The 143,008-nt window shown below is 47.9% G+C and overlaps 4 protein-coding genes and 1 long non-coding RNA gene across 6 annotated transcripts in view; 3 read left to right on the top strand and 2 right to left on the bottom strand.

Moving 5' to 3' along the window:
* The window catches only part of LOC117093797, an 18,717-nt gene extending 16,745 nt beyond the window's left edge, over nt 1-1,972 (bottom strand). The window contains exon 1 of the long non-coding RNA XR_004441241.1: nt 1,859-1,972. This is a non-coding gene — a long non-coding RNA (uncharacterized LOC117093797). The remainder of the gene's footprint in view (nt 1-1,858) is intronic.
* Nucleotides 1,973-20,188: 18,216 nt separating this feature from the next.
* On the top strand, nt 20,189-57,780 carry DHCR24 (24-dehydrocholesterol reductase). The gene is made up of 9 exons (XM_033225020.1): nt 20,189-20,914; nt 24,055-24,210; nt 31,882-31,987; nt 32,715-32,833; nt 36,546-36,809; nt 42,611-42,754; nt 53,162-53,359; nt 53,784-53,962; nt 54,998-57,780. The coding sequence occupies exons 1-9, from the start codon at nt 20,462-20,464 to the stop codon at nt 55,149-55,151; spliced, it is 1,773 nt and encodes a 590-aa protein (XP_033080911.1). The 5' UTR covers nt 20,189-20,461; the 3' UTR covers nt 55,152-57,780.
* Nucleotides 57,781-65,035: 7,255 nt separating this feature from the next.
* On the bottom strand, nt 65,036-98,418 carry LEXM (lymphocyte expansion molecule). Its single transcript, XM_033225019.1, is given in 11 exon segments — nt 65,036-65,489; nt 86,970-87,103; nt 89,061-89,186; nt 90,154-90,315; nt 92,283-92,426; nt 92,541-92,678; nt 96,510-96,554; nt 96,556-96,633; nt 96,831-96,995; nt 97,439-97,526; nt 98,295-98,418. Coding segments are annotated over 11 exon segments (1,257 nt in total). The 5' UTR covers nt 98,399-98,418; the 3' UTR covers nt 65,036-65,416.
* Nucleotides 98,419-102,985: 4,567 nt separating this feature from the next.
* TTC22 (tetratricopeptide repeat domain 22) lies at nt 102,986-126,982 on the top strand. 2 transcript variants are annotated; one of them, XM_033225017.1, is made up of 8 exons: nt 102,986-104,268; nt 118,557-118,612; nt 118,827-118,942; nt 119,580-119,698; nt 120,509-120,670; nt 122,349-122,393; nt 124,245-124,397; nt 124,897-126,982. In XM_033225017.1, the coding sequence occupies exons 1-8, from the start codon at nt 103,702-103,704 to the stop codon at nt 125,431-125,433; spliced, it is 1,755 nt and encodes a 584-aa protein (XP_033080908.1). In that variant the 5' UTR covers nt 102,986-103,701; the 3' UTR covers nt 125,434-126,982. The 2 variants fall into 2 exon arrangements, with proteins under 2 accessions (XP_033080908.1, XP_033080909.1); XM_033225018.1 differs by lacking the exon at nt 122,349-122,393 and having other exon boundaries at nt 103,548-104,268.
* Nucleotides 126,983-138,041: 11,059 nt separating this feature from the next.
* PARS2 (prolyl-tRNA synthetase 2, mitochondrial) overlaps nt 138,042-143,008 on the top strand; it is an 8,566-nt gene continuing 3,599 nt past the window's right edge. The window contains exon 1 of the mRNA XM_033225016.1: nt 138,042-138,450. The gene's annotated coding sequence lies outside the window, so the exon portion shown is untranslated. The remainder of the gene's footprint in view (nt 138,451-143,008) is intronic.

Below are 143,008 nucleotides of genomic sequence, written 5' to 3'. Positions count from 1 at the left end.
AGGAGTTCGAGACCAGCCTGGCCAACATGATGAAGCCCCATCTCTACTGAAAATACAAAAATTAGGCGGGCATCGTGGCGGGCACCTGTAATCCCAGCTACTCCGGAGGCTGAAGCAGGAGAATCGCTTGAACCCAGAGGGCAGAGGTTGCAGTGAACCGAGATTGCGCCACTGCACTCCAGCCTAGGTGACAGAGTAAGACCCTGTCTCAAAAAGAAAGAAAGAAATACAAAGGTTATTAAGGTGAAGTCCCTACTCTCAACAAATAGGGGACATAAAACATGTTACCCACGCAGGGGAGAGGAGAGAGACAGACACTGAAGTCTCCGAGCAAGGGGCCTTCTGCGCCTTAGTCTCATTTAGTATTCACAGACACCACAGGAAAAGGACTTTATTATCCCCAACTTACAGACGAGGAATTTAACCTCAGGGACATGATACCCTAATAAAAGGAAGACTCAGAACTCGAACCCTGGTCTATCTGGTAGCAAAACCTAAGCTCTTTTCATAACACCATTATAATTTTAAAAATAAAGGCAAAATGTGTTCAAAGGAATAAGTTGCTCACATCTCTTTGGGGATGGCAGGAAAAGTTTCACGAGAGAAGTAGTATTGGGTCACTGAAAATATTTGACAGCAAGCCAATTTGAGGGCAGGTGTGTGGAGATAGGTGGCCATTTTTGGATGGAGAAAATGCAGGAGGAACTGTGTCTATAAATAAAAGCCCACAATTCAGTTCAACTGGAACCAGAGCCCACATAGGGGGGACTAGGTGGGACAAGGTGGGAGCAGGTGGAACAAGCAAGGTGGGACAATAGTGGGGACAAAGTGGGAGCAGGAATTTGGGGCTATATCATATACAAGCCCCTGAAAGCCAAGAAGAGAAACTTGGACTTACTTTGAAGACAGTATTTCAGCAGGGGGATGATGCATGGTAATGCATAATCGGAACTAGGTTTTAGGGAGATCAGCCTATCAGCATATGTAGGCTGGCTTACCAAAGGGAGAGGAATTTGAGGCCAGGAATCTATTAAGAGGTTGCTGATGTAGTCCAGGACCAGAGATAGATGATGTGCAGTGGGACCGGAAAGGTGACAATGATGTACATTGCTATAATGTACATGTGTCTAGATGCAACTCATCTATGTTACAATTTTATAATTGCTGAGTACATATGCTTAGTAGTAAAAACAGAGATACGTATTGAGTACTTGCTTGTACTGGGCACTTTGCTAAGTGCTTTATAAGCACTAATTTATTTTCTACTAATAGCAGCCTTATTAAGTGGATGCTATTATTATACCTATTGTACAGATGAGGAAATTGAGGCTTAGAAAGAGTAGAAATACACACAAGGTCATATAATTAGTAATTGCAGAGACAGAGCTCAACCCAGATTTGTTTGACTCCAACGTCCATCATACTCATCACGCTACCTACTCAGCCTTCTCCAAATTAACAATATTTATATGGAAATTTCAGAGCATTCTGAGATAATGGAAATAGCATGAGCTCCAGAGTGCCACAGACCTGAGTGTGGGATCCTGGCTCAGTTACTCACAAGCCAAGTGATACTGGGTATGTTTGTTACCTGGCCTCCCTGAGCTGATTGATTTTCTTTCTGTAAAATGGAGAGAGCAGACCTACTTCCCAGTGAGAGACAGGACTAGCTGGATATCCTAGGCCGACTAAGAATCCCTAAGCCTAGCTGGGAAGGTGACTGCATCCACTTTTAAACAGGGAGCTTGCAACTTAGCTCACACCCAACCAATCAGATAGTAAGGAGAGCTCACTAAAATGCTAATTAGGCAAAAACAGGAGGTAAAGAAATAGCCAATCATCTATTGCCTGAGAGCACAGCAAGAGGGACAATGATCGGGGTAAAAACCCAGGCATTCGAGCCAGCAACAGATACCCTCTTTGGGTCCCCTCCCTTTGTATGGGGGCTCTGTTTTCACTCTATTAAATCTTGCAACTGCACTCTTCTGGTCCATGTTTGTTACAGCTCAAGCTGAGCTTTCACTCACTGTCCACCACTGCTGTTTGCTGCCATCGCAGGCCCACCGCTGACTGCCATCCCTCCGGATCCGGCAGGGTGTCCCCTGTGCTCCTGATCCAGTGAGGCGCCCATTGCCGCTCCCAGTCAGGCTAAAGGCTTGCCATTGTTCCTGCATGGCTAAGTGCCCGGGTTCATCCTAATCGAGGTGAACACTAGTCACTGGGTTCCACGGTTCTCTTCCGTGACCCATGGCTTCTAATAGAGCTATGACACTCACTGCATGGCCCAAGATTCCATTCCTTGGAATCCGTGAGGCCAAGAACCCCAGGTCAGAGAACACGAGGCTTGCCACCATCTTGAAAGCGGCCCACCACCATTTTGGAAGTGGCCCACCACCATCTTGGGAGTTCTGGGAGTAAGGACCCCCCCAGTAACACCACAGCGAGCTGTTGTGAAGACTTAAAGGAAGAACATATGGAACATTCCTAGGTGGTGTGGCACGTGGTAACTAACGTGCAATAAGTGGCAGTTGCTGATTAATAATAAAAAGACATCCAGACCAGGCTGACAGGAGGACAGGAGATCAAATCACTCCATCCGTTATGTACCTCGGCATAATTCTTCATAAAAACACACATGGTCTCCCTGCCGATCATGTCCAGTGGATTTCTCAAACCCCAACACCTTCTACAAAACAACAACTCCTTTTCTTCCTAGGCATGGTTAGATACTTTTGACTTTGGATACCTGGTTTTGCCCCTGTCCAGAACTGGCAAATTGACTTTACTCACATGCCCAGAGTCAGAAAACTAAAATACCTCTTGGTCTGGGTAGATGCTTTCACTGGATGAGTAGAGGCCTTTCCCACAGGGTCTGAGAAGGCCACCAGGGTCATTCCTTCCCTTCTGTCAGACATAATTCCTCAGTTTGGCCTTCCCACCTCTATACAGTCTGATAACAGGCTGGCCTTTACTAGTCAAATCATCCAAGCAGTTTCTCAGGCTCTTGGTATTCAGTGGAACCTTCTTGTACCTTACCGTCCTCAATCTTCAAGAAAGGTAGAACAGCTCACCAATCTCAGCCTCCAACTTAAAAAAGGACTGGACGGTACTTTTACCTCTTGCCCTTCTCAGAATTAGAGCCTGTCCTCAAGATGCTACAGGGTACAGTCCATTTGAACTTTTATATGAACGCACTTTCTTGCTCGGCCCCTACCTCATCCCAGACACCAGCCCTCTAGGCCACTATCTTCCAGTCCTCCAGCAGGCTAGACAGGAAATTCGCCAGGCTGCTAATCTTCTCTTGCCTACTCCAGATTCTCAGCCATACGAAGACACCCTAGCTGGACGATCAGTTCTTGTTAAGAATCTGACCCCTCAAACTCTACAACCTCGATGGATCAGACCCTACTTAGTCATCTATAGTACCCCAACTGCCGTCCGCCTGCAGGATCCTCCCCACTGGGTTCACCGTTCCAAAATAAAGCTGTGTCCGTCGGACAGCCAGTCTAATTTCTCCTCTTCCTCCTGGAAGTCGCAAGTACTCTCCCCTACTTCCCTTAAACTCACTCACATTTCTGAAGAACAGTAATAACCCTTATGAGTCTAATACATCCTTTCATTCTATTAGGTCTGTTCATCCTTACCCTACTTTTTGCAACAGGGCTTTATGCAGTCACCCCCACTACTTGGACCGAGCCCCAAAACTAGTCATCCCTACTATCTTCTGTCTAGTCATACTCCTATTCTCCATTCTCAGCTACTTATAAATGCCCTACTCTTATTTACACTGCCGGTTTACACTGTTTCTCCAAGTCATCACAGCTGATATCTCCTGGTGCTATCCCCAAACTGGCACTCTTAACTCCCTCTTAGAGTGGATAGATGATCTTTGCTGGCAGGGCATCCTCCAATACTTCCGCCCTGATGAAGTTCTATTCTTTACTTTTATACTCACTCTTATTCTCATTCCCATTCTTATGCCACCCTCTGTCTCTCCCCAGCTATCTCCACCACACTATCAACATTACCCTTTCTCTCCCTCCTGTTTCTAATCCCTCCTTAGTGAACAACGACTGGTTTTGCATTTCCCTTTCTTCCAGTGCCTACATAGCTATCCTCGCCTTACATACAGACTGGGCAATATCTCCTATCTCCCTACGCCTCCAAACTTCCTTTAGCAGCCCTCACCTTTACCCTCCTGAAGAACTCATTTACTTTCTAGACAGATCCAGCAAGACCTCCCCAGACATTTCACATCAGCAAGCTGCCGCCCTCCTCTGCACTTACTTAAAAAACCTTTCTCCTGATATCAACTCTACTCCCCCCATATTGGACCTCTCACAACACAAAACTATTATTCCTATGGCTGCTCCCTTATGTATCTCTCGGCAAAGACCCACTGGAATTCCCCTGGGTAACCTTTCACCTTGTCGATGTTCCTTTACTCTTCATCTCCAAAGCCCAACTACACACATCACTGAAACAACTGGAGCCTTCCAGCTCCATATTACAGATAAGCTCTCTATCAATACTGGCAAACTTAAAAACATTAGCAGTAATTATTACTTAGGAAGACACCTACCCTGTATTTCACTCCATCCTTGGCTACCTTTCCCTTGCTCATCAGACTCTCCTCCTAGGCCCTCTTCTTGTTTACTTATACCCAGCCCCGAAAATAACAGTGAAAGGTTGCTCCTAGACACTCAATGTTTTCTCATACACCATGAAAATCGAACCTCCCTCTCTATGCAGTTAACCCACTGGTCCCCATCACAACCTCTGATGGCTGCCGCCCTAGCTGGATCCCTAGGAGTCTGGGTACATGACACCCCTTTCAGCACTCCTTATCTTTTTACTTTGCATTTCCAGTTTTGTCTCGCACAAGGTCTCTTCTTCCTCTGTGGATCCTCTACCTACATGGGTCTACCTGCTAATTGGATGGGCACATGCACATTAGTTTTCCTTACTCCCAAAATTAAATTTGCAAATGGGACCGAAGAGCTCCCTGTTCCCCTCATAACATTGACATGACAAAAAAGAGTTATTCACTAATTCCCTTGCTTGCCGGTTTAGGACTTTCTGCCTCCACTGTTGCTCTTGGTACTGCAATAGCTGACATTCCAACCTCTGTCACGGCCTTCTGTAGCCTCTCTAATGACTACTCTACTAGCATCACAGACACATCACAAAGTTTAACAGTCCTCCAGGCCCAAGTTGACTCTTTAGCTGCAGTTGTCCTCCAAAGCCACCAAGGCCTTGACTTACTCACTGCTGAAAAAGAGGACTCTATATTTTTAAATGAAGAGCATTGTTTTCACCTAAATCAGTATGACCTGGTGTATGACAACATAAAAAAACTCAAGGATAGGGCCCAAAAACTTGCCAGCCAAGCAAGAAATTATGCTGAACCCCCTTGGGCACTCTCTAATTGGATGTCCTGGGTCCTCCCAATTCTTAGTCCTTTAATACCTATTTTTCTCCTTCTTTTATTTGGATCTTGTATCTTCTGTTTAGTTTCTCAGTTCATCCAAAACCATATCCAGGCCATCACCAATCATTCTATGCAACAAATGCTCCTTCTAACAACCCCGCAATATCACCCCTTACCACAAAATCCTCCTTCAACTTGACCTCTCCCACTCTAGGTTCCCACGCCACCCCTAATCCCACTCAAAGCAGCCCTGAGAAACATCGCCCATTATCTCTCCATGCCACCCCCAACAAAAACATTTTTTTTCTCTGCCCCAACACTTCAATACTATTTTGTTATTTTTCTTATTAATATAAGAAGGCAGGATTGTCAGGCCTCTGAGCCCAAGCTAAGCCATCGCATCCCCTGTGACCTGCAGGTATGAAGATGACCTGAAGTAACTGAAGAATCACAAAAGAAGTGAAAAATGGCCTGTACCTGCCTTAACTGATGACATTCCACCACAAAAGAAGTGAAAATGGCCAGTCCTTGCCTTAACTGATGACATTACCTTGTGAAATTCCTTCTTCTGGCTCATCCTGGCTTAAAAAGCTCCCCCACTGAGCACCTTGTGACCCCCACTCCTGCCCACCAGAGAACAACCCCCCTTTGACTGTAATTTGTCTTTACCTACCCAAATCCTATAAAACAGCCCCACCCCATCCCCCTTCGCTGACTCTTTTTGGACTCAGCCGGCCTGCACCCAGGTGAAATAGCCTTGTTGCTCACACAAAGCCTGTTTGGTGGTCTCTTCACACAGACGCGCGTGAAAGTGAGGGCCAATTAAGACCACTGGCTGCGTTAAGAGCACAGAGAAGGGAGATGGAATATTCATCTTCAAATGTATACAGTGTTGTCAAGCAGGGGAGACTGTGGCTCAAGAGGGCAGAACTGGGACTAAGGAGATTAGTCTGGCAGTTTCCAATCACCTGAGGTAACTCACATAGAACGTGTTTCTTTTTTTTCCTTTTTTTTTTTTTTTTAGACAGAGTCTTGCTCTGTCACCCAGGCTGGAGTAGCTGTGATTATAGGCACGTGCCACTGTGCTCGGCTAATTTTTGCATTTTTAGTAGAGATGGGGTTTCTCCATGTTCGCCAGGCTGGTCTCGAACTCCCGACCTCAGGTGATCCGCCTGCCTTGGCCTCCCAAAGTGCTGGAATTACAGGCATGAGCCCCCACACCCGGCTGGGTCTCAGTTAATTTAGAAAGTTTATTTTGTCAATGTTGAGGAAACACATCCATTGTACAGCCTCAGGAAGTCCTGATGACATGCACCCGAGGTGGTTGGGGCACAGCTTGGTTTTAAACATTTTAGAGAGACATGAGACATCAGTCAATATATGTAAGAAGTACATTGGTTGGGTCTGGAAAGGCGGGACAACTTGAAGCAAAGACAGGAAGACTCTAAGGGAAAGTGGAAGGGAGCTTCCAGGTCACTGATACAGGAGAGATAAATAGTTGCATTCTTTTGAGTTTCTGATTAGCCTTTCCAAAGGAGGCAATCAGATATGCATTTATCTCAGTGAACAGAGAGAGAATTTGGAATAGAACGGGAGGCAGGTTTGTCCTGAGCAATTTCCAGTTTGAGTTTTCTTTGAAGCTGAGTGACCTTGGGGCCCCAAGATATTTTCCTTTCACAACAGCTAATTCTTAAACGTGGGCACGTCAGAACTACCTGGAAAACTTGTCAAAACACAGGTTGCTGGGCCCACTTCCAGAATTTTTGCTTCAGCCCGGCATGGGGCCTGATAATTTGTATCTCTGGCAGGTTCCCATGTTATGCTGACACTGCTGGCCGACAGCCCATTCTTTGAAAACCACAGCATTAGAGGATAGTAGTTTCTAAATGCAGGGTCCATTTGGTTGGTTCGTGACAATGCTTCCAGAAATTACAGGAAAGTCAGAAAAAATATGAAATGCAGCAAGATTTCATAATGCTAAATGTATTCCATTTGAAGGACTATCCTTTATGCTAAGATTGGGATCTTCCTATTGTTTCTGACATTAATGTCCTATCTTCTATGAAAATATGACAAGAGTAGGTGGTGATGCTTTTGTTGGTTCTTAGTGTCTTTACGTGCCACAATAACAAGCTGGCAGCCCTGTGGTGGGCCTTAATTTTTTAAAATTCTTTTTTGGGCCATGAACTCCTAAAATCTAGAAAGCACTGCTTCTTAGTGTGTAAGAGTTTGGACTGAGTGGGTTTCTCTAAAACAGTTCTCCCAAAGTCAAACGGGTTCTCAGGTGTCTTTTTAAAAAACATTATAAACCTTTTTTTTTTTTTTTTGCCTGGCTGGGTGCTTCGCTGAACATATTTTTTTGATTGACACTTTTATTGATACTTCAAGTGATCATTATCTGCACCTACTGCTATAAAGAGCTGTCAAACTCATGGTCATGCCCTCCAGGAAGCTACTTAAGAAAGAGGACTGTGTGTCCCTCATTAAACCCCCATGCTGCTTTTCTGTTGTGTGCACAGCCATCCTGCTGCCTCTGCAGTTTGCTCTCACCCCCATTAGCATCTCTGCTCCTGCATCAGCTTCCTCCTCACCCATGCCCCGAGAATGTCATGCCACCGAGCTTATTAAATCAGTGCTTTCATTCCATACATTCATTTAAGTCAATAGTCTGTGACTTTTGGATAGTTTATCCCTGCCAAAAAATGTAGGCATAGGCTTAGTAAATGATCAAAGACATTTGCTCCTTTCTGTTAGGAAATGGTAATGACAGATATTCATGGAGAATTAACACATGCCAGAACTTATCTGGAGTGGCTGAATAACTTGCTCAAGGATAATGAAGAGAAGAGCCGGGACACCAGCTGGGGCTGTCTGAATGAAATGGGTACGGCTAACTTTCACCTGGTTTTGTTGGTGTTTCCAACAGTAAGCTACTGTTAGTCTGACCACTAAGTGGAAATATTTTTGTATATTATGCTTACTCACTAATTTTTTTTTTTTTTAATGTTCTGACTTTGTGAGAAGAAACTGAAATGATTCTTACTCAAGAATCAAGCTGGGTACCGAGGGCAGTGGCTCATGCCTATAATCCCAGCACTTTGGGAGGCCAAGGTGGGAAGATTGCTTAAGGATAGAAGTTTGAGAGCAGACTGGGGCAACATAGCCTGACCCCATCTGTACAAAAAATAAATAAATTAGCCGGGTGTGGTAGTGCACACCTGTAGTCCTAGCTACTCTATGGGCTGAGGTGAGAGGATCACTTGAGCCCAGGAGTTTGAGGCTGCAAGTAAGCTATGATCATGCCACTGCACTTCAGCTTGGGCAATAGTACAAGATCCTGTCTTTAAAAAAATAAAAATAAAAGGATCAAACTAAGGACCAGTTGACTTCAGGACACTGGCCTGTGTTGAGCACTAGGCACACAGAGATTAGGGGACAGTCCTTGCTCTCAGGGAGCTGTCCTGCCAAATGGAACCAGATGCAAGAGGAAAAAGCAGGGCTGGGGTATGGAAGAGAGGAGCAGGAGGCTGCTATTTTTGTTAAAATACTTTTACTCTTCCTTGGTCTGTTGGACTACATGCTTGTATCCTATATTTAAGTTGAACAAAACTGAGACCCATTATGGCCATCAGTGCCTGATTTGTGACATCTTTCCTAAGAAGTCCAGTGTCCAGCACCTGGTTCCACCACTTACTCTCCTTGGACCAGCTCCCTAACTTCTCTGAACACTGATAGATGGAGGGCATGTCCACTTGGTGGAGATGTGTTAAGGATTATATTGAGATGATGGGTGTGTCAAGCCTGGTGCACAACAGGTGCTCAATACCTATTATTATTGAGTCAGAAGATTTTCCCTCCTTTTAAGTACTTAATCAGTATTGGACCAATTGTGAAGTATAATATTTAGCACATTCTACTTTTACTGTTGTATTTAATCACATTATTGTATTATATTTAAATGTAAAGCATTTAGAACTGTGCCTGTATTAGTTAGGGTTCACTAGAGAAACAGAACCAATAGGATAGATAGATGGATGAATGGATGGATAGATAGACAGATGACAGGCAGAGATAGATGATAGATAGATAGATAGATAGATAGATAGATAGACAGACAGACAGATACAGTTGGATGGATGGATAGATAGATAGATAGATAGATAGATAGATAGATAAACGGAGATTTATTATGGGAATTGGCTCATGCAATTACGGAGGCTGAGAAGTCCCATGGTATGCTGTCCACAAGATGGAGAACCAGGGAAGCCAGTGGCTTCGCTTATTCCAAGTTCAAGTCTGAAGACCTGAGAACCAGGGGAGCTGATAGTGTAACTCTTAGGCCAAAACCAAAGGCTCAAGGACCTCAGGGGGCCACAGCAAGTTTCTCAATCTGAAAGCCGAAGAACCTGAATTTCTGAGGACCTAGAGTAAGAGAATATAGGTATCCTAGCTCCAGAAGAGAGAGCAAAATCATCTTTCCTCTGCCTTTTTGTTCTATCTGGGACTTCAATCAATTGGATGGTGCCCACCCACACTGAGGATCTTCCTTGCTCAGTCTACTGATTCAAATGTCAGCTCTCTTCTGCTTTATCGACAGTCTGGGTATTCCCTAACCCAGTCAAGTTGACACTAAAATTAATCATCACAGTGCCTGACAAATAACACATGCTCAATAAATATGAGCTGTTACCACTACTGTGATTAGCATTGCTTTTTCTGCATACACATCTTACCTACTAAATTAAGATCCATGGGACAGAGGACCGGCTGTATATACTCCTCTTTCCTCTCAATCCATGCTTAGCAGTGCTAGGCACATGATAGTCACTTGATGAACATTTATGGAAAGGATTATTTCCTATCTTAAACCATTATGAACATGTATGTGATATGCCCAGTATTTTTAGTGAAGGTTGTATTTGTCGTCAAGTTTGTTAGTGCTTCCTACTGCCTGCTTTATAGCTAGCTGTTTTCATATCTTCCCCGCCATTGGCCCATGACTGTCCTTTTGGCAAGGACTCAGTCTGTCATTTAAGACCCAGCTCAGTTTATTGTCTGTCATTGAAACTGCATACACAGAAAAGTATTTAGATGAAATTAATGATACTTTAGCTTCGGAGCTACTCACTTGATCATCTCCTGAAGCGCTGATTAATGAGTGTACTCAATTCAGAAATCAGAGATTGTTCACCACATGAGAAAATTTGAAATGCTTTGAAACCTTACAGCTCATAATTGAAAGAAACTTAATAGCCGGGTGCGGTGGCTCACTCCTATAATCCCAACACATCGGAGGCCAAGGCAAGCAGATCACCTGAGGTCAGGAGTTTGAGACCAGCCTGGCCAACAAGTGAAACTCCATCTCTACTAAAAATACAGAAATTAGCCACGCATGGTGGCAGGCACCTGTAATCCCATCTACTTGGGAGGCTGAGGCAGGAGAATCGCTTGAACCCGAGAGGCGGAGGTTGCAGTGAGCCGAGATCTCGCCACTGCACTCCAGCCTGGGTAACAGAGTGAGACTCCACCTCAAAAACAAACAAAAAAAAAACTTAACAGAGTCTTTACCAAGTTTTACAACAATCAAATTGTATCATAGTATTAACAAGAGCTATTTATATACCTAAAACTGTTCCAAACATCAATAATAAAAAAATAAATTTTAATCAACCATGTTGGAAGAGTCTGGATTATCATTTTATTCTATCTATATAACATGCCAAAAAATTGTTGTCACATGAAGAAATGATAAAAGAGAATGTAGCCCCAAACTGTAGGGGGGAAAAGTATTAGAGAAGTGTATCTGGCAGTTTAATTAAAATATAACATTTTTTTTTAGATTTTGTGATATTTGTGATTTAATTCACTTTTTTTTTTTTTTGAGATGGAGTCTCGCTCTGTCTCCCTGGCTGTAGTGCAGTGTGTGATCTCGGCTCACTGCAAGCTCCACCTCCCAGGTTCATGCCATTCTCCTGCCTCAGCCTCCCAAGTAGCTGGGACTACAGGCACCCACCACCACGCCTGGCTACTTTTTTGTACTTTTTAGTAGAGACGGGGTTTCACCATGTTAGCTAGGACGGTCTTGATCTCCTGACCTTGTGATTCACCTGCCTCAACCTCCCAAAGTGCTGGGATTACAGGCGTGAGCCACTGCGCCCGGGCCTTCACTTTTTTTTTTTTGAGATGGAGTCTCGCTCTGTCATCCAGACTGCAGTGCCTATCCAAGGATCACATTCTGAGCAGTCAGGCCCTGGACTTCATGAAGTCCTTGCTGCACCAGTCTATGTTTCTCTACTGTGTAACTTGAGAAGAATTTCACTTGTGATTTCTCGTTCTGTCTGTCTTCCCCTTACACCAGTGGTTCTCAACCAGGGAAGAATTTACCTCCTCAGGGACATGTGGCAATGTCTGGAGGCATTTCTGGTTGTCACAACTTGGTGGAGGGGGCTAGTGGCATCTAGCTACTACTAAACAATCTGCAATACCTAAGACATCCCCACAGCAAACAAATATCTAACCAAAAATGTCAATAATGTTGAGGTTGACAAGCCCTGCTCCATGAGGGTCGGGCATAGACCAGCTCATTTTGGCCAGGCGCAGTGGCTCATGCCTGTAATCTCAGCACTTTGGGAGGCCAAGGTGGGCAGATCACGAGGTTGGGAGATTAAGATCATCCTGGCCAACATGGTGAAACCCACTCTCTACTGAAAAAAAAAAATACAAAAATTAGCTGGATGTGGTGGCATGCATTTGTAATCCCAGCTACTCAGGAGGCTGAGGTAGGAGAATGGCTTGAACCTGGGAGGTGGAGATCTAGCCTGGCGACAGAGTGAGACTCTGTCTCAAAAAAAAAAAAAAGAACATCTCATTTTCTGTTTTATGTCCAGCATCTGGCAGCATGCCTGGCTTATAGTAAAGCATAGCCACAGGTCCCTAAGCATGCTGTCCTCCATTCTCCATCCCAGTTGTAAAAGTTTCCATGTTCTGCACCTTTCCATCCATGACGACAGCTGGAAGGTATGAAATAAGCCCCTGATATCATAAAGTTCCACCCAGAAAAAAATTAAAACTAATAAATAACAGGGGATACAAGCTAATACGTAGGAACTTTATGACTACTCTGAAGATGTTTAATAGATACTCAATGATTTATTGATTGCTTTCTTAAATGAATGAGTGTTGACTCAAGAACATTGGTCAGAAAGTTTGTCACTGACCTGACCACAAAGAAGGTTGCAGTCACAAAGGAACAGCAAGAACTGCTCTTGAGAATGATCATAAAGGGTGAAAACACTCTGGGCTGCCACAGCACCAAGGATAGAAATGGTAATGACACTGATTTCTGCTGACTGCCTTTGGATCACTATGACTGGTCAGTCTGGGACATTCACTTGTTTTTCTTATCTAGAAAGTCCTGAGAACTAAACATTTTGGCAGTCTGGAAAAGGAGACTGATGGATGAATTTCCTCCATGGTGGGCTGGTCTTAAGCAAATTCCTTTTATGTGTGATATGGGAGATATTGAAAGGCCAGATGGAGCAACCAACTAAGTATCTGAGATTCCTACCATTTAAACAACAAAAAGATCATTGTTTTATAAATGATTTATAATTGTCTGTTGATTTATCATGGTGATATAAAGGTGGAAACACTGGGGGCCGGGTGCGGTGGCTCATGCCTGTAATCCCAGCATTTTGGGAGGCCGAGGCGGGCGGATCACGAGGTCAGGAAATCGAGACCATCCTGGCTAACACGGTGAAATCTTATCTCTTCTAAAAATACAAAAAAATTAGCCGGGCATGGTGGCAGGCACCTATAGTCTCAGCTACTCGGGAGGCTGAGGCAGGAGAATGGTGTAAATCCGGGAGGTGGAGTTTGCAGTGAGCTGAGATAGTGCCACTGCATTCCAGTGTGGGCAACAGAGCGAGACTCCGTTGCAAAAAAAAAAAAAAAATTAAAAAGGTGGAGACATTGTTATTCTTATATCCTGTGTGTAGCATTTTTAGAGAGTGATTTTGCAATAGGTTGTGCTGTTTGTTTTTTTGTAGAGATGGGGTCTCACTATATTGCCCAGGCTGGTCTCAAAACTCATGAACTCAAGCTATCCTCCTACCTCGGCCTCCCAAAGTGCTGGGATTATAGGTGTGAGCCATCATGCCTGGCCTAGGTTTTAAAATATAAATTTATTTTAAGAAAATTTTATAAGTTTTGTAACAGTTGTCAGCATCAGAATGGATTCACTAATGTCAAGAAAACCCTGATAAATAGAGCTGGGAAGGCCATGAAAAGAGGGTTATCATGTATGCCAGATAACAAAAAAAGACTACGAAAACCACAACCTTGGACTAAAGGCCATCACAAGCTTACACAAAAAATGATTCTACAAGGACATCTGCCCAGCAACTTCCTGTGTACTCTCGGTGAGGCATAACCCTTGTTACTTATCTTTGCAGCCAAGGATGATTATTTCAAAACAATTGTGTAATCCTCCTCATTTTTTCCTTTAAAAATCTTTGTCTTCCTTTACCTCCCTGAAAATGCACATAGTTTACTATGGCACATGTATTCCCATCACAATGTTTTATTCCCAAATATATTTCTTTTAGAGAGTCTCTCGTTGTTATTTAGGTTGACAGTTTGAAAATGTGAATAATAAGGAAAATTCACTGAAACTTTGCTCATCATAACGAAACTTTAAAAACACTTAAATGTCTTTCAATAATAGACTCTTTGAGCAAATTAAGCTACACACATATGGGTGTGCACACACCTATACACATACACCTGAATGCACACAGTGGAATACAAAGAAACCATATATCTATAGTATATTGTTAACTTTTTAAAAAACAAATTGTAAAGCTCCTGTAGAGTTGCTCTTATTTTATTAAACACTATACATATGTGTATATGGGTCTAGAGATATGTCTAAAAGGAATGTCATGAAAATGTGAACTTCAGTCATCTGCATGATGGAATGAGTCAATTTTTAGTTTCTTCTCTGTATTTCCCTACACAGTTTGAATTGTTTAGAAAAGCATATGCCATGTTTACAGAAGCAATACAATGATTTTTACATAAAACATAATGTTATAGCTGCTATTAATCTCCTTTCAAGAAAATATTATTGCTTCAAAGACAGCCATGCTTTAGTAAGGGCTAACTTGTCAGATTGATTCATTGACATCTTGGGAAGAAGACATCAGCAACCCAAAGGGAAAGGATACAGGAGACGTACTCTGTGGCTTTGCTATGCACACCCTGAAGATGTCCAGTTATTATTTCTTTTCACCATACCAGATGACCTCTAATTCCTCTTACCTCCCACTCTAACCCCAAGACTGATTCTAAACCTACATTCTCTGCCATGCTGGTAAACAACCTTGTCATCCAATCTAAATGCCCAGAACTCATCTTTGACTCCTCTTCTTTTTGACTCCTCTTCTTTTTTCCTACCTTCTCCTTCAATCTGTCTCCAACTATTCATCTACTTTCCATTTCTACTGATACCACCTTAGCTTTGTAACCTCATCACTTCTCACCTGGATTTTTGTTGGCATCCTACCTGGCCTCACTCCTGCTCACCACTGATTTGTCTCCCTGCATTCAGAGCAATTGTCCTAAATATTGTGATAATGGTGGTACTCTCTCTTCAAAAATCTCCCAGTAGTTCTCTATTGTTTGTACTGAACAGGATAAACTTCCAATTCCCCCAAATATCATATCTACTCACCTGCTTCTGAGCTTTTTGCACATGGTATCCCTGTTCTGGAATGCTTTTTCCTTAGACCCAATACTTCACCTGGCTAACTTCCACTTATCCTACGGTATCTCTGCTTAGTCATCACTTCCTCTCAGAAGCCCTTCAGGGTTGCATATAACTTTATCTATCTACCTAGCGATAGATTGATAGATAGATATCATCAGGTGCTTTTATAGTACCCTTATCATAGTACTTATGTTGACTTATAATTATCTGTTGATTACCTAGATCCAACACATGCTCTGTCAGGACAAGAATTGTGTCTAATTCGCTACTGTGTCCCCAGCATTTTGCACAATTCCCACACATTTAAAATCACTGAATGAATGTGCTGCAGAAATGGTTAATTTCCATCTGAAATTGGTACCCCTTATTTTGCTAGATGTTACTATATCTGATGTAGCACCTGGAACATGGCTGCTCTGCCATCATCAGGGGAGTTAACCTGAGAAGACAGAGTAGGCAAAAGATAAAAAGAACTGGGTCTTTCAAATTGTCACTGGACCAACGAATTAACCAACTCTTGGTCAATCTGCATTTGGACTTCTTTTTTGTTTTGGACAGGGTCTATCACCCAGGCTGGAGTATAGTGGTGCTATTCATAGCTCACTGCAGCCTCAACCTCCCAGGTTCAAGCGATTCTCCTCCTTCAGTCTCCCAAGTAGCTGGGATTATAGGCGTATAGGTGTGCACCACCATGCCATGCTAATTTTTGTATTTTCAGTAGAGACGGGGTTTCACCATGTTGGCCAGACTGGTCTCGAACTCCTGACCTGAAGTGACCTGCCTCCGCTGGGCCTCCCAAAGTGCTGGGATTACAGGCATGAGCCATCAACCTTGGCCTGTTGAGGCTTTATTTTAAAACAAAGGTAATTTTCTTTTTTTTTTTTGAGACAGAGTCTTACTCTGTCGCCCAGACTGGAGTGCAGTGGTGCGATCTCAGCTCACTGCAAGCTCCACCTCCCGGGTTTACGCCATTCTCCTGCCTCAGTCTCCCGAGTAGCTGAGACTACAGGCATCTGCCACCACACCCAGCTAAGTTTTTGTATTTTTAGAAAAGATAAGGTTTCACCATGTTAGCCAGGATGGTTTCGATCTCCTGACCTCGTGATCTGTCCCCCTCGGCCTCCCAAAGTGCTGGATTACAGGTGTGAGCCACCGTGCCCAGTCAAACAAAGGTAATATTCTTTTTTTTTTTTTTCCTGTCGCCCAGGCTGGAGTGCAGTGGCCGGATCTCAGCTCACTGCAAGCTCCACCTCCCGGGTTCACGCCATTCTCCTGCCTCAGCCTCCTGAGCAGCTGGGACTACAGGCGCCTGCCACCTCGCCCGGCTAGTTTTTTATATTTTTTAGTAGAGACGGGGTTTCACCGTGTTAGTCAGGATGGTTTCGATCTCTGACCTCGTGATCCACCCATCTCGGCCTCCCAAAGTGCTGGGATTACGGGCTTGAGCCACCGCACCCGGCCCAAAGGTAATATTCTTAAAGAAGTTCCAGGATTAATACTCAGTCCAATCTCCTAAATTTTAGCCTGCATAAGTATAACGTAGAAGCCTTCTTACAAAGTAGATTTCTGGCCCCATCTCTGGAGATTTAGCTTCAGTGGGATATGGTAGAGTCTAGGACTGCATTTTAGCAAGCATTCTGATACAGTTGGTCTGCAAACCACACTTCAACAAACCCTATTCTAAAACTTCTACTTCATATCTGTGGGACAGAACCACATGAATGGCTCCCATCTTCTGGATCTTTCCATCCTTTGAATCTGCTCCCTTGATTACTGTGTGAAGTGTGGTTTGCAGACCAACTGCATCAGAATTCTCTATTCATCAGAATAAGACACTGATCAGGTAAGTCACTTAACCTGAGTCTAAATGTCCCCATTTATTACAAATAACACATATTAATAATTCCCTCCATTGCCACTCCTCAGACTGGTTGTAAAGATCATATGATCTCAGTAGCTGCCCTGTACAAATATAAGAAAATGCAATTTGTTAGGACTCTGGTGTTTATCATGCTCTTTCATTGAAGAAAAAAAAAAAAAACCTGTGTTCTTCAGGCTCTATTTATCAAGAAAGAAGTAGAGACTCACAATGTAGAAAGATTGCTATGTAGTCAAACTATAAAAGGGGTTTACCTAGTTAATCTGAAAAGTTGTTGCCCAGAACATCCTATTCCTGAGAATTCTGACTGTGTGCATGCTCCATCAACTCTGTAAGTGATGTATAATGAGTAGATTCCCTGACAAAGAGAGCTGCTTTGACTCCAGCAAAAATGAGTGGGTCCAAGGTTATATGCCATATGATTCCATTCATATGACCTTCTGGAAAAAAACAAAACTATAGTGACGGAACAGGACAATGATTGCCAGGGGCTAGGAGGTGGGGGAGAGTATGACTACAAAGGGACAGCAGAGGGAGCTTTTTGGGATGGTGGAACTATACTGTATCCTCATTGTGGTAGTACTCCTCATCATGCTAACATCCATCAGCTGTACAAAGATTAAGCCGTTTTACTATATGTTAACTTAAAAAATTAATTAATTGGCTCAACTCAAGTGACTGTTTTCCTTACCTGGATAAAAGCAACCCAAAGGATTAGAGTTTGTGGAGATTCGAGAAAAGAAGAATCAGAACTATGAGGAGGGGCCGGGCGCGGTGGCTCAAGCCTGTAATCCCAGCACTTTGGGAGGCCGAGACAGGCGGATCACGAGGTCAGGAGATCGAGACCATCCTGGCTAACATGGTGAAACCCTGTCTCTACTAAAAAATACAAAAAAACTAGCCAGGCGAGGTGGCGGGCGCCTGTAGTCCCAGCTACTTGGGAGGCTGAGGCAGGAGAATGGCGTGAACCTGGGAGGCGGAGCTTGCAGTGAGCTGAGATCCGGCCACTGCACTCCAGCCTGGGCGACAGAGCAAGACTCCGTCTCAAAAAAAAAAAAAAAAAAAAGAAATATGAGGAGGGTAGGCAGGAAGAGAGAATGAGAAACATGCACATTGAACAAACAATTGTTCTGAGTGCTTTTTCACTTTTTTGCTGTTGTCGTTGAGATAGCCTGTTGCTAACACTGGTATGTAGTGGTGATCATGGCTCACTACAGCCTTGACCTCCCAGGCTCAAGTGATCCTCCCACCTCAACCTCCTGAGTAGCTGAGACTACAAGTGCATGCCACCATGCCCAGTCTTTTTTTTTTTCTTCTTCTTTTTTTTTTTTTTTGTAGAGACAGGGTCTTGCTATGTTGCCCAGGCTGGTCTTGAACTCCTGGGCTCAAGCAATCTGCCCCTCTTGGCCTCTCAAAGTGCTGAGATTACAGGCATGAACCACTACACCCAACCTGAGTACTTTATTCATTTCCTTTTTTGGGAATTGTTTCCTAAAGATCAGTTTTATCTACTTTCTGGGACTCCATCCTTCTCTTCCCAAGTATAAAACTATTCTGATTAACCAGTAATTTCCACTGTTTCTCCTACACAACACTCAACACTTCAGTAAATTTTTAGGCTGAACTTTACTTTCCAGATTACCTCATGCCCCCAAAATAATCAGAACAGTTAAGCTTCTAAAGCAAAGCCCTCTCTAACAGAGTCAGACAGAACCAGGGAGAGGCATTTTTCACATCGGCTTTCCTCTTCATACTTCAGGGTCCCCCTGTTGGTTGGAGCTTCTAGAGATGTAATACAAGACAAATCTGTAATTTTACATTTTCTAGTAGACACCTTTAAAAAGTGAATAAAACAGGTGAAATTAATTCTAGTACTATATTTTACTTAACCCAATATATCAAAATGTTATTTCAACATGTCATTAACATAAAAATTACTAATGAACTATTTTGCATTTTTTCTTTGTACTAAGTCTTTGAAATCCAGTGTGTGTTTTACTCTTAAAGGGCATTTTCAGCTTGGACTAGCCACATACCAGTAGCTCATAGCTGTTGTGTAAGACAGTACAGGTCCAGGCTATTTATTTTTGAAGTCCAGTGCAAACAACCTCTCATTCTTTGCACTTTGATAACTTGAATATTTGAGCCTACCATCTTCATTCATTCATTGGTCAACAGCCGCTGGAGTGTTTACTGTGCACAAAGTGCTGTGCTGGAAGCTGGAAGGACAAAAGTGAACAAGACATTGTTTGCCCTGAGGCTCAGTCTGTGAGGGTGAGAGATACATAAAGAGACAATTATAAAGTAACATGAAAGAACGGTGACAGAGATGCACACTATTTAATGAGCACCTGGATGGGGAGGGGAGTGCTGTAAATGTTTTAGAGGTGGCCCTGAGCTGGCTTCGGAATGTGTGACGTGAACTCCGAGATGGGGATGGGAAAGGGTATTCAGAGGTACTAGCTTGACCAGCGGGGCACAAATGAGGAATGCTGAGGCCCAGGGAGCCTTCTAAGAGTGCATGTCAGGGCAGAGATGAATGGAGAGGGAACTGGATAGGTATGCAAGGCCAGACAGAGAAGAGCTTGGTATGTCATGTTTAGCTTCTAAACTAACACGTTTCGAAAACTTCCTAAAATTCCATATGAAATGCAAACGGCGCTGGATTTCAGCTTTTGCTGGTAACTGTGGCAGCTCCCCTACACTGGTTGCTGAGTGAGGGCAGGGCCATCTGCTTTGCTCACCATCCTATCCGAGGCTTGCAACACTGCCTGGCACAGAGAGGGTCTGGAGAGTTTACTCGGGCTGAAATGCCTTCCTTCATTCTTTCTCCTCCGGGCCTCCCATCTGCCTCAGTCAACTGGAAAAAGAGGAAGAGTGCCAGCCATAGCCTTCCACGCTTCCAATGGCCTCTGGAGTTCACGAACAGGTCTTCACCTTTCTGGGCTGCTTCCAAGTGTATACAATGGAGCTCATCACTCCCCACCGCCCAGGACTGCTGTGTAGCTCAAATGAATTCGTGGAAAGCGACCCCTAAAAATGAAAAGATGCCTCTGGAGGCCTTGCGCACACCGAGTGGGACGACGACCTGCTGGGGTTATCGCCAGGTTTCCATCCTCCGCGCCCGGGAACCGCCTGCCCGGCCAAAGGGTGACTGACTCAGGGCCGGGGCGCCTCCCAGCCCTCGGGCGGAAAGCCACTGCAAAACCGCTTAAGGCGCGTTTGGAGGAGGCGGCCCCGCAGCCCCGAGGGCCGGAGGCCCTGAGTGCCAACCGCCCGCCCCCAGTAACCGCTGCGGACCCCACCGGCATCCAGTCCCCGCCACCCCCGCCTCGCGCGGCGGCGGGGAGAAAAGGGTGGAGCGGCCCGACTCCTGAAGCCAATGAAAGCTGCGGGTTCCTGGTCCGATCCCCGGCGCGGCTCGCCATTGGTCGCCGCCGGGGTCTCGGCCCACCGGACCTCGGCGACCCGAGCCAATCGCGAGGCGGCGGGCGATCCCGGGCTCCCCTGGCGGCAGGCTGCGGGCGCAGAGCGGGCCAGGCGCGGAACTGGAGGCAGTGACAGGAGGCGCGAGCCCGCAGCCCTCCCCGCGCGGCGCCGCATGATGGAGCCCGCCGTGTCGCTGGCCGTGTGCGCGCTGCTATTCCTGCTGTGGGTGCGCGTGAAGGGGCTGGAGTTCGTGCTCATCCACCAGCGCTGGGTGTTCGTGTGCCTCTTCCTCCTGCCGCTGTCGCTCATCTTTGATATCTACTACTACGTGCGCGCCTGGGTGGTGTTTAAGCTCAGCAGCGCGCCGCGCCTGCACGAGCAGCGCGTGCGGGACATCCAGAAGCAGGTGAGTGGCGCCGGGTGCGGCCGGGACTCAGGGTTGGGGGCGGCGTGCGCGGGGATAGCGGGACGCGAAGTGGTGACAGGAGCTGCGGTGCGGGGGTGGCCTGGACTTCCCGGGGGGGTTGGGGAGCTGGCGTTGGAGAGGGGTTGGAACGAAACAAAAATGTGATGGGGACGGGGGAACAGAACAGGCAGAGTGCCCACTGTGTGCAGGGCGTATGCGGGTACCTAGAGGGAGAAGAAGAAGGGGAAGAGGGGGAGGTGCGCAGCACTCAGGTAACTCTCACCCGGCCCAAACATTTCAGAGAAGGAAGGGCTTCCGGGAGGTGGAGCTGGGTCTAAAGATTGGGAAGTATGGGAAATGATTGGGGGAAGGTGTGTGGGTGGAGGGACTGGTGTGAGCAAAGGCTGGGAAGCTTACAAGTGCAGGGCGCAAGCGGGAGAACGCCGGAAAGTCTGTTTGGTGCTAGGCTGGAGAGGGGCCTTGATGCCAAGGCCGAGTTTGGACTTTATTTTGTAACAGCAAGACGCTTTTGATTGGGTTTAGGATAGAAGACTAAAGCAAGAAGGTAGAACCCAGCCCAGAAGCGGGAGGGAAGAGCCTCACTGCCTCTGGTGACGGAAGTCTCCTCACTCCTTGACAAAAGCAGTCGGTCCATCTCTCAGTTCCTCAGGCACCCACGGAGCCTGTAACCTGCTGTGGCTCACAGTGGAGCCTCCTCTGCATCCAGGGACCTGGGCAGTTTCTTGACTGCCTCTGCTTCTCCTTATGTTCCTCTCTTGCTGGCATCAGGTTGCAGAGAGCTTCTGTTTCCTGCTGACACCCTTCCGTAGGTGTAGCAGCCTCCATATTCTGCTTGCTCCGCGCTGGGTGCTGTAGGCAAGAGCATGAAGATGGATGCGGAGAGACGTTCCCATGAGGCATAAGACCTGGGGCCTGGTGGGAGAACCCAGTGTCTGGAAGTACTTTGCCCTGTAGCTCTGGATTTTGCTGGTCACAGTCATGGCTCCAGAGCCTCTGCCTGTCCTCCCTCCCCACCTGCACCCTGCTTCCTAGCTCTTTCCTCGAGTTCAAATTCTCCATTTACCTGCTTGTCTCCCCTGTCAGACTGTGAGCTCCTAGAATGCAGGGACTGTTATGTGACTCACCTGTGGCCTGTAGGACCTGGCTCAAAACAGCCTAGCGAGTGCTTATTAATCTCGGCTAAGCCACAAGGTTCACTGTGAGCAGAAAGACAGGGACCCAGCTGGACTAGCCTCTACCCCAGACCTGCCATGGGCCATTGCCATCCTCACAGCAACCCTGGTAGATCTTGTGCCTATTTTGCAAACGGGGAAAATTGAGTTTCAGAGTGTGAGTCATGTGCTCAGGAAGGCTAGTCAGTAAATGGGGCTGGAACCTAGGTTAGCTTGATTTCAGAGCCTGAACTCTGACATCTCTTCTTTCCCAGGCTTTCCCTTCCCCCCTGTAGGTCTGGTTTAGTTGCTTCACACCTGGCTTGTAATAGCTGTCTGACCCAGTTGCCCTTTTTTCTGGGCTCTCTCTTTGGCCTCCAGCTTAAATGCAGCACCCCTAATCACTCCCTCCCATCTCTGGGCTTGTATCAAACTCCATGGCTGCAGATTCAGGCAGGGACAAGACCTGGTTGGTCATGGAATCCCACCTATCATCCCTTTGCCCCCAAATCACAGGAATCTGTTCCTTAATACCTGCCCCCTACTGGCTCCCTGGCCTCTGATCAAAGGATAGTCCTTCCCCATGTTGAGCTGTTTGCCTGGCCAGCTCCAGTGCAGCCTTCTCCAGGAGACCTGACTAGTATTTGATCAGACTTTTGGTTGCAAGTGAAAGAAACTCAATTCAAACTGACTTGAGCAAAAAGGGATTTTATTGGCTCAGGTCTTGAAAAGTCTGGGAGTACAACTGGATCAGGCATGGCTGGATCCAGGATCCTCTGTCCCCCATCACCATCTGTCCATCCCTCTACCATCTGTTGGCCCTGCTTCTCTAGGTTGACTTCATTCTCTGGAGCCTCTCTCCTTGCAGAGGCCCCAACAGTTTCTGGCTCATATCCAACCAGCTTAGCAACCCCAGTAAAGAGAGAGTGGCTGTCCTGGAACTGGTCTCATTGGCTTGATTTGGGTCGTAGACCCATCCCTTAACCTGTCTCTTTGGCCAGAAGGATAGAATCAGACCTCAGTCACATACCCACCTCCTGGGTCAGGGGAGTAGAATCAATCTCACTTGGACCAAAGGAAGATGGGGATTGTTAGAAGTGGATGAAGAGGAAATGGATGGTCACAGGTCAAAACGACAAATATCCACCTACCCTGCACTTGTGTATCTCGGCAGAAAAGAAACACTTCATCCTGCGTTTCTGGTGGGCTTGTCATCCGTGGGTCATTTGTTCTGTGTTTTGTGCTCTGGTCACTTACTTTAGAGGTTTTGTAAAACCTCTTCCTTCCATTGGCTTGGTGGTCCTTCCCTGTTCCTCCTCTCCCGGTCAAAGTGATGCATGAGTTAACATATACAAATGTTTAAACAGGCCTTGGCATGTGATAAGCCTCCATACATGTTAGCTATTACCCTGTGAACTGTTACCACAGCCCCATCTATCCTTCCTGTCCTGAAGTCAAACAGTCCTGGCTATGAATCTCAGCTCTGCCATTTACCGATTGTGTGACTTTGGACAAGTTCTTTTGCTTTTGAGTTTCCTCATCCTCAAAAAAAGGGTGTCATCCTAACTTCCTGGGACTGTTGTAGGAATTACACAAGACAGTGTGCAAGGAGATGCCTAGTGTGTTGGGAATACCCAGTAAATGGTCGTCATTTTTATACTTGCTATTATTACCATTACAAAACCTTTTCTGAACTTCCCAGTAGAGTTAATGTTTTCAGAACACTTTGATCCTCCATTCTAGCTCTTTCGTCATTCTGCCTTATGGTATAGCAGTATGTTGGCTTTTCTGTCAGCCTTGCTGGCCAGGGAGGTGCCAGAGGGTAGGGCCAGCAGGTCTTTTCATCGTTCTGTTTCTCCAGTGCCTGATGGAGGCATCATTCCCAGCTCCCTCTCGATGAAAGCAGGGCTGCAGGCTGCTCGGGGGATCCCAGGTGGGGCCAGCTCACCCTCTGTCCTGTGGTTGCAGGTGCGGGAATGGAAGGAGCAGGGCAGCAAGACCTTCATGTGCACGGGGCGCCCTGGCTGGCTCACTGTCTCACTACGTGTCGGGAAGTACAAGAAGACGCACAAAAACATCATGATCAACCTGATGGACATTCTGGAAGTGGACACCAAGAAACAGGTGAGAGTAGCACTTTTCGGGGCTCTGGGAGCAGGTGGGGCTCTGCCCCTGGGGCAAATGACTCATAGGGAAATGACTTTAGCCAAGGGCATCCCAGAGTGGACAGGACCAATGCCCACAGTCATAGAAGATACTCCCTGCCATTGCTGTCCTTAAGCCTCACAGCCACCAGGGGAGAGATGGGTCATAATAGCTCCGGGGAACCCTTTGTGTTTCCACAGGAAGTCAGGAATGGGGAATTCATGAGCAAAAATGATAGGCAAAAAGGAATCTACTTAACCCTTCCTGATAAGGAAATGTGGTGGTAAAAAATGGGCTACAGAAGTGACTGAGAGGCGTGGGTCTTGTTACAAGCTTCCTGGAGACCCTCTTGTTTAATAGCCTTTGAAATGTACATACTTTTTGGCCTGTCTAGTAATTTTACTTCTCGAAACCTGGCTTCAGGAAAAAGGAAATAGGCTTCAATATAATTAAAGATATCCAACACAGAGCGATTATATCACAGTATTATTTCTAATTGACAGCAACACAATATCCAATAATAGGGAAGTCATTAAATATGGTATGTCTACTTGATGGCCTTTTGTTATTATTGTGAGACCTTGGCCAAGTTACTTAATCTCTCTATACCATTTTTTAAACAGCTTTATTGATGGATTTAAAGTGTGGTAACACTGTTACCACAATCAAGACGACAGACATACCCATCACACCCCAAAATTTCCTCATGCTCCTTGGTAATCCCTTCCCCTAGCCCCTAGCCCTACCTCTTCCCCGACCCGCCCCCCACAGCCTTAGGCAAACAATGACCTTTCTGCCACTATAAATTAGTTTGATTCTAGAGTTTATATAAATGGAATCATACGGTGCCTTTTGTTTGTCTAACTTCTTTCACTCAACATCTTTATTTGGAGATTCATCCATGTTGAAGCGTGTGTCAATAGTGCATTCTCTTTCACTGCTGAGTCATATTCCCACACATATTGTGTGGGCGTATCGTAGTTGGTTTATCCATTCACCTACTGATGGACATTTTGGCTGGCTCCAGTTTGGGGCAATTACAACTAAATTGGAACATTTGTGAACAGTCTTTGGGCATATGCCTTCCTTTCTCTTGGGCAAATATCTAGGAGTGGCTAGATCATGTGGTGGGTGTACATTTAACTTTTTAATGAACTGCCACATTTTTTTTCAAAGTGATTGTAGCATTTTACATTTCCACCAGCAGTAAGTGTTGTTCTTGTTCCACATTGTAATCAACTTGGTATGGTTAGTCTTAATTTTAGCCATTCTAGTAGATGTGTAGTAGTTTTTCATTGCACGTTTCCCTAGTGACTAATGATCGTTTCATGTGCACGTTTGCTATTTGTGTATCTTCTTCGGTGAGACCTGATCAAAGCTTTCGCCAATTAAAAAAAAATCAGGTTGTTTTCTTATATATTCAGGAAACTTTTTTTTTTTTTTAACTTTTGAGTTCAGTGGTACCTGTGCAGGTTTGTTATATAGGTAAACGTGTGTCTTGGGGTTTGTTGTACAGGTTATTTCAGCACCCAGGTACTAAGCCTAGTACCTATTAATTATTTTTTCTGATCCTCTCCCTTCTCCCTCCCTCCACCCTCTGATAGGCCTCAGTGTCTGTTGTTCCCCTGTATGTGTTCATGTGTTCTCATCATTTAGCTCCCACTTATAAGTGAGAACATGCGGTATTTGATTTCCTGTTCCTGCGTTAGTTTGCTAAGGATAATGGCTTCCAGCTCCATCCATGTTCTTGCAAAGGAGCATGGCTGCATAGTATTCCATGGTGTACGTACCACATTTTCTTTATCCAGTCTATCACTGATGGGCATTTAAGTTGATTCCATGTCTTTGCTATTGTGAATTGTGCTACAGTAAACATACATATGCATGTGTCTTTATGATAGAATGGTTTATATTCCTTTGGGTATATACTCAGTAATGAGATTGCTGGGTTGAATGCTACTTCTGTTTTTTGGTCTTTAAGGAATCACCACACTGTCTTCTACATGGTTGAGCTAATTTATACTCCCACCAACAGTGTATAAATGTTGCTTTTTCTCTGCAACTTCTCCAGCGTCTGTTATTTTTTGACTTTTTAATAATAGCTATTCTGACTGTGTGAGATGGTATTTCATTGTGGTTTTGATTTACATTTCTTTAATTATCAGTAATGTTGAGTTTTTTTTCATATGCTTCTTGGCCACATGCTTGTCTTTTGAAAAGTGTCTGTTCATGTCCTTTGTTCACTTTTTAATGGGGATGTTTGGTTCTTGTAAGTTTAAGTTCCTTATCGATGCTGGATATTAGACCCTGAAACAACACTCTTTATTAGATTCATGATTTGCAGATATTTTCTCGCAGTCTACGGCTTCTCTTTTTAAAAATCAGAAGCTTTGTTTATTTTTTCTTTTTGAGACAGAGTTTCACTCCATCGCCCTGGCTGGAGTGCAGTGGCGCAATCTCGGTTCACTGCAGCCTTAGCCTCCCAGGATCCAGTAATTCTCCTGCCTCAGCCTCCTGGGTAGCTGGGATTACAGGCATGTGCTGCCACACCCAGCTAATTTTTTGTAGTTTTAGTAGTAGAGACGGGGTTTCACCATGTTGGCCAGGCTGGTCTTGAACTCCTGACCTCAGGTGATCTGCCTGCCTTGACCTCCCAAAGTGCTAGGATTACAGGTGTGATCCACCACGCCTGGCCAAATCAGAAGTTTTAATTTTTCCCAATTTGTTAATTTCTTCTTTTATGCGTTGTTGGGGTTTTGTTTGTTTGTCATTTGTTTGTTTATATTTTTGTTTTTTGAGACAAAGTTTTGCTCTGTGGCCCCGGCTAGAGTGCAGTGGTACTATCTTAGCTCTCGGCAACCTCCACCTCCCAGTTTCAAGCAATTCTTGTGCCTCAGCCTCCCAAGTAGCTGTGATTACAGGTGCGCACCACCACACCTGGGCTAATTTTTTGTATTTTTGCCCAAGAGAAAGGAAGGCATATGCCCAAAGACTGTTCACAAATGTTCCAATTTAGTTGTAATTGCCCCAAACTGGAGCCAGCCAAAATGTCCATCAGTAGGTGAATGGATAAACCAACTACGATTTCAATCTCACCACATTGGTCAGGCTGGTTTTGAACTCCTGGCCTCAAATGATCCACCTACCTTGGCCTCCCAAAGTGCTGGGATTACAGGTGTGAGCTACCGTGCCTGGCCTACTTTGTATTTTTGATGTCTTATTTGGAAATCTTTGCCTATCCAATGTCGGAAAGTCTTTCTTCTATATTTTCTTCTAGAAGTTTTATAGAAACCTTAAAATGAAGCTTTCTGGACCTGGAGGTTTCTTTGTGAGCAAGTTTTTAAGCACAAATTCAATTTCTTTAATAGATATTGGGCTCTTCAGTTTATTTATTTCTTCTTGGGTTAGCTTTGGTAGTTTATGTCTCAAAGGTATTTGTCCATTTCACTAAGTTGTATAATTTATTGACATAAAGTTGTTCACAATACTTCCTATAGACATCTGTAGCAATATGTCAAGTCTTTCATTCTTGATATTGGTATTTTATTTCTGTTCTCTTTTCTTCCTGAACAGTCTGGCTAAAGCCTATTGAATTTTATTGATCTTCTCAAAAACTAGCTTTGAGATCATTGATTTTTCCCTTTGTGTGTGTGTGGTTTGTTTTCAATTTCATTGATTTCTGCTTTGGTCTTTATTATTTCCTTTCTTTTCTTACACTGGGTTTAATTTTACTCTTTTTCTAGTTTTTTAAGTTTAAAGTTTAAGTCATTGACTTAGACCTTTTTTTCTAATATAAATGTTTAGTGCTATAAATTTTCCCCTAAGCACTGTTTTAGAGGCAGCTCACAAATTTCTATGTTTTCTTTTCTTTTTATTTCAGTTCAAAATATTTTCTGATTTCGCTTTTGATGTCTTCTTTGATCCATGGATTATTTAGAAGTATGTTAATTTTTTATCACTAGTTTTGAGCAATTTTACTATGATGTGCTTTGGTATAGTTTTATTCATGATTCTTGTTTGGAATTTGTCATAGTTTTTCATCAAATCAGGAAATTTGGGGACCATTATTTCTTCATCTATTTTTCTGCCCCCTCCTTTTTCTCATCTAGTTTAGAGACTGCTAGGCCTATATATTAGGCCATTTCAAGTTCTTCTACAGCTCAGGTCACTGAGGCACTGTTCATTTAAAAAATTTTTCCTCTCTTTCATTTTGGATGATTTCTGTGGCTGTGTATTTAAGTTAACTAATCTTTTCTTCTGCAATTTCTAATTTGCTGTTAGTGCCATCCATTGTATCTTTCATTTCAGACACTGTGGTTTTCATTTCCAGAAGTTTGATTTGGATTTTTTTTTTTTTTTTTTTTTTTTTGAGACAGAGTCTTGCTCTGTCCTCCAGGTTGGACTGGGTACAGTGGCGTGATTTCGGCTCACTGCAACCTCCACCTCCTGGGTTCCAGTGATTCTCCTGTCACCGCCTCCAGAGTAGCTGGGATTATAGGTGCACACCACCGTGCCTGGCTAATTTTTTTGTATTTTTAGTACAGACAGGGTTTCGCCATGTTGGCCAGGCTGATTTCGAACTCCTGACCTCAGGTGATCTGCCTGCCTTGGCCTCCCAAAGCACTGGGATTACAGGTGTGAGGCACTGCACCTGGCTGGATCTTTTTAATATATTCTTAATGTCTCTACTTAAATTTTTGAATATAGAGAATATAGTTATTACAAATGTTTTAATGTTCCTGTTCGCTAGTTCTAATATCTGTGTCAGTTCTGGGACTGTTGGCTTGATTGATTTTTCTCATTGTGGGTTGAATTTTCCTCCCTCTTTGTATGCCTGGTAAAATTCTGTTGGATTCTGACATTGTGATACTCAATATTTTACCTTTTGGGGAGCTGGGTATTTTTATATTCCTATAAATTTTGAGTTTTGCTCTAGGAGGCAGCTATGTTACTTGGAAATAGTTTGATCCCACTGGGTCTTGATGTTTTGGATGAGGCCAGGGCGGTATTTAATCTCGAGTTAATTATGAGGCAAGATCATTTTGAGTACTCTACACAGTGCCCTGTGAATCATCAGGTTACCAATCTGGCTTGTGGGAACAGACATGATCTCCTGCCCTGTCTGATCCCCTGGTACTATTACCTGTTATCTTGTTTTTGTTTTTTTTTTTTGAGACAGAGTTTCACTCTTGGTGCCTAGGCTAGAGTGCAGTGGTGCAATCTCGGCTCACTGCAACCTCCGCCTCCTGGGTTCAAGTGATTCTCCTGCCTCAGCTTCCTGAGTAACTGGGATTACAGGCGCCCACCACCATGCCCAACTAATTTTTTGTATTTTTTTTAGTAGAGGTGGGGTTTCATCATGTTGGCCAGGCTGGTCTCAAACTCCTGACTAACCTCAGGCGATCCATCCTCCTTGGCTTCCCAAAGTGCTGGGATTATAGGCATGAGCCACCACACCCAGTCTATGACCTGTTTGTTATCTTTTCTGGCAGTTTTTTACCTGGCTTTAGCCTCAGGTAACAGCCTCACGTGTATTTACCGATTAGTACTCAGTTGAATTCCCAAGGACGCCTTTTCCATTTCTTCAGTTTTTTCTCTGTGCAACTCTCTCCTCTCCGGTACTGTATCCTGCACGCTCTATTCACCTTGGTCTTCTGAAACTCTCATCTCCATCTTTTTTTTTTTTTTCTCTTCCTTTTTTTTTTTTTTTAAGACAGAGTCTCACTCTGTCATCCAGGCTGGAGTGCAGTGGTGCAGTCTTGGCTCACTGCAACCTCCATGAGTTCAAGTGATTTTCTTGCCTCAGCCTCCTGAGTAGCTGGGATTACAGATGTCCGCCACCATGCCCAACTAATTTTTTGTATTTTCAGCAGAGGCAGGTTTTTGCCATGTTGTCCGGCTGGTCTTGAACTCCTGACCTCAGGTGATCCACCCACCTCGGTCTCCCAAAGTGCTGGGATTACAGGCGTAAGCCACCATGCCCAGCCTCACCTCCATCTTTTTAACTCTTAGAAAGTCCACTGGGCTCCACCTGGGTTTCTCTCCCTGCACTGCCTAACTCCAGGCAGTTAGATGGGCCATCCCTAGAGCTCACCGTTTTTTAAAATAATTTTTTATTTTTTATTTTTAGGTCTCGCAATGTTGTCCTGGCTGGTCTCGAACCCCTGGCCTCAAGCAGTCCTCCTGCCTCAGAGCTCACCTTGTTTCCTCTCTCTGAGGGATCACTAACTTTCATTGTTTATGTGCGCTACATTGAAAACTCTTATTTCATATATTTTGTCAGGTTTTTTTTCAGGCAGCAGGGTAAATCTGGTTCCTGTTGTTCCACTTCGGCTAGAAGTAGAAGTCCAAGGGATGTATACATTAAAAAATCACGTGTTCCAAGAATGTGTAATGATAACAGATGATGGTCATAGTATAGTGTTACATTTTAAAAAGGCAAGACAGAAAATGAGATATGCTTTTTGTTTGTGTGTGTTGTGTTAAAACATACAAAATGGTGTGAAAGGAAAATCTTGGGGCCCCAAAATTACTAAAATAAGGGAAAAGTCAAGCTGGGAACTGCTCAGGACAAACCTGCTTTGCATTCTATTCAAAGTCTTCCCTCTGCTCACTGAGATAGATGCACATTCTGATTAGTTCCTTTGGAAAGGCTTATCGGAAACTGAAAAGAAGGCGGCCATTTGTCTCTTACCTACGTGTGACCGCAAGCCCTCTCCCTGCTTCAAGTTGTCCCCGCCTTCCTGGACAGAACCAATATACTTCTTACATATATTGATTGATGTCTCCTGTCTCCCTAAAATGTATAAGATTAAACTGTGCCCCAGCCTCCTTAGGGACATGTTGTCAGGACTTACTGAGGCTGTGTCATGGGCGCACATCCTCAACCTTGGCAAAATAAACTTTCTAAATTAACTGAGACCTGTCTCTGATATTTGGGGTTCACAGTACCAATATAGTATGTGTGGGAAAAAAAAAAAAAAGTAAATACACTCTGTTATTTATATTAGTAACTCTGAAGAACTAGGATGGGTGAATTTTTTTTTTTTTTTTGAGACGGAGTCTCCCTCTGTCACCCAGGCTGCAGTGCAGTGGCAAGATCTCGGCTCACTGCAACCCCCGCCTCCCGGGTTCAAGCGATTCTCCTGCCTCAGCCTCCCAAGTAGCTGGGACTACAGGTGCCCGCTACCACGCCTAATTTTTGTATTTTTAATAGAAACGGTTTCACCAAGTTGGCCAGGCTGGTCTCAAACTCCTGACCTCAGATGGTCCACCCACCTTGGCCTCCCAAAGGGCTGGGATTACAGATATGAGCCACCACGCCTGACCAGGATGGGTGATTTTTGTTTTCTTCTTCACTTTTGCTGTATCTTCTAAGTGAATGAGTATTTCTCCTGCAATTTAGAAAAGGATAAATCAAATATTTAGTATAAAGATACTTGAAGGGCGAGGTTAAACACTAGCTAACCGAGAGCCAGAAATCACATTCCCTGTAATTAAAGACAATGTTCTAGAAAGAGCCTGTAAAGACTGTATAGGAATCCCTGCAGTGAGTATTTGGGAAGGTTTGAGATGACACCTGTGTGTAGGAGCACCCCTTGGGCCTGGCAGCCTCCTTTTGACCCAGGGTTTTTTCCCTTGTGTCAACAGATTGTCCGTGTGGAGCCCTTGGTGACCATGGGCCAGGTGACTGCCCTGCTGACCTCCATTGGCTGGACTCTCCCCGTGTTGCCTGAGCTTGATGACCTCACAGTGGGTGAGGACCCTATATTAACCGGCAAGAAGACACACGGTCCTAGGACCGGAGCTGATGGGCCTTGGCCCCCCTCCATCTAGTCCTGGAGTCGCTGCTATTCCGTCTGTGACAGAAGTCATTCTGTCTCTTACTTGCCTCCTCCAATGACAGGGTGTTCACTGCCTGCTGTTCCATTTCTGAGCAGTTCAGGTTATCAGAAGGCACTTTTAATTTCTGGTTTGATTCTGTTTCCCTGTGACTTGTTCCCGTTGCTCCAGTTCTACCCCATGGAACACACAGAATAAATCTAGTCTCTCTTCTCCTCCCATAGGATTCATAGCCCCCAAAGCATCTTCTTCTTTAGGGAAAACACCTTCAGTTCTTTTAACTATTCCCATGGGACAGGGCTTCCTGTCACCCCTTCAACCCCCCTTTTCATTAAAGTCCCTCTCCAGATGAATGCGCAAGATTTCTAGGTTGAGTCTGGCCAGAGGTGAGGTTTGAGTACCCTTGACAAGGTCTGCTCGCCACCCCTTTCCTCTAAGGATGCCCTCATGCTCCCATCTAAGCCCCTCCTTCCCTCTCCTGCTCTCTAGATTGACAGGTGGGAAATCTCCCCTAAGTCAACAGCCCCATTTCTGCTAGCCTACCATGCCTCCCTCATGCTAGGAGGTCCCCCAGCTCCAACCCACCCCCAACCCTGTGCCTACAGCTCTCCCTACTGACACTTTGTGTGATGTCTCTGCAGGGGGCTTGATCATGGGCACAGGCATCGAGTCATCGTCCCACAAATACGGCCTGTTCCAACACATCTGCACTGCGTATGAGCTGGTCCTGGCTGATGGCAGCTTTGTGCGATGCACTCCGGTGAGTTCAGCGATGGGAGATGTCCATGCCAGCCTGCTCTGGGCATTAAGGATCCTGAGGTCAGGGAGGTGGCTCTTCTAGGTGTGCTTCATTTCAAATACCTGTTCAGTCTGGGTCTGTATCCATAACAAAAATTTGTATACCCCTTATATGAGCTTGGGCAATGTTATAAATGCATTATGTATATATTAAGGCATGCGTGTAATCCTTCAACAACCTAATGATCCCTATTTTATAGATAGGAAACTAAAGCTCAGAGATATTAATAAATTTGCTATAGTCACACAGCTGGGACTCAGACCCCAGTAATCAGGCTCCCAGGTCCCTCCCCTTAGCCATTGATTATGCCATTCTGCCTTTCTGGAGGAAGTCATGCCTTGGCATCAAAGCTGTGTGTCTTAACACTGTGAGGTATAGTCATGTGTCACATAACAGTAGTGATATGTTATGAGAAACAAGTTAGAGGCAATTTTGTGATTGTGCAAACATAAGAGTGTACTTACATAAACCTAGATGAGATAGCCTACTTCACACCTAGGCTACGTGGGATAGCCTACTGCTCCTTGGCTACAGACCTCCACAGCATGGTACTGTGCTCAATACTGTAGGCAGCTGTAACACAATGGTATTTGTGTGTCTAAACATACCTACACTTAGAAAAGGTACAGTAAAAATACCATATAAAAGATGAATGGTACACCTATATAGTGTACTTGCCATGCGTGGAGCTTGCAGGACTGGAAGTTGCTCTGGGTGAGTCAGTGAGTGAGTGGTGAGTGAATGTGAAGACCTGGGACATCACTCTATACCACTTTAGACTTTATAAACTGTACACTTAGGCTACCCTAAATGTATTTTTTGAAATTTGCTTTCTTCAATAATAAATTACTGTTAGCTTACTATAACGTTTTTACTTTATAAACTTTTTAAAAAACTTTACACTCTTGTAGTAACACTTAGCTTAAAATGCAAACACATTGTATAGGTGTACACAAATAGTTTCTTTCTTTGTATGTTTATTCTATAAGCTTTTTTCTATGTAAACTTTTTTTTTTAACTTGTTAAACTTTTTTTGTTAAAAACTTAGACCCAAGGCTGGGTGCAGTGGCTCACTCCTGTAATATCAGCACTTTGGGAGGCCAAGGCAGGTGGACTGCTTGAGCTTAGGAGTTTGAGACCAGCCTGGGCAACATGGCAAAACCCTGTCTCTACAAATAATACAAAAATTAGCTGGGCGTGGTGGTGTGTTCCTGTATTTCCAGCTACTCTGGAGGCTGAGGCAGGAAGATCACTTGAGCCTGGGAGGCAGAGATTGCAGTGAGCCATGATTACGCCACTGCACTCTAGCCTGGGTGACAGAGCGAGACCCTGTCTCAAAGAAAAAAAGTCAAGAAGACATAAACACATGTTAGTTTAGGCCTACACTGAGTTTAGATTATCAATAACGCTTCCACTTCCGCATCTCATCCCACTGGAAAGTCTTCAGGGGCAATAACACACATGGAGCTGTCATCTCTTCTGACAACAATGCCTTCTTCTGGAATACCTCCTGAAGGACCTGCCTGATGCTGTTTACAGTTAATTTTTTTAATAAGCAGAAAGAGTACACTCTAAAATAACAATTAAAAATATAGTGTAGGCCGGGCGCGGTGGCTCAAGCCTGTAATCCCAGCACTTTGGGAGGCCGAGACGGGCGGATCACGAGGTCAGGAGATCGAGACCATCCTGGCGAACACTGTGAAACCCCGTCTCTACTAAAAAATACAAAAAACTAGCCGGGCGAGGTGGCGGGCGTCTGTAGTCCCAGCTACTCGGGAGGCTGAGGCAGGAGAATGGCGTGAACCCAGGAGGCGGAGCTTGCAGTGAGCTGAGATCCAGCCACTGCACTCCAGCCCCGGCGACAGAGCAAGACTCCGTCTCAAAAAAAAAAAAAAAAAAATTTAGTGTAGTGAATACATAAACCAATGATAGAGTCATTTACATTATCAACTATTATGTAGTATACATAATTATATGTGCTGTACTTTTATACAACTGGCAGTACAGTAGGCTTGCTTACACCAGTGTTACCATAAACACACGAGTATGGCATTAGGACAGCTGCGATAGCCGTGATAACACTAGGCAACAGAACTTTTTCAGCTCCATTATAATCTTATGTATCTGGGGCCCATTGTTGACTGAAACATCTTTATGCAGCATGTGATCAGGTAACTAAAAGTGATTAGAGAGGCTGTTTTAGAAAAATAAAAGACAGTTCTACCACCCAAACTGGGATTCAAACATTTAAAGCGTTTTACCTAAGGGGTGGGATAGGATTGACACTTTAAATAACCTTGAATCTGTCCTGGCAGGTGTGAGGGGCCCCTGGGATGGGAGGGACAGTCGGTCCTGTTGAAGTGGGTATTTCTGGGAGCCACCAGACTCCTTCACTTCACAGAAGAGGGCCCAGGGAAAGACTCCCAGCTTGGCAGCACTGGTCTTGAGTGAGAGATACCCCTAGCAAGATTCACATCAATTTTCTACTTTCCTGAATGCTTGTGGGAGCCCTGTCTTTTGACCTATTTATTATCGGCAGAGAAAGGAGACAGACATTTGTGAATTCCTTCCCTTCTCTGAGGCCCAGGTTCCTCACTAACAAATACGTGGTCAAGAGGAATAAGTAGGTCCTGTATGGGAAGCTCCTTGCATAGAGCTGAGCATGCAGCAAGTATGTCGTTGTCACTGCCATGGCCAGGGGAATGTGATTACCTGCGGGCCCAAGGGGGAATCGGTGAGCCTAGTGCTGCTGTTCCTGAGGCTTCTGCCAGCCTGCTGCAGAACCTCCTTGCTCCAGCTCTCCTGCCCTGCTGCATTCACTGTGCCCGCCACCAAGAGCATTCAGGTTTCGTGGAGACTGCACGGGGCTGTCCTCTTAATAAAGGCAAGACATGGCTGGACTTTTGCAAAAGAGCTTTATTAGAACTAAAGAATCCCAATTAGAATGGCCAAGGAAAAGTCAGCTGTGTCCAAGACATATGTCTAAACAATAAAATGATGAGGTTGGACATTGATTTATGGAAGCAGATGAGGTGTTGTAGGAAAAACACTGGCTGGGGAGTTAGGTGGTCTTGCCTGAGCCCTGGCATTGCTGCAGCCGACTTTTCTGGGGAGACTTCGGTGAGTCATGGCAGCTCTCAGAGACTCAGTTTCTTTAAGGGGGTGCCAGCACTCTCCCTGGACTCTGTCGGGGGTGGATCCCACAAGCCAATGGACTGGGAAAGGCCTTGTAAATTTTAGTTATGGTTCAGAAGGGAGGCATTTTAATGTTCCCCAGCTACATTGCCTGACACCTACTAAGGGTGTCAAGGCCTGGCCTTGGACCTCTGCCCTTGGGCAATGCCCCTGCCATTGTGGGTCATTGGGCAGCAGTGCCAGTCCCAGCTTTTTCCTGAATAGCCTGTGGGTCGGGGGCTGTGCCTAGATGGGAGGAGGAGGATGCTCTCTCAGTGAGGGTCCCTGAGACAGAGGGCAGTATTAGGCTCCATGTCATGTCGAAGCTGCAGAGAGAAAACTAAAGCCCAGCAAGCATAGTTTGTGAAGCTCATTGTTTGGGTTTACACGAGATAGTGAGAGAATAGGGACTCTCCCAGGCTGTGCTCCCCCAAGTGACTGCATGCCATAATGTGGAGCCCAAGGTTCCAGCTCTCAACACATCAATTCTATCTCATAGTCCGAAAACTCAGACCTGTTCTATGCCGTACCCTGGTCCTGTGGGACGCTGGGTTTCCTGGTGGCCGCCGAGATCCGCATCATCCCTGCTAAGAAGTACGTCAAGCTGCGGTTTGAGCCAGTGCGGGGCCTGGAGGCTATCTGTGCCAAGTTCACCCACGAGTCCCAGCGGCAGGAGAACCACTTCGTGGAAGGGCTGCTCTACTCCCTGGATGAGGCCGTCATTATGACAGGGATCATGACAGATGAAGTAGAGCCCGGCAAGGTAAGCCAGGGTGTCAGCTGCTGCAGACCAAGACTAGGGAGGCATGAGTGTGGTGGGACTGAGCCCGTTCCCCCATCCTGACCCTGGCAGCCACCTCTTTAAGGCTGCTGCCTGGGTCAACCCACCTGGGGTACAGGTAACAGGATCTGTTGTCATAAATGTCTTAGACAGTGATGGAAGCTTTCATCTACTCTGCCCTTACCACCTGCCTGGGATGTGCTTGTCTCTTAGTGGATGTAATCTTTGGTCCTTATAGCAAACCCCATTTTATAGATGAGGAAACTGCGTCTTTAAGAGGTAATATAGGATGGGCATGGTGGCTCACACCTGTAATCCCAACACTTAAAAGAGGTAATGTAAACTTCCACAAGATTCAAGTAATTGATTTGATGCCTTGGAATCTAGATTGACATTCCTTCCACGTATACCATGTGATTTTTATTAGCAGTTTTTTCTCCATTTAGAAAGGATTTGTGCTTATGGTGAGAGACTTGGAAGGTACAAACAAGTAAAAAGGAAAGAAAAGACTCCATCTGTAAACATGACCCAAAGCCAGTGTTGCTAATGTGTTTGGTATACAGTTGGCCCCTGTGTCTGTGGGTTGTAGAATCAGTGGATTCAACCAACTGCAGATTGAAAGCTTTCCCAATGAATGGTTTCATCTGAACTGAACATGGACAGACTTTTTTTTTTGTCATTATTCCTTAATGGTTACATAGCATTACATCGTATTAGGTATTATAAGAAATCTAGAGATGATTTAAAGTATACAGGAGGATGTGCGTAGGGTTATATGCAAATATTAAATCATTTTATGTAAGGGACTTGAGCATTCATGGATTTTGGGGGATCCTGGAACAAATACCCCATGGATACTGAGAGACAACTGTATTTATTTCCTCTTTCTGTGTATGGAGTTTTTTAAAGTTTTAAAATCATATAACAATGCTGAAATATATAAAGAAAAAGTTAAAGTGCATCTCTTTACACCAGGGTGTAACCACTTATGTATAACAATTTTATGTGCATTCTTTGAGACCTATTTATTTTTATTTATTTATTTATTTATTTGAGACAGGGTCTCTATAGCCCAGGCTGGAGTACAGTGGTATGATCACAGCTCACTGTAGCCTTGAACTCCAGGGCTCAAGCAGTCCTCCCGCTTTAGCCTCCTAAGTAGCTAGGACTACAGGCATGTGCCACCATGTCCAGTTAATTTTTTTTTTTTTTTTGAGATGGAGTCTCGCTCTCTCACCCAGGCTGGAGTACAGTGTGTGATCTCAGCTCACTGCAACCTCTGCCTCCTAGGTTCACACGATTCTCGTGCCTCAGCCTCCTGAGTAGCTGGGATTACAGGCTTGTACCACCACGCCTGCTTAATTTTTGTATTTTTAGTAGAAACGGAGTTCACTGTGTTGGCCAGGCTGGTCTCAAACTCCTGACCTCAGGTGATCTCCCTGCCTTGGCCTCCCAAGCCAAGTGCTGGGATTACAGGTGCGAGCCACTGTGCCCAGCCTGGTTAATTTTTTAATTTTTAAAATTTTTTTGTGGATAGGGTCTTGCTATGTCACCAAGGCTAGTCTTGAACTCCTGGCCTCAAGCAGTCTTCCCACCTCAGCCTCCCAAAGTACTGGGATTACAGGTGTGAGCCACCACACCCAGCCGAGACCTATTTCTCTGTGTGTGTGTGTGTAGTGTGCATGTCTTCATTTCATTGTGTAATATCCCACTTTTGCATGTAAATAATTGGCCTGATTTAGCCCTTACTGACATTTATGTTGCATAAACTGTTTTGCTCTTACAAATAAGATTGCATTTAAGATTTAAGACTCTCTTACATTTATCCTGTCCTTCTGTACAAATATTTGTGTAGGATTGAGTCAGAGAAATGGAATTTGTTACACAAAGGTTTGAGCACATATTAATAGATATGACCAAACAGCCCTCAAGAAGAGCTGTATTTATGCCTACTTGCAGCAATGGTGTGTGAGAACACCTTTTTCCCTACATTCTTGCCAACACTAAATAGGATCTCTCTTTCATTTTTGCCAATCTGATAGGGTTAAAAATAGTATCTCGTTTTATTTTGCAGTTCTTGGATCACTGGTGAAAGTGAGCCTCTCTTTGCAGCATTTTGCAGTTTGTTTGTCTTCAGTTTTGATCACTTGTTCACATTTGTCTTTTCTTGTTTCTTGTTTTTTGTTTTGTTTTGAGACAAGGTCTCACTCTGTCACCCAGACTGGACTGCAATGATGCGATCTCGGCTCACTGCAACCTCCACCTCCCAGGCTCAAGCAGTTCTGTCTCAGCCTCCCAAGTAGCTGGGGCTACAGGCGCATGCCACTGCACCCGGCTAATTTTGGTATTTTTAGTAGAGATGGGGTTCCACCATGTTGCCCAGGTTGGTCTTAAACTTCTTTTTTTTTTTTTTTTTGTGAGACAGAGTCTCGCTCTGTCGCCCAGGCTGGAGTGCAGTGGCCGAATCTCAGCTCAAATTACAAGCTCCGCCTCCTGGGTTTACGTCAGTCTCCTGCCTCAGCCCCTGAGTAGCTGGGACTACAGGCGCCCGCCACCTCGCCAGGCTAGTTTTTTGTATTTTTTAGTAGAGACGGGTTTTTTTTTTTTTTTTTTTTTTGAGAGGGAGTCTGGCTCTGTCGCCCAGGCTGGAGTGCGGTGGCCGGATCTCAGCTCACTGCAAGCTCCGCCTCCCAGGTTCACGCCATTCTCCTGCCTCCACCTCCCAAGTAGCTGGGACTACAGGCGCCCGCCTCGTCGCCCGGCTAGTTTTTTGTATTCTTTAGTAGAGACGGGGTTTCACCGTGTTAGCCAGAATGGTCTCGATCTCCTGACCTCGTGATCCGCCCGCCTTGGCCTCCCAAACTGCTGGGATTACAGGCTTGAGCCACCGTGCCCGGCTGGTCTTAAACTTCTGAACTCAGGTGATCCACCTGCCTTGGCCTCCAAAAGTGCTGGGATGACAGGCGTGAGCCACTGCACCCGGCCTTTTTCTTGTTTGTTGTGATAAGCATTTCCCCATGTTGTTACATTGCCTTCATAACTGTCATTGTTAATGTCCATCTACAGAACATTGCATTGAGGAAACGAATGCCCTATTGCTGCCCATAGCTGGAAATTTAAGTTGCTTCCAATTTTTTTGTTATTTTAACTAATGGAGCAATGAACATCTTTTGTCTGTAATTTGAGTAATATCTTAAAGTAAAATCACAGATCAAAGAATAGGCATCTCTTAAGACTCTTAATCTATACCTATATACATACTTAAAACATTTTAAAATTGTGAAGGGCTATAAAATCATCTGGTACAATCCTCTCTACAAATAAGGAAATGAGGCCCAGAAAGGGAAAGAGACTTCTCTGAGGACACACAGCTAGCACAGAACAGATTTAAATTCCAGCTTCTGACTCCTGGTTCCATGTCGGTCCCCTGACATATCAGCCTGCAGACTTCAGCACCATGCAAACATTGCTTCCTGTGGGATACTGCGGTAAGTGCTGGAGGTCCTGGAACAGCGGTGGCAATACCGGACATTGAGCTGAAGTGCTCTGGCCCTCCCGGGCCCCTGGATCTGCCTGACCGAAGCCAAAGCCCAGACAGTGTGTGTCACCTAGCACCAAGTCACCTAGCAAGGACATCTAGACCAGAGCTTTCCGACTGCTCTGAGGTGTTCCCTTGAGGCTCTCAGGGGTAGGAAAGCTGAGGGATGGGACGAAGGGGAGTCACCACCCCCACTGTACCCAAAGTGGCTCTGCTGTCATCCATCTGATGTATTAGATGCCACCTAAGATTATGATTTGGCAGAGGGGTTTGCACAGCTTTTAAAATATCTGGAGACCTGATCTGATTCCCTTGTTTCCCAAGAAGAAAACTGTGAGGCACAAAGAGCCTTACCCAAAGGCCCTCCCAGAATCAGCAGCAGAAGGATATTTGCCAAGTGCCCCAGTGAGCAAGACCCTGATACCCGATGGGAACAGGGCTGGGGCAGAGCGGTGGATGCCATTAGACATCTGGGCATTTCATTTTAGGAGCACTGCTTCCAAACATTTCTGTTTCTAAGCATTCAGGAATTTGTCCCTGTGTGCCAGGCCCTGTGATGGGACCTCTGCAGACACTGCCCAGTGTAAAGCTTCCTGCAATCCTGTGAGAAGCAGCCTGCTCCCATTTCACAGGGGAGGCCCAGAGATAGCAAGTGGCTTGCAATCAAGGGCTGGGGTGGACTGGAGCTTGTGCAGCCACTTGGCCTCCTCAGCTGGTGTGTGCCTGGAAGAGACAGACTCTCTGGGTTCTTTCCCATATCCTGGGCTTCTCTGCATGGCTCCTGATGTATCAGTGAGCACCAGGAGCACCTGTATCCAGGTGGCCCTAAGTCTCACTTTCATTATGCAGCTGGTGCCACTGCCAGGTATGTGCCACGCCTCACCTGGGGTTAGATCAGATTGCTCTGTTTCCTGCTGGGTCCCCCTGTTCACATTAGCATGCAGAGGCCAGCGTGAGTGTTTTTTGCCCTGCCCCATACTGTCCACATCAAAACTAATTTGGGCAAAGAGGCTTTTTAGCCCCAGTTTCCTCCCTGCAGAGTGACCTCACCAGCAGGGTGGCCTTACCAGCAGGATGGGCCTGCACAAGCCGGTGGCACACAGATAAGCTACAAGTGCTGGAGGCCAGAGATCCAGGGCGAAGTGTTTCCTGGCTCTAGGGTAGAGCAGGTCAGCAAGGGGATGGCTGGGGACTGATTACTCCAGCCACCTGTGGGCGAGGCACCATGCTTCACACTTTCTACATCATCTCTTTTAGTCTTGCAGAGATGCTAAGTAACCTGCCCAGGCTCTGCCAAGTGTGTTGTAAGTGGAAAAAGCAAATTGGCAAATAATACATATAAGATGGTTCCATTTTTATAAAGATAGTAGTCATGTATATGTAATGTCTAATAGGCAAAGAACTCCCACAAAGTATGTGTTTTTATTGTCATGTTACATGTGAAGAAACAGGCTCAGAGGTGACCTGCCTGAGGCCACACAGCTGCTGGGGAACTGGATGTGTCCCCAGCTGCCCACCCTGAAGCTTGTGCTTTTCCAGGATTCCCCCTGCCTCCGCCTGAGAGCATCTGCCAGAATTCATTTATGGATGAGAAAGCCGAGGCCAGGAGAAGCTCAGCCATCCCAAGGCACATTGAGTCATGACCATTTAGGGCTGAAGGAGACACCAGCTCCGTAGAAGATTTGGGTGTGGGAGCCCCCAGGGCCAGAGAGGTGTGAGCCTTATTCATGTGAGCATCCTCCAGACGATGATGGCTGCTGTGCCCAGAGGACTGTGGAGCTTGGTCCAGGGACAGCAGGGAAAGTGCCATGACCAGTTAGTGCCCTGAGCCCTGGGTTGCACTGAGGGGCTGACCCATGCCTAGAGTTGGTGCTTCCCTGGCCTCGGGGAGGGTGGGAATTCCCCTGCATGGAGCACTGCATCAGGGCACTTCACTTAAATGTTGAACGCTGTTAAGCACTTGCACCAGGCTAGGCTGGGGTCGCTGAGTTCTCTAGACTGTCGGGGACTCACTGTTTGGCCCTGGGCACACACCACTTAACCTCTTTGAGCTCCTGCTCTCTCTGCTAGAGGATACCCGCTGTGCCTAACCTCACCAGCTTTCAAGAGTCTTAAAGGCGGTAATAGACATGAAAGAGCTTTGAAAAGGCCAGGAGTGCTGAACAGAAGCCGGGTGTTGCTGTTATGCCCTGATGGCGCTGGGCGCTTGTCTGCAGCCTGATCACAGTGCCCTCTGTCATTTCAGCTGAATAGCATTGGCAATTACTACAAGCCGTGGTTCTTTAAGCACGTGGAGAACTATCTGAAGACAAACCGAGAGGGCCTGGAGTACATTCCCTTGAGGCACTACTACCACCGCCACACGCGCAGCATCTTCTGGGAGCTCCAGGTGAGGCTTGGGTTTCTGTAGCCCTGGCTCCTCTGGGCCAGCTGGGCAGGGAGCCCGGACAGTTAACACTGTAGCCATGCTCTCTCCCTTCAGGGTAAAGAGTGGCTTTGTCCTAAGGAACTGCAACGCCTTCTCACAGTCGTTTCCTTCTGAAGGAACCGACTACCTTCAGTTCAAGCAGCAGGCTCTTAAGCAAGCGTCTGCTTGGTCCTGGGGAGTAGGTCCCTGGGCCGGTACTTTGGGGAACACAAACCTGTTCCGCCTTTGAGCCCCTAGCCACAGTGAGCAGACAGATCCCTGCACTGTAAAGGGCCGCAGGAACATGAGTAGGAAGTGGCTAGTTCTGCCTAGGGCTTGAGGTAACAGCCAAGCCTGGCTGTGAAAGGTGAGTGAGAATTTGCTATTGCATGTGTAGATGGGTGGGTGGATGAGGAGTAATGACACTTTAAGTGGCGGAAGGTCAGGAAGAGCCCCTCAGGAGACGACTTTGTGAGCAGGGACCTGAACATAGGGAGGGCAGGCCAGGAACAACTCCGGGGAGGACTCTGGAACTCTGTTCACAGGCAGAGGGACAGCCAGAGCCCAGGGCTTGAGCTGGGCTAACAGAAAATTAACCATTAGAAAATGGACAGTTCAGGGTAATTTAGTACATTCAGTGTTGTGCAACCACTACATCTGTGTAGTTCCAAACATTTTCATCTCCGGAAAGGAAACCCTATACCTATTAAGCAGCCACTCCCTATTCTCTCCCCTTTCCCCAGCCTGTGGCAACCACCAATTCATCTTCTGTCTATAGATTTACTTATTCTGGATATTTCACATGTATGGAACGATACAGTATGTGCCTTTTGTGACTGGCTTCTTTTACATAACATAATGTTTTCATGTATCAATATTTCATTTCTTTTTATGGTGGGATAGTAGTTCATTATGAGAGACCACATTTTGTTTTGTCACTCATCTGTTGATGGACATTTGGGTTGTTTCAACCTTTTGGCTACTGTGAACAGTGCTGCTACAAACCTTCATGTGCATGTCTTTGTTTGAATACCTGTTTTCAGTTCTTTGGGATTTAGAACTAGGAGTGGAATTGCTGGATCATATGCTAATTCTGTGTCTAACTTTCTGAGCAACAACCAAACTCTTTTCCACTGAGGCTGTGCCATTTTTCATTCCCACCAGCAATGTATGAGTGCTCTTATGTTTTTAACAGTCTTATCCACACTTGTTATTTTCTGGTTTTTAAATTATTAGTATTATTATTATAACCATTCTGGTGGGTTTGTGGTATTGACTTGCATTTTCTAAACCAATGATGTTGAGCATCTTTTTATATGCATGTTAGCTGTTTTGTATATCTTCTTTGGTGAAAAGTCTATTTGAATCCTTTGCCGCCTTTTAAAATTTGGTCATTTGTCTTTGTTGTTGAGATCTAAGAGTTCTTTATGTATTCGGGATAGTAGACCCTCATCAGATATATGATCTGCAGACATTTTCTCCAATTCTGTAGGTTTCTTTTCGTTGTCTTGATAATGTCCTTTGATGTACAGAAGTTTTTAATTTAGATGAATTCCAATTTATCTATTTTCCCTTTTGTGTTTTTAGTGCCATACATAAGAATTTATTGCCAAGTCGAAGCCCCTGTGTTTTCTTCAAAGACCTTTATAGTTGCAGCTCTAATATTTAGGTTGTTGAGTGGGGTAGGAGTCCAGCTCCATTCTTTTGCATATGGCTATCCAGGTGTCCCAGCAAGGTTGCTTGTGTTTGAAAAACAGCAAGAAGGTTGAGAAGCCAGCATGCCCACGCTGAGCTATGGTGAGGAATGAGGTCAAACAGCCACCAGAGGCTAGATCATATGGCTCCTTGTAGGTTAGGAAGGACTCTATATTTTATTCTAAGTATAATAGGAAGCCAATGAGGGCTTTGAACAGGAAAGTGACATGGCCTGATTTTTGTTTTAAAAGAATAACTGTGACAGCTGGATAGAGTGGATGGGGGCAGGAGTGGACAAGAGTGGAAGAGTAGAAGAAAGAAGATACTGTTGTCTGGGCAGCAGCAGAGGAGAAGTGTCAAATCTGGGAGATGCAGTGCAAGTTGAACCAACCAACAGGATTTCCAGAGAGCTTGACAACATGGATGTGATTCCAAGGTTCAGGGCCAAGGTTGACTGCCATTTGAAACATGGGGGAGGGGACTGGAAAGGGGAATCAGAAGTCATTCAGATGTCCAGGTGGGATGACAGCAGGAGCCAGTGACGTGTGTTGGGACTTCAGGAGTTCAGTGGAGGTTGGAGCCCCATTTGCACATTTCTTAGCCACAGAGAAATGTTTTCTAAAGCCATGGAGGGAGATGAGTAAGGGTGTATAGAGAAGACCCTGGGACACCTAGCAGGTTAGGGGAGGAGGAACGAGCCAAGGGCAAGAGAAAGTGCTGTCAACCAGGGCAGGGGAACAAAGCCAGAAGGATGTGGCATCCCAGAAGCCAAGGGGAGACTGTTTCCGAAGTAAGACCAGCAACTATGCCACATGCTGCTGAAGGAGAGACTGGATTTGGCCATGGGAATGTCATCATTGACTTTAAGCAATAGGGGTGAAACCTTGACCAGTGGGTTCGAGAGAGAACTGAAAACAAGGCAGTGGAGACAGTGAAAACAAACCTGAGAGGCTCACTGTTAAGGGAGGCAGAGAAACAGGGTGATGGCAGGAGGCCGGTGTGGGGCCAGGTGAAAATACTTTGTGTGATTGCTTTAAGATGGGAGAGGTGGCAGTCATGACAGTGATCCAGTGGAGGGGAAAATGACAGTGCAGAAGAGGGTATATTGAAAGGGCGAAGCCTTGAGCAAGGGGGTGGAGTGGCTCCTGAGCTCAGCTGGAGAGGTTGCCTTTTGATGGGCACATGGAAGGTTCATCCAATTGTCAGGAGGGAAGGAGGACCATAGGGTGGTGGGAGGGTGTGAGAGTTCTCTTCTGATTGCTTCTGTTTTCTCAGTGAAATAAGGATTTTGGCTGAGATGAAAGGGGAGAGGATTTTGATGGTTTGAGGAGAGAAGAGATGTGAAGCTGTCCCTCAGAGAGTGGGCAATGAATTAACTAGGAAAACATTGTGGCATTGCCCGGTAGCACTGGGCCTACCAGGGATTCACGCTCATGAATTTACAGTGAGACCAGCCCTGTGGTTGTGGGTTTTCACTCAGGAATCTGTGTGGGTGGGGTACAGAGTAGGCAGAGAGTATGGCCAAGGTTTTGCAGGGAGTGTGATGTGTAAGGAAGAGTGAGGACCCAAGGGTGTGGTTATGATGAAATCTAAGCCAGCCATGGAGGGGAGGCAGGATGTGAGAGGCCCCCAGGGACTGACAAGGGACTGATCTGGTGGACAGGATGCCCTGGGTGGAGTGGAACATTAAAGTCAGGGGACTAGAGGGCGTAAGCTAGGAAGAGAGGCGGTGATGGCTGAGAACAAACACTTGTAGTGGAAGCTATGGAGACAGTGAATGCAGGGCAGGGTGACAAGGCCTAGGGATCAGCAAACGTTCCTAAAGGGCCAAATAACAAATATTTTAGGCATTGCAAGCCACAGAATCTATCATAGCTCCTCAGATCTGCCACATGGAAACAGCCAAGGACAGTACATAAATGAATAGGGATGACTGGCCCCAGTAAAACCAAATTTACAAAAACAGGCACTAGGCCACGTGTGGCCAGTGGGCTCACTTCCTCCCACACTGGATCCCCAGGGTAGTAATTTCTGTCCCCTCCTCCAGGGTATTTTGTGAGAGCCTGTGGCCAAGGACATGTGGAAGATAAGATCACTGCAATGTAAAGAAAGAAGGCCAAGGGCAGAGAGGCCAGGCGTGGTGAGGACCTTCTCTGTGGGTTTTCAGTCACCAAAAGTCAATGTTGAGGAAAGTGGCAGTTTTCCAGGATCCGGTGAAAGGAACCAAGGATGTTGGGATTCAGGGAATTCAGTGATCCACACTCTAGTGAGGGGAGCTGTGGTTATTGTAATGTAATGGGGAGCCGAGCAAGAAGACAGGAGGCAGATGAGAACAGAGGTAGCCTTTATTGGGCTCGCCGGCGAGGTTCACCGGTCCCCTAGGAGGAGGGCCAAGGAAGTCGCGATCAGGGTAGGTATGGGGGTCCTTTTATAGGGCGAGGTAGGCGGGGTTTGTAGGTTTCCGTTTCTGAGGAATGACGTGTCCAGGAGCTTGCGCAGAGCGGGGGTTTTTTGGCCGGCGCGGGCTTTTTTCGCGCGCTGAAAGTCTTAGCAGGAAGTGAAGGGCGGGGAGTCCTAACAAAGGGCCTGCCATGCCGGGTGATACCGCCATGTTGGGTCTAGATTCCTGCCTCACAGTTATCAGGGGAGGTATTGGGCACATGTTTCCAAGTTTCTGAGGTTGGTTTCTGGGCACGGGGGAGGAACAGAGATCTGGAAGCAGTAATGAGGGGCCACGGGGACCCTACCTCACCACCATCTATCCCAGTGGCAGGAGGGTTGTAGGGGAGAAAATGATACCATTTAAAGAGGGCTTCAGGGTTCTAGTTAAGAACAAGGAGGGAAAAGGAATGTTCAGAGAAGAGACTGAGAATGGAGAGGGTTTTGCTGAGGTCAGACCATGAGAACAGGGCTTGAGAGGAAAGGCGGTGGGGCAGTGGCAAGTGAAGTCAGATTAAGAGATGCTGCATTGCTGTAGTAGGTTAAGATCACAGTAACAAGGCACCTGGCAGGCCATGGTGACTAAGGACAACAGAACTTAAGGCATGATGGAATTACACCTGGTGGGTTCCTAGAAGAGGGTGATTGGTCAGTTCTGATGTTGGGTAGGTATCTTAAGCAGAATGTGATTGGGGAGTGGTAGGGGTGGAGGAGTGTAGGGGTGAGGGTCTCATCGTGGCCTGGGGGGCTATGGGGTCTCCCCCACACCCATTAGTCTTAATCTTGGGCAATGTCAAGGCCCACAGCAGGTGGTAGGCAATTTTGCCAAAAGCAGAAGCCACTATGAGTCCTTCTTGATCCCTGCCAAGAACAGTGTTAAGGTTGTGGAGTGTGGTTTTGTTAAGAGAAAGGAGAGGAACCAGCGAAAGAGGATCAGAAAGATAACAGCAGTGGTTAACATTAGCCACTCTCATTGTGGTGGACGTTAATGCTGAACACTTTCCACACATTATCTTCATCTTCCCAACAACCCTCTGAGAGTAGATACTAGTGTTATTTCCATTCCACAGATGAGAATACTGAGGATTAGGTTATCCAAAGTAACTACCAGCCTGAGCAACATGGCAAAACCCTGTCTCTACTAAAAATACAAAAATGAGCCAGGTGGGTTGGGGCATGCCTGTAATCCCAGCTACTAGGGAGACTGAGGCAGGAAAACCACTTGAACCCAGGAAGTGGAGATTGCAGTGAGTCGAGATCACGCCAGTGTACTCCATCCTGGGCGACAGAGTGAGACTCTGTCTCAAAAATAAAAAAAAAAAAAAAAAAGAAACCGTTTGAGACAACGTAAATAACACAACTCAGAGAATGAGTGTATTAGTGATCTATTGATGCATAATGAACAAAACCAAAAGTTGGAGATTAAAGCAGCAAACATTTATTATATCATAGTTTCTGAAGGTCAAGGATTTGGGAGTGGCTGATCTGGGTGGTCCTGGCTCAGGGACTCTCATGCTGTGGGCTAGGGCAGCAGTCATCTGGAGGCTTGACTGGGGCTGGAAGATCTGCTTCCAACTCACATGGATATTGACCAGAGACCTTAGCTCCTTGCCACATGGGTTCCTCCAGCGACCTCATGACAAAGCAGCTGGCTTCCCCCAGAGCAAGTGATCCGAGAGAGACCAAGGAGGAGTCTGCAGTGCCTTTTATGACCCCGTCATAGGCCACACCTCTCACTCCGACCTTATTCTCCTTATTAGATCAGAGTCACTAATCCAGCCCATACTCAGGGGAGGGGCACTGAGCTCCACTTCTTGAAGAAAGGACTAGCAAAGAATCTAGGGGCATATTTTAAAACCACTACAGAAGGCCAGGCGCAGTGGCTAATACTTGCAATCCCAGCACTTTGGAAGGTGGAGGTGGGCGGATCACCTGAGGTGGGGAGTTTGAGACCAGCCTGACCAACATGGAGAAACCCATCTCTACTAAAAATATAAAATTAGCCAGATGTGGTGGTACATGCCTGTAATCTCAGCTACTCAGGAGGCTGAGGCAGGAGAATCACTTGAACCTGGGAAGCGGAGGTGGTGGTGAGCAAAGATCACGCCATTGCACTCCAGTCTGGGCAACAAGAGTGAAATTCCATCCCCCTGCAAAAAAATAAAATAAAATAAGATATAAAAATAAGACTGCTACACAGAGCTAGGATTCAAAATGAGGTTTGTCTTACACATTTGTGCTGTTAAATAAACACTGATCCACACTGACATCAGGTAAAGGAAGAATCTGGAAGAATGGGTATGTTCAACCTGCATTTGCATGCAGGAAGTGAACATTCAGACCTCTTATGATCTGTCACCGCGGCGGTAGTAGGGAAGCTGGACTGGGAAGTCACAAGGAAGCTGTGGTGCAGTCACAAGGAAGGCCTCAGCTGACAGGCAGCCCTGGGGTAAGATGGCCTTCCAGAGTTGTGTCACCTTGAGACCCGTGGGCTAGGACTTTACACCAAATGCTGCCCCATCAACCAGTCATTGTGCAGGCTGACCTTGGATGAGGCAGCTCCCTTATGCCAAAGGCAGTTCTCCCTGAGTGTCAGCAGTCAGCACCCCGTGCAACTGGGGGAATGGGTGCCTCCCTGGAGCGGGCATCTGCACAGAGCACCACAGCATCCTCTACAGTAGAAATGCAGAAGGCAAGACATTTCTAGAGGAGAGGAATGAACAATTTCAAATGCATGCCTTTTCCCTGCCTCTGCTGGGATAACTCTTCCTCCTTCCATTGGCAGCCTTTCCCCCAGGTTCCTCCCTGATGAGTAAGGCCCTGGAATGAACCAGTGTGACCAGGCCTGGGTGCTAAGCCCCTTAACAAGCTGCATTCTGGGTGATTAGTCCATTCTGGTCACACCTGTGCCAGGCCTGGCTGGTGCAGTCACTTCCCTTCCCCCAGCTTGGTCAATCAGCAACACGTGGGGTCAGGGATAGCTGCATAATTTGCAGGGCTCAGTGCAAAAAGCAGGCCAAAAGTGCCATTAGAAGTACTAAAATATAAAGCTTTTTTCTTTCTCCATGGTCTCTCTCATCATAAATATTTGCAACTTAATGCCATTCTAAGTAAATAAAAATTTAAAGTATTAGTATGAATTTTACTGTTCATTGTTTAAATATATTTATAAATATAAGAACATTTAACTCATATATATGTATTTCTTGGTTCCATTAAGAATGCTGCATAAACTCTTTTTATTTCTCTTTGTTACATTCTACTAACACTACCTTTTTGACTTATGGTGAGTAAGGAAGGACTGAAAGGAGCCAAGCTGGGCAGCTCTGTCTTGTCATTCCCTCGTCATCGTTTCAGTATAAGCGGTTGGCTAACACAGGGAGTTAACACCAGTGAGAAAGGATAAGATAGTGTCCTTGTGTTCATAGAAGGCCATTGCCCCAGGACCTCCCTCTGGGGCTGGGGTTCCTGGCTCAGGCTGGGCCCTTGGATTTGCCGTGGGGCCCTATAGTCAGTGAGCAAGGATGGCCAGAGAGCAAGGGCTGCAGTGAGATGCTCCAGAATGACTGGCCTCAGCAAGAGTGCAGCTTAGGACCCTGGGATCACAGGTCACTAAGCAACATAGGATAAGTAATGGGTGGACAGAAGCGGGAAAGGAGAAGGGCAGGGCGCATGTTTAAAACTTGAACTTTCTGAGGCTAAGACTGGAAAGGAATGGTTTCAGCTGATATATCTGGCTAACAGCTGACTATTTTTAGGAAAAAATCACAAATGACTTTTAAACGTCAAAGTGATACAGTCTAACTCAGAAATAGAGAAAGGCAAAACAGAGTGCCAGGAGTCTCATTTTTTACCTATCAGAATGAATGACAGTGATCTAGAAGTTTGATGTCACATGGTGCTGGCAAGGGAGAAGGGAAACAGTGTTCTACATTGTCTGGGAGAGTATAAAATGGTACAAGCTCTGAAATGGTATCCATGAAAATTGCACACACCGTTTAAGCCAAAATCTTCCACTTCTGGGAATTTATCTTTCTGACACATATAAATGGGCAAAGATACATATATGAAGGATATTAGTTGGCATAATCTGCAAATAATCTAAATGTCTGCCAGTATAGAAGTGATTAAATAAATTATGACACATCCACTGCAATCGAGCAGGGGTCAATACCCTTTCTTTTTTTTTTTTTTTTTTTTTGAGACGGAGTCTCGCAGGGTCACCCAGGCTGGAGTGCAGTGGCGCGATCTTGGCTTATTGCAACCTCCGCCTCTCCAGTTCAAACGATTCTCCTTGCCTCAGCCTCCTGAGTAGCTGGGATTACAGGCACCCACCACCATGCCTGGCTAATTTTGGGGGGTATTTTTAGTAGAGATGGGGTTTCGCCATCTTGGCCAGGCTAGGCTCGAACTACTGACCTCAAGTGATCTGCCCGCCTTGGCCTCCCAAAGTGCTGGGATTACAGGCGTGAGCCACCGTACCCGATCCAATAAGCATTTTATACAATGGGCCAGATAGTATACAGTCTAGGTTTTTCGGACCATAAGGCCTGTCTAGTAACTGCTCCTCTGCCTTGTAGCCTGGAGGCAGCCATGGACAATTTGTAAAGGAACACACAACCAGAGGGTGGGCCGAATTTGTGGACCCCTGCAGCACACATTAGGCACCCACAACCAAAAGCAGTAATGCTCTCTGTATTGTTACACAGGATACAGTGATGAGCAGGTGTGCCAAGATGCCACCATTTGTGAGTTGTTTTTTTTTTTCTTTTTTTTGCTTTCTGTGTTTTTAAAACTCTTCTGCTTCTCTGTGTATCAGATGTCTCCCGAAGGGTAGGCAAATCATTCATACCAATGCTTGCCATTAGGGAGGGGGAGGGGAGTTGAGGGTGGGTGGGGAGTGAGATCAGGTCATTTCTAGGAGGGAAACAGGGTCAGGAATGCGCAGGGAGGCTTAACCTTTGTACTACAGGGATTTCTGCTGTGGGCATGTGTAGGTCTTCCAAAGGTAACCAAGGAAACAATAAAAGCCATGCTGTTTATTGAGCTCCCGTTGCATGCCAGACATTAGCAAAGGCGGCAGGATCTAACAGAAGAAAGCAGGCAGGTCCCTGACTTCATGGGAGTGGTCTGGCGATGCCAGGGGAGTGAGGGAAAGGGTCACTCAGCCTTCAGTGCGCACACACGTGGCTGCTTTGGGGAGTCGCCATGTCTCCTAGTCTGATATGGATCCTTTCATGTGCTGCCCCGGCCTCTGTTTGTCCCCATTCTTCCCACACTGTCATCTAGTGGCCTGTGGCTTCCATACCTGGGGGAGTGGGCATCTTAAGGACAGAGAACGTGTCTCAGTTATCTTGGTTCCCCAGTACCCAGCATAGAACCTGGTTCCTGACCTCAGAGGCCCCTCGGAACTGTCTAATGAATGGAGGAGCGGCCTTGGCTTCAAGGGCTCATGGAGCTGTGAGAATCGGGTAACAGTGGACACTGGGGACCCTCAGGAAGATGGCAGGACTCAAGCTGGGAGGAAGACTGTGAGCCAGGGGCTAAAGTCTTCTCTGTTGGAGGTGGGCAGAGCTGGAGGGGAATGGGGGGCATCATCAGGAGGCTGCAGTGCTAAGCGAGGAAGCTCCCGCCTCGTGGCAGTTTGAGGCATGGAACAGAACAGCCTCTGCGCAGGAGGGTTTCCAGGGAGACTGAATTGGGGCAGCCAGGCAGGTGGTCAGGCTGTGAGCAAGGGATGCTGCAAACCAGTAGGCTCCTTGTCGAACCTGAGCCAGACTGCACCCACCCCGTGAGAGCTGTCTCTGGCTGTGTGCCCTTAGGGAGACTGCTTAAGTTCTCTGAGTATCACTCTGCTCATTCAACAGCATTCGTTTTTCAAACATTTATGGAATGCCAGCTCTATGCCGGCCAGATCTCAACAGCTAGACCAGGAATGATAGCTACCTCATCATTGCACTCCAGGCACGGTCTCATTATCCTCACAAGGCCCATTTTACAGATAAGGAAACTGAGCTCAAAGAAGTTAAGTAACTAGCCCGGGGTCATCACTGCTGGGGAATGCTAGAGCTGAGAAGCAAACCTAGATCGGACTGGTAAAGCCGTAGGTCCCATTACACCCCCTCCAAAGAGGGGAATTGGACCCAGGCATGCATCTGTCAAGCACAGAAGGGACCTGGCCCTTGGCCCCTTGCACTTGGAGACATTCAACCCTTGTTGGTTTTTTTCTCTCCATCCTTAATCTTTGTTTTCCAGGACATCATCCCCTTTGGCAACAACCCCATCTTCCGCTACCTCTTTGGCTGGATGGTGCCTCCCAAGATCTCCCTCCTGAAGCTGACCCAGGGTGAGACCCTGCGCAAGCTGTACGAGCAGCACCACGTGGTGCAGGACATGCTGGTGCCCATGAAGTGCCTGCAGCAGGCCCTGCACACCTTCCAAAACGACATCCACGTGAGTGGGGGAGGGCAGGGAGGGCGCACCAGGTGTGTTCCCTTGGAATCCATGGTCTCCTCCCCTGAACCGTGTGACTGACCTTGGGCACACCTGCTCTCTGGGTGCTTTCCCAACTTTAAGATGTGGTTCTTGTCCCTATGCCTGCTGAGGCCTCGGCCCACTCAGTGATGGCCCCCCTGGGAGAGGAGTTACAGGGTCTGGCATCGAGGACCCCCATGACCTGCTCTGATTGTGTCCTCCAGGGTGGTAGAGTCAGGGTGTTCTCAGCCAGGGCTGGGGGGTGGGGAGCGAATCTGAGCGCACCTGAGGGGGTGCTGAGAATGCTGCAAAGCCTTCATTTGGGTGGGTATAAGTGGGCCAGCCATGAACCTGTCACCTGTTGGAGAAAAAGCACCAATACCCACCTCCCTGGTCTACCCAGGTCTACCCCATCTGGCTGTGTCCGTTCATCCTGCCCAGCCAGCCAGGCCTGGTGCACCCCAAGGGAGATGAGGCAGAGCTCTACATCGACATCGGAGCATACGGGGAGCCGCGTGTGAAGCACTTTGAAGCCAGGCCCTGCATGAGGCAGTTGGAGAAGTTTGTCCGCAGCGTGCATGGGTGAGTGGCCCACAGTATAGGATGGGCCCTCGAGCTGACAGCCCCAGGGTACTGCTCCAGGGGAATGAGGCCAGCTCTGTGGAGAATCAGGAGCCCCAGGCCTATCAACTGGTTCCTTAGGGCCCCTGGAGCTGTGGCAGCCTCTGGGTCAGGAGGTAAGCTGTGAAAGATGGGCAGCGGGTGGGCTTGCAGGACTACTTGCCCTCTTCTCCCTGCACCCCCACCTCCAGTGAACACGTCACACCCTCCCAGCTGCTCCAGCCAGAAACCTGGGAGTCACCCCACTTCTCCCCACGGGACAGATGATGGGTGTGGGCTTAGCTGTGTCCAGGGGCGACTGCTCCGGATGGAAAGGCCAAAGCTAAGGAGAGATGGATTCCTGACTATGAAAACCACGGAGAGGCCCAGGACAGAGGATTGCCCAGAAAACAGCCTGTTTAAACTATTGAGTGGAACATGGACAAAGCCAGGAAAAAAGAATACCATATGATTCCTTTCGTATAACATTCCCCAAAACACACACGAATCCATACTGATAGAAAGTGCATCAGTAGTTTCCTGGAGATGGCAGAGGGCGATGGATAACTGAGGGGCCCGGGGAAAGTTTGGGCTGCTGGTTGTAGCCACGATCTGGACCGCAGTGACTGGAGTCCTTGGTTGCATGCATGTGTCGAGCTCATCCAGTTGTATACTTTATGTCCAGTTTATTGAAAGTCAATAACAGATGAAAGGAAAACAGCCCCACTGCTCCATTAGGGTGTGTCTGTGGCCAAGCAGAGGGGCAGAAGCCCAGCAGTCTGAGCTCTACTGCTGACTGCCTCGACTGCTAAGCTACCCAACCCCCAAGCCCCAATTCCCTACCTGCAAAAGGGGGATAAGAATACCTGCACCATCTTCTTCATCAGGTTAAGGCGGTTAAACAAGAGAAATCCTCCAAAAGCTCTTTCTGGGCTGCAGAGTGAGCCGTTGGGTTTCTCTCACACCTTGCGCTCCATGCGCCTCCTGGCGTCCTCACCCACTTCTCTGCCTCTGCAGCTTCCAGATGCTGTATGCTGACTGCTACATGAATCGGGAGGAGTTCTGGGAGATGTTTGATGGCTCCTTGTACCACAAGCTGCGAGAGAAGCTCGGTTGCCAGGATGCCTTCCCCGAGGTGTACGACAAGATCTGCAAGGCCGCCAGGCACTGAACTGGAGCCCACCTGGAGAGACAGACACGTGTGAGTGGTCAGGCATCTTCCCTTCACTCAAGTTTGGCTGCTTTCCCAGATCCACACTTTCAGAGAGAAACCCCTCCAGAAATCCCACCCTTGACAGCCCAACACCACCTTCCTCCTGGCTTCTAGGAGCAGCCCAGTGGAATGGAAAGAATGTGGGATTTGGAGTCAGACAAGCCTGAGTCCAGTTCCCCGTTTAGAACTCATTAGCTGTGTGACTCTGGGTGAGTCCCTTAACCCCTCTGAGCCCAGGTCTCTTCATCAGTTGAAGGGGATAGTAATAGCTACCTGCAGGTTGTTGTCATCTGAGTTGAGCACCAGTCACATTGAAGGTGCTGGGTAAGTGATAGCTCTTGTTGCTTCCCGTTCAGCATCACACCTGCAGTGAAGTCTGAAAAGGCTCCACATTAGGTCACCTGTGCACAGCCATGGCTGGAATGATGAAGGGGATGCCCTGGAGTTGCCCTGCCATCGCCTCTATCAGGCAGACAAGGTCCTCACAGGAGACGGACAGCTCTTCCCCACCCTGGGATCTCAGGAGGGCAGCCACGGGGCGGGGAGGCCCAAGATGTGCCGTGCCAAAGCCAGGTCCGAGGCCAAAGTTCTCCCTGCCGTCCTTGGTGCCATCCTGCCCCTTCCTCCTTAATGCCTGGGCCTGCAGACCCACCCCAGCCACCACTGAGTCCACTTGGAGAGCCCTGTGTTCCTGGAGAAGGCATTCCCGGGTTGGATCCTGCCCCAGCCTCAGCCTGGGACACCTAGGTGGAGAGAGGGCTCTCTGCTCCGAATTGGATCCAGGGGACCTGGGCTCATTCTTCTTGGCTCACCAACCCTGCAGGCCTCATCTTGTCCCAAAACCCACTTTGTCATGGTGGGAGTGGGTCCATGCTGCTCTGCAGCAAGGGGGCTGGGGAGTGGACAGCATCAGGTGGGAATATGGAGTCCACTCTCATGTTTCTGTAGGATTCTCACTGTGGGGCTGGAAGAAAAGAGCATCGACTTGATTTCTCCAACCACTCATCCCTCTTTTTTTCTTTCTCCCACCACTCCCCACCCCAGCTATAGTTAATTTCAGTGCCTTACAAATCCTAAGCTCAGAGAAAAGTTCCATTTCCGTTCCAGAGGGAAGGGAACCTGCCTAGGTCCTTCCCTGGCTTGTTATAACACAAAGCTTGGTTGTTTATGCAACTCTATCTTAAGAACTGCCCAGCCTCAGCTCAAAACCCGAATCTGAGAAGGAATTGCGTCACATAAGGGAAACTGGAATTGAGGGAGCTGAGCCAGTCATGGTTGTGGCTTGTGAGTCAGGAGACCTAGGTTTCAGCCCCTCTCTACTGTCAGCGAGCTGTACAAGGTGGGCAAGTCATTGTCCTCTGAGCTGCAGTTTCCTCATCTGTCACATCGCTACAGACAAGACCTCCCTGGAACCCTTCTGATTGTCTTAGACACTGTGGTTGCAAAACCCACGGAAAGCCTCATTTGTGTGGAAAGTCAGAGGAAAAATAAATGATCCAGTGGACACTTGGGGATTATCTGTCATTCAAGATCCTTCCTTCAACCCCAAGACCAGCTCTCATCTCATTTTCAGAAAGGCTCATACCTGGCTTGCAGGGAAGCATCCGTCTTGTCATTCCAGGTGCCAGAATCCTCTTAGAGTCACGCTTTGACTGAAGGGTGTTCACCCATCCCACCCAAGGCTTGGCATACTGCCAGTGTCTTAGCAGGGTCCTGTGAGGGCTGGGGGCATCCAGGCACTCAGAAGGCAAAGGAACCACCCTACCCATTTGGCCTCTGGAGGGGGCAGAAGAAAGAAACAAAACAAACCTCATCCTCTATTTTACAAAGCATGTGAATTCTGGCATTAGCTCTCATAGGAGACCCATGTGCTTCCTCGCTCAGTGCAAAACTGATGATTCTACTTGCTGTAGATGAGTGGTTAACACGAGCTAGTTAATCAAACAGTGCCATTGTTTCGCCAGTGAAGCCTCCAACCCTAAGCGCCTGGGACTGTAGCCAGAGATGCCAGCAGCCTCTGTCGCCCTTAATCATGTAACCAAAATCCAGACCTTATCCACAACCCGGGGCTTGGAAGGGTAGGTATTTTGGAATCACACCCTCAGGTTATGTTGCTCCAGTAAAATCTTGCCTGGAAAGAGGCAGTCTTCTTAGCATGGTGAGCTGAGTTCATGGCTTTTTTTTTGTAGCCAGTCCTGTCCCTGGCCATCCATGTGATGGTTTTGGGTGGAGTTAAACCTGATGCCAGTGGGCAGTGCATGTGGAAAGTATCAGAGTAAGCCTCTCCCCTCCAGAGCCCCGGTTTCTTGGCTGCATGAAGGTTTTCTGTAGAATCAGAATTGTAGCCAGTTTCTTTGGCCAGAAGGATGAATTGGATGTTAATGAAAGGGAGGGGTGGAGATGGGTGTGGCAGTGTATGGTGTGTGATTTTCATTTTCTTCTTTGGTCATGGGGGCCAAAGAGAAAGGCATGAGTCTCCCCTGTCAAGCTCTTACAGCCACAGGCACTGTGTCTACTGTCTGGAAGACATGTCCTCGTGGCTGTGGGGCTGCTGCTTCTGTTAAAATAAAAGTGGCCTGGAAGCTGGTGTTTGTCGTTTCTTGCTTGGGGGACCAAAATGTGGAGTCAAAGCTGGGCTCGGGTGCAGGCTGTGCCATTCCCCAACTCGGCTGCCCTCACTGAATCCATGAGCCCATCGTCAAGGGCTGGAAGAACATGTAGAAACTGACAGGTTTATTTCTATCACTGTCAGAGTGTGATTGGAGTAAGTGTTGAAAGGGTCCCTCTCTGCAGGGTGGCAAGCAGACCAGTGAGAAGGCCCCCACTGCAGTCCAAGTGAGAGATGATGGTGGCTCTGTTAGGGTGGAGGCCTGGCTTTGTCACTTGGTTGTGACCAATTAATTTTAGCAAGTTAATCCTGTTGAGACTATTGTCCTCATCTACAAACTGGTGGACCCACTAGCTGTCCACTAAAATGCATTCATCCATTCTTTGGACACATAGCTAGACTACCTTTCCCAGCCTTCCTTACAGCCAGTTGTGTCCTTGAGTTAAGAGTTTTCCAGTGGAATGTAAACAGAAGTCATAAAAACCTGTATGAGGTCTCCTGGCTCTCCCCTTCCCTTCACTCAGTGCAAATGACAACCAGGCCATAGGTGGTTGGAGAGTCTTATGTCAGAAGGAACCTGGATTCCTGAGTCACTGCAGGAGAAGCGCTTGTGGCCAGAAATTCAAGACCAAGCTGAGCAACATAGTGATATCCTGTCTAAAAATTAGCTAAGTATGGTGGCAAGTATCTGTAGGCCCAGCTACTCTGGAGGCTAAAGCAGGAGGATTGCTTCAGCCCAGAAACTTGAGGCTGAAGTGAGCCATGATCATGCTACTGCACTCCAGCTGGGATGACACAGAGCAAGACCCTGTCTCAATCAATCAATCAATCAATCAATCAGGCATTATCTGGGCTGGTGCCTGAGAGCCCAACCCAGAGCTCCTTGGTTTGCTGAGCTTAGGCTCTAGACTGGACAATCTGTATGTTGCTGTTCCCAGTTCCAAATCTGAATCTTAGCAGCAGCTGCCTTACAAGTCTCAAGCCATGAACCTGGCATCAAGACCTATGAGAAGCAAGAGGGCCACCTGAGGGGCCTTGGCTTGGTTTACCCACCTCCTTACAGGAGGGTGTCAACAATCTGTTCACTACCTGACCTCATGGAAGCTGAAAGTAGAAGAGAACTCACATGCGTATCCTTGGAACTTCTAGTTACCCCACTGACAGACCTGAAGTCTGATCCCTCTGGGGGAGGGGTGAGAAAGGTGTTTGTGGGAGGGGGTCAGTGGTGTGCTGGATATGGCTTGTACCAGCTTACAAGGGCCATGATGCATATCTCCTTCCACTTCCATGGACATTGGCAACCTGAAATCACCCACAGGGGGAGCATTTACACCACAGAAATTAGCAGCACTACAAATCAGGACTTGTTCTATCAATCAGTGTTCTCCAGAGAAACAGAACCAATAGGAGATACACACACACAGGCACACATCCCTTAATAACGAGGATAAGTTCTAAGAAATCCATCATTAGGTGATTTCACTATTGTGTGAATATCACACAGTGTAGTTACACAAACCTAAATGGTACAGCCTACTACACACCTAGCTATATGGGATAGCTTATTGCTCCTAGGCTACAGACCTGTACAACATGGTACAGTATTGAATACTATAAGCAATTATAACATAATGGTAAGTACTTGTATATCTAAACATAGAAAAGGTACAGTAAAAATATGGCATTATAATCTTATGGGTCCACCATTGTATATGCAGTCTTTGACCAAAATGTTATGTATCACATGACTATAGAAAGGCAGACACATGCAGAGACAGAGAAACAGACTTATAAAGTATTGGTTCATGTGATTATGGAGGCTAGGAAGTCCCAAGATCTACAGTAGGCAAGCTAGATACCCAGGAAAGCCAATGATGTAGTTCCAGTTTGAGTCCAAAGGGCTGAGAACCAGGAGAGCCAATGGTGTAAGTTCCAGTCCAAAAGCTGGTAGGCTCAAGACCCAAGAATAGCCCACTTTTCAGTTCAGGTCTAAAGGCAGGAAAAGCCTGATGTCCCAGCTAAAGCACTCAGGCAGGAGGAGTTTCCTCTCATTCAGTCCTTTTGTTCTGCTCGTGTCTTCAGTTGATTGGATGAGGCCCACCTGCTTTAGGAAGGGCAGCCTGCTTTGCTCAGTCTGATTCAATGTTAATCTCATCCAGACACACCCGAAGTAATACTTGGTCACATGTCTGGGCAGCCCATAGCCCAGTGAAATTGGCACATAGAATTAACTATCATAGGAGGGCTTTCTTTTGTTTTGAGAGACAGACATTTATCAACACACCACTTAACAAAGACCTCCCCTATTGAGCCCTCCAAATCCAAGCTTAGCAGGAAAGGTGGCTCCTGCGCCCTGGCTCTGGCCTCAGTACATTTGCCTCTCAGGCTTCTGAACCTTAGGCATCTCTGTGATCATCCCCCGCTCCCTTGTTAATCATTCTCATTATTGGTGAACCCCCATTCCCTGGCTAATGCTGCAGCAGGTCCAGGAAGAGGGAGTGGATCAGCTGAACCTGGGAGCAGGTGTAAACTGCTTCTGAGAAGGAGGAGCTCCAAGGGTCAAGTTGGAGAAGGTGAAACTGCCTTCAGGGCCAAAAGACTATGGCAGGGCCCGAGTGGGACCTGGGCTTGCTCAGGCCCAGGGCAGGCACTGAGTAGCCGACAGCAATGAGGATGGCAGGACCTGAACTTTGAACAAAGGGAGCTTCCCAGAGCTGACCTGGCTGGTGTGCTGAGGGATGTTGTGAAATCAAGGTAAAAAGCCAAAGACAGCACGGTACAGCGTTCACAGTGGTCAGAACCATCACTCTTAGGTATTGATAAGAACCTAACACAGCAAATGAAGTCCCATTCTATTAGTGTTTACTAAAGCAACCACGCCATGCAACCTATGTAAACTTGTTCCTCCTGTGGGCCTCAGTTTCTCCTTGTAAAGTGAACAGCTATGCCAGCCGTGCTTCACCTTGCCAGGACATTGCAGATGACTAGCTGCCCATGCCTACTAGCTGTTCTTCAGAACCTGGTTGCAGCAGGACTGCCTATGTGTGACACCCACTCATTGTTACGTTACCTGTGGTCCATGTTGCAAGGTGGTGCTGAAGGCATAGTAAGAACCTAGATATTAAGTCTGGTGGCATGACTTGTAAAAGGCTATTTTTGGTCTGCTCAGGGCTTCCCACAGCCTGGCAGCATCTCACACTGGAGTGGGAGAGATCACTATCCTCCTGAGCAACCAGGGAGGTGCTAGAACCTGCTGTTACTTTTTTAAGTTGTATGTGCTAGAGGGTTCAACCCAGTCACCTGCAGGACCATTTCAAGAGATGGAACTAGAATCTGGTGGTTATTAAATATTTATTCATTTCATTTTTGGCTGTGGAGCTTTTTTCCCCAAACAAAACCTTTTAGGGAAAGTCCAATATATAACAAACATGGAGCTACTTTGAGTCAAGCTGGGTGGGGCCAGGAGTCCAGCCCTTGTGGCCACACCCTCGTGCCCTCCTTCCCCAGGGATTGCTGGAGGCCCCAGCAGAGCCCAGTTAACAACCTGCAGAACTCCATGTCCTCTTATGGCCCTGCCCAGGCAGGAGGGCAAGGGTCACAACAAGCCAGATTTCAGCTCAACATCCAAAGGACTCTTTTCCAATCATAGCTGCCCTGCACCGGGAAGGGCTGTGTTGGGGGCGTGCAAGGAGAGCCTGGACAGACAGATGGAGTTACTATCGCAGAGCAGAGCAGTGGTCACCAAATGAGGTTCCCAAGGCCAGGGTGTAACAGGATGATCTATTGGGATGCCTGAAAAAATGTTAGTGTTTGTCTTAGTTTGGGTTTCCCTAGAAGCCAACCCTAAGACAAAGATTTGAGTGCAAGCAGTTTATTTGGGAGGTGAAATAAACACCAGCGGGGGAGTAGGGAAGGGATGACAGCCAATAATGGGTTCATTCTCAAGCAGGTTACCAGTGGTGGCCACTACAGTGTAACTGCACTCGGAAAACTGGAAACCAATGTAAAACGTGTTTCAAAGGTACATCCCACAAGGGGTGAGGGAGCTGGTATTTATAACCAACTTCCCTTAGTGAGGGTAGCTCCAGAGGGGTGTGGAGTCCCTGGCACTTCCAGCTCTCCATAGGCAGCACAGCTGGCTCTGGCAGCCAGAGAGCCTTTCGCTCCATTATAGATGAATGTCCCTCCCCGGCACACATTATTTTTGTAACACACATGAACTCATTCTTATCTCATGGCAAAATATTTAAAAGAATTGCCTAATTTAAAGTTGTGGCCAGGGGCCAGATGCAGTGGCTCACACCTGTAATCCCAGCACTTTGGGAGGCCGAGGCTGGTAGATCACTTGAGGCCAGGAGTTCGAGACCAGTCAAAACCCCATCTCTACTAAAAATACAAACATAATCGGTCATGGTGGCTCATGCCTGTAGTCCCAGCTGCTTGCGGGGTTGAGGCATGAGAATCGCTAGAACCCGGGAGGCAGAGGTTGCAGTGAGCTGAGATCCCACGACTACACTCAAGCCTGAGCTACAGAGCAAGACTTTGTCTCAAAAAACAAATCTTGTGGCCAGGCTTGTTGATTCACGCCTATAATCCCAGCACTTTAGGAGGCCGAGCTGGGAAAACAGCTTGAGCCCATAATTCCAGACCAAGCTAGGCAACATAGCAAGATGCTATCTCTAAAACAACAAAAACATTAGCCAGGTGCGGTGGTGCAGCCTATAGTCCCAGCTACTTGAGAGGCTTAGAGGTGTGAGCAACGCTTGAGCTCCTTGACCAGGAGGTCGAGGCTATAGTTAGCCATGATGACGCCACTGTACCCCAACCTGGGCTGGACACAGCAAGACCTGTCTCAATAAATAAATAAATAGAGTTGTTACACAGGTTTATAAAAAGGCAAGCGTCATAAATTTACTGACCTTTTTTGTTGTTTTTGTTTGTTTGTTTGTTTGTTTGTTTGACACAGAGTCTTGCTATGTTGCCCAGGCTGGAGTGTAGTGGCTTGATCTCTGCTCACTGCAACCTCCACTTCCCAAGTTTAAGCAATTCTCCTACTTCACCCTCCCGAGTAGCTGGGATTACAAGTGTCTGCCACTACGCCTGGCTAATTTTTTTTTTGTATTTTTAGTAGAGATGGGATTTCACCATATTGGCCAGGCTGGTCTGACCTCAGGTAATCTGCCCGACTTGGCCGCCCAAAGTGCTGGGATTACAGGCATGAGCCGCCGCACCCGGCCTTGCTGACCTTCTCTACAGTGACAGTGACTGTCTGTAATATAATAGCTGATAGAGATATTTGAACAAATGTACTTGTTTTGTAAGGTAAACAGTCTCTTTAAAAGTTTTATTGCATATATTTTAACTTGTTTAATTGCTTTTTATTTTTATTTGCAATTTATTCTACAGAAACGTTGCAATGGTAGTACAGCAGTCCCTCTCACTCACCTTCCCCTGACGTTAACATCTTTTTTTTTTTGAGATGGAGTCTCGCTCTGTTGCCCAGGCTGGAGTGCAATGGCACGATCTCAGCTCACTGTAACCTCTGCCTCCCGGGTTCAAGCAATTCTCCTGTCTCAGCCTCCTGGGTAGCTGGGACTATAGGCACCCACCACCACGCTCTGCTAACATTTTTGTATTTTTAGTAGAGGCAGGGTTTTGCATGTTGGCCAGGCTGACCTCAAACTCCTGACCTCAGGTGATTTGCCCACCGTGGCCTCCCAAAGTGCTGGGATTACAGGCGTGAGCCACCGCACCCGGCCTGATGTTAACATCTTCTACATGAACTAAGATAGTTGTACCATTTTACATTTCCACCAGCAGTATACAAGAGTTCCACATCCTCACCAACACTTGGTATGGTCAGTCTTTTCAATTTTAGCCATCCTAATAGGTGGGTAGTAGTATCTCATTATGGTTTTAATTTGCATTTCCTTAATGCCTAATGACATTGAGTTTATTTTCATGTACTTATTTGCCATCCATATATCTTCTTGGTAAAGTGTCTGTTACATCTTTTATACATTTTTTATTTTGCTGTTTCTTATTATTGAGATATATATGAACTCACATATATTCTGGATATAAGTCCTTTATTACAGCAGTCCCCAGCCTTTTTAGCACCAGGAACTGGTTTCATGGAAGACAGTTTTTCCACAGACCAGGGTAGGGCGGGGTGGCAGGGGAGGATGGTTTCAGGATGAACCTGTTCCACCTCAGATCATCAGGCATTAGTTATATTCTCATAAGGAGCATGCAACCTAGATCCCTCACATGTGCAGTTCACAATAGGGTTAGGCTCCTGTGAGAATCTAATGCCACCACTGATCTGACGGGAGGCGGAGCTCACCCACTGCTCACCTCCTACTGTGTGGCCTGGTTCCTAACAATCCTGGGGAAAGAGAGCACAGGGGCTGGCCTGGAGGGCTGGACTCCCGGCCTCACCCAGCTTGATTCAACGTGGCTACATGTTTGTTATATATTGGACTTCCCCTAAAAGCTTTTGTTTGGGAAAAAAAGAAAAAAGAGCTCCTCAGCCCCCAAAAATAAATGAATAAATGTTTCATAACCACCAAATTCCAGTTCAGTTTCTAGACGTGGTCCTGTGGGTGATTGGGTTGAACACTCCAGCACATAAATCTTAAAAAAGCAACATCAGGTTCTAGCACCTCTCTGGTTGCTTACGAGGGCAGCAGTTTTTCCCACCCTTAACCTCCGGGCTGTATGCCTTCAGCACCCTCTTGCAACATGGACCACAAGTAATATAACAATAAGTGGGCATCAAATGTAGGCAGTCGTGTGGCAACCAGGTTCTGAGGATCAGCTACTGGGCGTGGGAAGCTAGTCACCTGCAATACCTTGGCAAGGTGAATAAAGACGGCTTTACTTCTTCAAAAACATTTGTTTTGACACCGGTGAATAACTGCTTTTTGTAAGACACTCGCACACTGAAGAAAGTGTTTCAAGTATTTTTTATCATGTGAGCTTTGTGGACGAAGCTGTGGTATGCCAGTCTCCTCTAGGGACAACCTGCTCCCCCATTCTCTATGACATAAAACAGTGAGGGCAGGGTACCCACAAGGGCTGACTCAGGGGTGAAGCCGATGTTCCCCATGGCTGGACATTGCCTGAGGTCAGCAGTTTCCTCATCAGTGAGGCCCTGCTAAGCTTCCAGAAGCATCCTGGGATGGCAATGGGGTGTTCCTGGAGAGTCCTAGAATTGCCGTGTAATACATGCTACACTCTCCCACCACTTTCTGAACTTTAATAAACAAGGAGTCAAGCACTCTGGCTTTAGAATAGAAAGGTCACACGAGTGTCAACCACGTCCTATCCCTTCAGTCCATCTGCTCTCTGGCCCCCATGTTCATGTCACTGACTGAGTTGAGTTCTCAGGATAATTGATCTCCTGCAACAAAAGATACCTGTCCCCAGCTGTCCTGGAAGACACTGTGACCTTCAGGTATGCAGCTCCGGCAAAGGTGGTCCCCATACATCTCTCCCTTCTCCCAGGCCCGTGTGTCTGACACCCCACTCCCACACCCATGCTTTCACCCCCAGATTTGTCTTCAGGCCTTTGGGCTCTCCGGTCACTGCGGGCTGTCCTTCACATGTGGCTTTAAGAAGTAGGCTCTGAATTGTAATCCACAGTTGGAGGGCACTTCCCCTTAGTAAATGGTGTGATCCTTTCCCTTTAAAAAGACAGAAAAAATTAAAAATGGAAGTGATCCCTTGGAAGGGAGTGGGCTCCTCATCCCTGGAGGGACACCCATAGGGGATGAACAGGTACCTGTTGGTTCTGCTTCACAGGAGGTCCTACATTGGTGAGAGGCCAAAATTGATGACCTCTAGACCTTTCCAACAAAACAGCCTGATTCTAAGGATAGGATTCCAGCGATTCATACCCAGTTCAGCTCATTAAAGCACCCAAGTTGGCTTGTAAGAACTTCAGGTACAAAATCATAGTGCCTGGAAGATTATCTGACCCAACCCTGAGAGGAAGAACAAGGACCAGAGAGAGGAGGGAACTTACCTGAAGTCACCTGAAGGCTAGCATCAGGGCCAGAATGTAAGCCCTGACCTCAGTCCCACTTTCCCTCCACTGCTCCAATTCTTTCCCATGAGTGGAAACCCGGAGGACTCAACCTCCCATCCCATGAGCCCTTTGGAAGATGGCACTTCCATAAGAACCCCTTGCTGTGTGTGTCAAACAGCATCCGCCAGCCCTTACATTACACACTTGATGTATGTGTTTGTTGTCTCTCCTCCCCAACAAGATTTGAACTCCGTGAATGCAGGACTTGGACTTCTTCATTGGTATTTCCCCTATGCCTAGATCATTACCCGTGCTTAACAAATATTTGTCAAAGGAGGGAGGACTCACCAGGGTAAGAAAGGTCTTTCCCACCATCCAGTGGGTCTCCACGCCTCCTGTCTCTCCATTCCTCCCCATGTTCACGGCCCCTGGCCCGGCCCCATGCCTCATTTCTCATCTCTACCATTGAGGCAGCCTCCTTGTCTCTATCCCCGCAACAGTCCATAATGCCATAAGTATGTTTATTAAACACAAGAATTACTTCCCATTAAAATCCTTCTGGATATCTGGGGGAAAAAAATTTGCAAAACACGTATCTGATAAAGGCCTTATGCTTAGAATATCTAAGGAACTCAAAGCTGAATATAAGAAACCAAGCAGCCCATTTGTTTAAAATGTGCAAAAGATTTGAAAACACTTCACCAAAAGAAGACATCAGAGGACACATATGAAAAGATCCTCAACATCTTGTCACTGAAGAAATGCAAATTCAAACCATAATGAAATATACTATTAGAATGGCTTAAATTAGAAAAGAAAAAACCCTGACAATACCAAGTGCTGACAAGGATGCAGAACCCTTAGACCCCTCATACATTGCTGGTGGGAGTGCAAAATGGACCAGCCATTTCAAGATAGTTCAGCAGCTTCTTACAAAGTCATACATACACCCACCAAATGACCTAGAAATCCTACTCCTATTTACCAGAGAGAAATAAAAATGTATGTCTATGTGAAGACCTGTATGTAACTGTAGCAGCTTTATTAAAAATTCCCCAAACTGTAAACAATCCAAATGTCCCTCAACTTAGGAATGGATAAACAAACTGTGTCACAACCATACAGTGCAATCCAACTCAGCATTAAAAAGGAACGAACTATGGATACACACAACAACAGCATGGCTGAATCTCAAGAGCACTGTGTAACATGAAAGAAAAAGATACAAAATTCTACATACAGATGATTCCATTTATATGACATTCTGGAAAAGGCAAAACTCCAGGGATGGTAGAGTTGCCAGGGATGGCAGTAGGAGGAGTAGACTGACTACAGATAGCATAAGGGGGATAGGAATATTCTATATCTTGCCTGAGGTGATATGTATGACAACTACATGCATTTGTCAAAACTCATAGAATTGGGCTGGGTGTGGTGGCTCATGCCTGTAGTCTCAGCACTCTAGGAGGCTGAGGTGGGTGGATTGCTTGAGCTCAGGTGTTCGAGAACAGCCTGGGCAGAATGGCAAAAGCACGTCTCTACAAAAAATTTAAAAATTACCTGGGTGCAGTGGTGCACACCTGTAGTCCCAGTACTTGGGAGGCTGAGGTGGGAGGATTGCTTGAGCCCAGAAGGTCGAGGCTGCCGTAAGTCATGTTCATGCCACTGCGCTCTAGCTTAGGTGACAGAGTGTTGACACTATCTCAAAAAACAACAACAAAAAAAACCTCATAGAATTGTATACCTAAAGAGAATGAATTTTACTGCATGTGAGTTATACTATAATAAGTTCAACTTTAGGCTGGGCACGGTGGCTTACGCCTGTAATCCTAGCACTTTGGGAGGCCAAGGCAGGTGGATCACCTGAGGTCAAGAGTTTCAGACCAGCCTGGCCAACATGGTGAAACCCGTCTCTATTACAAACACAAAAGTTAGCCGGGCATGGTGGGAGGTGCCTGTAATCCCAGCTACTCGGGAGGCTGAGGCAAAAGAATCGCTTGACTCCAGGAGGAAGAGGCTGGAGTGAGCCGAGATCACGAGATCCAGCCTGAGCAACAGAGCAAAATAAAAATCTGTGTCAAAATAAATAAATAAATAAATAAATAATAAATAAATAAATTCAACTTTTAAAAAATTATGTGGCTTCTCACATACAAGATAAAGTCCAAGCAGCTTAGCTATGCATTCCAGCCCTCTAAGGACTGACCGAACCACCTCTCCTGCCTTATTATCCACTATTTCCCTCTACACACCCCACACATCATTCAAAATGGGCCATTTAGTATTGCCCAGACATGTCCTGAACTTTTTGCTTCCTTTCCTTCACTCATGCTCTTCCCTCTGTCCTAAATATTTTTCTTCTCCCTGGAAGAAGAAAACGCTTGAAGAAACAACACAGCTTGGAGCCAGATGGACCAGAGACCCAATCCTATTTTGTGACTGTACTAGACAGAGAGCAAAAATGGCCCAGGCCTCCATAGCTCCTTCTATTGGTGGCCTTTCCAATGTGATTGCAGCCTCTGCCATCAAGAGGTGGAGTCTACTCCCCATGCACCCCCACCCTGCTTGAATCTGGGCTGGCCATGAACTTGCTTTGGCCAACAGAATGTGGTAGGAACAATGGTGTGGCTGGGCTGCAAAAGGCCTTGCACACTTCCTCTCTCAAACCCCAGCCTCCTTCATAGAGGCAAGCCTGAGCTACACTGCTGAAGGCTCAAGTCTGTGTGGAAGACAGTCTAGTTGTTCCATCCAAGACCATCCCAGACCAGCCAGCCACCAGCCAACCCATAGACTCATGAACAATAACAAATGGCTATTGTTTTAAGCCACTGAGTTTCTGGGTGGTTTGTTATGTAGCAATAGCTAACTGCTACAGTCAGTAACTCGCTGTGGCCCTGGGAAAGTTACTCAGTTTCCTCATCTATATAATAAAGGCAGTTATTACATACCTCACAGGGCTTTGTGATGCCCATGAGAGATGATTTTTTTTTTAAATTGAGATGGAGTCTCATTCTGTTGCCTAGGCTGGAGTACAGTGGTGAGATCTCAGCTCACTGCAACTTCCACTGCTGGATTCAAGCGATTCTCCTGCCTCAGCCTCCTGAGTAGTTGAGACTACAGGCACCCGCCACCGCACCCGGCTAATTTTTGTATTTTTAGTAAAGACATGCTTTCACCATGTTGGCCAGGCTGGTCTCAAACTCCTCAGGTGATCTGCCTGCCTCAGCCTCCCAAAGTGCTGGGATTACATGCATGAACCACTACTCCCGGATGAGAGATGTTTATACAGAGCTGATTACAGTGCCTGGCACACAGTCAACCTTTGATTAACGGTTGTTACCCCTTTCCAAGCCCAACTCTTATCCAGCTTTTCAGAACCAGATCAAATGCCACTTCTTCCAAGCAGCCCTCCCTGCTTGGACAGCTCCAAAGTCAATGTAGTATTTGCCTCCTCTGAACTCCCATAGTATTTCTTGTTTCCCACTCCAATATAGTCTATCTTCAACTATAAGCAATTTGGAAAAACAGCCATAGCCTTAAACTTAGGTAACCAGTACAAATGTATACTCAATGCCAGAAAAAGATGAAATGATCTGCATAGATTAGGGACAGAAAGTCTGTTCTGCCTCCCAGGCCTCTGCTCCTTCCAGCCATTACACACAGACCCCTTCAAGGGTGATGATCCCAGCAGACTTCCTTGCATGTTCTTCGTGCTCAGTAAATGTATCCTGAATAGAATCAGCCAAATTGGGGGTGGCATTTTCCCCCTTGGGGGCAATGAAAACATGCAGGAGGGTTTTGGGGTCTTCCCAAAGACTGGGGACCACTACTTCCCAACCAGTGGGCAGGCACCTGGAATGCTAACCGTCCTGCCACTAGGCAGGAGAATCTGGCACCATGAAGAAGAGGCACCTCACTCCTCCCACATGCCAGCAGTGCCCTGCTGTGTGGTGCTGGGCTATGGGGAAAGAGTTGGATGGCAAGTCTTCCACATAGACCCTGGCCTGTGAGACAGGCTTCATTGTGCCCATTCTACAGCTAAGAAAAGAGAGTTGTGCTTAGTAGCCCAGGGTCACACAGCTAAGAGATGCTAAAGTGGAGACTTTAACCTGCATCTTCTCCCGATGTTCACCAACTTGTTGGAGCCTCAAACGGGCCACGTCAGGGTGAAAAGTCCATGCTGATCTGAAGGCCATCAAGCAGATGACACAGAGCAGAGTCCAGGCTACCTATGGGGACATGGGCTATGAATGCTGGCGTCATTTAGGGAATAAAATACACAACAGGAAGGTCACATGACTTGTCGGTAGCACATGACTTGTAAACAACAGAACCGCAGTCCCCTACCTCAATATAGGACACATTTTTGGGGAGTCTATTGTAATATTTTATAACCCCCTAAAGGTTTCCTACCTAAGCAACTGTTAATTCAGATATGAGAAGGCAAAGGTGAGTCCCGTCCCAACATTACATCTTCCAAGTGGCGTTTTCCAAAGATTTCCTCTCAGTCAACTGCACTTTGAAGAACACTTACTGGCTGCTTGATTTGCAGGTATTCGTCAGCAAAGACACCAGACTCCTCCATCAAGACTCGGCTGATCCCACCCCACCTGATCCACCTGGCTTTGTTCTTCCATATCCCCTCCAGAGCCCACCCTCCCACTGCTCAGCCATCCCTGATCAGGCCAGGCTTGTTTACCCCTCACACCCAGACTGGCTGCCTGGAATATCCTCCATCTCTCCAGGCCACCTTTCAGGGTGGACATGCCCACATGCTCATGGCACCTGGCTGAGCCCTCCTTCATGTACCTGATGCTAAATCAATCCTTCCCCTCTGCCCCATTTGCCTGAGACCTTCTGTGTTCTGACCCCTAGCAAATATCCACTAAAGTCAATTAAATCATCAACCCTTTTTCTCCCCCACCTCCTACCCCCATCCAAGGCCAACGTTTCTCCCTGTGCTCAGGGTGATCACCCCTCCAGCCCAAGCAAAGAGCATGTTCCACCACCTCACAAGGAATCTCCCGCTCCTTCCCTGCCCATCAGCCCAGAAATATGCTCAAGTTTCTACCCCCTCCACCTCCACCAGAAATACAGAGAGGAATAAGGAAAGAGAGGGGGACAGAGGGAAGGCAGGCAGGCAGGCAGGAAGGAAGTAAAGTGGGGGAGGGAGGTGGGAAGGGAGAGAGCGAAGGAAGGAGAAACGAAAAAGTAGGGCCTTCTCTCCCAACTGCCTTCTCTTGGAGCGAAGCCCAGTTTCCCCTGGTGCCACACAGTCTCAATGGCAAACAACTGACTTCCGTGTCCCAGAGTAAACGTGCAGAGGGGGTTGAGGGGAGAAGGAGGGGACTCCATATGCTGAACTTCCTGAGTCCCTCTTTCCTACCCAAACTTCCAAATCTCTCACCAAAACAGCATGCATAAAGGGTAAAAGGAAAGTGATCAAATAAGGTCAGGTGGAGTAAGGGCAGGAAGATGGGTCATGGTGAAGGCCAACTATGCCTCAGCTTCCCTGGGTTCAAAGAGCCTTCCCTTCTGCTCTCATCTTCCAGAAAGCTTCGGGGGAAAGAGTGGGCAAAGTGTTCTGGACAGAGAGAGAGAAGTCCTGGGCTCCACCTGCCCTCATATCTGGGGAGGTGGGTGAGTGCCCTCCCCATGAAGCTGGAGCCACTCTGGACCAGACTGCTGTCTGGTTCTCTTCTGCAGTGTCCTAGGAACCAGCAAGGTGCCTGGCACACAGTAGGTGCACAATCAAGTTTTGAGAAATATATACATCAATGCCGTTTACTAACAGTGACTTTGGAAAATCACTTTTTCTCTTCAAACTTCGATACTCTCAACTGAAAAGCATTGAAAGTAATCCCTACCCTTTAAAGCTATTGTATGCAATAAGTACATACAAAATCACTTTGTCCGACCAGGCACAGTGGCTCATGCCTGTAATCCCAGGACTTTGGGAGGCCGAGACAGGCATATCACTTGAGGCCAGGAGTTTGAGAACAGCCTGGCAACATGGTGAAACCTCCTATACAAAAATTAGCTGGGCGTGGTGGCACGCACCTGTAGTTCCAGCTGCTTGGAAGCCTGAGGTGGGACGACTGCTTGAGCCCAGAAGGTCAAGGATGCAGTGAGCCAAGATCGCGCCACTGCACTCCAGCCTGGGTGACAGGGCAAGCCTCTGTCTAAAAAAAGAAAAAACAAAGCAAAACAAAAACAACAACAACAGAAAACCCCATTACTTTGTCCATTTTAAAGATAGTCCAAGAATACAAAAATGTATTACTATCATTACAGAGAATAGACATTTATGATTTCCATTTCAGATTTCTGGACAAAGAATATGCCTTTTAGCTTCAAATACCAAAAATGCAGTATGCATGTTGGAGCATTTAGGAGAAGGTGTACTCATGGCTGCCATTTCCTTTGAACTTTATTAAAAATGAAAGATGATTAACAGATAGATAGACAGGTAGAAAGATAGGTCATAAAGCAAAAAGAGTAAAACATTAGTGGTACAGGTTGAGCTTCCCCTATCTGAAAATCCAAAATCCAAATGCTCCGAAATCTGAAACTTTTTGAGCACCGACATGATGTCACATGGTGAAACCCCATCTACAACAAATACAAAATTAGCTGGGCGTGGTGGCACATGCTATAGTCCCAGCTACTTGGAAGGCTGACGTGGGAGGATTGCTTGAGCCTGGGAGGTCAAGGCTGCAGTGAGCCATGATTATGCCACTGCACTCCAGCCTCTAGCCTAACCCTGTGTCAAAAAAAAAAAAAAAAAAATTCATGGTTATTATAATTTCTTCATGTCATGAATTTTATTGTTTACCATGATTAAATACTCATCTTTGTTCCACTTACCATTTTGGCCTTGAATTCTATTTTGCTTAGTGTTTGTATTACTACTCTTCTCTCTCGTTGTTGGTTACATTTATCTGATCTATCATAGCCAGATGTATCTTTACATGCAAGTCTTCCCCTTTCTTCTTTTTTTTTTTTTTTTTTTTTTTGAGATGGAGTTTCGCTCTTGTCACCCAGGCTGGAGTGCAATGGCACAATCTTGGCTCACTGTACCCTCTGCCTCCCAGATTCAAGTGATTCTTCTGCCTCAGCCTCCTGAGTAGCTGGGATTACAGGCGTGCGTCACCACGCCTGGCTAATTTTTGCATTTTTAGTAGAGACAGGGTTTCACCACGTTGGCCAGGCTGGTCTCAAACTCCTGACCTCAGGTGATTCACCCGCCTCAGCCTCTCAAAGTGCTGGGATTATAGGCATGAGCCACTGCACCCGGCCATGTCGTCCCCTTTCTTAAGCTCTCCATGTTAATTCATTTTTCATTTGACTGGAGTATATCCTTCAGTAATATTTTCAGAAAACATGCATTTCATATACATTCCAATATTTATGCATCTCTCATTTGCTTTGCACGTGAATGACTGGTTGGCTACATAGAGGACTCTACATAGTCCCAATTCTTTTCCTTGAGAATTATATAAACAGTGTTTTCTATCATTTATGTTTCAGAAGAGAAGTATGAAATATGCCTGATTGTCTTTTATTTAGATTGCAGGTTCAGTGTCATTTTAGATATGATACTAGCAAGATTTTTATTTTACCTTTGAAACCCAGAAATTTCACCACACTTTTCATGGCTTGGATGGGTATATTAACCTCTCTCCCTCCTGAAACCTCACTAAAACAAAGGAATAAAAATGTTAAGGCATATAGCCACAAGGGCAAAAAGAATAGAAGCAGCAGCAGGAAGAAAAAATATTTTGGAAGTTGAAAAGCAGATGGAAGAATGGTGACTAACCTAGTAGACCTAAGAAAGCTAAACCCCAAATCAGTAGAGGGTAAAGCTAAGAATCTCCCCACTCCAAAAGACTAAGGAATTGGCAGCACCAGGTACCTCTGGAAGTGGGAATGAAGATGAAACCGAAAACAGGGATCGGTCTGTATAATATCAGTTTGATAATCTGTATAATATCAGTTTCTCTCCCCCACTGTCTGCAGCCAGATGAGTGCCCTTCATTTAGCCTGGCAGAAGACTGGAGATTTATTCTCTGGAGACAGATTCTCTGTTCAGGATGGCACCAGGCATAGTTGAAATCATGAGTACCATATTTAAAACAGGGAATTGGGCTGGGCACGGTGGCTCACGCCTGTAATCCCAGCACTTTGGGAGGCCAAGGCAGGCAGATCACCTGAGGTCAGGAGTTTGAGACCAGCCTGACCAACACGGAGAAACCCTGTCTCCACTAAAAATACCAAATTAGCCGGGCATGGTGGCACATGCCTGTAATCCCAGCTACTCAGGAGGCTGAGGCAGGAGAATCACTTGAACCCAGGAGCCGAAGGTTGTGGTGAGCTGAGATCACGCCATTGCACTCCATCCTGGGCAACAAGACAAACAAACAAACAAACAAGGAATTAAATAGAAGTTTAATCACTAAATATTGAGAACTGTAGCCTCTTCCCTTCGACTTGGATTCTAGAGCTTGGACAGCCAAGCTTACACCCCCCCGAGAAGCTTGCTCTGCTTGCTCTGGCCAAGGCCAAGAGGAAAGCTCTAACATTAGTGACATTGGGAGTTCACCCAGTGAAAACACCCAGCTTGATCATTCTGTAGTGGAGTCCATAATCAACAAGTACCCCAGAGCCTTCAGAAGGATTTACAGCTGGACAGGGATGCAGAGCCAAGGATCACCAGACATTCAAGGAAAAACTTCTGATATGGAAGACTGAGGCCGAAATGAACACACAGAAAAATGAGATTTGGAAAAAAATGGGGACAATGTCAAGCAAATAGTCTTAATATCTTCAAAAAGAAGATATTAATCTTTAATCTTTTGAAGATATTTGTCTTAATATCTTCGAAAGGTGAGAAAGCACTGCCTTCATGAAACCAGAGCATATTGTTATCAAAGGAACATTCAGAAAACAAAAAATAACTCTTTTTTTTTTTTTTTTTTTGAGGCAGAGTCTCGCTCTGTCGCCCGGACTGGAGTGCAGTGGCCAGATCTCAGCTCACTGCAAGCTCCGCCTCCCGGGTTTACGCCATTCTCCTGCCTCAGCCTCCCGAGTAGCTGGGACTACAGGCGCCGGCCACCTCGCCCGGCTAGTTTTTTTTGTATTTTTAGTAGAGACGGGGTTTCACCGTGTTAGCCGGGATGGTCTCGATCTCCTGACCTCGTGATCCGCCCGTCTCGGCCTCCCAAAGTGCTGGGATTACAGGCTTGAGCCACCGCGCCCGGCCAAAATAACTCTTAAAACTTAAAAATATGAATGCAAAAATGAAATTTTCAGTGAGGGAATGGCAGACTATTTCTGGTCACCTGAAAACAATCAGTAGCTCAGACGCACTCAGGACAGAACCAAGCACAGGGCAGGTTTTTCAAATGAATCAGTCAGTGAAAAAGTGCATAAAGAAATCCTTCACACCTGTGATCGATCTTCTGGGCCTCCTGGCATAATTCTCCTGAGCCAGGAGCCCAAGTAGAGCAAGGGCTTCATGGACGATGCTGAACTTGAGCCTCAGAGAGAATCATGCCCCAGCCTAACAGTCTGACACCCATGGGGACCTGCTGGTTGGCTTCAGTTTGGTAGCATTCATAAGACTTAGGCCTCACCAGGTCCCCCAGGGTATAAATTCTTCTGTTTTTACAGATGGGAAAACTGAGGTCTGGAAGACAAAGGGTAACTCTTGGTTGGAGATAGATCTAAAAGGGGAACTCATATTCTGTGTAGTTTATCTCATGCACTCTTGTCCTGTATTTGTACCATTTTTTCTGTTTATGAAACAATATATGCTTATTTTGAAAAACTCAAACATTTCAACAAGATAGAATATGAAAGAATCTGGTAACCCTGCCCTCCACACATAATCATGGCCAACAGTGTGGTGCTTAGTCCTCCATATTATGCTATCTACACATATGTCAATGGATTTTAAAGTGGGATCATTATTCCTCTATCTAAAAATATATTTATATGTATCTTACTCTTTCAGATGAAGCTTATAATCAGTTTATCCAGTTTCCCCCTCTGGCCCCATCAACCTCTTTAGGATTTGACTTAAGATGTGGACATCACTGGGAAGATTTAATATTTTTCCAATATCATGTCTTTTCATCCAGTTATTCAGGCATTCTTTAACATCTGTTAATGAAGATTTCTATTTTTCTTCATTTATGCCTTAAATATACCAAATTAAGTTTATCCCAAATGTATTTTATCATTTGTGTTGCTAATAAGAATGGGATCTTAGTAAAAAGAACCCTCAAAAATAAAATCAAAAAAAAAAAAGAAGAAGAAAAGAAAGAAAGAAAAGAACGGGATATTGGCCAGGTGCAGTGGCTCACCTGTAATCCCAACACTCTGGGAGGCCAAGGCAGGAGGATCACTTGAGCTCAGGAGTTTGAGACCAGCCTGGGCAACACAGTGACATCCCGTCTCTCTACAAAAAATAGAAAAATTAGCCAGGTGTGGTGGCACATGCCTGTAGTCCCAGCTATTTAGGAGGCTGAGGCAGGATGGTCTATTGAGCCTGGGAGGTGGAGGTTACAATAAGCCATGATCGTGCCACTGCAGCCCTGGGTGGCAGAGCAAGACCCTGTCTAAAAGAAAGAATGGGATCTTTTTTTGCCTCAATTAATTTTCCATTTGTTATGGCTGCAGTATAAAAGGAAAATATTCATTTATACACTTGTTGCCTGTCTTTGCCTTAGCTTTACAGTCTTAAAATTAACTCTCTTGGAAATTTTTAGTAAACACACATATCATTATCAATTGTAATAACGTTGCTCTTCCTTACCAATGTTTTCTATTTCTTTTGTTTTTTTTTTTTGAGACGGAGTCTCGCTCTGTCGCCCAGGCTGGAGTGCAGTGGCCAGATCTCAGCTCACTGCAAGCTCCGCCTCCTGGGTTCACGCCATTCTCCTGCCTCAGCCTCCGGAGTAGCTGGGACTACAGGTGCCCGCCACCTCGCCCGGCTAGTTTTTTTTTTTTTGTATTTTTTAGTAGAGACGGGGTTTCACCGTGTTAGCCAGGATGGTCTCGATCTCCTGACCTCGTGATCCGCCTGTCTTGGCCTCCCAAAGTGCTGGGATTACAGGCTTGAGCCACCACGCCCGGCCTATTTCTTATTTATTTTTCCTGTCTTATTGCTTTTGCTACAACCTCCAAAACAATGTTAAAAAATGCCAGTGACACAAGCATCCCTATCTTGTTCTTGACTTCATTGAGAAACCTCTAGTTACTCAATGTTTTTGGCCTTCTCTTTCAAAGCCCTCATCCTCCTCAAGCCTCAAAGGACCTGCTATTTCTCCCCCAGTCTCTATATAAAAATCTCTATCTTATTAGAGGTTTTTGCTTGGGTCTTTGGCAACAGAGGGTGATTTAAGTAATTGTAGTTTCTCTTTCTGGATGTCATGCATTTTTAAGCCTCTGCAAAGAACTTTTTCCTTATATAAATAAGCACAACGGAATTCTGCCAAGGCAGGAGCAGCTGCTAAGGGAAAAGGAAGCTAGCATGTGCAACATGCCTCCAAAACAGCATCGACAGGGGCAGTGTACATTCACCTGTGTCATTCATTCAGTCCTCATAATGGATTCTGAAGGTGATTATTAGTTTACCCTCATTTTTCAGATGAGGGAGGTCTTCTCCGAGCAACTTGCCCCAAGTCACACAGCTAAGTGGCAGACATGGAATTCTAAGCCAGGGTTCGAAATCCTGTAATTCTCACTGGCCTGAGTGTTGGATGTGTTAACAGTGGTGAAGGAGAATGCTGAACACAGGAGAAAGACAGATGTCCAGAGGGAGAACACAGATGTCCAGGGGGAGGTCCTGTGGGGATGGGGCACCCTTCCCTTCCTTAGAGTCTTTTGCTAAGCAAACGGCATATAGACTGGACTTTGCAAAAGAGCAGGTGGGAGGAGTGGCCCTGCAGGAGTCTGGGCATGGTACTTGCCCTAGCACCCCGAAATCCTCACATGGGTGTTGATAAAAGGACATTGCCCATGAAGGGGAAGGACCAGATTCTAGTGCCAGCTCTGTCACTCTCCAGCTGTGTGACTTTAGGCAAGTTGTCCTTCTCTTTTCCTCTCTCTGGTCCTGGTTTTAATACCCCTAAAATAAGGCTAACTACCTTGACTAGAAAGGGGAAGAAAATGCTTTTGCACCCCAAAAGTGTTTCATTTCATATGATTTACCATTGAACAAGGCAGATGAATATATGCATTTATCTCTACTTCCTTCTGCAACCCACTAAAAGTATAAAGGAATTTTTTAAACATAGACAAACAGGAGGGGGGCTTCAAGATGGCTGACTAGAGGTGCCCAGCACTTGCCTCCTCTACAAAGAAGGACCAAAACAGCAAGTAGATAACCACACGTTGAATATAGCAAATGAGAGAACATGGAATTCAGCATAGAATATCTGAGGCATGGAAGGAGAAGGAAGCGGAGCAGCTGGCCTGGCCGGGATCAGCTCAGAGCCAGGAAAAAGTCCCCAGTGTGGAGAAAGGGTGAGCAAGAGATCCCCCGTGGTCCACATTCCCCCGACAGGCTCCTGAAATCCTACCCACAGGAGAGTGCTCAGGCCTTGCAGGCCCTGAGACTAATACAGGGGACTTCTGGGGGTCCATGTGACAGCATTGTTCCCAAGAGGGAGTTTGCACTGGTCCCACCTATCCCCTGATACCCAAGCAGTTGCAGCACAGCACCATTTTGAGAGCCCAGTCCCCACCAGTCTACATCCTGCTCTGGAGCCCTACAGATCCTATATCTCCAAATCCCTGGGGACCTGCTGACATCCCCTCATGTCCACTCAGAGAGCTGCAGTGTTCCAATGCCAGCTGGACCCAGCAGTGCGGACAGGTCCCCAGCATTCTAGCCCATGCAGTGTCCTACGCCCTGGGGAATGGGCAGGGCAGTGCACTAAATAAGCTGACCTGGGGCAAAGAAAGCTGAAGTTTGTGCTCCCCAGAGCCTGAGAGCTAGCTGCCTGGAACCATTGCCACTAACAGCAACCCTACCTCTTCCAGTGGCAGAGCTGCTGCACACCTGCACACTGTTCCAGGGCCTGAGGACAGGCCCACCCTACCTGAACTCTGGTGCCCAAATGTGCCATCTTGGGGCCTAAGGATCCACCCACCCAACTTGCCACTGCCAGAGCCCATGTACACTGTCAGGGAGCCCTTAGACAGGCCCACTCTACCTGTAGCCACTGCAACCAGGGCTTGTGCATGTTGTCCAGGGACCTTGAGGTAGACTAATGCACCTACCCACTGCTCATGCATGCATCTCCCAGGGGCCCAGGGACCTGCCTACTCAGCCTGCCATCACCACTGCTGGCACACACACACCGCCCGGGAGCCTGGGACTGGCCCCTCTTGCCCACCACTGCCACTGCTGGCACCCACATGAACCACTCAGGGGCTAGAGTAGATGTGTGGCCCACTGACACTACTGTCACCACCGATGCCATGCATATCACCCAGGGGCCCAAGGACCCACTGGCTCAGGCCACCACTGCCAACACCAGCACCCAAACACACCACCTGGAGGCCTGAGGACCAGCCCACCCAGACCTGCCTCTGTCAGCACTCACATATGTTAACTAGGGGCCCAAGGACTGACATACCCAGCCCACTGTGCCACCACTGGTCCCTGAGGACTAGCCCACCTGGCACCCCCACCCCCAGCAAAGCCTTGCCATAGCCTCTCCTAACAACCACAGCCTAAGCCACTAAGAAACCCAAAGACACCACTGATGCTGATTATAGCTGAAGAAATCATACAGAAACTACATTACTGCATCCACACAGAATCAAAGCCAAAGTACTGTACCCAACCAACACTATATATACATCTACAGGTAAAAGTAATTCCCTATGAAAGACAGTCATAAAATTGGAAAAAGTGACTGTTATACTAGATGCACACATATGAACACAGGGACACAAGAAACATGAACAAGCAAGGAAACATCATACCTCCAAGGAATACAATATTTCTCCAGTAACAGATCCCAAACAAAAGGAAATCTATGAAATGCCTTAAAAAAATTCAAAATAATGATATTTTAAAAATCAATGAGATATAAGAGAAAACATAAAAAATACAAAGAAGTCAGGAAAATAATTGATGATCTGAATGAGATTCAACAAAAAGATATCACTAAAAAGGAACCAAACAGAAATCCTAGAACTGAACAATTCAATACAGGAAATTAAAAATACAATCAAGAACTTCAACAATACACTACATCAAGCAGAAGAAAGAATTTTTGAACTTGAAGACAGGCATCTTGAAATAATCTAGTCAGACAGAAAAAAGAAGAAAAAATTTACAAGATAAAGAAAGTACATTAACAGAACACCACAATGGAATAAAATATTCTAATTTTGAGAGTTCCAGAAGGAAAAGAGATTGGAAAAGACATAGAAAACCTATTTAATGAAATAATAGCTGAAAACATCCCAAGTCTTGCAAAAGATATAGACATCCAGATACAGGAAGCCCACAGAACCCCAAATAGATACAATCAAAAGGGCCTTCTCCAAGATGCATTACAGTCCAACTGTCAAAAGTCAAAGACTGGTCAGGCATGGTGGCTCACACCTATAATCCCAGCACTTTGGGAGGCCAAGGCAGGAGGATTGTTCGAGCTCAGGAGTTCAAGACCTGCCTAGGCAACACAGTCAGACCCCATCTCTACAAAAACTAAAAAGTAAAAAAATAGATATCTAGGCATAGTGGCACATGCCTATGCTCCCAGCTACTTGGGAGGCTGAGGTGGGAGGATTGCTTGAGCCTGGGAGGTTGAGGCTGCACTAAGCCATGATTGCATGACTACACTCCAGCCTGAGTGACAGAGTGAGACCTTGTCTTTAAAAAAAAAAAAAAAAAAAAAAATCCAAAACAGCAGAAATCTTACAAGCCAGGAGAGCATAGAATGATTATTCAAAGTACTGAAAAGAAAAAAACAAAAGAAACAAACAAAAAAACTACCAACCACAAACACTATACCCAGCAAAGCTATCATTCAAAAATGAAGGCAAAATAAATTATTTGCAGCACAAGCAAAAACAGGGAATTATTCACCACTAGACCGGTCCTACAAGAAAAAATTAAGAGAGTCCCACATCTGGAAGGGAAAGAACAACATCTACAATCATGAAAACATACAAAAGTATTAAACTCTCTGGTAGAGCAAATACACAAATGAGAAAGAGAAAGTAGTCTAACGTTATCATTACAAAAACCCACCAAATTGTAAAAGTAAACAATAAAACAGGAAGAAAGGAACAAAAGATATGTAAAACAATCAGAAAACAACAAAATGACAGGAGTAAGTTCTTGCTTATCAATAACAACTTTGAATGTAAGTGGTTTAGATTTCCCAATTAAAAGATATAGACTGACTGCTGTCTAGAAGACAACTATCTGCTGCCTACAAGAAATTCACTTCACCTGATAAGACACACATAGATTGGAGTGGAGGGATGGAAAAAATATTCCACAAAAATGGAAATCAAAATAGTGCAGGAGTAGCTGTACTTGTATCAGGCAAAATAGACCTTAAGTAAAAAAATAAACAAATAAAAAGAGACAAAGAAAGTCATTATATAATGATAAAGTGATCAATTTATCAAAAGAATATAATAATAGTAAGTATATATGTACCAACACCAGAGCACTTAGATATATAAGGCAAATAATATTAGAACTAAAGAGAGAGATAGACTTCAATACAATAATAGCTGTAGACAAGACCCCACTTTCAGCACTGGAAAGATTATCCGACAGAGAGTCAACCAAAGAATATGAGACTTAATCTACACTATAGACCAAATGGACCTAACAGACATTTGCAGAACATTTCATCCAACAGCTACAGAATACACAGTCTTCTCATCAACACATGGAACATTCTCTAGGATAGACCATATGTTAGGCCATGAAACAAGTCATAACAAATTTTTAAAAATCAAAATCATACCAAGTATCTCCTCAGACCACAATAAAATAAAACTAGAAATCAATAACAAGAGGAACTTTGGAAATTGTACAAATAAATGGGAATTAAACAACATGTTCCTGAAAGACCACTTGGTCAAGGAATAAATTAAGAAAGAGGCCAGGCATAGTGTCTCATACCTGGAATCCCAGCACTTTGGAAGACTGAAGTGGGTGGATCACTTGAGCCCAGGAGTTCAAGATCAGCCTGGGAAACATGATGAAATCCTGTCTCTACTAAAAATACAAAAAATTACTTGGGCATGGTGATATGCACCTACAGTTCCAGCTACTCAGGAGACTGAGGTGGGAGAATCACCTGAGACCAGGAAGTTAAGGCTGTAGTGAGCCATGGAAACATAACATACAGCAAAAGCAGTGCTAAGAGGGAAGAAGATTATAGCAATAAATGCCTACATTTAAAAAAGTAGAAAGATTTCAAATAAACAACAAGGAACCTCAGGGAACTAGAACGTCAAGAACAAATCAAACCCAAAATTAGTTGAAGGAAAGAAATAAAGATTAGAGCAGAACTAAACAAAATAGAGACTTAAAAAAAAATACAAAGGATCAACAAAACGAAAAGTTGATTTTTTGAAAACATAAAATCAATAAACATCTAGGACTTCTAGTACTATATTAAATAAGAGTGGAACAAGACAAGGATGCCCACTATCACCATTCCTATTTAACACAGTACTGGAAGTCCTAGCCAGAGCTCAGACAAAAGAAAGAAATAAGAGGCATCTAAATTAGAAATGAGGAAGTTATTATAAATTGTCCCTCCTTGCAGGCAACATGATCTTATATAGAGAAAAACCTAAAGACTCCACCAAAAAACTCTTAGAACTGAGAAATGAATTCTGTAAAGTTGTCAGAATACAAAATCAACATACAATAATTAGTGGCATTTCTATATACCAGTAACTAGCTGAAAAAGAAATCAAGAAAACAATCCCATTTACAATAGCTGCCAAAAAATACACCTAGAAATAAATGTACCAAGGAAGTGAAAGACTTCTGTAATGGAATCTGCAAAACACTGATGAAAGAAATTGAAGAGAACACAAATGGAAAGATATCCAATGTTCATGAACTGGAAGAATTAATATTGTTAAAATGACCTTACATAGAATGGTATTATTCTGACACCATTCAATAAATGATGTTAGAAAAACTGAATATCCATAGGAATGAAACTAGACCCCTTACTATATACAAAAACCAACTCAAAATTGATTAAAGACTTAAATGTCAGACCCAAAATTGTAAAACCACTAGAAGAAAACATAAGGGAAAAACTTTAGGACATTGTTCTAGGCAACAACTTTATGACTAAGACTTCAAAAGCACAAGCAACAAAAACAAAAATACACAAATGGGACTATATTAAACTAAAAAGCTTCTGCACAGCAAAAGGAACAATAGCGTGAAGAGACAACGTGTAGAATAGGAGAAAATGTTTGCAAACTACTCATCAGACAAGAAACTTATATCCAGAATATTCAAGGAACTCAACAGCAATAATAATAATAATCCCGTTTAAAAAGTGGGCAGGGTGGGTGCAGTGGCTCATGCCTATAATCCGAGCACTTTGGGAGGCCAAGGCGAGCGGATCACCTGAGATCAGGAGTTCAAGACCAGCCTGGCCAACATGGTGAAACCCCGTCTCTGCTAAAAATACAAAAATTAGCCAGGGGTGATGGTGTACACCTGTAATCCCAGCTACTCAGGAGGCAGAGGCAAGAGAATCACTTGAACCCAGGAGGTGGAGGTTGCAGTGAGCCAAGATCACACCACTGCACTTCAGCCTGGGTGACAGAGCGAGACTCCATCTCAAACAAACAAACAAAAAAAGTAGGCAAAGGACATGAGTAGGCATTTCTCAAAAGAAAACATACAAATGCTCAACAGGTATATGAAAAAATGCTTGACATCACAAATCATCAGGGAAATGCAAATCAAAACCCCAATTGAGGGATATCATCTCACCCCAGTTAAGATAGCTACTATCAAAAGACAAAAAGTAACAAATGCTGGCAAGGATGTGGAGAAAAGGGAGCTCTTACATGCTTTTGGTGGGAATGTAAATTATAACACCCATTATGGAAAACAGTATGGAAGTTTCTTCTAAAAACTAAAAATAGGCCAGGCGTGGTGGCTCACATCTATAATCCCAGCACTTTGGGAGGCCGAGGTGCGGGGACCACTTGAAGCCAGGAGTTTGAGACCAGCCTTAGCAACATAGTGAGACCCTGTCTCTACCAAAAAAAAAAAACTTTTTAAATTAGCCAGGCACACTGGTGCACACCTGTGGTTCCAGCTACTAGGGAGAGTGAGGCTGGGGAATCGCTTGAGCCTGAGAAGTCAAGGCTGCAGTGAGCTGTGTTCATACCACTGCACTGTAAAAAAGGAAAAGAAGAGAGAAAAAGAAAGGAGAAAAGGGAAGGAAGGAAGGAAGGATAGGAAAACTGGGGAGACACTTGCCAACTCCTGCCACAAAAACCTCAGAAAGATCTAGGAATGGGACGCACAGGTATCTTAAAAAACAGGTGAGGCCAGACATAGAGGATCATGTCAAGAATCTCAGTACTTTGGGAGGTCACAGTGGTAGGATAGCCTGAGCCCAAGACAAGCCTGGGCAACATAGTGAGACTCTGTCTCTACAAAAATAAAAATAAAAAAGTAGCCAGGCATGGTGGCACACACCTATAGTTGCAGCTACATGGGAGACCAAGGTGAGGATTGCTTTGGCTCTGGAGTTCTAGGCTGCTGTGAGCTATGATTGTGCTACTACACTCGCGCCTGGGTAACAGAGTAAGATCCCATCTAGACATGACCTCCCGCTGACTCCTCACCCAGCCAGCAGTAGACTGGAGGTTTGGTTTGTGGATAGATTCCAGGGGGCTAGGAGGAGGCGCACAGTGGAATGTAGGCAGACAGGTCCCACAATGAGAAGAGAGGGGGTAGGAGGCAGTCCATACGCTGAATGAGACAGCCCTGTCTCCTTCCTCTAATCACCAGCAACCACAGTTACCCCCACCCAGGACAGAGGATTATTTTCTAGAGAAGCTGAATAGTCCCACAGAAAACACCTAGAGACACTGGCATTTGAGGGTCTCAGCAGAAAGACCAGATCCACTGCCAATCACTCACAGCGACTGACAGGCCCCGCCCAGACTCACAGTATTATTTAGTGCTTTCCTCTTCAATGTGAACAAACAAGCAAAAGAAAAAAAGAAACTTGGAAGAACTGGAGACAACACAGGGGACAAAAGAACTTCAGGAAAACTTAATTAACATCCTTAGATAAAAGAACATACTGCAGCCAGGCACAGTGGCTCACACCTGTAATCCCAGCACTTTGGGAGGCTGAGACGGGCAGATTACTTGAGCTCAGGAGTTCCAGACCAGCCTGGGCAACATGACGAAGCCTGGCCTCTACAAAAAATACAAAAATTAGCCGGACATGATGGTGCATGCCTGTAATCCCAGCTACTTGGGAGGCTGAGGCAGGAGAATCGCTTGAGCCTGAGAGGCAGAGGTTGCAGTGAGCCAAGATTGCATCACTGTGCCCCAGGCTGGGAGTCAGAGTGAGACCTCATCTTAAAAGAAAAAAAAAAAACATACTGCACACTGCATACATGACACAGAACTGGGTGCTATTAAAAGAAGAAAGAAAAGAGCAATCCACAACAAAAGAACTCTTGGAAACTAAAAAATATGATAGCCAAAATTTTAAAAGTAATAGTAGGGTAGATAAGGACAAGAAAATTTTACCAGAAAGTAGAACAGAAAGGTAAGATGGAAAATAAGAAAGGAGAGGAAAAAAAAGGTAAGAAAACTAGGGTGCCAAACCAGGGCATCTAACATTCATCTAAAAGAGATATCTGAAAAGCAGGAGAGAGAACACAGAGGAGAGGAAATCGTCAGAGACAAAACTCAAAAGATTCTCTCAGAATAGAAGGTGCTGAGTTTCCAGATGGAGGGAACCCACTAAGCACCCACTAAGAACCCACTAAGCACAAAGGATGAAACAGACCCATGCCAAGATGCATCAGAACAGGAAGTACAAAGAGAAGATCCTGAAAGCTTCCAGGAAGGAAAATGCAGGTCACATACACAGCACGGAAAACCACAATGGCTTAAGACTTCTCAACAGCCATATTTGAAGCTAGGAGGCTACGAAAGTCCTGCAAAATTCAGAGGGAAAATTATATCCAACCTAGAATTTTATTTCCAACCAAACTATTGATCGGATATGCAGAAGAAAAATAAACTTTTTCAGGCATACATTGTATCAAAAATCTTACCTTCCTCAGCCCTTTCTCAGGAACCCACCAAAACAAGGGGGTAAGTTGAGAAGGAGGAAGACACAGCACTACTTTGATAAAAAATAAAATATTTTTTGAAATTACATTTAAAAGCCGATTTCTCCTGAGAAATCTGGTCCTCAGAATCTGGTCCTCACGTCCTCACCATAATTAAAAAAAAAAAAAAAAAAATACTGGATTCTAAAGGGCATGTTTGTCAACATTGTAACATTTCTGAAATTGTTATTATATTGCAATTGATGGCCTCTTAGGTCAATAAAATATGGCAGCAGCTAACATTTACAAGTTGTTGTATAGTTTGCCACAGTATTTAATGTACTTTTCCCTTCTTAGGCTTTGCAACCTCCTGAAATGATTTTTAGCAACCCCCATTATGAACACCAAGAAACAGATTCCACGTGGTGAAGCCATTGAGAGCCAAGACCGGACTGTGTGGGCTCCAAGTGGCGGATTTAGGGTTGATTGAGTACCTTTTCCTTACCAAGGGTTTTCAGCAGATCATTTCATTTGGGTCTCCTCAAATATCTGCTCTTTTGACAGCTGAAGGAAATGAGGCTCAGCGAACTTATGCAGCATGCCCGACCTCATACGTCCAGTAAGTGGCAGAGCCAGGATGTGAAGGTGAACATCCCTCCACTGCCTCTGCTATTTGGCTGGCATTAGGGGCAGAAGCTGTGTTCCCATGGGAACCAAACATGGGGAGCTACCAACACACCAAAGAGTAAGAACCCACCACCACCCTCACCCCTTCGCCTGCAGCTCCAGCTGCACTCACTGCATAAGCATGTCCCGGGCCAGGTCTGAGAGGTAGCGTTTGGATCCACCCAGGAATAGGGACCGGTATCGCTGCCGCCTGTCCTTTGTCTCCATCAGCCAGGTGTTGAGGTAGCGGCCCACACCTACTGGGTTCTACAACAGGGAGAGGATGGCAGGACATTAGCAAGCCTGGCTTGGAGACTGTGTCTCGGCTTCCTCTCCCCTCCTTGGATGCTTCCCTACTCCATCTGTTATGAACTGAATTGTGTCCCCCAAAAAGATATGTTGAGGTCCCAACCCCGAGCAACCATAGAACCTCAGAATGTGACCTTATTTGGAAATAAGGTTGCTACAGACATAATTAGTTAAGATTAAGTCATACTGCAGTAAGGTAGGCCCTTCATCCAATGTGACTGGTGTCCCTTTAAGAAGAGACACACAGGAAGACAGCCATGCCAGGATACAGATTGGAGTGATGACTACAAGCCAAGGAACATCAAGGATTGCTGGCCACCACCAGAAGCTACAAAGAAGCAAAGAAGGATTCTTCTCAATAGGTTTCAGAGGGAGCACAGACCTGCAGACGCCTTGATTTCAGACTTCTCGCCTCCAGAACTGTCAGAGAATATTTCTGTTGCTTTAAGCCACCTAGTTTGTGGCAGCTCTAGGAAGGGAATACAGCATCCCACCCAGATATCGGGGTCACAGATCTTAGAGGCACCAACAGAGAGGTTGGGAAAGGAGATGCAACTTGCCCAAGGTAACACGGCAAGGGCAGAATAAAGTCAGGACAAGAACCCAGCCATCTGCGGAGCAGTCCTGAGGGGTGGGCTGGGGAGATGTTAGAACCCAGGAGCTAGTCCTGTACTAAACAGAAGTTGCCTCCTACAAGGGAGAAGCCTGTTTCATGAGGCGCCCAGGTTTCGGGGATACAAGTAGAGGGGCTCTCCCACCCTGTGGGGTGTGGCCAACTGAGCCACCAGAACCCAGACCTCACATCAGCCCTTCCCACTTCACAGTGGCTGGCCCTGTGGCTGGTAGCAGCAGGGTCATCTGGCTCTGGTCGAAACATTTCACTTGGGGGCTCTCAGGTAAAGACTTTCTCCCCTGCAGGGGGTGCAGGCTAGAGGTGAAAAAAGGAAGGATTCAGGGACAACCAGCCGGTCCTCACAAGAATTAGTCACTGGGGTCTGGGTACGCTGAGGACCTTGCCACCGTGTGGGGAAGGTAAGGAGGTGAGGTGGCTGACCTGTGCTACTGGAAGTCAGTCAGGACAACAGGCTATCTAATTAGGGGTAGGGGTGGGAACGGCAGGGATTCTTGGGGTGCTGGAAATGAGAGCTGTTAAATGTTCCGGGAGGTAGTTACGGCCATGATGTGACAATTCATGGAGCTGTGCACTTAGGACTCAGCGCCTTTCTCTATGATTATTAGACTCCAATAAAAGGTGCATTTACAAACTGAAGAGGGGTGGAGTAAGAAACAGAATGAGGTCAAAGCCCAAGGCCAAGAATTTAGCTGGTTTACAAGAACACTAACTAAAGATTACATTGCACACTTGGGGATGGCTGCCTCTGGAGATGAGGAAGAGAGTGGGAAAGGGAAGGGGACAGAAGGGGGCCTTGCTCAGCGAGGGACAGGAAATGCACCAGCTTCACCAGCTGCCCCTGAGGCCGAAGAAAAACACAGAGAATGGAAGGAGCGTTTCTCTGGGAAAATAAGGAATGGCATGGCTGCAGTGGGATGTTTCTTAGCTCATTAGTTCTCAAAGTGTGGTCCTTGGAATAGCATCATCCCCATCACCTGAACTTGTTGGAAATGCCAATTCCCATGTCCCAACCCAGGCCTACTGTGCCAGAAGCTCTGGCATGGGGCCCAGCCATCTGTGTTTTAACAAGTTCTGCAGGTGAGGCTACTATCAGTTCAAGTTTGAGAACCAATGCCTTAGGAAAATAAGACAGTGGGAGTGGACCTCAGGTCCCTTGGGGAAAAGAAAGGGGAGGCATATGGCTCACTCAAAGCATCGGTTACCTGGGGACAAAGAGGCTTTTGTGTTGGCTGTAGAGGCAGGAGACAGTTCCCATGTATCCCTCACCCCAGACCCACTCACCCAGCTTCCCATAATCATCTGAGAGGCCTTTGCGCCTGACCCCTTGGAGGTCAACAGGAACGGGGGCTGGTTGACGGGTTTGCATTTCTTCTCTTGTGGAAGCCAGAAACTGGGGCCAGATGTGGCCTACAAGGAAGGAAGGAAGGCTGAAATCTGAAGAGGCTCTGGCAGTGTCAGCCTGGGCCCAGGGCAGGTGAGGACTCTGGCCAGCTGACTCCATCCATCCAGCAGCCTGGGTCTTGAGCCAAGGATGGTGGAGGTACCCAGCTACCTCTGAGCAAAAGGGCTCTCATGACCCATGCCACCCACTCTAACAAATACCCATCACAGCCTGATACCTCTTTTTAGGTGCCCAAGGGTCTTCATTGTCTGGTGAGGCCCAGAGAGCTGAAGACCCCATTTCTGAGGAAGGAGACCACACCACACCACACCACTCCAAGTTCCAAGCAGACTTGGAGCCAGATGAGCTGGGTTCCAATCCCAGCCCCTTCTCACCCTTGCTGGGGGAACTTGGCAAATCCCTTTCCAGATCTGGGCTTCAGTTTCCTTTAGTGAAATGCAAATGATAATTCCTACCTCAGAGCGGCTGTAAAATGCCTAGCAGGGGCAGACCCTGCTTTGGGGGCCTGCTCAGACCCCCAGAGGACTGCTTTGACACCAGGGCCCAGCACACCACTCCCTTGGGTGGAGCAGGTGGGCAGGCCCTCCAGTGGGTAGACTGTACTCTGCCCTGCTCCAGTTTCCCCTGCCCATCCTCCAACGCTCTGAGGCCAGAAGAGGGAGGCGCAGGGGGAAAGTTGGCACTGGCTGGGTGCTTCCTGGGTACCAGGCACCATGCTGTAGGCTCCGAGTACAGGGCCCCAGCTAATTCTCACAACCACTTCACTATCTTCATAGGACAGGGGTGTAAACCGAGGCCCAAACAAGGTCCCACCTAAAGTGTCAGAACGTGCAGGACCAGGATTGGAAACCAAGTCAGTCTGATCCCAAGACTGAGTTATTCCCCATGAAATGAGGCGCACTACCCCATGCCCAGCCCCGGAAGGAGAGCTGCCCTCCGAGAGAGGAAGGCCAGCCACAGGAGGGAACTCACTGGCGTGCGGGGGCACTGGCTGAGGCTGGCCCAGTAAATCCTCTCTGTAGGGATTTTCGGGTTGCCGGAAAGTTTAGAAAAAACCCCATGCTTCTTATTGTGACGTGAGTTAAGTTCTTCTACGAAGCTCGTGAAATTCATCAGTTCCCTGGGCTTTTTTTTCTGAGAAAAAGAGAAAAAGGAATCTGTTATGTCAGGAAAATCAGAGCTCCTTTCTCAACCTTCCCCCGCAACCAGAGAAAAGCACTGGGGCATCACTTACTATCCTGCTGTGCAGACATCCCGGAGATCAGGCCAGCCTCGAGGCCCCCCTGACCTGGGCTGGTGGAAATAGTCTTCCCCCAACCAGCGGGTTGGGGCGGTGTTAGTCTCTTGCACCATGCACCGGCCACACCCTACTGCCCAGCTCCTTTTCATCCATTTCTTTCTTTCATTTGTTGGACATGTATTGAGTCTGGCACCCTTCTAAGCAGGAACGATGTCTTAAATATTTAAAACCAGAGTGACTGGAGGAGCACAGAGGATTTGAGGGGCAGTGAAACTATTCTGTATGATACTAAAACGGTAGCTGCATGTCACGCATTTGGCGAAACCCACAGGATGTCCACCACATGAGTGAATCCTAAGGTATGCCACGGACTTGCAGCGATAATGATGTATCCGTGTAGGTTCCTCAACTGCAGCAAACAGACCAGGCTGCCGTGGGATGTTGATGGTGGGGGAGGCTGTGCGTGGTATGGGGAGGGCAGTGGGTACATGGGAACTCCTTATACTTTCCACTCAATTTTACTGTGAACCTGAAACTGATCTTTTTTTTTTTTTTTTTTTTTTTTTGAGGCGGAGTCTCGCTCTGTCGCCCAGGCTGGAGTGCAGTGGCCGGATCTCAGCTCACTGCAAGCTCCGCCTCCCGGGTTTACGCCATTCTCCTGCCTCAGCCTCCCGAGTAGCTGGGACTACAGGCGCCCGCCACCTCGCCCGGCTAGTTTTTGTATTTTTAGTAGAGACGGGGTTTCACAGTGTTCGCCAGGATGGTCTCGATCTCCTGACCTCGTGATCCGCCCGTCTCGGCCTCCCAAAGTGCTGGGATTACAGGCTTGAGCCACCGCGCCCGGCCTGAAACTGATCTTTAAAAAAAAAAAAAAAAAAATTCTAACAAACAAAAGCAAACAGTGTGGCCTGGGCACTGGCCAGTCAGAATGGGCACTGGCCACAGTGCCTGAGGAGAGTCCCTTGACCCCTGCCATAGCTGGTCATGGGGAGGTCTGGAGGGCTCCAGGGAGCCGCCAGGTCGAAGGTTGAGAGCTCAGTGGCTACCTGCCAGCTGGTCCTAAGGTCCTTCTGCGTTAACCTCCACCCTCCTAAGAGCTCCTGAGCTCTGCCATAGCACTCATTGCCTGCTCACACTCGAGAATTTTTTTCTTATTCATTGATGACTGAGTTTCTTTCTCCACTAGAATGTAAGTTCCACAAGGGCTGCTTTCCCCTGCACCTCACCTACTACCTGACTTAATCATACCCACTGCGAGAATGCGTAATGGAGACAAGATAAACAGGCAATTAGACAAAACTTAATTCCAGTGGCCACGAGCACAAAGCAAGCGCACTGTGAGATCACATCACAGGGACTTGACAGGGATGGGAAAGGAGGCCATCAAGATAAAATTCTACCTCAATTTCCCTTCCTGGGCCTCCTGTTCTCTGCTTTGTTAACAGCACTGGCACTAACCCAGCCAGCTTGGTCTATAATGCCTGCTGTTTCCAAAATAGGAGGACGCCCCCCTCTTGCGCCATCCAGGTTCCTCATGACCAAGCTCCCCTGGCACTGTGGGCCATCTTCACCTCCTGGGCACTTCATGCCAGTGCAGAGGAGAGAGCTGGCCGTGAAGTCAGACAGATGTCCTTGGGTTCAAATCCCAGCTCTGCTCCTTCCAGCTGGGTGGCCAGCCTCAGTTTTCCCTGCCTAACATGGGAAGCCAGATCTGGTCCTGGCCAAGAGGTTGAAGTGAGGGGGTACGGGAATGGCCCGATGTAGAGCCTGGTGCACAAGCTGGTGTTCCTGGTGCTGACTAATGAGGCCTGTCATCCTGCAGGGGCATGGACTAACACCCTCCACCACCCCACGTACACACCTGCATGGAGTAGTGCCCATAAGGCAGTGGCTTGCTCCGATCACCAGAGAAAGTGTCATAGGGGCCACGGGTGCCGACGGATCGTGCCACGTATGTCTCAAGGCCACTTTTGAAGGAGTAGGTGCCAGGTCCCAGACCACTCCCCTAGAGCAGAGCAGAGGTGATGAGGCCTGCAGGAGAGCTCAGCTTCCCCCTCTGCCCTGGGAGTGCCCCTGCAGGACGGGAAGGCAGGGAAGGCTTGGCCAGCCAAGGGGGTACCTGATGAGGCCGGGGGTCCGGCTTGTTGCTCATCCTGCACATGAGGCCCTCTGAATGGGACCGGTTCCAGGCATTCTCCTCCAGCTTGGTGTATGGGTTGCCCTTCTCCCCATAATTTCCAGGGCCTGGATAGTAGTTCTGTGGGGCAGGGGTGGGGGCATAGAGGCTGTCAGAACCACTCCTTGTGCCTGAGGAACAAACACCTGAGATTGCCATCCCCAAGAAGGGAATGGGATTTTCAGGGTGCCCACTTGCTACCCACCCTCTGACACACAGCAGTTTCCCGTGAACATCCACCACTGCTCACACCTTCACCTCCAAGTTCAGCCTCTTCCCCAGGGCTCCACTGGCCTGACCCAGTTATATCTCACTGTTTCCTCCTTACATTGCACACTTTGGCCAACATAGTGGGCTTCTTGCTGCTTCTCAAGCACATGCCATTCTGCCCAACCTTCTTCCCTCATTGGCTCATGCTGTAACCACCACCCGGAATGCCCTTCCTGCCCTCTTTGCCTTGGACAGTTCTACTGCTCCTGCAAAATCAGCTCAGATGTCATCTCTCCTGGGAATGAAGTCTTCCTCCCACTACCACCTGAGATAGTTGCCTGCTTCAGTGGATTCGGCAATTCCAACCTTCACTCCCCTGCACCACAGCCCTGCGTGACATGAGGGCTTTCTCAATGTGCTGTGAACAGCGCTGTGACAGGCAAGGACTCCCATTCTGGGTTCAGATCCTGGGTCTGCTTCCTCCTAGCTGAGTGACCTTGGGCCTTCTGAGTCTCATGGTCCATACTGGTACCATGGGATAGGAATACTTTCTTCCAGGTAATGACGATGAAGTTAAATACTGTTTGCAAGCAAGGGAAAGAGGTTGGGCGGAATGGCATGTGCTTGGAGAGCAGCAAGGAGCCCACCATGTCAGAGTGTGGGATGCAGGGAAGAGGCAGTGAGACATAGCATGGACGGGCCAGTAGGGCCCTGGAGAAGAGGCTGAACTTGGAAGTGAAGGTATGAGCAGTAGTGGAGGCTCACAGGCAACAGTGTCTGGCACAGAGTGGACACTGGCACACGATAGGGTGGGGTGGCTGAATGTCTTGAGAGGCAGGAGGAGAAGTTAGGAACTGCTTGGAATGACCGTCTGGGACCTGGGCTGCCAGGGTCAGAAAGGTGATTTTGTAGGCCGAGTGAAGAGAGCAGTCCACCTGGCAGAACGCTTTCTGCTGCTCTGCACCTTTTAGCCACGTGGGGTCACTGCTGCTCCATAGATGGCTTGGCTGTGCCCTACCTCTGAGCCTGGAACCTGGCCCTGGGGAAGCAGGATGGGGCAGGGAGGGCAGGGACCTCTGCATGGGGAGTCAGGTCACTAAGGGCATCAGATTTGTTTGCTCCCAGAGGAATGGGACTACATGTCTCCTTCTGGGGTTCCCATGTATGTTCTGGAGAAAGCCCCCGAGGATAGCTGGATCCCTGCATGGTGTGTTAGGTGCTTCACAAGCCTTAACATCTTGGTCCTGGCAGTGACTCGGGGAGACCAAGTCAGCACCATCCACAATTAACAGATGGGGAAACTGAGTCTCAGAGAGGCAAACTGTATGTCTCAGGTCCCACCTCCAGAAAGAGACAGCATGAGAGTTTCAGCTCCAAAATCCATAACCTTTCTGAGCCTCTACTGTTTGCCAGGCTCTGTGGAAAGCACCGGGGTGGGTGGGCAGTGAGCACCACAGGACCTGGGAGACTTTGAAGATGAGGGTTATACCAAGGGTGAGAATGGCCCTATTCCTGGAGCCCAGAAGCAAGCCCAGTGCTGGGCACTTTGTCAAGATAATCCCATTTCTTCCTTAAAACCTTCAAGTTCAGAGGTTCAGCACCACACTTGGGCTGATGGCAAAGTCTATAGTTTTAACTAGAATGTTATGTTGTCTGAGCTTTGGGGATTCAAACAGGAATGATTAATTGAAGAGGGGGAGTGTGGAAATGAATGAATCATCACTTTTAAGTTTTGTTTTGTTTTGTTTTTCAGGCTGGACTTTGAAAAATGAGAAGGATCCCCAAAAGACAGGTATGAGGGAAGATGGGAAGGTCTCCCACTCAAAAAGAGCAAAGGCAGGAAGGAAATAGAGTCATGCTTATCCCCCTAGCTCCCCTGCCATCAGCTCGGCTGAGTTCCCACACCCAGGCCCTGGCCTCCAAAGAGACGCAGGGAGCAAAGTCCAAGAACTATGGGGGCCAAGCCTGTGGATGAAATGCAAGGTAGATGTTGGACACCTGGGATTCAAAAGCCTGCTTCTGTCAGTTGATAGCTTCATGACCTTGGGCGGTAGGTTACTTAATCAATCTGTACTCCATTTTTCTCATCTGTAGAATGGACATAATCATAGGGTTGTCATAAATATGAAATTAATTAGTACGTGGTAAGTGCTATGCTACATGTCCACTATTATTACTTTAGATTGGATGGTAATGACATTTTCACATGCTCCAGGTATCCCCTCTCCCTAAGTTACAGTTACAGCTTCTGCACCTGAAGATGCATCTGCTCATCCCCAGACCATGTCAGGAGTAATTTCCAGCCTTCATAGAAGCATTCCCAGTGGCAAGGTGTAGGAGAAAGACCCTGGCTCTGGGTTGGACATTCCCATGCCTGCATCCCAGCTTGCCCACTTGGCAGCTGTGCATCCTGGGGCAATTTGCTTATCTTCTCTGAGCCTCCAGAGCCTCATCTGGAGTGGTTGCGAAGAATTAGACAGAATGTTTTGGAGCACCTGACGCTCAGCATGCATGCACTTATTCAGTCCACAAATACTTATTGCGTGCCTATATGTGCCAGGCACTGCTAGAACCTCAGAATGCTGCAGTGAAGGAACCAGGCCGACATGGTCTGCCCTCAGGGACTGCTGTCCAGTGGGGAAGGGACGCTAAACACACAACCACAGTGGAGACTCCTAGGAAGGGAGACACCACCTAGCGGGGCTGAGGGAAGCTTCTGGAAGCTGAGAGCTGCGGGATGAGTAGGTGTGCCCAAGGAGAAGAGGCTGCCAAGGGAGGAAGGGCATTCCTGGCAGAGGGAACAGCAGGGGCAAAGCATGTGAGCATGGCCTATGTGAGGGGCTGGGAGAAGGATAACAGAGTGTCCAGCACAGAGAGGTCGAGGCCAACAAACTGCAGCGCTGACTCCCTTAGTAGGGGGTGACTCCTGCCTTCTCCCTCACGCCCTTACTGAGTGTCAGCCTCACTCAGTGTCCTCCTGATGGGATCATCATCCCCTGGCACTGCCACCCCCACCTCTCAGCACCATTGCCTCCTCCAAATCCTGGCCTTCACAAGGGTATTCCTCTAAAAAGGTAAGTCAGGTCCTCCTCCTGTCAAAGCCCTCCACGGCCCTCTGGCAGCACCTAGAATAACACCAAGGCCCCACCTTGGCTGCAGGGTCCTCATGACCCAGCCCTTCACTCCTCTGCCCTCTTGCTTGCCTCCTCTCTCCCTCAGCCAGTGCCCTCTGGCCACACTGGCCTCCAGCCTGCCGGTCTGATTCGACAAGCATGTTCCCACCTCTAGGCCTTAAGCTTCTGCTGCTCCCAATGCCTGGAATGCTCTACCAGACATTGCAAGTCTCCATTGCTCTGACCTGTAGGCTTGCTCAAATGGCACTCCTCCCAGAGCACGGACTATGTTCTATCAATTGCACCCCCATCACTGCCTGTCCCTTCCCTAATTTGTGCTCATAGCCCTGCTTATGTATGTATTCCACTTCCTTTTTTATACTACTGTTTCTACTGCTAGGACATCTACTTCATGAGAACAGGGACCTTGTCTTCATCACTGCTAGATCCCCCAAGGCCTAGGACAGTGTATGCCACTTAGGAGGTGCTTAATCCTTATTCCTGGCTGTTCAGATGGATATACAAGTGAATGAATTTGTTGAGCACCCAATGTATGCCAGACTCGGGACTCCAGGATGAGAACACCTACCCCAATGAGTCCTCGGAAGCGAACCTCCCCAGAGCTGAGCAGCCCCCCGGGTGCTACACGGTTTCTCCCGCAGCTGTTCTAAGAAGTCTTTGAGATTGTAGGAGCCGGGCCCCAGCTTTTGCTCCTATGCCAAGAGAAGAGAGAAAATGAAAGCCTTAAACCTGGAAAGTCCATGCAGGAAGAAGCCCAAGGCATGATGATGTTCCTTAAAGGGTAATCTCCATCTGGCCTTGGAAGGACACTGAAGGCCACACGGAGCAGCCGCAGTGGACAGGAAGACCTGGCACCAGAGAGGGAGAGGCATGGCCCCAGAGGCCTCACCTGCAGCCGCTTCTCTTTCATGATGGCCTGGTACTGGAAGTGGGGTAGCTGGGTCAGCCGCGTGGCTTCCTGGGCCTTGGCCCAGCCTGTGTCCACCTCCTTCATCAGCTTCTTCTTGCTGAAGCAGGTCTCCTTTGAGCTGTAAGTCCCCGGGCCTATGTGGGACTGAGTCAGAGTGTGGTCAGAGCTGTGACAGCCATGCCCGCCCAGTCCACCCACAGAGCAGGCCCTCACCAAGTCACCACCCTGACCCGGAGGAAGGGAGTAGGCAATCCCCCCTGTGGTTCCCACCCTCAGCACCAAGGCTGGCATCAACAGGCTTGGCACTCAAGGTGCAATCATGACATCCTCTATCACTGCCCCCTCACACTGCAGGGAGGTATAATAACGCCTTCAAGAGCCCAGAGGTAGTCAGTGCACAAGCTGGGAGTGGTGCAGTCCCTCGTTTATCAAACACCCTGGAAGCCCCCACAGTGGGCCCAGCTCTGTGCCGGAAGACGGTAGAAGGTACGCCCCTTCTACAGCTCAGCTCATCCACCACAGTAGGCAGCTCTAAGGGGCCATGCTCAGGCCCTGTGGGAGGAGTCAGGGAAGCTGTGCAAACTCACCGCTTGGGTAGAATAACGCATGGAGTATGGGGCCTCAGTGAAGATGCTGAACTTCTTCCAGTTGGGATAAACAGCAGAGATGTCAAACCTAGGGAGGGATGGTGGCCCATTGAGAGCCCCGTGCCTGGCACCCAGCCCTGGCATGGGCAGTTCTGGAGCATGGGGGAGTTGGCTGCCCCGGAAGGTGACTTTGGAGCAAGCTCATGAAAGAAAAGTAGTGGAGTTGCAGTGGCTTCGAATGTTCCAGGCCGCTCCCACCCCACCCCACCCGTCAACTCCTCCTCCCAGCTTCATTTTTCTCCACAGTCCTTATCAATACCCAACGTTTTACAGATATACATATTTTGTTTCTTATTCACCCCCACCCCTCACAGAAAAGAGCAAACTCCATGAGTGCAGGGGTTTGCTGTTGTGCTCACTGCTGTAGCCCCAGATCCTAGAACTGTGCCTGGAACATAGTAGGTTAGAGAGAGAAAGAGACAGAGTGGAATATGAATGAACGGAAGACAGGCACCTGGGCTGAAATCCCACCAACCACTTGTGAGCTGAGTGGCCTACTATGGACCAGGCCATGTGATCTCTCTAAACCTGGCACATAGTAGGTGCTCTTGAAATGGTTTTAAAGAATTCACTTAGAAGGTAAAAGAACCCTGGGCAGGAAAGAGCAGTAAGGATGAGGGGGAGAGAAAGCCCAGCCCCTCCTCACTGCCGGCCACCCCTCCCCTGGTCCCCTCCCTGCCAGGCTCAGTCCGGTGTGTAGGTGGACACCCTCTCTCCGGAGGCCAAGGGTGGCTTCGGGGTGGACAGCAGCTGCCTTGGACCATGGGCGTGAGCCCAGGACACAAATGGGCCCCACCTGTGGCTCTGCACCCCGAAGGGCGCCCCGGTGAACCATTTAGTGGCCATGGAGCCGGCGCGGTTCCAGCCACGAGCTCCGGCGGCATTCTGGCCTTCTCTCATGGCAGGCCTGCGCGCCGACCGCCTCCGCTGCTGCCACGGCAACCCGGGCCTTGTGATGCGCCCCGGAGCTGTGGGCCGCGCCCTTGCCCACGTGGCGCCCCCGCCGGCGTGCGCACGTAGCAGGCTGATTTTTCCCTTGTCCATGCACATTTTCAGGGAACTTCCCTGGCCCCTGCAGATATAATGGCCCTTTCTTGTATTTAATATGGATGCCAGTGGGTGGGGTCTTACAGTCATCTGTTGAGGAAGTGTTTCTGATTTTTGGCTTTATCCCAGAGCCCTGCGTGGAGCCTGCCTAGGCTCAGAAAGAACCTTTTAATGTTCACCTTGTGCTGATGGGAAACAGGCCCACAGAGAGGGCAGAGTTGGGCAAATGACATCCCAGCTCCTTCTCCCCTTCGGGAGTCAGGGGAGCCGAAGTAAGGGGGAAAGGGCAAGGAAAGCCAGAGGGTGGAGGGCTGGGCAAGGCTGCAGGGGCAGTCAGGATTCAATCGGCCCCTAGACGTCCCTGGCACCCACTATGGGCAGACACCGTGCAGAATGCCTGGGACTCAGATGTGGTCCTTGCCCTGAAAATAATGGGGGAAGCAATGACCACATACTATGGTCAGGTCCATGAGAGAGGGAGGCCTCTGACCCAGCCTGTGGGTAGGTAGGTCAGGGAAGACTTCCTGGAGGAGGAGAATTCCAAACTTAACATTGAAGCATATGGATGACTTTCTTTTATTTGTTTGTTTTTTTTGAGACGGAGTCTGGCTCTGCCTCCCAGGCTGGAGTGCAGTGGCGCAATCTCGGCTCACTGCAAGCTCCGCCTCCCAGGTTCACACCATTCTCCTGCCTCAGCCTCCCCAGTAGCTGGGACTACAGGTGGCCGCCACCACGCCCGGCTAATCTTTTTGTATTTTTAGTAAAGACGGGGTTTCACAGTGTTAGTCAGGATGGTCTCAATCTCCTGACCTCGTGATCCGCCCGCCTCGGCCTCCCAAAGTGCTGGGATTACAGGCGTGAGCCACTGCGCCCGGCCCATATGGATGACTTTCTAAGTAAAGAAAGGAATTGAGGGTATGAACCCCACATAGGGCATAGTCAGTTCTCTCTTCCCTCCTTCCTTACCCCCCAACCAATGCTCCACAGCCATGCTCTGAGATTGTCTAATTTCTCCCACGATGGCCTGTGATCTTCCCAAGGGTCTTAGGCCCAAAGGTGGGGCAGAGATTCACATCCCATTCCATGATGACAGGATTGAAGCCAGAGAGGTGTAGGTTGTACCAGAGGTCCTGCTTCCAGCCCATGGTGAAGCTGGACCAGAGGCACAGTGGGTCTTCTGCCAGGCCCCACCCAGTGCCCTTCGGACATCCCAAGCTAGTATTTAAATAAGAAGTGTGGCTCCCCAGCACAGCTGAGAGCTGGACTCTTGGGCTCCAGGCCTGGCGGGCACATGGCCACCACTGGCAGAGCGTCTGCACTGCACCACTGAGCTGAGGGTCAGAGGTGGCAGGCCTCAGGAACATGCACAGAACGGAGAGCCTGGGTCATCTAAGCAGACTCTGCCCTTCCCAGCTGTGGGAACTTGAGCAAGTCACTTCTTTCTCTGAGTCACAGCATTATCGGTTTCATTCTATAAAATGAAAGTCATCATCTCTATCTCCCAGGCTGCTGTGAGGATGAAATGACCTGATTTAGGTAATACTCCTGGCACACAGCAGGAGCTCAATTGGAAGTCATTCCCAGCCCTTGGTTAGGGACCTTTACAGATGCCTGAGGACAGACACTTGTCTCATTTCCTCCTGGTGCAGCATCTAGCACATAGTAAATGTTCAGGAAATATTTGTTGAATGACAAGGGAATGAATACATGCATCTAGTCCAGCTACCCAATAACACATAAATCCTCAAAGACACATTTAAATCTGGCTCTGCCACTTCCTGGGTGCTGACCTTGGGCAAGTTACCCTTGCCAACTTCAATTGCCTCTTCTGTGACATGGACCTATGACTGTAGCTTCCTGGAAAGGCTGTTTTGAGGTGTCAGTGAGGTGTGGATGTACACACTCTCCAGTCCTGTGCACTTCAGCCAACCCTGGGTCTGCTCGGGTATTCTCAGGGTGGTCCAGACATGCCTACAGCTACATTGCTGCTTCTCTTCTGGCCTGAGCCCCATGGCTCCAGGACCCATGGAGGAATGACGAAAGGCTATAAGCCAAGGTCCACTGGGCTGGGAGTCCTGGCTGCCAGGAAGGCCAGAACGGGCCAAGTGAGTCAGCTCTGCAGCAAAGCCGCCTGCTCTGGTCAGCCCAAAGTTTCCCATCACAGCAGCTTCCTTGTCTAGCACCTCACCCATTTTCTTTTATAGGCACCATTGCACCCTCATTGTACACAAGAGGAAACTAAGGCTCAGATGGGGAGAATAACTTGCCCTGGTCACATCTCATCAGGCATAGGGTCACACCATGAATACGGGACTCATAAGGACATTTGAGAGCTCCCTAGCTGCAAGACTGTCTAACCCATCCAGACTCCAGAGCCACCTCTTATGTCAGTGGAATCAAGTCAAGCTTCTCAGCTAGGACTTGGGCCTCTGTGATGGGGCCGTGGCCCCTGCCTTCAGTCCTCATCTCCTGCCATCTTTGCCCCATGCTCTGAAACCTCCAGCCACGAGGCTACTCTATCCCTAGGACACACCCTCTCCTGGAGAGCCTCTGGCCTTTTCATACCTTTGCTGCTGTTGATATGCGCCCCCCACCAACCTACCCTTCCCACCCAACTCTTACTTATCTTCTTCAGAGTCCAATCAAAAGCCAAACCCACCCATTATGATGGCTATTATCTTTAAAAAATAGAAAATAACATATGTTGGAGAGGCTATAGAGAAATTGGAAGCTTTGGTCATTGCTGGTGGGAAAGTAAAATAGTCCAGCTGCTTTGGAAAACAGTATGGCAGTTTCTCAAAGAATTAAACATAGAATTACCATATGATCCAGCAATTTCTTTCCTGGGCATATACTCAGAAGAATTAAAGGCAGGAACTCAAATGTGTATTTGTATGCCCACATTCATAGCAGCATTGTTCACAACAATCAAAAGGTAGAAGCAACACACGTGTGCATCGACAGATACATGGATAAACAAAATGTGATTTATTCATACAATGGAATATTTTCAGCCTTTAAAAGGAAGGAAATTCTAACACGTGCTACCACATGGATGAATCTTGAAGACATTATGCTAAGGGAAATAAGCCAGTCCCAAAAGAACAAACATTATATGATTCCACTTATGTAAGGTAACTAGAGTAGTTGAATTCACTGAAACAGAAATAGAATGGTGGGTAGCAGGTGCTGGGTGGAGACAGAATGAAGAGTTATTGTTTAACGGGTATGGAGTTTCCATTTGGGAAGATGAAGAAATTCTGGAGATGGAAAGTGGAAACAGTGGTACAACAGTGCCCTCAGGGACAAGGACAAGGCCAGGGGAGCATTCATACTCTTAATGCCACTGAACTGTACACTTGAAAATGGTTAACACCGTAAATTTTTTGTGAAGTATACGTTGTCGCAATTTTTTTTTTCTTTGAGACAGTGCTTTTTGCTCTTCTTGCCCAGGCTGGAGTGCAGAGGCACAATCTTGACTCACTGCAACCTCCACTTCCCGGCTTCAAGCGATTCTCCTGCTTCAGCCTCCCGAGTAGCTGGGATTACAGGCACGCGCCACCACACCTGGCAAATTTTGTATTTTTAGTAGAGACGGGGTTTCTCCATGTTAGCCAGGCTGGTCTCAGACTCCCGACCTCAGGTGATCCACCTGCCTTGACCTCCCAAAGTCCTGGGATTACAGGCGTGAGCCACCACGCCCGGCCTGCAATTTTTTTTTTCAAAGCCAAACCCTCTGTGAATCCATCCCTGATACTCTCAAGCAGGTAAGAGAACAAGTTTCATCACAGGATCACCAGCAATTTATAGCAAAATTTTCAATTAAAAATTATTAAAATTAATTTTATATTTAAAAATCAACAGGTGAACCATGGCACCAGGATGTTGTTTTAATTTAACTCTTTTTTTTTTTTTTTTTTGCTAATATCAAATATTTTTTCAAGTTTCCTGATTGGCTCTATATCCTCTTTTGAAATGCTGGTCTCTGTTGCTTCATCTTGAAATATATAGATATTTCATCTGTATGAAGTATAAATATTTACATCTATATCTTTAGAGATACTCCGACTATATTTCACCTATATATATATATTTCATCTGTCTATCAAGATGAAACAACAGGGAAGGCAGGAGCCAGGCCCAGGTGGAAGGAAGAGCAGGAGGAACTGGCCCCTGCAGCAGGGAACGCTGCCAGCCAGCCTCCAGGCTAGAGGTTAGGGGACCACTCTAGACCTGGGAGGAACACTGGCCAAAGCAAGAAAACTGGGACCACAGGTGGGGTGCAGGATGGGATGGGAACCAAGCTGGAGGAGTGGGGGCTAACATTTATCCAGAGCGGCCATTTATCAGGCTTACCTGATAAATGGGGAAGGATTGTCATCCTCATGTCACAGGTGATGAAAGTGTGGCAGGTCATACTTTATTAGGGTTGGAGAAGCAGGATTAGAACCAGCACATGCAGCCCATAGTCTTTGCACAGGAGCTCACTGCGGAGCAGAGAGGGCGCAGAGAAATTCCAGGTAGGAAGCCTCATAAATAATGGTCAAAAAAGAGAGGAGGGAGATGGCAGGCTCCATTCAGAGGAAGAGCACTGAGGACCTGCGGACAGGATGCGACAGCGACAGGAGGGTGGCTGCCACAGCTAGAACGGCCAGTCCTGACGCAGCTCAAGCAGACAGGGCGGAGGAGCGCCCCTGGAGGAAGGGCCCGGCCCTCAGCAACCTGGGGTTCCAGGCCTACCTACTTGGGTACGCCCAGTTCTGTGACCTGGGCAAGTTCTGTTCCTCCTCTGAGTCTCAGTTTTCTCCTCTGAGCCTCAGTTTCCTCCCTGCTTAGCAGAGTAAAAACACGCCTTTTGCCTTGCACCGAAGTTTGCGCGCCTCGTATTTGACAATGCGCTTGTTTTTCTGGCACACCTGGTTGTGCAATGTCAGCGTCTAGAAGCAGCTGAGGAGCGAAAGCGGAAACACCCACAGGGCACTCCTCGGGCCCACCCACCTGCGGGAGGCGCCCTGAGACCGAGAGGCCGCCGGGCCCGGGGCTTCTGCCGGCTGCCCTTCGCCTCCCGCAAGGCGCTCGCTCGGGGGACGCCCCCATCCACTGCCCTCCGCAGCCTCAGGGACAAGGGCAAGGCCAGGGAAGCAGAGGGGGCAGCCATGGCGGAGCCGGAGGCTGTGGCCGATGACCTAGACGCCCTCATCGACGACCTGGACTACCTGCCGGGTCACTTTCACCTGGAGATGCAGTTGAACTTCGAGCCGCGCTCGCCGGCCCCGCAGCGCGCCCGGGACATGAAACTGCAGCGGGAGGGTCTGCGGCAGGAGCTCGAGCTGGCGGCCGCCCCGCAGCGCCCCGCCGTGCGTCACCTCCTGGGCGCTTTCGCATTCTACCTGGAGGAGCTGGACGAGGCCCGCGAGTGCTTCCTTGAGGTGATCCGTGAGCACCCGGGCAACCTCAACGCCTGGGCCAATCTGGCACACCTGTACGGGCGTCTGGGCCAGGAGGAAGAGGAGGAGGCGTGCGCCGCGCGGCTGGCCGGCCTCATGGGCCTGGCGGAGGAGCCCGAGGCCGCCGGGGACCCCCAGCTCCGCGCTGCTCGCTGCCTGGCCGAGCAGGGCTACGCGCACGGCTTCGACGTGGGCTGCGCCAGCCCGGAGGAGCGTGCGCGGGGACTGGCTGCAGGCATCGCGCTCTACGACAAGGCGCTGGGCTACGGGCAGCAGGTGGGTGACCCCTGTCTCCCTACCTCCCGCTGGGAGGACTGTGACCATGGTCCCTTCTGCCTGCAGAAATGCCCCGGTATCCCTGACTCTCCCTCAACCCAGGTCCTTTGGTCTCCCAAATACCTTTCCAATGTGCATCCCCCGCCTGCCCCAGCCACGCCTGTAGCTCTCTCCTGGTCTAGGGAGTGGAACCGCTTCCTAGTGGGACTGCCTGCCCAAGCCTCTCTTTTGGAAACCGCACAAGCCCAACCTGCGCAATTCATCCTTCTTACCTTGCTCCTCCCAGCAAGTGCCTGTTCCTGCTCCTGTGCACACCCACCTAAGTAAAAGGCAGAATCAGGCATCCTGCCAGAAACTTGGGCACATTCCCACCTCTTCTGTCCCCCTCACCTCCATCCCCATCCATTCGGTCCCCAAATCTTGTCCCTTCAACCTCCTGTTATCTCTGAGTTCTCTCCACACTTCTCCAGCCTTCCTCTGCCAGCCCAGCTTCCATACCTTCCTGCCTGCACCAGTGTAGCAGCTGTCACCCATCCTTAGGGTCCTGCCCTCCAGCTTGACCCTTCTGCCTCATCTTCCCGTCTGCTGCCAGTGTGGTGGTGCTCCATCTTGCTGGCCATGTCCCCACTGCCTGGCAGATAAATCCTAGGCTCTTTGATGGGTATTTGACATCCTCCATGATCTATCTCTCTGTTCTTCCTCTGCCACGTTCCCCCTTCCAAACCACTGTGTGTCACTTTGCCACACTCTGCTTCCCCTTGTTCCTCCATAGGCCAGATCTCCTTACAGCTCACCTTGTCCTTTTCTCAGCCTCTTCCTGGGGTGCCCTTTGGCTCCACCTTTGCCTGGAAGGTTCTCTTTAGTCTTGGGTTGGTCTCAGACATCCCCTCCTCTAGGAAGCCTCCACTAACTCCTCAGGCTGGGCTCCCGTAGCACGGCTCACATTGTCTGTTTCCCAGCCTCCAGCTCAACCGTGAGGTCTCTGAGAGTGGAGACAATATCTGTCTGGTTTACCACTGTAAACCCAATACACACTGGCACAGCACCTGGCACACAGTGGCACTCAATAAATGTATCTAATAAATGAATGGATGTATGTGCAGCATAGGGCCTAGCACTCAATAGGCAAATACTAGGTATATTATCTACTGCTGCATAACAAATACCCCCAAAATTTAGCAACTTAAAATATTAAGTATATATTATGGCCCAGTTTTTGTGAGTCAGGAATCCAGGCATGGCTTCACTCAGTGCCTCTGGCTGTGGTCTCATCTGAAGGCTTGCCTGACTAGGGGGATCTACTTCCAAGCTCACTCACATGCTGTTGGCAGGATTCAGTTCCTCACTGGCTCCTGCCAATGGCTTCCCTCTTTTCCTTGCCACATGGACATTTCACCACTTTTGCTATTTTCTGCTCATTAGAAGCAAGTTACAGGTTCAGCCCACACTCAAAGGGGAGGATTACACAAAGACATGAATACCTGGAAGTGGGGATCACTGGGGCTATCTCGGAGGCAGCCTGTACTGAATGACAGACAAATGATGTGGTAGAGCATTATTCTCTTTTACAGAAGAGGAAACCACAGTTCAGAGGGGTTCCATGATGGCACAGCACAGACAGGGTTGAGCTGATAACAATGATGTTTTATAATGTTTTAGATTTGTGATATGTAAATAACAAGCCTTCACATATGGGTAGCACAGCTCCCTTCACAAAGGCTCTGCACACTCCCCTCAGTGCCTTTTCCATGAATGTTCATGGCTTCTATAAGAGAAGATGTGGGCCGGGTGCGGTGGCTCACACCTGTAATCCCAGCACTTTGGGAGGCCAAGGCGGGTGGATCACGAGGTCAGGAGATCGAGACCATCCTGGCTAACATGGTGAAACCCCGGTCTCTACTAAAAATGCAAAAAAATTAGCCGGGCGTGGTGGCGGGCACCTGTAGTCCCAGCTGCTCGGGAGGCTAAGGCAGGAGAATGGGGTGAACCCAGGAGGCGGAGCTTGCAGTGAGCTGAGATGGTGCCACCACACTCCAGCCTGGGCGACAGAGCAAGACTCCATCTCAAAAAAGAAAAAAATTAAAAATAAAATTAAAAAAAAAAAAACAAAAGAGAGAAGATGTGAGAGTCAAGACCTCAGAAAGTACAGGTTGGAGGGCATGGACCTGACTTAAGGACAGCATGCAGGGTAGGGGTTAAGAGAGTTGACTCTGAGTCAGATGGTCTGGGTCCAAATTCCAGTTCCTCCATGTTCACTCACTTCAAATCAGTGCTTAGCACCACCAAGCTCCTTTTCCTTCATCTGTAAGATGGAGATAGTAATGTTACATATGTCATAGGCTTTGTCATCTGTAAAATAGGGACATCCTTCACTTGGTTGATGTCATAATTAGCAGTTAATATTTATAAAGCACCTAGAAAGAGCCTGCACAAGGATGAGCAGGGTCACAGATGACCCCTCCCTCTCCCCGACTGGGAGAGCTTCCTCTGCTCTTAAGCTGAGTGTAGACATGACCACTGATTGCATGAGGTCAACAAGAACCCAGGTCTCTTGTTTCAATCCTGAGCCTGTGGCCCTGAATGCCAGGCTACCCTCAGTGGAAGGCACAGCCAACATTGATGTGTTCAGTGTGGTCATGGCAGCAGGTCATGGCAGCAGAGAAGGGCCTGAAGAGCCCTGGGCTAGGAGCCATGAGGCCTAGGTTCTTGTCTCAGCTGCAACACTACCCACAGCGGGGCCTTCTCCTCCCCGGGCTTTGGTTTCTTCATCTGTAAAATGGGTGCAGGAAGCAGGGGCTACGTGGTCTCTGAGGCACTTTCCTGCTCTTAGGAGACCATTCACTGGGGGAAGTCTTCCTGGAGGAGGTGAGCAGGAAAGCAGTGATTCGGGGGTAGCTATCAAACAGAGCCTGGCTCTTCCCTCTCTGGGAACACGGCCACAGTGGGGATTCCCCAGTGAGTGAACATCCAGATGAGAGAGTGCTAAGCAGGATGCCCAGCACTCCAGGGAGGGAGCCTATTGCTTCATGGGGGTGTGGCTGCCAGCTCTGTGCTGTGTCCTGGGGCGTGGCCCAGCAGCTGCCCCACAGTTCTGCATAGAGCAGCTGTGGTCGGCCCCCCTACACAAACCTCCAGAGAGAGTTTGGGATTTGGAGACTCCATTTATCATCTTAGGATTAGATGACATCCTTCTGAAGCACCTGGCACAGAGTAGGTGCTCAAGAAATAGTTGCAGCCAGGATGACAATAATGATGGTTGCATCATTTTTAGAGTCCAGAGGTTTGGTTCTGAGCACCTAGTTCTGTTATTATTTTGCTGCGTGGCTGTGGACAAGTCCCTTGTCATCTCTTGTCACTTGCCTGAGTTTCTGCTTCATAAACATTGATCAGCTCCAGTTTTATTGGTATTATGCAACAAACGATGGGAGTAAAAATGCCCATAAACTGGAAAATTCTGGGCATGTCTGAGAGGCATTTATTGAGCATTTTAACATTTATTGAACACCTACTATGTGCCACTGTTTTTAAGAAGTCCCTGCCTTTAAGAAGCCCTTGAACAAAAGGAGAAGCAAACATTTGCTTCTTCATTAACTATGCTTACCTGAGCCCCTCTTCTGGGAGTGGGAGCCAAAGGGACAAATCAGAGACATATCTACTGTTGGCTGAGAACACAGGCATTCATCACAGGCCTGTGTCCTTGGCAATCATCTCTAAGTACTGTACACCCAGAGGTCACACTTTCTGAACCCAAAACAGAGCCCCAGGGGCTGACAATGAAAGTACACTCTGGGGATATGGGGACCGAAGGTTGGTATCAACAGGGACCTGGAAAGTCTGGGCCCTGTGGATAGAGTGGGAGTGACTGACTCAGAGAGGGAACACTCCCCCCTTCAGCAGGAGTTCCCAGGCAGGAATGAGTGGGGACACACCCAGCAGGGGCATGGTGCATGCACAGGCCCCGTGGTGGGGCCTGCAAAGCACGGGGGCTTGAGTGCTGGCTGAACTGGGGCAAAGAATGAGGCTTGCCCAGGGTCACAGAGCTAGTAAATGGCAGTTAAATCTATGCCACCCTGGTTGACTGCAAAGCCTTTGCTCTTTCTGGAGAGTTCAGATGAGTGGGGTATAATGCAGATGGCTAGCAGGATGGTGAGGGGAGACCCTCACAGGTGTAATCCTGGAAATCTAAGGCAGAGGAGTATGGAGAGAGAGGAGGTGGGTAGGTTGCCATGTGTCCAGAGACTGGGAAGGATGAGGTAGAAGGTAAAGTCAGAGTCAGACCAGAAGAGGAGGAGGAAGAGGGACCCCTGCAGTGAGAGATTTTCCATCCTTGTGGGACTGGGACTCTCCCGGGTGGGGAAGAGCCTCTGGAGCTCAAAGGACAAAGAGCTGCTGAAGAACTGTGAACAGCTGCTCATCTGCTAACCTAAACTACAAAATAATAATGACAAATTATAAAAGAAAACGTTATAAAAGTTAATCATCGAGCCCATAATCCAAAAATAATCAGTGTTTGTATAGGAGGGGCTTTGTTTCTGTGACTTCCTTTCTTTGCTCTTCATTCCCTTTCCCTTCCTCCCTCCCTTCCTTCCTTCCTTCCTTCCTTCCTTCCTTCCTTCCTTCCTTTCTTTCTTTCTTTTTCTTTCTTTCGAGTCTGGAGTGCAATGGCATGATCTCAGCTCACTGCAACGTCCACCTCCCAGATTCAAGCAATTCTCCCGCCTCAGCCTCCCAAGTAGCTGGGATTGCAGGCACCTGTCATCATGCCCAGCTAATTTTTGTATTTTTGTAGAGACTGGTTTTCACCATGTTGGCCAGGCTGGTCTTGAACTCCTGATCTCAGGTGATCCGCCTGCCTCCACCTCCCAAAGTGCTGGGATTATAGGCGTGAGCCACTGCACCCAGCCACATTTCTCTTTCTTAAATTACAAAAAAATATGAGAAGACAGATGACTTTGATCACTCCCCTCCTCCTCCCATCACCCCTGTAAATATACACACATGTGTATACACACGCCATCTCTCACACACATATACACTCACAGATGGACCGTCAGTGGCAAATCTCTAGATTGAGTAGCTATTAAGAGCACAAGCTTTGGAGTTAGACCAGGTGAGAATTCTGCCTCCATCACTAGCTGGCTACAGGCAATTCTTTATTCCTCTGAGCCTCAGTTTCCTTCTCCATAAAATGGGATTCTAACATGAACCTCACATGGTTGCTGTGAGGATTGAGAGAACATGAAGAGCCCCAGGCAGGGGCACGTGAGGTCCTGCCTGGGGCTTCTCCCTGCCTGCTCTGGCCCACAACACTTCGCCCCTGCTCTTCAACAGAGCCTTCCAACCTCTGGTTTACCCCCATGTGGTTTCTGTCTTGCCCCTAGAGTGTGGGCACTCTGTCTTGGGCTTTTCTCTCTCTTCCCCATCCACCCTCCTCAATGTCTGACGTAGAGCTGAACACCCAAGGGGAGTTTGCCACCATTGTTTAATTTAGTCAAATAACTGGATTTTGTCTTTAAAATCCCTATTTTTTAAAATAAGGAAACTTGAACTTACTGTCTAAGAGAAAAAAAAAATCCCTGTCCCAAGCCAACTCAGTTATGTTATTTTCTTCTCCTTGTCCCAAAACACTGGTGCCTTAACACACACATGCAGTTACACACACCAGGGCAGGCCCTGAGTGATGACAGGAACCACACCCGCAATGGTGTCTGTGCACCGGGCACTGAGCTCAGGGTCTCACCTGCCTTCGCGCATTTTAATTTTATTCAAACCTCACAGACACACTGCCGGGTGCTGTGATTCCCCCTCACACCCCGGGCATAACAGGCTCAGGGAGGGCAAGGGACTTGCCCAGGTTGACCCAGTGCACGCGAGGCTGTCCACACTTCACCAGCCAGCTGAGGCGGCTGGGGAGGGAGGTGGCCAGCCTCACAAACAAAGGTGTGGGCATTCCAATCCATCACTGCGTCCAGCGGGGTGGGGACCTGGCAGGAAGGCCCAAGAAAGTGTCAAAGGTCAGCAAGCCTAGGATCCCTGGCACGCATGCATGTTCACACACGTGCACCCACGCGCGCACACACACACACATACACACACACACGACTCCACGATTCTGAGTGGTTTGATTTGGTTCAGCTACAAGAGGAAGTAGATGAAGCTGGATGATATCCCAGGCACTGTGCACACAAGTGCTTTTCATCGATTATCTCATTTGGTCCTCACAGAAATGCTGGCAAATCCACATTGTTATTAACCCCATTCTATAGACAGCAAACTAAGGCTCAGAGAGGTGTTGTGACTTGCCCAGGGGCACATGTGGCTGGCAGGAACTAAGCTCAGGACTATGGGACATCAAAGCCCAGGAGGATGGACAGCTTTCCTAAGGGTCTGGCTTCAGCCTTCTGTGGCCTTGGGGCACTCACCTTTGCATGTCAGTGCCTTCTAAGTTTGCTACTGGTTTCTCTCCCCACTTGGCTGGGAAGTTTGAGAACTGAGTGTCCTCCTCCTCACAGATACAGAAGCCCAGAGCCAACGCTGCTTTAAGCATCATCAGGCCCAACCACCTCTTTTACAAGAGAAAAGATGATGTAGTTAGAGTGCAGCACCACACAGACCCACAGGAGGAGCTGAGAAAATTCAGGCATCACTGTTGTTACTGCAGAGGGTAAGAGACTCCTGCAGACCCACTCAGCTACTACCGGTGCTAGAGCTGGATTTGGACACTGGACCAGACAGGGAATGGCCGTCTCACTAGGGGTAATGAAACGGAGAAGTGGCTCAACACAGTCCAGCAAGTCTGGGATCCAGCACAGAGCAAAACTGACAGGGCTTGTGTTTGCATGACAGACCTAGGACCAGAAAGGAGCTTTGACCAACAGGGAGCTGCTCAAAGCTTAAAATCCACAGGGAACTGTCCAGGGAGCCCAAGACAGGGCCGAATATTTGCTTCCATGGCATAACACTCAAATCCCAAATTCCCTCCACCTGTGCACATATCACCCCAGCCAACATGCCTGTTGATGCAGGCAGGCCACGTGGGGTCACCCCTGTTTGCAGATGTAGAAGCTGAGCCACGCCAGTGGGCTCTCCAGGACCCCTAGAGGAGTGAGAGGCAGGGGTGGGACTCCAATCTCATCCTCTGTTTCCTCCCCACACCTGGCAAGGCAGGAGCACAAGAGCATCATCACCTGCAGCTGGGTGTGGGGAACAGCAACCCTCTTCCCTGCCTGTCTTGTACATGGCCCACAGGCGGCAGGCTGGGGCCAGGTGGGGCGGGGCTCGGTGTGCAGGAGCAGAAAGGCTATTCTGTGTCATCACAGAGGACATTCCAGTTGTGCAGGAAGGACATATCCACAGGCCTGCCACCTTGTGACTTTTATTTCTGCAGTGTCAGCCTTCACGGAGTCAGCAGGATGAGCTGGAAACAGCAGGGGCATTGGAGGAAGGCAGATCTGAACTTGAATCCTGGCACTTCTGCCCCGGGCTATGGGGCTGGGCCGGTGGCTTTTTCTGTAGTCTCTATTTCCTGATCTGTAAAAGGAGGAAGATGCATTATACCTTCTAAGGCTGCTGTGAGAACCCAGTGCCATGATGCACTGAGGAGCCCAGTGACACTAGAGAAATGTTCATTCTCTTTCCTGTTTGTCATTCTTCCTCCCCAGAGAGAAAATTAGTCAGCTTTCAGGAACTGACTCTGAATCCAGAGGACAGCCCGTCATCAGGGGCAAAGTTCAAAATACAAGGCAAATATTTTCCTTAAGAGCCAGCAAGGTCTCTGTATAGCCTATTCAAATGCGTATATATTGTACGTCGTTGGTGTAGTGAAAGATCTTCTATTAGAATAACTTAAAATAGCCAAGTTCCCCAACATTTCCTTCTTTGGGGGCTGTCTTTTGAAGTAAATGGGATGCTGAGGTCCAACCTTGTACCTGACCCGAGTTAAGACATGCCTGCTCTGGTAATGGCTTATCCTAATCCTACCATTTCCTGCAGTTTCTGCCAGGTCACTAACCTTTGTTGCTTACTCACCCAGCCCACAGGAGCTTCGATCTTCAGGCTTCCCTGAGGATCACAATTTCTGACCTTTTACTCACTAAAAAAGAGAGAAATTTTCTAGCCCATTTTTGTTCCACCTTAGGGTAGTTCAGTGAGAGCCTCGTGCAATGGTTCTCAAACTTCAGCATGCAGTAGGGGGCCTGTTAAAACACAGGTTGCTGGGCTCCCACCCCCAGAGTTTTAGATTCAGTGGGTCAAGAATTTGCATTTCTATCAAATTCCCAGGTGATGCTGCTGATGTTGCTGGACCGAGGGCCACACTTTGAGAACCACTTGTCTAAGGTATTCGGAGGCAAAAACTCTGGAGCTAAGTCGCAGAGTTCTCAGCCCTACTACCTGCTAGCTGTGTCACTCTGGGTGCATGCCTTAGCCACTCTCTTCCACAGTTGCCTCATTTGTAAACTTGGGAGAATAACAATCCCTACCCCATAGGTAACCCTTGAGAAAGCCTAATGGGGCAACACATGTAAATGAAGTGCCTGGTGCATAGTAAGTGTTCAAAAGTTGCTATTATTAGTATAGCAAAAGAGCATCATCTCCAGGTTTAAGTCAAGGCTGTCACACTGGACACGTGACTCTGAACATAGCATCTTGCCTCAGTCTTCCCAGCTGTATGAAGAGGGTAATGATACTCCCTTTACATTCCCTGAGGCTGTTCTGAGGATCACATGGAATCTATGTGAAAGCCCTTTGTAAATGGTAAACACTGTACAAACAGTAAATCCTTGCAGCTGGATCTTGTGAGAAGAGCATTGAAGTCAGAGAGACCTGGCCTGAAGTACCAGGTTAAATAGGCAGGTCTCTGCCTCGGTTTCCCCATCCCTAATATAAGGAAAGTAATAGCGAGGGCCTCAGAAGAGCTAGGAAGTGTGGTGAGAACACCTCACCTGAGATCTGTCTCTCTCACCTTCAGCTTGTACCAGGGTCTACAAATTTCATTTTAGGGTCAGCATGGGCCTCGCCTAGTTCCCTCCCACAAATCTGCCACAGAACAGCAGCCTAATGTAAGCTCCTCCAGCACAAAGCCTGGACTCACACGCTGGCCAGCCTCTCTCATAGACCACGGAATCCCCAGCCCATGGGGTTGTGATAAGGATCAAATGAAAGAAAGGGGGGGTATCCTGACTGGAGGCCACCTACCCCAGGCAGGTTCACCGTAAATACTCCTCTTCTGGCTGAAGTCCTGTGAGCCTCCTCCCAGGCTGCCTCCAAACACCTTGCCTCTGGGAGTCGTAAACTCTGTAACTGAATTCCTTGCAGCCATAAGAGGTTTCACAGCAACTTTATTCTCCAGGATAGAGGTGGAATGCCCCCTCCCTTCTCCAAGAGGGGAGGGGGCAGTCACAAGCCTGCTTAATTTAATTTAATGCACTATGGCTTGCCAAGTTGCCCCTGGTAACAGCTTCAGCGGCTGCTTCAGTTACTGCTTAAGTTACAGCCAGAAGGATTTTTAAAGAGATAGTCCAAGGCCGAATGCAGTGGCTCAAGCCTGTAATCCCAGCAGTTTGGGAAGCCGAGGCGGGCAGATCACCTGAGGTTGGGAGTTCAAGACTGGCCTTACCAGCATGGAGAAACCCTATCTCTACTAAAAATACAAAATTAGCTGGGCATGATGGCACATGCCTGTAATCCCAGCTACTTGGGAGGCTGAGGCAGGAGAATTGCTTAAACCTGGAGGTAGAGGTTGTGGTGAGCCAAGATTGCGCCATTGGCCTCTAGCCTGGGCAACAAGAGCGAAACTCCATCTAAAAAAAAAAGAGAGAGACAGACAGTCTATTTTAGAGCCAGAATTGCAGCACAGAGTGAACATCCAACACCAGCTTCACCACAGGGATAGAGGAGTAAAGCCCAGGCACAGTGAGGCTTCTGACTAGATCTGTGTATTGCATTAACTCTGTTCCATATCCACTGACCCCATCTGCAACCCCACAAGCCCTCCTGCAAATGCGGCTCTTAAGAGGGATCTGATGAGGGACTACCTTAGGGATTTGTCACACAGATGTCACCCAACTAGCTACTTTTTTGAAAATCAATTTTAGTCATCAAGTTGAAGGGGAGGAGAGTTGACCCTTAGGAGTGGCCCCTGCAATTCAGGCATACTGCCACCAGGTGGTGGTATTGCTTGCTTAGTGAAAACCATAACCAGTCTCTTGAATTAATCAGTAATACTCAACAGCGCGCAGAGTGGTGGTGAAACCACTGGATTGTAAGTTCTGATGCTAACTAGTGTGGAACCTTAGGTAAGCCACCTCGCCTCTCTTCTCGGTGTCCTCAGATATCTAGTAAGGAGATTGATCAGGATAACTGAGTGCTGTGGACAAGCCTTAGGAATAGGATCATGGGGGCATGAGTCTAAGCCCCCACTCTATCATGTACTAAGTGGGGTTTGGACACATAATTTAATTTCTTGCCATTTGAATACCAAACAGGAGAGTGGCTGGGAAAGCCCTGAGGACAACACATTAGTCTCCAACACTGGGGACCTGTGGAAGCAAGAAAGGTGCCTGGGACCCAACAGGGGACTGGAGATCCTGAGGTCCTGGGAGCATAGTGGGGAGAGGACAGCAGGGTGCCCCAGGATGGGTCCAGATTCCAGGGCCAAAGACCACGCTGCCTCATCGGGCACTGAAACACGCCACAGCAGACAAAGCAACCTCCTAGAGAACCCTAACCCCACTCAGCTCTCAGCTCTACCCAGACCAGGAGGAAGGGAACAGACATCTATTCTGGACCAGGCACTGCCCTCACGACTCCTGAGAAGCCCATATGATTATCCTTCTTTGCAGATAAAGACATAACCTGCCAGGGGTAACTCATCCCCCAAGGTCGCCCATCTCATATGACCAGGCCTGCCAGGCACACGAGCCTCAGCTCTTCGTATTCCCACCCCCGAAGTCTACTACACCTGTTCTTGCTGAATGCTAGGCTCCCTCGCCAGGAGCAAGGAAGGGAGAGTGGGTTCTCTTTCTCCCCACCATGACTCAGTTAGCCAACCACAAAGCAGGTGAGGGACCAGAGGTCATGGGATCACTCACATAGAAGCAGCCAGGGGCCGGGCACGGTGGTTCACGCCTGTAATCCCAACATTTTGGGAGGCCAAGGCAGGCAGATCACTGGAGGTCAGGAATTCGAGACCAGCCTGGCCAACATAGCGAAACCCCATCTCTACTAAAAATACAAAAACTAGTCGGGTGTGGTGGCAGACACCTGTAATCCCAGCTACTCGGGAGGCTGAGGCAGAATAGCTTGAACCCAGGAGGCGGATGTTGCAGTGAGCCGAGATCACGTCACTGCACTCCAGCCTGGGTGACAGAGCAAGACTCCATCTCAAAAGAAGGAGAAGGAGAAGGAGAAGGAGCCGGAGCCAGGAAGCCTGAGGCACCACGTGCCCCTGATCCTTCGCATGGTCAGGTTTTGACACATCATGCCAGTTTGGCCCACGCTAGGTGCTCCATAAATCCCAGTCTCCTTCTTCCTTCCCAGGTCCAGTGTAAGTAAAGCAGATAAGGGTATCCAGAGTCTTGTCCCTGCCTTTTTGCTTATTCCCACCTAAGTAACAGGATTACCTTTCAAGGTGATGCAAATGTAAAAGCACACATCAATCAGATTTTGGCATTCCTGAGCTCTAGCCTCTTTTTTTTTTTTTTGAGGCAAGGTCTCACTTTGTTGCCCAGGCTGGAATGCAGAGGTGCTATCATAGCTCACTGCAGCCTTAAACTACTAGGCTCAAGCAATCCTCCCATCTCAGGCTTTAGAGCAGCTGTGACTATAAATGTGCACCACTGTGCCTGGCTATTTTGATTTTGATTTTTGAGGAGACAGGGTCTCACTATGTTGCCCAGGCTGGTCTTGAACTGCTGCTGGGCTCCAGAGATCCTCCTGCCTCAGCTTCCCAAAGTGCTGCGATTATAAGCACAAGCTACTGTGCCCAACCCCCCAGCTCTCTCTCCTTCTATAGCTCCCCACTAACCTGCAGATGAGCTCCAAGTCCTGACCCTGGCACTCAGAAGCCCCTCCTGATTATGCCCCTGCTGGCTCTTCTCTTCACCCCTTACTATCAGAGTTCCAGTCCTTGGGCTGCAGGCAGACCCCAGCACACCTTGCTGGCTCTTCTCTGTGCTTTTGCACTTGATGTCCCATCCTCCTAGATTGCCTTTTCTCACCGTATCCACCTGAGTGATTCCTACTTGTCCTTGAGGACCCTACCCTAGTACCTCTTCCTCTGGAAAACCATGGGGAAGTCCCTGGATTGTATAGGCTACCTCCTCGGACTCCCATAGCCCTCGTGTTCCTGGATTGTATAGGCTACCTCCCCGGACTCCCATAGCCCTCGTGTTCCTGGATTGTATAGGCTACCTCCCCGGACTCCCATAGCCCTCGTGTTCCTGGATTGTATAGGCTACCTCCCCGGACTCCCATAGCCCTCGTGTTCCTGGATTGTATAGGCTACCTCCCCGACTCCCATAGCCCTCGTGTTCCTGGATTGTATAGGCTACCTCCCCGGACTCCCATAGCCCTCGTGTTCCTGGATTGTATAGGCTACCTCCCCGGACTCCCATAGCCCTCATGTTCCTTCTACTCTAATTGTGTCTTTGGGTCTGGTTTTCCTGCAGGACCCAGAGTCCCTAAATGTGGGACCTGCCTTCTCTCTCCTGTCTTGATTGCCCAGCCGAGAGTCACACAGAGAAGCTACTCAGGGAATACTGACTGAGAAATGCAATTAGTGGGACCCCTTCTGGGTGGTCTGACTGGGACCTGGGTTCCAGACCCTGTCCTGAAGGGCAGTCATACCAGTTAGTGGGATCTGACTCATAAGGACCCCTACCTTTCTTCCTCCAAATTCATCCAAGGTGTCCCGGGAGCAGCCACAGCCTAACCTGCTAGCATTGGCTCCCCCAGGTCCCCATTCACATACTCTGTGCTGCACACCCATCAGCTCCCCATCCTTAACATCTCCAGGCCTCTGCTCATGGGAGCTCTCCATCTGGAACCCACCCTCTGAAGTGCCAATGTGACCCAAGACCCTCCTTAGGCCCTCATCCCCCGACTGGGAGTGGCCCGCCCATTCCCCACACTCCCTCTGTACCACTCTCATGGCCTCGATCAGACCTGGCTTCATACCACAGCTATTGGCAACCCGATGTGGGGAAGCAAGCATGGGCTTTGGAAGCTGACAAACGGGGACCGGGTCCCAGCTCTGGCACTCAAAAGCTGTGTGACCTCAGGCAAATCACTTTATCTCTCTGAGCTTCAATATGCTCCTCTATAAAATGGGGATAACAGCTACTTGATAGGTTTGTTGTGAGATGGAGAAGATGAGTGTCAGGATCCTGGCACATTCAGGCACTGAGCCGCATCCTATTACTGAAGCCTGGGTCTGCTTCCCCTGCCAGGTTGTGAGTGCGTTCGGGTCAGGGTGCAGGTCCCATTCAGTGCCACATTCCCAGAGCACCCAACGCAGGGCCTTATGCCATAGGTGCTGACAAATGCATTCACCCCAGCTGCTGGGGATGGGGATAGAGAGATGATGGGCCCCCCTCCCCCACAGCTGAGGAGGCCACAGTGGGGGTGGCGAGTGCAGAGTGAAGCCTCCAGATCAGGGACGGGAGATGAATGTGGAGGGAGGGGCTGGAGCCTGAGGGAGAGCTGCTGATATGCACTGGGGGTTTTATTGGTTTTCATTAAAATTCCTTCCCGAAGTCGGAGCAGCTACTCCCATAAATAACAGCATAAATATTTTATCTGGTGCCCAAGTCGCACAGCAAGGTTGGCAGGAATAATAATGGCAAAACAGTTCAGGGGGGTCTTGGGCTTCAGCTGAGCTGGGCTCACTTAACATGCCCAAAGGGGCTTTCTCAGGAAGGTGAAGACTGCAGGGATGGCACCAAAGGGGGAGGCAGGTGGGCGTGGAGGAGAGGGTGGGCAGTGGGGTGTGCGCCCTGGGGTTGGGGAGCCTGTGGAGGGTGCGGGAGGAAATGCTTGCCATACCTGCTCTAGGATAAGCACCTCACTGGGGGCCCTCACAAAGCCTCTGTAGTCAGAGAAGTGAAGTGACTTGCCCAAGGCCACCCAGCCAGTCACGGCCAGAGCCAGGACTGTAATCAAGGGTGTTTAAGGTCAAAGCCCTTCTCACTGTGCCTGCTGCTTCTTGGGGTTCAGCAAGTGTGGGAGTTTATGAACAACAGCCAGAGTACCTCAGTAATGGCAGCATGGGCTGTTCTCTCTTTTCCTAGATCCCGATGGAGGAGAAAAGGGGCTGGTATTTCACCATGGCAACACTCTACATCAGGTCAGGCAAGAAGGTGGCAGGGGTACGGGATGGTGGAGGGAGAGGTGTGGCCTGGTACCCAGCCAACAGGGTAAGGGCAAAGGTGGCTGGGTCCATCCTGCTGGAAAGGGCTCCCCAAACCCCACCACCACCACCACGGGCCTGGGCAGGGCTGGCAGCACACAGGACAGCTGGGAGGGGGTGCCACCCAACCACATCTCCTTCTTGGCCACAGGCTCGATGGTATCTTCCTGGAGCTGGGCAGTGAGGAGCAGAAGAGGCTGCCCGCCTTCAACCGCACGTTGGCTCTGCTCCGGCAAGTGCTCAAGTCCGAGGACCTCCGCCACCAAGGTAGGGGCCCAGGGATGGGTGGGACAGCAGCCTCTGTCCCCCGCCACCAGCCCGCTGGCATTGCACCCACCTCTGGCACTACCTCCCCCTCTTGGCTCCTGTTTCTTCCTCCTTTGCTCTGTCCCCTACACTCATCTGTGCACCTCAAGGAGCCCACATACCTTGCCCAAGTGAACGTGCCAACACAAGTCACTGTGACTGCAGGCTTCCCCGTCTGCAGCTAGTCACCTGGAGGGTGAGAGGTAGTTTCCCCTGTTTCCACTTATTTATTGTCAGAAGATTGAAGCCTCCGTTGAAGAGGAGTCGAGTCATTTTTTTGCAGGGCTAGAGAGTAAGAACAGGGACTAGAACCACCAGAGCTGGTGAGAGCTGAAGTCAGAAGAGACCTACGTACCTGAAATGAGTTCCCCCCAATGACACATTGAACACAGAACAAGCACTAAAACGGGTTCACTAACCCCTCACACGGCCCTTCTCTCCACCTTTGCTTCTCTCTGTCCCTGGCAAGTTGCCCTCAGTGATCTCACGCTACTGTCCGTTGCTTTGTCTTCATGGACAACACCTAGGATGGAGATGGCCCCTTCCCTCTCTCCACCCTGCTGCTTCCTAGAGACCCTCTCCCACCCTTCACCCCCAGCCCTGGCCTGGTGCTACCTCGGGATGCTGCTGGAGCGGAAGGACACCTTCTCCACCACCCCCATGGGCGTCCATGACTGCGGGTACTCAGGGACTGACCCTCTGGACTGCTTCGGCAAGGTACATGCCCCCAGCCACACCCACTCTCTAAACTGAGAAGGAGCCTGGCACCCCAGCCTCTCCACCCAGAACTCAGGCTTCTCTGGGTATCAATCCCCACCGCGTGGCCCACCCAGGAAGTACATTTACTCCAGACCTTGCTCTCCATCCTCTCTTCATTCACAACAAAAGAGACCCTCCCCATACTGAATCTGGCCCCATCCCGTTTCTCCAGCCTTGAAACAGACCCTTAGACTTTTTCCCTTGAGGCCTCCATTCACAATACTCCCTCTGCCAGGAGTTCTCTACCTCCCCACCCCCAGTGGCATAGTAGAATGATGAGTTTAGCTGGGGTCTCCCTGCCAGTCCTGCCCAGAGGCTGTGTGACCCTAAGGCAAGTCACTTACAATAGGAAGCAGTCATGACAATAATGGGGGTAAATGCTATCACCCAGGTAAAAACCCTGTACTTTGTCAGGTTGGGGGACAAGGGTTGCCCCTGGCCCTTCCTCTCACCTGCCCCGGGAAGATGGGGGAGCATACACTGGGAAGGACGGGTCTGACTGGGGTCTAGAAGGCTTTATTGGATGTGACAGGTGATGTGGTCATGGGCTGGGCTCTCAGGAGTTGGGTGCCAATGGGTTGTGTCCCAAAGTGTTGGGTTCTATGATATGACAACTTACTGGCAGGTGGATAAGGGTGGATATGGGTAAAGGGCACCATGTTGATATGGATGTATCCAAAGATGGGGTTCCTGTGGTTTAGCACTGTTTAGCCAGCTCTGGCTAACGACCAAGCAAGTGGTTTGCTTTTGCACTCCTCCCTTACCTAGGCCATCGAGATCGCCAAGAACCAACCTCCCATCCTGAATCGCCTGGCCAAAATCTTCTACTTCCTAGGAAAGCAGGATATGGCCACTGGAACCTGTAACATGGCCCTGGATGTCCTACAAGATCCAGAGCTCAACTGGCAGGCATACTGCACAAGGGCTAAGGTGGGTCAACTTCCTGCACCACCTCACCCTGCCACTGGGAATCAGAGAACAAGGGCCATAGGCCAAGACGCTGTTGCCAGGGCCCAAGGGTCAGGGAGTCCTCATGGTGGAAGGGAGCTTAGGAGCCATCAAAAAACACAGTTGGGTTCTATACAGCCTTTTGTTTGTTTTGAGACAGGGTCTCACTCTGTCACCCAATTGGAGTATGGTGGTGCCACCATGGCTCACTGCAGCCTAGACCTCCTAAGCTCAAGCAATCCTCCCACCTCAGCCTCCCAAGTAGCTGGGACTACAGGTGCACACCACTGCACCCAGCTAATTTTTGTTTTGTTTCGTAGAGATGAGGCCTCATATGTTGCCCAGGCTGGTCTCAAACTCCTGGGCTCAAGCAGTCCTCCCTCCTTGACCTCCCAAAGTGCTGGGATTCCAGGTGTGAGCCACTACACCCAGCCCTGTAAGGTTTTTGAGTGAAAGACTGTAGAAGCCTCCACTCACTGCAGGAATCCCTTCTACAATGCCTTGTCAGTGAGCCCCCAGCCTCTTCTGGGTTGGCACAGGTGGAATCAGACTGACCAGAGTTGAAATCTGACTTCTTCACCTTGGGGAACTTGTGGCAAGCCACTTACCCCGCCAAACCTCAGTTCCCAAATCTGTAAGATATAAATAAGAACACTCCTTAAAATGTTGTCAGCAGACGCGGTGAGGTAGCATCTAAAGCACAGTGCCTTGGACATAGGAGGTGCTTTTCTGAAAGCCAGTAGAGGTCATTTAATATAGTGGATCAGAGCTCTGGCTCTGAACACAAGACAGTCTTGGTTCAAATCCCACAACACCACGTGCTGTAGGACCTTTGGCAAAATACTCTTGCCCAGATTCTGAGCCTCAGTTTCTGTATCTGTAGACTTTCTTTATCAGTTTATTTATCTGTAGATGATAATACGTCTCATAGAGTTGTTATGAGAATTACATTAGATTTTGTATGTAAAACTCAGCATCAAGCACACAGTAAGATTTCATAAGAGACTGACTGCTACTAATTTAATATTAGGCATATTTTTGAATTATCTCACTGTCTCTTGAGGCAGTCCACTGCATAATCATTTAGCTCTGCAAGTTACACACTTAGGTGAGCGCTGTCTCCCGCTAGCTTCCCGCACTGGTCCCAGACCCGCCCCCTAGAGCCCACACAAAGCCCGTGTGCTTGAGGAAGCAGACTCGGAGCTCCAAGTTTACTTCACTGCAAGCGGAAGAGTCCCCCATCCCCTCATCTTCTCCACTACCATCCACATGACCTAGTGGCAAATCCTCTCCCAGTCTTGGTCTCAGTGGCTTAATTACTTTGCCAGCAGGTACGAGGCAGGAGTGAAATTCCTTCACTGTCATGGATGTGGTTATTATTATAGATAATAATATTAACCGTAATAGTAAATAATAAAATGTTTCTATAAAATTCTGCATTTCATCAAGCACTTTCATCTTCGTGATCTGATTTAATGCTCATAAGAATCCTGTGAGAGAGGCCAGACATGTGCCATCCTACATATGAGGCCACATAGAACCAGGGAGGCAGGGAACTTCACCAAAGAACTGCATTCAGTACTCAGAAACTCCAATTTTACTCTCCTCCCTCCATCACCATCTGGTGTCTTATGATCCTGGCCTCTCTGTGGTGCCAAAGATCACTCAGATGACCAGAGGAGCACAGGATGGTGGAGAAGAGACGGTGAGAAGGAGGGAACTCACATTATCTGTGTAAAAGCCTCAGTCCATGCTGCGGCCCACAAGCATGGCCCTGGACCCATGAGCTCTCTACCCCACCTCCCTCTGCTCATGCCTCTCTCAGTCTTCCAACCCTACTGGCCGGGGCCTCTGCCTGGAATGCTCTTCTCCCAGATATCTGATTGGCTTCCTCCCTCACTTCCTACAGGTCTTCTAGTGGCCATCTAATTGAAAATATCAAAGCCATGCCAACATTTAATTTTTTATATATATTTATATTATTTATATATATGTATATAAATTAATTTATTTATTTTAAAAATTCTTTTAGAGATAGGATCTCACTCTGTCACCCAGGCTGGAGTGGAGTGGCATGATCATGGCTCACTACAGCCTTGAACTCCTGGGATCAAGTGATCCTCCCACCTCAGCCTCCCAAGTAGATGGGACCACAGGTGTGCACCACCACACCCGCCCAGCTAATTTTTAAAAAATTATTTGTTGTAGACACAGGGTTCTGCCTATGTTGCCCAAGCTGGTTTCAAATTCCTGGGCTCAAGCAATCCTCCAGCCACAGCCTCCCAAAGTGCTGGGATTATAGGTGTGAGCCACCACACCTTGCCACCACCAACGTTTTATGTTTTCGTTTCCTGGTTTAGTTTTCTTAGCATTAATCACTCCCCTACACACTATTTACATCTTTATCATGTTTATTTTCTCTCTCCCCCAAAACATATAAGCTACTTGAGGGCAGGGATTTTTGTGGTTTTGTTGTCTACTGCATTCTCAATGCCTGGAACAGTGTCTGGCACAGAGGAGGCTCTTAATGAATATTTGCTGAACGAATGAATGAACTGAGCACCTTCCATATGCTATCTCCTGACTAGAATATGTTCTTTCAGACATCATGGTAATTCCCCCAGGAAGATATTCATGTACTAATTTTTCAGATATAGAAATGAGGTTCAGGTTCATAGAGTTGTGGAACTCCCTCCAGATGACATGGCTAATAGCTAGGGGTTGAGGGAAGGACTGAAATTCAAACCCTAGTCCAACTGACCCCAAAGGCAGAGATTCATCTCCCCCTGCCTCCATGATGCTGTCTTATAACCAAAGCCCTTCTGATGACTATAAAGCATGAATACCTTCAACAACAATAGCCCCCTTTCCCTCGCTTCCTCCTACCCAACCCAAACCCACCCCTCCTAAACCTCCAAACTTTGTAAATGCTCTAAGTGTGAGGAAAATGGAGGAATTAAGGAAAGCAAGGGTCTGAGATCATTTGTAATGTGATGCTTGTCAGCTGGGGCTACCTGCCATTCTTCCCACACTGCTTGTTGACATAGACTCTCCCCAAATTGGTGCTGCCATCCTACCTAAAATAATCCTCCCCAATCATCTCTATCCTATTGTCATGTTTATTTTGTCATAGCACTTACCGCTTGAAATAGTACTGTTTACAATTGACCGCCTCCCCTACTGGAATGTTAAATTCCGCCAGAGCAGGGACCTCATCTATCTTGTTACCACGGTACCTCCTGTACCCAACATAGGAACTGGCACATGGTGGGCTCTCAATACATATCTGTTGAATGAGTAAGGGACTCTTACTTCATCCCACTCACTCATTGCACAGACAGGGAAACTAAGGACCAGAAAGAGGGTGTGGCTAGCCCAAGTTGGTCCAACACTAGGACCTAGGACTCCTGGGTCCCAGCCTCAGGGTCTTTCTACTGCAACACAGAACCTCCCTGGCTGCTGTTAAAAGAAAAAGAGACTGAGTTCATTTAGAACAGAGAGGAGGGCAGAGGCCCTTGCCTGGATCATCTTTCCTAAGCTGGCTCTCTGTTGGCAGATCCACATCAGAGCCTACCTGCACGACCTGGAGCGGGCCAAGATGGGTCTCGGGGGCATGCCTGACAGGAACCACCTGGCCTGTGCCAAGGCTGACCTAGAGGAAGTGGTCAGGGTGTGCCCAGGCTTCAAGGCGTACCTGGACATCGGCCAGGTAAGGCAGTCTCTTGGCTTAGCCAATAGCTGAGCAAGAATCTGTTTACTCCTTGCCAGGCTAGGCCAGGATGCAGAGGAAAAAGTTTCACTCCCTCATAACAGTACCTATCTCCTCCAGCCATGGTGAGGATTGAATGTGTGTACAGCATTTAGAACAAGGCCTCAGGAAGTGTGGGCATTATTCTTTATCTAGAAGATATCTATTCTCTGTGTTCAGGGAGTGTTTACCAAGAAGTGACAATATCATAATTTTAGATACAAGAAAACCGAGATCCAGAGATTGACTCACTCAAGGTTACATGGCTAGGTGTGAAGGGGCTGGAACTGGAATCGGGGTACTCTTTTCCTAGAGGAGCAGTAATAAAACGTGTGATTCATAATGGTCGATGGAGAGAGGGTGGGAATGAGTGAAGGAATGGAATTTATTTTTAAGCAAGCGTGGGGCGGGAATGAGCATGGAGCCGCACCCGCAGTGAAGGGAGCGTCCCCCACCCCAGGTCTACTACTACATGGGCGTGGACGCAGTGCAGGAGCTGCTGGCGGTGGATGAGGCGGCGCTGAACCAGGCGCTGGTGTTCCTGGCCAAGGCGGGCGAGTCGGAGCTGGGTGCCACGCTGCCCGAGCTGCAGCTGCTGCGCGGCAAGTGCCTACGCATCAAGGGCGAGGACGCCAACGCGGCGGCCTGCTTCAAGCGCGCGATGGAGCTGGACGACGCGGGCTCCAGGCACACCGAGGGCTTCGGCTGCCTGCTCGAGGCGCTGCTGGCGCAGTGGAGTCAGGCACAGCTGAGCGATGGCGAGCTGGGCCGCGAGGTGGACGCCTGGCTACGCCGCGCCCAGGACAAGTACCCTGCGGCGCGCCTGCGCCAGGAGCTGCAGCGCGTGTGGCGCGGGCACACGGACGAGGTGCTGGGTCTGGCCCGGGCCCTGGTGGCCCAGGGACGGCTGGCGCTGGTGCGGCTGCTCTTCGAGACTATGGAGCGCGAGGGCGAGGGCGCCAGTGCGCTGCGGGACCGCCGGGCGGTCTCCTTCTAGGACGCAGGTGCCCAGGCCGGAGGCTCCCGGGGACCCCGCCCAGGCCCCGCCCAGCTGGTGGGACCAGGTCTGGACTGACCCCCTGCCTTAGGCTGGCCTGGGAGCGGAGCCAGTTAGATTCTCTGTCAGGAATTGTGAATGGGGATGTTGCGACACCCGGGCGGTTTGAAATGCCCACCCAGACTGGAGGGCCTGAGAGCAGAAGAGTCTGGGAGCAGAGGTGAGAAAACACTGAGAAGCTGCCAATTGAGGGACAGAATTTTCTAGACATACAGGTAAATAAGATGGTTGTGAGGCTCCTGAGAGAAACGGAAGACAGTTACCTCAGTGTGGCAGTTTTCTAGTCCAGGGGCCCAGTCCCTCAGCCTGAGTGCCTGTCTTTGGACTCCCATGGGCTTCACTCTATCCTTATGTGAAAGTCCCCTTTACTTTAGTTGACTGGAGTGGGGTCTCAGCTCCTGCAGCCAGAAAAGCCCTGGCTAAGGCAGAGGGCAAGGCTGCACCGCTAGTGAGTTACGGAATAGCACCCTACTAAGCCTGGTGCTCCGGGCTCATTCCTACCTCTCTGCCACTTTTCCAGCAGGCCTCCTCCTTGGTCAGCTTGGCCTGAAAGGCCTCCCAGACGCTCTGAATAGAGCCCATCAACAGAACATTCACTTGACTTCCCTGCTCTTGGGGGAACTAGGGGCCCCACCCTTTAGGAGGTGCAACCTGTCCCCAATCTTTTTTTTTTTTTTTTTTTTTTGAGACAGAGTTTCGCTCTTGTTGCCCAGGCTGGAGTGCAATGGCACGATCTCTGCTCACTGCAACCTCCGCCTCCTGGGTTCAAGTGATTCTTCTGCCTCAGCCTCCCAAGTAACTGGGATGACAGGCGTGCACCACCACGCCTGGCTAATTTTGTATTTTTAGTAGAGACGGGGTTTCACCATGTTGGTCAGGCTAGTCTCGAACTCCTGACCTCAAGGGATCCACCTGCCTCAGCCTCCTAAAGTGGTGGGATTACAGTGTGAGCCACCACGCCTGGCCCTGCCCCCAGTCTTGACTATTCTACTAATTCTAAAGAAAATCTTGGAATTTTACACTCTTAGAATCATAGTCATAGAATTTTTTTTTTTTCTTTTTTTGAGACAGAGTCTCACTCTGTCGCCCAGGCTGGAGTGCGGTGGCCAGATCTCAGCTCACTGAAACCTCAGCCTCCTAAGTTCAAGCGATTCTCGTACCTCGGCCCCCCGAGTAGCTGAAATGCCAGGCTGTACTCACTGCTTTGCTCATATCCTCACTCATTACCAGGGACAGGCCAGCACCCCTGCATTGCATCTCACATATCCGCTGATGGGTAGAGAACAGACTGAAATTCAGTGTCTTAGAGATCGCACAGTGCAACCCCCTCATTGTGCAGATGGGAAAACTGAGAGCCATAGAAGGGAAATGGCTTGCCCAAAGCCATACTTACTGTTTTCCCCACACTTACTTTCACACTTTTTACCACAAACTTACTTTCACCATTCTTCAGGTTTGGAAAAATACTAATAAACTAATCAACTCTAAAGTATTCAGTGTTTATATGTTAAAGGTTTGTGTGTCACTTGTTACATGGGTCACTCTGATATCCACTGGGACAGTGTTTCAACACTAATGGTGGCATTCCAGGTACCTGTGAAATCTGGCAGTGAGGCCACCCTAAGGCTCCTGAATCCTACCTCATGTCTCACCATGGCTCACCACTTTGAATGGTGACATTCTTTCTCACCCTCTTTCTCCTCTCACCACCATTGCAGCAGAGGCCAGAAGGTGACTCCACAGCAGACCACACACACCCCTGTCCACTTCTACCCCCCAACCACCCCCATCCCTCTTCTGCCCAAGACTATGACCCATGACTGTCCCTAGGATGGGAACCCATTTCTTTCTTCTCCTTCCTTAAACAAACAAACTGAATTTAAGGCAGTCTACTGGCAGAACTTAGAGGCTGATGAAGTTTGTATTTTCCCCCAGGGTCCCCAGTTTGTTTATTTTCTTTCTTGTCTTTCCCGTCCCCAAAGGTATGCATTTCTCCCACTATTGCCTCCCTGTCCTTTCATAACTTTTTCAGTAAACTTTCTGATCATCTCATTCATCCTAATTATATAAATGGTTAACACACGCCCACTATAGCTTATCTCAGGAGTATCTGCATATTAACAAAAAGCCAAAGAGAGATAGGAAACCCCATTTCCCAGACTGCCTACTCTGTGCTAATCTCATGTAATCTCACTTAATGTAATCTCATGTTGTAATCTCACTTAATGCTCTCAACAGCTCTGAAGGTTAGGTGTTAGAATCCTCGTTTTACAGATGAGAAAACTGAGACACAGAACAAGGTCACGGGTAAGTATGTGAAGGACCAAGATTTGAACCAGACCAGCCTCGTTCAGTGCTCCCTCCTGGAACACGGCCCTGTGCAAGAGCTGTGTCATCTTCGGTCTGGAGTTGGGCCTCTTCCGTGCCCTGTGAGCACCAACCCTACCTGTTACTTTACCCCTGATTACTGCTCCCACACTGCCTTACCTGGGTGCCTTTGTCCACCCTTTTCCTCGACTGGCTTTTTTCCTGTCATTTCTACCCCAAATGGTCAGCTCAAAGGCACCTCCTCCAGGAAGTCTCCCACATCCTTCCAGCTCTCGTTAATCACTCCCTTTCACGCATGGAGACCTCTTGGGCATTTTGTCCCACTGTGTTGCATTTCTTTCCTTCTCTTTGCATGTCCATTGCCCCCATTCAACTCTGGGTTCTTCATAGCAGGAACCACAACCCATTTGGCCCCATGGCCCGCAGTGCACTTGGCATATAAAACAGGTTTAGTTTGGGATGTTGAACTGAGTAAACGCCCAGCAGTGATGTGGCACGTCAGTCCCAAAGATGTGGTTCCATTACCAGGTCCACATGACCGAGGCTGGGGCCAGCTCTGCAGCCCAAGGACCCTTGCAGTCTGGAGCTCAGCCAAGGAACATGACCTTACTTCCTACCTCCTATCCAGCCTCACACCAGTTCCCCAATTCTGTGATTGGGAAACTGAGGCCCAAAGAGCAGGGACTTGTCCAAACCGCCAGACTCATTGCATTAGTCCCTTCTCGCATGGCTACAAACATTTGAGACTGGGTAATTTATAAAGAAAAGAGGCTTAATTGACTCATTTTCCTCAGGCTGTACGGGAAGCATGATGCTGGCATCTGCTCAGTTTCATGGGGGGCCTTAGGAGACTTTCAAACCATGGCAGAAGGTGAAAGGGAAGCAGGCATGTCTTACATGGCCAGAGCAGGAGCAAGAGAGAGGGGCGGGGATGCTACATACTTTTAAACAACAAAATCTGGTGAGAACTCTATCATATCAACAGCACAAGGGGGATGGTGCTAAACCATTCATGAGAAACCTCCCCCACGATTCAATCACCTCCCACCAGGCCCCAACTCCAACATTGGGAGTTACAATTCCACATGAGATTTGGGTGAGGACACAGAGCCAAACCATATCACTCATGGTACAGCGCTGTCCGCCCTTTTAGGGGTGCCTGCTTCCCAAGTTCACTTCTGTCACATTCAGAAAGACTACAGGTTTTCCGTTCGCTTACTCAACAGATATTTACCAAGCGCTGATCAAGTGCCAAGCATACTGCCAAGCTCTGGAGCCACAGTGGGGAACAAAACAGACCCTGTCCTTGCCTTCAGGAGCTCACAGTCTAGACCATGGTGAGCAAGTTATACTGGGCTCTAGGGACCAGTGGGAAACCTAAGAGAAGCTACTGAGGGTTTTAGCTGGCAATCCCAGTCCCTCCACACTAGCCAGACTCATCCTGGGTTAGTGGCCTTTCCACAGCCCAATGGAGAAGAGGGCATGGCTGTTCCCAGACCTTGGGATTTGGCCTATGGCTGCTGCCTTCAACAATCACCGCTAAGGCCAGGCCTTGCAGTCCCCAGGGCTGCAGCTTCAATGGATGAGTGATGTTTAAGTACAGCTTTGAGCCCTGTGGGACACCCCTGCCCACTGGGCCGCTGGGAGGATCAACTGTCAAACAGCGGAAGCAGCAGGAAGTCCTCGAGGGAGCCCTACAGAGTGAAAGCCTTAGTGACCCCATGATCAGAATAATGAAGATGAATCACACCTTGTTCTGCCTGCTCACTCCCTCTATGTCATGCCATCATCAGGCAGCCAGAAACTCCTGTTCACACAGCAGGGGCAAGGCATGTTAAAGATCGTGAAAATGGATGAGATTTCTCAGTGACAGGTTTCTAGAGTCTCAGAGTTGGAAAGAACCTTAATCATAAGCTGTTTTGCACTCCCCACCCCCCATCTGGAGCAGACTCCTCTCTATAGTGAGTCTTCTGAAAGGAGGGTCTAGTCAACACTTGCATGCCTCTGGCAGACAAACAGCTCACTACCTCATGAAGGAATCATTTTTCAACAGGTCTAAGTCTTCTGAGTTTGTCCTTCTATTGACTTGAAATCCGTAATTTTCCTTGATTCAAGTTCACCTTCTCAAGCCATATAGAACAGTCCCTAATAACAGAGTGAACTTGAACAAGTTACTTTCCCTCTGTTTTGGCACCTATTGCAGTGTTTGAGCTGTTCAGAGGGTGGCTGGCTACTCTGCCCGCAGCTAGGCTGAGCTCTGACCTGGCCACCCAGCCTGGAGCCTGCACAGAGTGGGTGCTAGAAGCTGAAAGCAGAACAGAATAGAGCTCCTCTCCATCCCTAGCCAGACCCCAAGGGAGCACCCTGTGTGGATGATGGTGGCTGGATGCCAAATGAAGTGAAATATCTCCTTTTCTCAGGCTGTTAACTTTTTTTCTTGTTTAAGGAAGGGGAGGATAATGACATTTAACACGTTACAACTCAGCAGTAAAACGAGCAGATGGAAACAGATCCCCAGCATTGCGGGCATGCTTCCAGTGAGAAACCCTCCCCGGCTCCTGGGGCCGGAGCCTCTGGCGGGGGCTTGCTGATGGGGTTAGAGACACAGCGGCTTCCCTACTTCTCCCCAGTTCCTCCTCCCGCACAGCACCCCAGGCTGCACAGCCGGCTGTACACCTGCTCTCACTTCCCACTTCCTTGCCTCTGCTCCCCCTGCTCCACTACCTAAGGCATCTTTCCTGCCTCCCAGGTCTCATTGGAATACAACCTCTGTAGTGTTTTGTTTTTTTGTTTTGTTTGGTTGAGTCTCACTCTGTTGCCCAGGCTGGAGTGCAGTAGCACAATCTCGGCTCACTGCAACCTCCACCTCCTGGATTCAAGTGATTCTCCTGCCTCAGCCTCCCAAGCAGCTGGGACTACAGGTGCACGCCACCATGCCTGGCTAATTTTTGTATTTTTAGGAGAGACAGAGTTTCATCGTGTTGGCGAGGCTGGTCTCGATCTCCCGACCTTGTGATTCACCCACCTCGGCCTCCCAAAGTGCTGGGATTAGCATCATTCCCATTTTACAGGCAAGAAAACTGAGGCTCAAAGAGGTTAAGTAACTCTCCTGAGGTCCCTTTATACAGCATTGAACGGCTGGCAGGCTAAAGAGTACTAATGAATGGTTTTTTAATTACTTGGGGTTTAGATTATTTTCTCTTCTATCACATATGTTGCTCTATACACTGAATACATAAAATTAGGATGGATGTTTTGTGTTTGTGTTTCCAAACCAGTCAATAGCTCTGTGGTGAGACTTGCTCTATTTTGGCATGTAAATTGTTTCATTAAACTTGCAGCTCCTCTGTGAGTTTTATTTGTCACCCACAAAACAAAATAAACAAACGAAAAAACTCTTCTTGTACAGGAGATCCATGGTTTCACCTGCCCAGCCCCCTCCCTGCTGGCAGTGGCATACCTCATCTTCGTGGGCTACTAACTATTCCTCCCCTCACTATGAGTGGCGGTGGAGGTTGCCAATAATAATACCCCGCCCCCTGACCGCAAGAGCAGCACGTGACCCAAGCTGGGCCAATCAGAGTCCTTCCCAGAGAGTTTTTCCAACTGGGCTCAAGAGAAAGAAAATGTTCTCTGCCTTTCTGCTGGCACAGCTGTTAGTGACCGCCCCACTTAGGATTAGTCTTAGCGCTGAGCGTCAAAGACTTGAAAAACAGTATCTTAAACAAGATGGGGGCTTATCCTACAAGGTCAGCCCAAGTATCACTAAAGTGCCCTGCCCGCATTCCCTCTGCCCTCATGCACCAGGTGCGTGCCCTTCATCCTACGGCAAGCATCTGTCACTCTCAACCGAGGGCTCTCTCTTAGCCCAAGCAGATGGGAAGCAGCGGGTGGTCGGTGGCCCCAGGAGCAGTCTTCCACTAATAATGGTGAATGGACATTGGAGGATAAATACCCCAGCCTCTTAAGCCCTGAGAGTAGGATAATTCTGAAGCAGTCTGGCATTGTCTCCTAGAGGGACTGAGGTCCCCAGAGGGATTGAGGCTCAGTTGTCTGCAGCAAAACCTGCTCATAATCACACCTTGTGTTCATTTCCCTCGTCTCTTATTTCTCCACTCCCCAACAGTGCTTCCTGGGATCACTATGAAATAAACTACTTGCCCTTGAATCCTTGACTTAGGGTCTGCTTCTAGGGGAAGCAGTTTTGCACACTGTGATAATTTTATGGGTCAACATAGTTGGACTGCTGCTATGGTTTGAATGTATCAGTCCCTCTGAAATTCATAGGTTGGAACTTAAACCCCAATGTGATGGTATTGAGAGATGGGGCTTTGGGGGAAGTGATTAAGTCATGAGGGTTCTGACCTCAGGAATGGATTCGTGCCCTTATAAAAGAGGCTTCAGGGCTGGGAGCAGTGCCTCATGCCTGTAATCCCAGCACTTTGGGAGGCGGAGGCGGGTGAATCTCCTGAGGTCAGGAGTTTGAGACCAGACTGGCCTACATTGTGAAACCCTGTCTCTACTAAAAATACAAAATCAGCTGGGCATGGTGGCGTGCACCTGTAGTCCCAGCTACCTGGGAGGCTGAGGCAGGAGAATCACTGGAAGCCAGGAGGTGGAGGTTGCAGTGAGCCAAGATCACGCCACTGCACTCCAGCCTGGGGAATAGAGTGAGATTCCATCTCAATCAATCAATCAATCAATCAATAAAAGAGTCTTCAGAGAGCTGCCTGACCCTTATTAGCCTTCCATTTCTGCTGCCATATGAGGACACAACATTTATCCCTTTTTGTCCCCTTCCACCATGTTTGCATGCAGCAGAAAAGTGCCATCTTGGAAGGAGAGAGCAGCCCTCACCAGTAACTGAAAGCAAGTGACTTGATCTTGGACTTTCCAGTATCCAGAACTGTAAGAAACAAATTTCTGGGCTGAATGTGGTGGTTTATGCCTGTAATCCCAGCGCTTTGGGAGGCCAAGACAGGAGGATCAACTGAGGTCAGGCGTTCGAGACCAGCCTGGCCAACATAGTGAAACCCCATCTCTGCTAAAAATACAAAAATTAGCTGGGCGGTAGTGGTGTGCACATGTAATCCCAGCTACTCAAGAGGCTGAGGCAGGAGAATTGCTTGAGCCTGGAAGGTGGAGATTGCTGGTGAGTCAAGATTGTGCCACTGCTCTGCAGTCTGGGTGACAAAGTGAGACCACGTCTCAAAAAAAAAAAAGACATTTTTGTTCTTTATAAACTACCCAGTCTCAGATATTTTGTCAGCACATACACACTAAGGCAACCAGTGCCCAGATATTTGGTTAAATATTATATATTATTCTGGATGTCTCTGTGAGAGTATATTTTGGGGTGTTTTTGTTTTTGATAATTTTTTTTTTTTTTTTTTTTTTTGGAGACAGAGTCTCGCTCTGTCACCCAGGCTGGAGTGCAGGTGCATGATCTCTGCTCATGGCAACCTCTGCCTCCCAGGTTCAAGTGATTCTCCTGCCTCAGCCTCCCGAATAGCGGAATTATAGGCGTGCGCCACCATGCCTGGCTGATTTTTGTATTTTTAGTGCAGTCGGGGTTTCACTATGTTAGCCAGGTTGGTCCTGGAGAGCATATTTTGGATGAGACTAACATTTTAATCTGTGAACTTCAAGTAAAGCAGATTGGCCTCCCTCATGTGGGTGGGCCTCATCCAATCAGTTGAAGGCCCAACTAGAACAGACTGACCTCCCTCAAGCAAGAGGGAATTTGGACTTGAACTGCAACATTGGCCCTTCCCTGGGTCTCCAGCCTGCTGGCCCACTCTGCAAATTTTGTGCTTGCCAGCCTCCATAATCATGTGAGCCAATTGCTTAAAAATATATCTCTTGCTCCTTCTCTCTCTCTCTCTCAGACACACACACACACATATCCTATTGGTCTTTTGGTTCTGTTTCTCTGGAGAACTCTTATACAGACACTATTGAAGGCCTCCCTCATCCCAAGGGGCAGAGCCACCCCCTCAATTCTCCCACAGCACTTTCTTCATACCTCTTGTACAATTTATCATAGCCTATCTTGTCATATTTATTAAGCACAAAATAGGAAGGAGTATGTATTTATTGAGTGCAGCTGTGTACCAGGGACTGTACCAGGTGTCTCTGGGAGTCCTGTGCTCATTTGTTCACAATTAATTCAGTCAATAAATGTTTATTGAGCAGCTATTAGGTTGGTGCAAAAGTAATCACGGTTTTTGCCATTACTTTCCACCAAGCTAATACAATGTGCCATGCGTTGATCTAGGCCAGGAATTGGCAAACTGCGACCCACAGGCCAAATTCTCACTGCTGCCTGCTGCTTAAAAAAAAAAAAAAAGTTTCTTTTTTGTTGTTGTTTTGTTTGTTTGTTTGAGACATGGTCTTGCTCTGTCGCCCAGGCTGGAATGCAGTGGTGAGATCTAGCTCACTACAACCTTGAACTCCTGGGCTCAAGCAATCCTTCTGCCTCACTCTCCGGAATAGCTGGGTCTACAGGCAGGCGCCACAGTGCCTGGCTAATGAAGCCAAGTTTCACTGGAACACAGCCATGCTTATCTATTTACATATTCTATGGCTGCTTTCGTGCTACAGTGACAGAGTTGGGTAGTTAGGACAGAAACCATATGGCCTGCAAAGCCTAAAATATGCTCTGGCCATTTACAGAAAATTTTTGGTGTCCTCAATCTAGGCACTGGGATGCTGCAGTGAAGAAAAACAAAAATCCCTACCCTCATGGAGCTTACATTCTACTGGGGCTAGGGGTGGGGTGGGGAACAGAATACAAGTAAACCAGAAGATGGGAAAGATATTTACTATATTAAATGGCAATAAATGCTATGAAGAAAAATAAAGCAAGAGAGAGAGTATCAGGAGTGCTGGAGGTGCTGGGAGTAAGAGTAGATCGTAGCGAAAAACAGGGTGTCAGGAAGTTCTGGCTTCAAAGATGACATTCCAGCAAAGACTCAAAGGAGGTGAAGGAGTGAGCTCTGTGGAAATAGGGGTTGTGGGGATAGCCACCAGGTAAAGGAGCAGCAGATGCAAGGGAGTATTAACAATGGTTAATGCTGTATTGAGCACTGTGTGCCAGGGGCCCTTTGAGTGCTTTACGTACATAATCACATTTAATTACTTAAGAGTCATTATCTTATTATACCTTTAATCTTACAAACAGATGATCTGAATATATGTCTATATGTCATGGGGCTTTAACCATGAATGAGCCCTGTAAATCAAGTCATTCAATAAACTCTGATCAATTGATTGATTGAAATGTCACACAGGAAGTCTCTAGCAGCAACAGGGCTAGATTCTGGGTATCCATGACCTTGGGATCTCCACCACCCTAGACTTTCTCAATGGGGAGCAAATCTACTCCATGGCCGTCTTGACAGGACTCTGCAGCCTGGAGCTGCAGAGCCTCCTGCAATCTCACAGTAAAATACAGCATTCTTGGCCTGCCTCCCAAGGGGGTTGTGAGCATTAATTAGTTACCATTGGTAAAGTGCTCTGAAGATGTGGGGGTGTATAAACACGGCAAGTCATTAGGCCTCTCCACACCACTATGCTCTACAGCCTGGGGACTGTTAATTGAGAAATAATTAACACCTCAGGGTGCTGAGGACAGCTGCCTGGCTTTTCCAGGATTGGAAGGAATGTAATAACGTGCACAGGAGCAGGGAGAAATTAAAGGGTACTTTGGATATGTAGATCCAAGAAATTCTGAAGTTTATTTGCCCCCTACCCCCAAAGAGGAGGAGTGAGGAATATCAGTCCAGTGAAACCTCTGGGACTGCACTCCTTGGGGAAAGCCCCTACCACAGCACTGGGCTGTAGAGGCTGAGCAAGGCTCTTAGAGACAAAAGAGCTCAGGTCCACCCCAGCCCTGCCTGGCCTCCTAGCTGCTGGGCAGATGTAGTTGTGTGCTCCACCTGAGCTGTGTTTTCTTCAACTGTAAGACCAGGATAATAACATGGCATCTACCCCCTGCCCCCTCCATCACCAGGTCATCCAATGCCTTTTCTCTAGGCCTGCAGATCTAACCCCGGCTGCACGTTAGAATTTCCCAGGGAACTATAAAATAATAATGTCTGAGCCCACCCCATATCTACAACCTGCATCTCGGGACAGGGGTTGAGAGTGGGTGCATATACTGACTCTAATGCAGTCAAGGTTGAGAATCACTGCTCTGGCCTGTGTGCCAAACTCTGTGTGAGGAGCTGGGAGAAATAAAGATGTAAACCACACCACACCCCGTGCTTCCCTCATCATTTCCTGAGCTCATCATTTCCTGAGCTGTGCCTTTGAATGTCCTGGTCCCTCTGCCTGAACATTGCACTCCAGTCCCACTGCCATTCTTGTCTGGGTAGACCCCATTCATCCTTCAGGTCCAGCTCAAAGGTCACCTCTTCAGTGAAGCCTTCCTTCCCTACGCTCCCACAGGGGTTTGCTCAGCCCCTATCACACCAGTGATCACAGGGAGTTGTTCCTGGAAGATCCTGGTGAGCTGAGATCTTCTTGGGGCCAGTATCAGAATCACCAGTGTCTTGTATTGGGTCTGGTACGTTTTAGGCGTTCAATAACTGTAGTTGTTATTAGGTAGAGTCATATAACATGCAGTTCCCACTTCAGGACATTTGCATTTCTTTTTCCTGTGTCTGGAAAATTATTCCCCTGCAAGGCTCTGTCTCTCAACCCCTTCCGGTCTTTGCTAAAATGCCACCTACTTGATGAGGCTTTTCCTGATCCTCTTATTTTAAATTGCAAACACTTGGCTAGGCGTGGTGGCTCACACCTGTAATCCCAACACTTTGGGAGGCCGAGGTGGGTGGAACACCCAAGGTCAGGAGTTCGAGACCAGCCTGGCCAACATGGTGAAACCTCGCCTCTACTAAAAATACAAAAATTAGTCGGGCGTGGTGGTGGGAGCCTGTAATCCCAGCTACTCGGGAGGTTGAGGCAGGAGAATTGCTTGAACCCGGGAGAATGAGATTGCAGTGAGCCGAGATCACGCCATTGCACTCCAGCCTGGCGACAAGAGCAAAACTCTGTCTCAAAAGAACAACGAAAAAATTGCAAACACTTAACCCCCCTACTCCATTCTCCTTCCCTAGTTAATTTTTTCTTTATAGCCTTTAGCACCATCTGAATGACAGATTCTGTCTTTTAAATTTTGATATTTTGTTTGCCATGGATTTTTTGCATTAATTTTGTTTTTTTAAAAAAAACACTTGTAGCCAGGCACGGTGGCTCACGCCTGTAATCCCAGCACTTTGGGAGGCCGAGGCGGGTGGATCACGAGGTCAGGAGATCGAGACCATCCTGGCAAACACGGTGAAACCCCGTCTCTACTAAAAATGCAAAAAATTAGCTGGGCGTGGTGTGGCGGGCGCCTGTAGTCCCAGCTACTTGGGAGGCTGAGGCAGGAGAATGGCGTGAACCCGGGAGGCGGAGCTTGCAGTGAGCCGAGATCGCACCAGTGCACCCCAGCCTGGGCGACTGAGCGAGACTCCGTCTCAAAAAACAAAAACAAAAACAAAAACACTTGTATTAAAATACTGTGGCCGGGCGCGGTGGCTCAAGCCTGTAATCCCAGCACTTTGGGAGGCCGAGACGGGTGGATCACGAGGTCAGGAGATCGAGACCATCCTGGCTAACACGGTGAAACCCCGTCTCTACTAAAAAATTCAAAAAAACTAGCCGGGCGAGGTGGCGGGCGCCTGTAGTCCCAGCTACTCGGGAGGCTGAGGCAGGAGAATGGCGTGAACCCAGGAGGCGGAGCTTACAGTGAGCCGAGATCTGGCCACTGCAGTCCAGCCTGGGCGACAGAGCGAGACTCCGTCTCAAAAAAATAAAATAAAATAAAATAAAATACTGTTTATCTTGGTTGCTGAGTTCTTCGCTCCCATTCCCTGCCCTGCTTAAATTCCACTGTATTGGTTTATTGACTGTGTCCTCTCCAGAACACAAGCTACACTGAATGCAGCTAATTGTGTCTGTTTGGTTCACTTCACTGTCCCCAGTGTCTACCACAGTGGCATCTACGTGGTAGCTGCTCAAAAAATATTTGGTGAATGGAAGTTTGATTTCGTGTCTTAAAGACTGTCTCGGGCACTGTAATAAAGGAGTCTTTCTCCAACTGTTTCACAATTTTATATTATTTAAATGGAAAGCCCATAAAAATCATAAGATAGATTAGAAACTACGTTGCCCAGTGTGTGGTCATGGTTACACTGTCGCCAGCAGTTCTCCTATTGGGGAGTGGGCGGGGCCTGGCAGTGGGCGGGAACATCACTCTCAAATCATCATAGAGTTACACTTCCCAAGTTCCTAGAAAGTACTTCCGGAACGGTGATTTACTCTTGGCTGCCCTGGCCAATCATCGATCTTGAGGAAAGCCGGGTTCTCTCTCTTTGACTACACTTCCGGAAAATCTCTCACGCGCGTCTAGCGTGGGGCGGGGCTAGAGCGCCCCTGCACTCGGCCCCGCCCCCGTGAGCGCGGCTTTGCGATTGGGGAGAAGGGCAGGAGGCAGGGCTTAAGGGTGGGCTTGCTCGAGGCGCAAGCGCGCTGGCCCGGTTGCGGCGGCAGTCTTACGGGCGGCGTGGGCTGGCGGTTGCGGTAGGTGAACGTGGGTGGCTGCCAGACCTGAGGGACGGGCGCCGGCAGCGAAGTGAAGCGGGCACGCGGTCTGGGCGCGGAGACCTAGGACCCTGCTGTCCATTTTCCCACTTGCATCCCGTCCTTGAGTTGGGGCGGGCTGAGAATCACGTAAACTTTTGATACTTCTCGTCTCCTGGTCTCCGTGTCCTCCGTTGTAAAATGAGGGCAGCACTTCCTGGTCTGTCCCTCGGTCGTCGTGAGAGTCACACGGTGTTCTCGAAGTGACACCTGCTGCTTGAGCCAGCCTTCCCGTTATATGTTGGAGAAAACGGAGGTCCGGAGGGAAGTGATTGGACCAGGGACCCCGAGCGAGTGAAAGCCGAGCCGGTTCTTAGAACTAGGCCTAAGGTTCCATTGCTGTTTAATGTAGAACAGTTCGTGATGGAAACTGTAGGATTTGGAGGCGGGGACCTTGCCTTCCAGGTCTGACCCTGCGCTTATTTGCTGTGTGGCTTGACACAAACGACTTTATATCTCAGAGCCTCCCTTTTCTGAGTTGGGCATCATCATAATAATAATAGCACTTTGTGGCACTTAATATTATGTATCAGGTACCGTTGTAAACGCTTTATGTACAACTTTTCGGATTAGGGGGCAATAGTGAGTCAAAGAATCTTTGAAAAGGCCTGGCCTGGAAGGGCTGACAGTGTCCCGCACAGAGTAGGTACTCAAAAAAATCGACTGAATGACTCAGAAGCTGTTTGCCGGAGCCTAAAGTGTTGCATACGTTAGTTACTATATTGCTTTCTAGATATTCCCTGTAGGTAACTGAAAAATTGAGATAATTTTACTTATTCTCCTGTTTGTATAAGCTGAGGGGTCTGAGGACAGACATGCTGAACGTGGAGGAGGAGGGCTCAAAGCTCTCGTTTGAATTATCCAGAGAATTATATCATTGCACCCCTTTACTTTGCTCTTAATTTATCAACATATTGATCAACAAATAGTAATAGTCTAAATAGTAGGCGTTATGCTAGACTCTGAAATCTAAAGATGTATAAAACTTTATGGGCCGGGCGCGGTGGCTCAAGCCTGTAATCCCAGCACTTTGGGAGGCCGAGACGGGCGGATCACGAGGTCAGGAGATCGAGACCATCCTGGCTAACACGGTGAACCCCGTCTCTACTAAAAATACAAAAAATTAGCCGGGCGAGGTGGCGGGCGCCTGTAGTCCCAGCTACTCGGAGGCTGAGCAGGAGAATGGCGTGAACCCGGGAGGCGGAGCTGCCGTGAGCTGAGATCCGGCCACTGCACTCCAGCCTGGGCGGCAGAGCCAGACTCCGTCTCAAAAAAAAAAAAAAAAAAACTTTATGAACTTGTAATTTCATCAAGGAATAGAATATTAAATATCGACACTGACCTCCCCTCCTGGCCCCTGTACACACCCCTAGAAAGAAAAAAAAAAAAAACGTGGCCGGGCGTGGTGGCTCAAGCCTGTAATCCCAGCACTTTGGGAGGCCGAGACGGGCGGATCACGAGGTCAGGCGATCGAGACCATACTGGTTAACACGGTGAAACCCCGTCTCTACTAAAAAAAAAAATACGAAAAAATTAGCCGGGCGAGGTGGCGGGCACCTGTAGTCCCGACTACTCGGGAGGCTGAGGTGGGAGAATGGCGTAAACCCGGGAGGCGGAGCTTGCAGTGAGCCGAGATTGCGCCACTGCACTCCAGCCTGGGCGACAGAGCGAGAGTCCGTCTCAAAAAAAAAAAGAAAAAAAAAAAGTATGTGAAACATCATTTGTTTCCAATGCCTGGCACACGATAGTTCCTCAAAAATATTATTGGACATGATTCTAGTACAGTTACTAAAAAGAGGTGTGTGCAGTGGAGCACAGAGGAGGTGACTTTCTCTGTTTAGAGGGGTTGGAGAAAGTTTCTTAGAATAAGTGAACCTTGAATTCGAGTTGGAATTGCTGGGAGTTTTGAGGAGGTCAATCTGTTTCAAGAATGATGAGCAACTTGGGGAATGCTAGGATAAGAAGCTGGAAGAAGTGTGTTGGGATCAAAATATGAAGAGCTTTGGTGCCATTCTGAGAAAATCATGAGAGCCATCCGTTAATGGATTGTAAATGGGAGTGATTGGGTCAGCTGTCTTTTTAGCTGGAGACTAATACGGAGACTGGACTGACAGGGTTCAATAAGTACTCAGTTCATGCATTGATAGAACATGTATTGAGCCTGGGCACAGTGGCTTACGCCTGTAACCCCAGCAATTTGGGAAGCTTAGGCAGGTGGATAGCATGAGGCCAGGAGTTCAAGACCAGCCTGGGCAACATAGCAAGACTCTATCTCTATTTTTTAAGAAAGAAAGAAAAAAAAGAACATGTATTGAGTGTCCACTGTGTCCAGGCACTGTGCTGAATGCCGCAGATAAAACTTGGTATAAAATAGACATAGCTGTCATCCTCATGGAGTTTATGAGGTTAGTCATCCGTGGTACACAGCTAGACCCCTGCAGTGGTTCTCCCACTGGGGTCCCTGGACCAGCAGCATCAGTGTCACCTGGGAACTTGTTAGAAATTCAGGTTCTCGGCCCACACCCCAAACTTACTAAATGAGAAGCTCTGGAGATGGGCCTCTGCAATTACTGTTTTAACAAGCCCAGCCAGGCATGGTGGCTCAAGCCTGTAATCCCAGCACTTTGGGAGGCCGAGGCAGGCCGATCACTTGAGGTCAAGGAGTTGAGACCAGCCTGGCCAACATGGTGAAACTCTGTTTCTACTAAAAATATGAAAAATAGCTGGGCATGGTGCCGCATGCCTGTAATCCCAGCTACTCAGGAGGCAGAGGCAAGAGAATCGCTTGAGCCTGGGGGTACGGAGTTTGCAGTGATCTGAGATTGTACCACTGCACTCCAGCCTGGGTCATAGAGTGAGCTCTGTCTCAAAAAAAAAAACAGCCCTCCAGTGATTCTGATGCTCGATTCGATTTCAGAACCACTGGGCAACTGTCACGTAGCAAGTGGTTTTGAGGGGCTAACCCAATGCTGAGGCAGTAAGGGCCAGAAAGGAGGGGGTGGACTTAAGGGAAACCTTGGAGACAGACTCATTTGCTTTAGGAGGAATCAAGGATGAGTTTCTGGCTGGAGCCACTGGCCTAAGTAAGGTTGGATCACAAGGAAGTGATGGAGCCAGGGGTGAATCCACATGTGCCTTGCCTCCATGGCCTGTACGTTCCTACAACACCACACTAGGGCTCTGTGGCAGTGCCTCACCACCTTTAAACATTTGTACAGTGCACAGGGGAAATGGATGAGGCTGCTTGAGATTGGAGAGAACCAGCTGGAGGACCTGAGGCTGCTAGAGGTAACCAGCTGGGAGATCCCACCTCCCTAGAGCTGAGGGGAATCAGTAACCGATTCCCAGCATACTGCCGGGAGCTTTGTTGCATGGACTGTGCTGAAAAGTAGAGGTACTCACTAAATTTGGCAATACAAATAAAAAATCTCAAAAGAATTTATAGCCTTTGATTCAGTAATTCCATTCTTCAATGCCTCTCCCAAATATATGACAAAAAAAGCCTTCTCTTCATTGTAGATTATGTATAACAGAAAACCAACTACTGATTTTTGATGTGGTCAATCAATGGAATGTTGTACTGCCATTAGAAATGTGAGATTATTTTGTGAAATCAGAGAAACATACTTGCCTATTGGACAGTGTCTAGTAGGCCCCTGTCACGTGCTGAAGATACAGTGGTGAGCAAGCTAGACAGGTCCTTGGCTGCACTGAGCCAAGTGTCTAGGAGAAGAGAGGCAGCCAAATGGGCAGGAACCCTAGGAGACAAGTGGGCTGCGCGGGAAAAGCCAGCCCTTTGGGGGTTTGGGGAGTGGGACAAGAAAGGCTTCCTGGGGAGAGGATGGTTATCCTGAGGCCTGGAGGATGACTAGATGTTGGCAGGAAAAGGGGAGAGGGGTGTTCTGTGCAAAAGGGACAGTATGTTTAAGAATGGGCATGGGGTAGGGTGCAGTGGCTCACGCCTGTAATCCCAGCACTCCGGGAGGCCAAGGCAGGCGGATCACGAGGTCAGGAGATCTAGACCATCCTGGCCAACACGGTGAAACCTTGTCTCTACTAAAAATACAAAAAAATTAGCCGGACATGGTGGCCGGTGCCTGTGGTCCCAGCTACTCGGGAGGCTGAGGCCGGAGAATGGCGTGAACATGGGAGGCAGAGCTTGCAATGAGCAGAGATCGCACCACCGCACTCCAGCCTGGGTGACAGAGCGAGACTCCATCTCAAAAAGGGGACATGGCGAAGCCGGATCAGAGAGGGGTCAGTGGTGAGATGAGGCCCAAGGGGGTCAGCCATGTGGGGCTGTGCACACCCTGAAGGTCAGAAGCTTAGACCTTATTCTAAGGGTAGCAGGAGGCCATTTTAACCAAGAAAAGCTGTTAGCATCTGTGCTTGGGAAGTCTCCCCTGTGGCTGCAGTATAGAGAATGGATTGAAGGAGGGCAGGAATGGAAGCCAGGAGACCAGTGGGGAGGCTGTTGCAACCGTCCACGTGAGAGATG

The sequence above is a fragment of the Trachypithecus francoisi genome, unplaced genomic scaffold, assembly GCF_009764315.1.
Source record: "Trachypithecus francoisi isolate TF-2019V2 unplaced genomic scaffold, Tfra_2.0 Lachesis_group12, whole genome shotgun sequence".
NCBI classification, from domain to species: Eukaryota; Metazoa; Chordata; class Mammalia; order Primates; family Cercopithecidae; genus Trachypithecus; species Trachypithecus francoisi.
This window is presented reverse-complemented; position numbering and strand designations above follow the sequence as displayed.

Bases quoted from the DNA above. Each gene is read 5' to 3' on its own strand.
- DHCR24 (XM_033225020.1), top strand. From the start codon at position 20,462: ATGAAAGCTGCGGGTTCCTGGTCCGATCCCCGGCGCGGCTCGCCATTG. The intron at 36,810-42,610 runs GTAAGCCAGGGT...CTGTCATTTCAG, and splicing joins ATGAAGTAGAGCCCGGCAAG to CTGAATAGCATTGGCAATTA. The intron at 53,360-53,783 runs GTGAGTGGGGGA...TGGTCTACCCAG, and splicing joins CCTTCCAAAACGACATCCAC to GTCTACCCCATCTGGCTGTG.
- TTC22 (XM_033225017.1), top strand. From the start codon at position 103,702: ATGGCGGAGCCGGAGGCTGTGGCCGATGACCTAGACGCCCTCATCGAC. The intron at 118,943-119,579 runs GTAGGGGCCCAG...CTTCACCCCCAG, and splicing joins CGAGGACCTCCGCCACCAAG to CCCTGGCCTGGTGCTACCTC. The intron at 124,398-124,896 runs GTAAGGCAGTCT...CCCCCACCCCAG, and splicing joins CGTACCTGGACATCGGCCAG to GTCTACTACTACATGGGCGT.